The following is a 144,179-nucleotide window of genomic DNA, read 5'->3' on the forward strand; positions in this document are numbered from 1 at the left end:
AGATATAATTGTTAGATTAATCATAAGAACCTCATTGCATATTAATCAACTGCACGTGTTAAAGCATAAGCAAAAGTATGGGTCAGTTAACCAGTAGAAACAAATCAGTGGAAACATCAAAGTTATTTTTCAAACATAAAGTTGTTTAAGTATATTATTAGAAAAAGCTAGATAATGAGGTTTTGTTGCCCTTCAGGTTTATTCTTCTCAGATACTGTACTCAGATGTCATCTTTTAATGTAGGCATTATTTCTTTTCATTTTGTTTAAAATGTAATAGAAGCCTTCTGCTCCATGATTCTGTTAGTTTAATTAACACTTTCCTTAAGAAATACTCCAAATTCTCTTATATGAGTAAAGAACAGGCATTTAGAGATTAGGAGACTAAAGCATGAAAAAAAAAAATGGCATTACAATGGAGGTATCAAGAAATGTGTTCAATCCCCATGCCCATGATACTCCATGGCTCTTCTAATCTAGGGCATTCTGCCTTTTCTGCCTAAAGAAAGGAAGGTTACAGCAGAAATACTAAGAAAAACAATCTGGGATTTACCATCTCAGAAATAACCAATAGCTTAAGTAAGGGGAAGTTTCAAATTTAAAAATTCAAAATCCTGTAGAACTCAGGGCTTGAAATTTATGGCCCAAAATTAAGTATATTTGTTAAGTAGAGGCCACCCAAAGACATCAACCCTCTAGTCTTGAGAAATTGAATACATTACTTCACATGTCAAATATGTGACATGCAAATATGACTCAGCTAAGGACCTTGAAAAGGGAAGTTATCCTATATCATCCTGATGGGCACAATGTGATTAAGAGGAAGTAATAGGGCTTCTGAGGTGGCTCAGTGGTAAAGAATCTGCCTGCCAATGCAGGAAACACAGGAGACGTGGGTTTGATCCCTGTGTTGGGAAGATCCCGTGGAGAAGGAAATGGCAACCCACTCCAGTATTCTTGCCTGGGAAATCCCATGGACAAAGGAGCCTGGTGGGATACAGTCCATATGGTTTCAAAGAGTAGGACATGACTGAGTGCCTGAGTACAAATAAGCAGGAGAATTAGAGTCAGAAAGCGTGTTATGATGGAACAGAGCATTAAAGCTAGAAAAATAGTATGTTTCTGGCCTTCAAGATGGAGAATGGCACCACAAGCCAAGGAATTCAGGCCAGCTACTAGAAGCTAAGAAAGACAAGGAGATTCCTCCCCAGAGTCTACAAAAGGACTGTCGCCCTGCCAATCTGTTTTGAATTTCTGACCTTCAGATAATTGTGTTGTTTTAAGCCAATAAGTATATGGCAATTTGTTACAAGGGGAATAGCTAATGCAGATTTTGGTACTGAGAGTACGGTACCACTGTTGCAAGCGCTTAAATATATAGAAGTAACTTTGAAATTGGATTTTGGGTAGAAATCTGGATAATTTTGAAGCACTTAATAGAGAAACTCTATAGACTGTATTGAACACACTGTTGATTAAAATATGATTAAAGGTACTGCTGTTGAGGACTCAGAATGAAGTAAGGAAGGTGTAGAGAAATTCTGTATCATCTTAGTGAACATTCAAATCATCATTAACAGTCTGTAGTTAGAAATGTGAACTTTAAAAGTGTGCTAGTAAAGGATCAGATGAAAATGAGGAACATGCTATCTAGAACTATCTGGAAGGGGGTCTTTTTCACATAGAGGCAGAAAGTATAGTTGAATTATGCCCTGCTATTATAACAAAAGCAAAACTTAAAATGGATGAACATATATATTTAGCTGAGAAGAGTTACAGGCAAAGTATTGAAGGTCAAGCCCACTTTCTCCTTGATGCTAATAATATACTGTGAGGGGAAAAGAAATAGGTTGAGGGACTAAATGTTAAGCAAAAAGGAACATTAATTTAATAATTTGGGGAATCTTCAACCTATCCAGCCTATCCTAATTTTAACTTGCAAAAATACTAAAATTTGAAATGTATTACTATGAAAGTGTACTCTGAAGAGAAACCTAAGACTGTGAAACCTTTTACCAGGATATCAGAAGGGTCAAAGATCAAAATACACATTCTTACAGAAGACTCCAAGAAGAGATTAGACATGAGACCCATGGACCCTCAGCCTTCTAAGAAGAATCAGGGTGTAAAGATAAGATTACTCAAGAAACATCTGAGGATCTTTGTCTAATAAATAAATTCGTGCAATATACATGGGAGATAGACAAGATTCTCAAGAAGATAAGTCAGCAGAAACCGTGCCAAATTAGACTGAAAAAGATTGATAAGAGACAAAAGTGAAGAAGGTTTTTAAACTTCCAAATACTGCAGGCAGGAAACACCCTGATAAAACTACTCAACTGCTAACAAATATTGCCCTTGTGAAAAAGAAAGATAATCTGAAGGTAGAGCTGAGAACCATTGGACAGAGCCACGGACTCAACAGTTAGAGAAGTGGGCTATTCCCAAGCCTAATGGAGTTTTCCAGGGTGGGCTTTGAATATTCTTAGGAACATGATTCCTTTATTTCATTCTATTTTCTTCCTTTTTTAAATGTGACTGTCTTTAGCTGTTATATTATGTCTGTCCTGCTATTGTACTTTGGGAGAAGATAATTTGTTTTCTTGTTTCTGCTTCAAGGGAGATAAAAATCCAATAAAGAAAAACTCTACCACTAACTTATATGAGGTAGTCTATGGCTAACAGACACTCATAACAGAGACCAATTAAAGCCTGGGTGAAATACATGTGTTTAAAGCTACCTGAGCTACAGAAGAATTGAAGACTAAGGAACTAAACATTCAGAGAAGTACATGCCAATCTGGAGCAAAGATGTTGTCTGAGAATGAAATTTAAGCCGTGGTAGAGCAGGAATGCGGAGAAGGTAATGGCACCCCACTCCAGTACTCTTGCCTGGAAAATCCCATGGATGGAGGAGCCTGGTAGGCTGCAGTCCAGGGGGTCACTGAGGGTTGGGCACAACTGAGCGACTTCACTTTCACTTTTCACTTTCATGCATTAGAGAAGGAAATGGCAACCCACTCCAGTGTTCTTGCCTGGAGAATCCCAGGGATGGGGGAGCCTGGTGGGCTGCCATCCACGGGATTGCACAGAGTCAGACATGATTGAAGTGACTTAGCAGCAGCAGCAGCAGAGCAGGAATGAAGGACTTCCTTCATTTCTGGTGGTACGGAATGAAGTAGGGCAAAGGCTAATAGAGTTTTGCCATGAGAACACACTGGTCATAGCAAACACCCTCTTCCAACAAAACAAGAGAAGACTCTACACATGGACATCACCAGATGGTCAACACCAAAATCAGACTGATTTTATTCTTTGCAGCCAAAGATGGAGAAGCTCTATACAGTCAGCAAAAATAAGACCAGGAGCTGACTGTGGCTCAGATCATGAACTCCTTATTGCCAAATTCAGACTTAAATTGAAGAAAGTAGGGAAAACCACTAGACCATTGAGGTATGACCTAAATCAAATCCCTTATTATTATACAGTGGAAGTGAGAAATAGATTTAAGGGACTAGATCTGATAGAGTGCCTGATGAACTATGGACAGATATTGTACAGGAGACAGGGATCAAGACCATCCCCATGGAAAAGAAATGCAAAAAAAAAAAAAAATGGCTGTCTGAGGAGGCCTTACAAATAGCTGTGAAGAGACGAGAAGTGAAAAGCAAAGGAGAAAAGGAAAGATATAAGCATCTGAATGCAGAGATCCAAAGAATAGCAAGAAGAGATAAGAAAGCCTTCTTCAGCGGTCAATGCAAAGAAATAGAGGAAAACAACAGAATGGGAAAGACTAGAGATCTCTTCAAGAGAAGTAGAGACACCAAGGGAATATTTCATGCAAAGATGGGCTCAATAAAGGACAGAAATGGTATGGACTTAACAGAAACAGAAGACATTAAGAAAAGGTGGCGTATTCCTACACAGAAGAACTGTACAAAAAAGATCTTCACGACCCAGATAATCATGATGGTGTGATCACTCACCTAGAGCCAGACATCCTGGAATGTGAAGTCAAGTGGGCCTAGATAGCATCACTACAACAAAGCTAGTGGAGGTGATGGAATTCCAGCTGAGCTGTTTCAAATCCTGAAAGATGATGCTCTGAAAGTGCTGCACTCAATATGCCAGCAAATTTGGAAAACTCAGCAATGGCCACAGGACTGGAAAAGGTCAGTTTTCATTCCAATCCCAAAGAAAGGCAATGCCAAAGAATGCTCAAACTACTGCACAAGTGCACTCATCTTACGTGCTAGTAAAGTAATGCTCAAAATTCTCCAAGCGAGGCTTCAGCAGTATGTGAACCGTGAACTTCCAGATGTTCAATCTGGTTTTAGAAAAGGCAGAGGAACCAGAGATTAAATTGCCAACATCCGCTGGATCATGGAAAAAGCAAGAGAGTTCCAGAAAAACATCTACTTCTGCTTTATTGACTATGCCAAAGCCTTTGACTGTGTGGATCACAGTAAACTGTGGGAAATTCTGAAAGAGATGGGAATACAAGACCACCTGATCTGCCTCTTGAGAAACCTATATGCAGGTCAGGAAACAACAGTTAGAATTGGACATGGAACAACAGACTGGTTCCAAATAGGAAAAGGAGCACTTCAAGCCTGTATATTGTCAGCCTGCTTAAATAAGCAGAATACATCATGAGAGATGCTGGACTGGAAGAAGCACAAGCTGGAATCAAGACTGCTGGGGGAAATATCAATAACCTCAGATATGCAGATGACACCACCCTTATGGCAGAAAGTGAAGAGGAACTTAAAAGCCTCTTGATGAAAGTGAAAGAGGAGAGTGAAAATGTTGGCTAAAGCTCAACATTCAGAAAACGAAGATCATGGCATCTGGTCCCATCACTTCATGGGAAATATATGGGGAAACTCTGTCAGACTTTATTTTTTTGGGCTCCAAAATCACTGCAGATGGTGACTGCAGCCATGAAATTAAAAGACGCTTACTCCTTGGCAGGAAAGTTATGACCAACCTAGATAGCATATTCAAAAGCAGAGATATTACCTTGCCAACAAAGGTCCATCTAGTCAAGGTTATGGTTTTCCCAGTGGTCATGTATGGATGTGAGATTTGGACTGTGAAGAAAGCTGAGCGCTGAATAATTGATGCTTTTGAACTGTGGTATTGGAGAAGACTCTTGAGAGTCCCTTGGATTGCAAGGAGATCCAACCAGTCCATCCTAAAGGAGATCAGTCCTGGGTGTTCATTGGAAGGACTGATGCTAAAGCTGAAACTCCAATACTTTGGCCACCTCATGTGAAGAGTTGACTCATTGGAAAAGACCCTGATGCTGGGAGGGATTGGGGGCAGGAGGAGGAGGGGACGACAGAGGATGAGATAGCTGGATGGCATCACCGACTCAATGGACATGAGTTTGAGTGAACTCCTGGAGTTGGTGATGGACAGGTAGGCCTGGCGTGCTTCGATTCATGGGGTTGCAAAGAGTCGGAGACAACTGAGCGACTGAACTGACTGAGAGCACTTTAGGGGATTTCCCAGGTGGTGCTAATGGTTAAGAACTCACCTGCCAATGCAGGAGATGCTGGTTGGATCCGTGGGTTGAGAAGATCCTCTGGAGGAGGGCATGGCAACTCACTCCAGTATTCTTTCTAGGAGAATCCCATGGACAGAGGAATCGGTGGGCTATGGTCCATAGGATCACAAAGAGTTGGACATGACTAAAGTGACTTACATATATGCAGAGTACTAAAATGTGGAATAAAGGAACCAGTAGAATTTTTGTGTTCCCACAGTACCAGAATGATAAAATTAGAGGCTTGATGGGTCTTCAAGCAAAGGCAGCTTTCCCCTTCAAAACCTTTGTCAGAGTTGAAGCTGTTTAAGATGTAAGATAAAAAGCTAAGACAAAACTTCTGAAAATCAAAGGAGAAATTGCAATAGTCTTCATTCTGAGGCGACAAAGACCCTCCATAAAAGCAGCTCTTTGTTTGTTTTTTTGTTTGTTTTTTTTTTTGGGTGAGATTTTGTATACGCTCTTTTATTTTTTTTTTAATTTTATTTTATTTTTAGACTTTACATAACTGTATTAGTTTTGCCAAATATCAAAATGAATCCGCCACAGGTATAGACCAAGAAAAATACAAAAGCACAGGACAGGGTTAGGAAAGTAGAAGAGAATAAGCTGACAATTGCATCCAGTTTTTCTCTTGCTGCTGCTGATTCTGGAGGCAGCTAGATTCTGAGAATCAAGGCTTAGTTGTCCCCTGGGAGGAGGTTACTGTGAGGCATAGGGAAACCAACACATATTTGTGAGGCATAGAGATGGATGCAACAAAACTAGAGGTCTCAAGCACACAGCCAGTATGTACTGTTAGATAAGTAGTGAATTTTGAAGCTGCACAAAGTAGGAAGTCAAAAGTCAAATTGAAAATGTGTAAAACAGAAGGGGAGTTTTCTCAAACCTCTTGGTTTTAAGAAAACAAAGATCAAGTAAGATTTCCCCTGAAGATTTGTAGTAGTATACCTTAGAAGAAGAGATAAATAAGAGGTAGATCAAGGCTTTATAATATTGCATTCCAGGTAAAATTTGGTTTAGTTACAATTTCCCACTCAATGTGTCTAACAGAGGAAATTGTATCCTCTTTATTGGACATAATATTACCTGATTTTTATAAGGAATTCTCTACATGCAAATCTTGATTTTATTGAACTTTATTTTTCTGTGTTTCACAGATTTTTTTAATTTTTTTTTAACGAATTAGTTTGTAGGAACCCCATGTCAAGCAAGTCTATGGTCACCATTTTTCCAACAGCATTTGATTACTTCAACTCTCTATGTCACATTTTTTTCACAATATTTCAAATTTTTTCTTTATTATTGTATTTATTATGTAAAGCAGAAGGAGAGTTTTTTTTTGGGGGGGGTGGTCTGTGATCAGTGATCTTTGACATCACCATTGTAGTTGCTTTGGGACACCAAACATCCCCATATAAGACTGCAAATTTAATTGACCAGTTCAGTTCAGTTGCTCAGTTGTGTCTGACTCTGCAACCCTATGGCCTGCAGCATGCCAGGCTTCCCAGTCTATCATCAACACCCAGACCTCACTCAGACTCATGTCCATCAAGTCGGTGATGCCATCCAACCATCTCATCTTCTGTCATCCCTTTCTCCTACTGTCTTCAATCTTTCCCAGCATCAAGATCTTTTCTAATCAATCAGTTCTTCTCATCAGGTGGCCAAAGTATTGGAGTTTCAGCTTCAATATCAGTCCTTCCAATGAATATTCAGGACTGATTTCCTTTAGGATGGACTGGTTGGATCTCCTAACAGTCCAAGGGACTCTCAAGAGTCTTCTCCAACACCAAAGTTCAAAAGCATCAATTCTTCAGTGCTCAACTTTCTTTATGGTCCAACTCTCACATTTGTACATGACTACTGGAAAAACCATAGCTTTGGCTCAGCTGACTTTTGCTTACAAAGTAATGGCTCTGCTTTTTAATATGCTATCTAGGTTTGTCATACCTTTTCTTCCAAGAAGTAAGTGTCTTTTAATTTCATGGCTACAATAACCATTTGCAGTGATTTGAAGCCAAAAATAAATAAATAAATAAAGTCTGTCACTGTGTCCATTGTTTCCCCATCTATTTGCCATGAAGTGATGGGACCAGATGCCATGATCTTAGTTTTTTGAATGTTGAGTTTCAAGCCAGCTTTTTCACTCCCCTCTTTAACTTTCATCAAGAGGTTCTTTAGTTCTTCTTTACTTTCTGCATGAAATTAAAAGATGCGTACTCTTTGGAAGGAAAGTTACGACCAACCTAGATAGCATATCAAAAAGCAGAGATATTACCTTGCCAACAAAGGTCCATCTAGTCAAGGCTATGGTTTTTCCAGTGGTCATGTATGGATGTGAGAGTTGGACTGTGAAGAAAGCTGAGCGCCGAAAAATTGATGCTTTTGAACTGTGGTGTTGGAGAAGACTCTTGCGAGTCCCTTGGACTGCAAGGAGATCCAACCAATCCATCCTAAAGGAGGACTGATGCTAATGCTGAAACTCCAATACTTTGGCCACCTCATGTAAAGAGTTGACTCATTGGAAAAGACCCTGATGCTGGGAGGGATTGGGGGCAGGAGGAGAAGGGGACAACAGAGGATGAGATAGTTGGATGGCACCACCGACTCGATGGACATAAGTTTGAGTGAACTCTGGGAGTTGGTGATGGACAGGGAGGCCTGGCGTGCTGTGATTCATGGGGTCACAAAGAGTCGGACACAACTGAGCAACTGAACTGAACTGAACTGATAAGGGTGGTGTCTTCTGCACTTTTGAGGTTATTTATATTTCTCCCAGCAATCTTGATTCCAGTTTGTGCTTCATCCAGCCCAGCATTTCACATGAGGTACTCTGCATATATCTAAGCAGGGTGACAATATACAGCCTTGACAAACTCCTTTCCCAATTTGGAACCAGTCTGTTGTTTCATGTATGGTTCTAACTGTTGATCCTTGACCTGCACACAGATGAGTCAGGAGGCAGGGGAAGTGGTCTGGTATTCCCATCTGTTGAAGAATTTTACACAGCTTATTGTGATCCAAACAAAGGCTTTGGCATAGTCAATAAAGCAGAAGTAAAACTCTGTTGCTTTTTATATCATCCAACATATGATGGCAATTTGATCTCTGGTTTTCAGCTTTTTTAAATCCAGTTTGAACATCTGAAAGTTCTCAGTTCACATACTGTTGAAGCCTTGCTTGGAGGATTTTGAGCATTACTTTGCTAGCATGTGAAATGAGTGCAATTGTGTGGTATTTGAACAATCTTTGTCATTACAATTCTTTGGGATAGGAATGGAAACTGACTTTTCCAGTCCTGTGGCCACTGCTGAGTTTTCTAAATTTGCCGGTGTATTGAGTACAGCACTCTCACAGCATCAGCTTTTAGGATTTGAAAAAGCTCAGCTGGAATTCCATCACCTCCATAAGCTTTGTTCTTAGTGATGCTTCCTAAGGCCCACTTGACTTTGCATTCCAGGATGTCTGGCTCTTGGTGAGTGATCACTCCATTGTGGTTATCTGGGTCATGAAGATCTTTTTTGTATAGTTCTTCTGTGTATTCTTGCCATCTCTTCTTAATATCTTCTGCTTCTGTTAGGTCCATACTGTTTCTCTCCTTTATTGAGCCCATCTTTGCATGAAACATTCCCTTGGTATCACTAATTTTTTGAAGTGATCTTTAGTCTTTCCCATTCTGTTGTTTTCCTTTATTTCTTTGCACTGATCACTGAGGAAGGCTCTCTTATCTCTCCTTGCTATTCTTTGGAACTCTGCATTCAGATGGGTATATCTTTCCATTTCTTGTTTGCCTTTAGCTTCTCTTCTCTTCTCAGCTATCTGTAAGGTCTCTTCAGTTTAATTGATAAATGTTATCTATGTTCTGACTGTTCCACTGACCAAAAGTTCCTCTCTCTCTTCCTCTTCTTTGGCTATTCCCTGAGACACAATCATATTGAAATTATGCTAATTAATAACCCTACAATGGCCTCTAAATGTTCAAGTGAAAGGATCAATTTTATGTCTCTTTTAATTAAAATTTAAAAATGATCAAGCTTAGTGAGGAAGGCATATTGATAGCCTAAATAGGGTGCCTCTCACATCAAACAATTAGCCAAATTGTGAATGCAAAAATAAAAAAAGAATGTTTTTGAAGAAAATTAAAGCTACTACTCCAGTGAACACATGAATGATAAAGTAAAATAGCCTTGTCGCTCATATGGAGAAAGTTTCAATAATCTGGAGAGAAGATCAAATCAGTTACAACATTCACTTAAACAAAGCAGAATCCAGAGCAATGTCCTAACTCTCTTCAATTCTGTGAAAGCTGAGAGAGATGAGGAAGCTACAAGGGAAAAGTTTGAAGCTAGCAGGCGTTAGTCCATAAAATTTAAGGGAAAAAGCCATCCCTATAATGTAAAGTATAAGAGCAAGCAGTAAGTGCTGGTGTCAAACTGGAAAATGTTATCCAGAATATTTAGCTAAGATAATAAATGAAAGTGTATACACTAACAACAGGGTTTTTTTTTATTAAGTTTACTTATTTTTAGTGAAACAAAGATGAATATTTTTAATGATAAAATTAAAATGATATTTTTAATGATAAATGTACAATTCACAAAGACAGACATCATAAACCATTTGACATCTAACAGCAAAGAAACAAAGATATATAAAGCAAAAATCAGAAGAAATATAAGGGAAAGTAAAAAACATATAATCATAGACATATTAACATTTCTCTGGGAATACTTTATCAAGTGCAGGAAATATAAGAATAGGAGCATCTTGAATGATGTCAGTAATTATTTAAATAGAATAGATTTCTATTTACATTAATTTATATTAAACTTATGTTCTACACAAATATACTTAAAATTTTGTATCTCATACATTGTTATTAGATGTCCATAAGACATTTAGCAAAACTGGCAGAAAGATATACATTGCTAAAGTTCAAAAAGTAGGATTGGTTTGTGGGTGTTTGTGTTATATATATACACATATATATATGTTATACATATACACATATATTATTTTTGAAATTATTTTCTATTATATATTATTACAAAATATTGAATATAGTTCCCTGTGCTATACAGTAAATCTTTGTTGCTTGTTGCATATCTACTGTTTTAAATTAGAAATCTAGCATTCTATTTCTACTAAGTCAATGAAGTGGAATGAAATTTTTTAGTTAGGCAGAAATTCAAAAGTTTCCTAAAATATATATATTATACATATTATTTATATATATATATGCACATAAGAGCTTTTCTACTATAATTGATAAAGGCTTAAGGAAGAATTATCAAAACAAAAAAAGAAGAAGAGATGGAAAAATTGTAAAACATAAACTAAATGAAATGAGACACTAAATATGAAATAGAAAAAGTGAAGCAAACTAGAAAAAAGTAAAAGATCTTTATATAGTCCAGTTGTTTTCAAGCATGGCTGCTGATTAGAAACATATCTGGCACTCTGGCCAATAAAATACTATGCCTGGAGATTTGTATTTTTCAAAAAATTCAAAGATAATAATTCTGATATGAATCTTGATTTTTAATAGTGATTACAGTTTCTTCTATTAAATGGTAGTTTTGGTGATATAGAATTCTATTATTTTTCTGTTGACCAATCATGTTACAATGGTATTAAGTGAGTGATAGTTATATAATCACAGTAGTGAAAGATGTTTATCATTTTTCACAATCAAGAGCCAGACAAAAAATAAAAGATAATTATATGTGCAAGCCATAATGGGAACATGGTTAACTAATATTATAAAATAATTACATACATTTTGAGGGTCAAGCAGAGCAATATGGTAAGTAAAAGTGCAAACATGCAGAGGTTTTCATCTGTTCAGCCCGTCTATGTCTTTTGGTTGGTGCATTTAATCTGTTTACATTTAAAATAATTATGAATATGTATGATTCTATTATCAATTTCTTAATTGTTTGGGGTCTATTTTATGTAAGTAGTTCTTTTCTTTCTCTTGTTTCTTACCTAAAGTTCATTTAGCCTTTGTTGTAAAGCTGGTTTGGTGGTGCTGAATTGTTTTAACTTTTGCTTGTCTGGAAATCTGATTTCTCCATCAAACCTGAAGGAGAGTCTTGCTGGTATTTTTGGTTGTAACTTCTTCCTTTTCATCACTTTAAATATATCATGTCACTCCCTTGTGACTTGTAAAATTTCTGATGAGAAATCAGCCTAATGGGAGTTACCTTGTATGTGAGTTGCCTTTTTTCCCTTGTTCCCTTTAATATTTTGCCTCTGGCTTTACTTTTTGCTAGTTTGATTACTATGTGTCTTGGTGTGTTTCTCCTTTGGTTTGTCCTACCTGGGACTCTCTGTGCTTCCTGAAGTTGGTTGACTATTTCCTTTCTCATGTTAGGGTAGTTTTCAGGTATTATCTCTTCAAATATTTTCTCAGGTCCTTTCTCTCTACCTGCTCCTTTTGGGACCCCTATAATACGAATGTTGGTGTGTTTAATGTTGTTCCAGAGGTCTCTTAGGCTGTCTTCATTTCTTTTCATTCTTTTTTCTATGTTCTGTTCTCTGGCAGTGATTTCCACCATTCTGTCCTCTGGGTCATTTTTCTGTTCTTCTGCCTCAGTTATTCTGCTATTGATTCCTTCTAGTGTATTGTTCATCTTCGCTTGTTTGTTCTTTAGGTCTTCTAGGTCTTTGGTAAACATTTTTTGCATCTTTTCAAACTTTGTCTACGTTCTTTTTCCAAGATCCTGAATCATCTTCACTATTGTTATTCTGAATTCTTTTTCTGAAAGGTTGCCTGTCTCTACTTCATTTAGTTGTTTTTCTGGAGTTTTATATTGTCCCTTCATCTGGGGCATAACTTTCTGATTTTTCACCCTGGTGAACTTTCTGCAATGTGGCTTTTGTTTTAGTTGCTGTGGGACTGCGGTTCTTGCTTTTTTCTGTCTGCCCTCTGATGGATGAGGCTAAGAGGCTTGTGTAAGCCTCCTGATGGGAGGGACTGTTGGTGTGAATAACTTGGTCTTGCACTGGTGAGCCTGGCCTTGTTCAGTAAAACTTTAATCCAATTATCTGCTGATGGGTAGAGTTGCACTCTCCCTGGTAGTTTTTTGGCCTGAGGCAACCCAGCCCTCTGGTCTATGGGCTCTATGGTTGGGGTTAATGGTGAACTTCAAAAGTGTTTATGCCAAGGGAGACCTTCCAGACTGGTGCCTCCATCCCTGTGGTGAGTCGCTGCTGACCCATCCTCCACAGAAGACCCTCCAACACTAGCAGTTTTGGTTCAGTTTCCTGTGGAGTCACTGCTCCTTTCCTCTGAGTCTTTGTGCATGCAAGGTTTTGTTTATGCCCTCCAAGACTGGGGTCTCTGTTTACCCCAGTCCTATGGAAGTCTTTTAATCAAATCCCACTGGCCTTCAAGGTCAAATTCCCTGGGGATTCCTAGTCTCTTTGTTGGATCCCAAGACTGGGAAGCCTGACATGGGGTTCAAAACCTTCACAAAAGTGGGAGAACTTCGTTGGTATTATTGTTCATCAGTTTGTGGGTCACTCACCCAAGATTTGATTTTAGCATCATTGTGCCCCTCCTACCATCCTGCTGTGGCTTCTTCTTTGTCTTAGGACATGAGGCATCCTTTTTTGGTAGGTTCCAATATCCTCCTGTCGATGGTTGTTCAACAGCTAATTGAGATTTTGGTGCTCTCACAGAAGGAGGTGAGTGCACATTCTTCTACTCTGCCATCTTGAACTGGCAGCCTAAACAACAGGTCTTTAATGTAAATGCAACAGGCTTACATTGAAAGATAATGCCATCTAGGACTTTCATAACTAGAGAGAAGTCAACTCCTAATTTCAAAGCTTCAAGAGACAGACTAACTCTCTTCTTAGGGACTAATGCAGCTAGTGAGTTTAGTTTGAAGCCAGTGCTCACTTAGCATTCTGAAAATCCTAGGATCCTTAGGAAATATGCTAAATCTACATTTTTTTATGCTCTATAAATGGAAAAACACAATCTGGTCAATACCACATCCATGTGGTATTGTATAGCATGGCTATACAATAGTCATGTATAGCATGGGTATTGAATGTTTTCAACCCAGTGTTGGATATACTTCTTAGAAAAAAAATTATTTCAAAATATCACTGCTTATTGACAAGGCACTCATCATTCAAGAGATCTGATGGAGATGAACAATGAGATTATTGTTTTTACACCTGCTAACATAACATCTATTCTGCAGCCCATTGACTAAAAAGTTATTTTTACTTTCAACTCTTGTCATTTAAAACATATATTTCAAAGGGCTACACCTGGCACAGATAGTGATTCCTCTGATGAATCTAGGCAAAGTCAATCAAAAACCTTCTATAAATGATTCACCATTCTAGATGCCATAAAGAACATTTGTGATTCATAGAAAAAGGTTAAGTATGAACATTTGAAGGAGTTTGGGGGAAGCTGATTTCAACTCTCATGGATGAGAAGTTCATGAATTCAGTGAAGAAAATACCTGCAGATATAAAGGAATTATCCAGATGAGTTATCCAGAATAAAAAATGGAGCCTGAAGATGTTACTGAGTTGCTGCTGTCTCATGACAGAACTTCAAGAGATGAGTCCTTATTTATTACAGATGAGGAAAAAACAAAGTGGTTTCTTAAGATGAAATCACAGTCAAGATATTGTGAAGATTTTTGAAATGACAACAAAGAATTTAGAATATTGCATAAACTTACTTGATAAAACAGCAGCTGGGTTTGAGAGGTTTGATTCCAATTTTGAAAGAAATTATACTGTGGGTAAAATGCGATCAGAGCATTGTATGCTACAGATAAACCATTCATGAAAGGAAGAGTTTATCAATGCATGACTTAATTTTTGTCTTATTTTAAAAAATGTTGCCACAGCCACCCCACCCTTCAGCAACCACCACCCTGGTCAGTCATCATTCATCTATACTCAGGCCAGATTCCCTACCAATAAAAATATTATGACTCCTTCAGGCTCAAAGGATGGCTAGCATTTTTTGACAATAAGGTATTTTTTAAATTAAAATATGTACATCGTGTTTTAGACATAATGCTTATGACACTTAATAGTACAAAATAGTATAAACATAACATTTATATGCAGTGGGGTACAAAAAAAAATCACGTAACTCACTTTATTGCAATATTCAATCTATTGTGGTGGTCTGGAACCAAATTCCCAGTATCTCAAGGTACACTTGTATCCAATTGATAATTAATAAATATTCCAAACACAGGACTATAGGATTGAAAATCAAAGAAAAAACAAATGTTAAAACTGATTCCTACTCAACCAACACATTGGAGTTAGTAGGCAAGAACTTGAAAAAAGCTATAATTAATTTGGTTCTAAAAATTGGAGAAAATGATGGGAAAGATATATGGAAGACGAATAGGTATAGAGACTATTTAAATCTGTATGAAGAATTAGTTAAAAGTTCTAGAACTGGAGGCTAAGATATCTGAAATTAAGAGCACAAGATATGAGTTTAATAGCAGGTTAGATACAACAAAAGAAAAGATTAATGAATTAGAAAGTAGATCAAGGACATACTAATATATCTAAATTGCAGCACAGAATTCTGATAGGGGAAATGCAGAAGAGACAAATGGTAACAGTGAAAAGATACAGTGTATCTATAATTATAATCTCAGAAAGAAGGACAAAAAAGGCAATGTTTTAGTTGAAGTAATATTTTATAGAAACAATGGCAGATTTTTTTTTTTCAAAACTGTTATTAGACATCAAGCCATAAAGTCAAGAGGCTCTGCAAACCCCAGGCAAATGAAGTAAAAATAAAATCACAAGACATGTCATAGTAAGGCTATAGAGAGTCAGAGGAAAAAAATTAAAACTATATAATGTGTGTGTGTGTGTGTGTGTATATATATATATATATAATTATGCAAAATCTAAAAATTACTTCTTAACAGAAACAATAAAATCCAGAGGACAGTGAATTTCAGAGGATAATTAAATTGTTTTTAGTTACTGAAAGAAAATAACTGACACATTGAAGTCTATTCCCAGTAAAATTATCCTTAATTAATACAAGTTAGAAATGTTTTTTTAAAAAAAAAAAATGTTTTCAGATTAACAAAAACTGACAGAATTTGTCTTTACCAGACATGCATTAAAGGAAGTTCTTCAGGTAGAAATAAAATTATTCTAGATGGAAACTAAGAAATGTAAAAAAGGATGAGCAGAAATAAAAGACATAAATGTGTGCTAAACCTGTGTGTGTGTGTATGTGTTAGTCACTCAGCCACGTCCAACTCTTCGCGACCCCATGAATTGTAGCCCACCAGACTCCTCTGTCCATGGAATTCTCCAGGCAAGAATACTGGAGTGGGTAGCCCTTCCCTTCTCCAGGAGATCTTCCCAATCCAGGGATTGAACACATGTCTCCCACGTTGCAAGCAAATCATTTACTGAGTCACCAAGAAATAGATTTAATTTAAAAAATAATGTCTAATGTATTTTAAAATATATGGAAAAATAAAACATAGGCTAACAATGAAAAAACTAATAGGAGTAAGTGGAGTTAAAGTGTTCTAAAATTTTAGCACTGTTTTAGAAATAGAAATATGATCATTTGTTATAGCGCAAAGATGAATGTTGTATAAACTAGTAACAACATAGGAAAGTAACCAAAATTTATATTTCTAATTCTGATTCAACAAAGTTTTGACACATTTAAAGATTGAGATCATATATAATACATTCTTGAACACAGTGGAATTCAGATAAAAATAAAAAAGACAAAAAATAACAAGAAAATTGCCAAATGTTGGAAAATTAAGAAATACTATTATAAACGGCCTATAAATATGTATATAAGAAATTAAAATTTAGCATTTAATTGGAGTTTAATTATAATTAAGTTAGAACATATTGGAAAATGGTAAATGTATTGAAAGTAGCTCTTAGAACAAAATGTAATGCTTTAGAGTTGAACTTCAGTCCTCTAGACATGCATCTCAGGTACCTATAAAAAGAATGAAAAACCAAACCTAAAGAGAATATAAAAAAATAAGTAATAAACATAAGAGCCAAAATCAATATATATAGAGAGAGGAAAATCAGCAATCAGAGTTGGTTCTTTCAAAAGATTAATAATATTGAAAAATCCTTAGCAAGATTGGTCAGGAAAAAGAAAGATAAATCATAAAGACTGTAAAAGGACACATCTCTATACATATTAGTAATGCACAGTCATTTTAAAAGGTCAGCAGAATATATGATAAATACCTTGTTGCCAACAGAAATATTTAGATAAACCAGATCCATGAAAAATACAAATTATCAAAAAACAAATCATCAAAGCAAATAATAAATTACTTGAATATTTCAGCATCAATTGAAGAAACAGAATGTGTATTTAAACACCTTCCCACAAAAGAAAGTCTTAGATCCAAGTGCTATCATTGGTGAATACTTCCATGCAGTTCTTCTTTTAAAAATAAGATCAATCTTGCACAATCTCTATCAGATGACAGAAAAGGATACAAACAATTTCTAACTTTTTAAAGATGCTATCATAAGATTAATACCCAAACTTGAAAAGGACATTGTTAGAAAGGACATTCTCAGGTCCATTTCTTCTGTGAATATAAGCACTAAAATGCAAAATAAAATATTAGCAAATTGAAAGCAGTGATATATAAAAAGAAAATACTATGACCATGAGCCTAGGAATACAAGGATGGATTAACACTCAAAAGTCACCCAACATAATTCATTACATAAACATTTCTAAAAAGGTACATTATCATCTCAGTATTTACAGAATGAAAATATTTAATAAAATTGAATACCTATTCACTCTAAAAAGAGAAGAGAATTTTCTTAATCCAATGAAGAATTTCTTCAAAACAATCTATAGCAAACATATTTAATGGTAAAATATTGAAAAATTTCCCCCTGAGTTCAGGAAAAAGAGATAAGAGATGCTCACACCATTTCTAATCAATATTCCACAAGTGTATACAGAAGCAAAATAGTTTTCACTGATGTGAAATAAAGCAAAGTTGTAGTTGGTATTTTATAATTTTCTTCTACCATTATCCATTCAGTACTCTTGCTCTCAAGCAGCAAATCAATTAGACTGAATTATTACCCAGTAGAACAATACAGTAGATGAAAGAGAAGAGTGAAAAAGCTGGCTTAAAACTCAATATTAAAAAAAACTAAGATCATGGCATCCAGTTCCATCATTTCATGCCAAATAGATGGAGAAATAATGGAAACAGTGACAGATTTTATTTTCTTGGGCTCCAAAATCACTGCAGACATGAAATTAAAAGACACTTGCTCCTTGGAAGAAAAGCTATGACCAACCTAGACAGCATATTAAAAAGCAGAGACATTGCTTTGCCAACAAAAGTCCACCTAGTCAAAGCTATGGTTTTTCCAGTAGTCACGTAGAGATGTGAGAGCTGGACCATAAAGAAAGCTGAGCACCAAAGAATTGATGCTTTTGAACTGTGGTGTTGGAGAAGACTCTTGAGAGTCTCTTGGACTGTGAGGATATCCAACCAGTACATCCTAAAGGAAATCAGTTCTGAATATTCTTTGTAAGGACTGATGCTGAAGCTGAAACTCTAATACTTTGGCGACCTGATGTGAAGAACTGATTCATTGGAAAAGACCCTAATGCTGGGGAAGATTGAAGGTGGAAGGAGAAGGGGACAGCAGAGGATGAGATGGTTGGATGGCATCAATGACTTGATGGACATGACTTTGAGCAATCTCCGGGAGTTGGTGATGGGCAGGGAAGCCTGGCATACTGCAGTGCATGGAGTTGCAGAGAGTCAGACATGGCTTAGTGACTGAATTGAACTGAGAAAAATACAAATCTTTATTTATGATGGATTTAAAGTGGTCACTGTCCTCTGTTGTTTTTGATCACTAGAGTTTTATGTTGTTGGACACTGAAGAACTAAAAAGTATTGTAAAGAATACTTTGGGCTTCAGACATAGAGAGCATGTAGTTTTGACAACCACCCAAGCTAAAGATATTTGTTGGGGGAAAGGAGTAGTAAGGAATAAGAATGAAGAATAAGAGATTCACTTAAATTCAGTCCAGGCCCAATGCATATAGCCCAAGGTCTTTGCATCTCTTAAATCAGGGAGTTAGCTAAATGTCAGATCTAAGACTGACCCTGAGACTGACCATATTCAAATATTTTGATTTCAAGGCTCTGATTCCCATGAAGCCTCTATTCAGAGCCCCCACCTCTGTCAACACCCTGAGTTTGCTTTGTTCAACCCTGTCATTGTTTCTCTGCTGTAATTGTAATGTATGCATCTGGAGTTAATGCTTGCTTACATTTTCATAATCATCAGAATGGGAATAATAAGATCCAATCAAAAATAAATATTTATAAGTAGAGAGAGTGAAGAAAGTCAAAGGAACAGCATGAAAGTGCTTTCCACATTTGTTCTCTAAAAAGAAATAAACCACCTTAACAAAGAGTACAGAGAAGAAGCCACCAGTTTAAAAAAATCTAAGAGGAAAGTGTTCTTGTCTTCAACAGAGCCTAGAAAAATAACAAATATGGTAAAACAAACAAACAAAAACCTTGCATTCAGTATTAAATCAATCAAGAAAAAATTGCCAAAGGTTATATCTAAGCAGACGTATCTGATATCTCAGACGGTATATTGCCAGTTGCCCCTCCAGATTCACTCTTCTCCCATCTCTATCACCCCCTCTTTCTACTGGCTTCCCGGGTGATTTGGCCAATGGGAGCTGAGTTTGGAAAAGGAAGAGGAACCAATATCAAATTTCCAGCTTTCAGTGGATTATAGAGAAAGCAAGGGAATTCCAGAAAAAGTATCTACCTCTGTTTTTGTCAACTATGCTAAAGCCTTTGAGTGTGTATATCACAACAAACTGTGAAAGGCTCTTAAAGAGATGGAAATACCAGACCATCTTACATGTTTCCTGAGAAACCTGTTTGTGGGTCAAGAAGCAACAGTTAGAACCCTGTGTGGAACAAATGATTGGTTGAAGATTGAGAAAGGAGTACAACAGAACTGTCTTCTATCACCCTGCTTGTTTAACATTATATGCTGAGCACATCATGAGAAATGCCAGGCTGGATGAGTTATAAGCTGGAATCAAGATAGGTGGGAGAAACATCAACAACCTCAGATATGCGAATGATAGCACTCTAATGGCAGAAAGCAAAGAGAAACTAAAGAATCTCTTGATGAGAATGAAGGAGAGAAGTGAAAGAACTGGCTTAAAACTCAATATAAAAAGAAAAAAACTAAGATCATAGCATCTGGCCCCATTATTGCATGGCAAACAGAATGGGAAAATGCAGAAGCAGTGACAGATTTCCTTTTCTTGGGCTCTAAAATCACTGCAGATGTTGACTGCAGCCATGAAATCAGGAGATGATTGCTTCCTGGCAGGAAAGCAATGATAAACCTAGACATTTTGTTGAAAAGCAGAGACATTCTACCAACAAAGGTCCATATAGTCAACTCTATGGTCTTCCCAGTGGTCATGTATGGTTGTGAGAGCTGGACCATAAAGAAGACAGAGCACCGAAGAATCGATGCCTTTCAACTATGGTGCTGGAGAAGACTCCTGAGAGTCTCTTGGACAGCAAGGAGATCAAACCAATCAATCTTAAGGAAATCGACCCTGAATACTCATTGAAACAACTGATGCTGAAGATGAAGCTCTGGTATGGTCATCTGATGCTAACAGCAGACACATTGGAAAAGTCCCTGCTGCTTGGAAAGATTGACGGCAGAAGGAGAAGAGGGCTTCAGAGGATGAGATGGCTGGATGGCATCACCGATGCAATGGACATGAACTTGGGCAAACTTTGGGAGATGGTGAGGGACAGGGAGGCTTGGTGTGCTGCTGTCCATGAGCTTGCAAAGTGTCAGACGTGACTGGGTGACTGAACCACAAGCTGTGGAAAAAAATAAAGGAAAAGAATGATACCAGGCTAAGTCAGCTGCATTCCCTGAATGATCACTGCTTCTTCCAAGTTAGCCTTCACTTCCTAACTGTCTCTCTTTCTACATTCTGGTGCCCACCCTCTTTTCACTTTTAGGGTTTGCTGCTAGCCCTGTGCTGTTCTTTGTGGTCTCCTTATATTCACTGCATCTTTTTAATTAATTTTTGTGTAAATAAACTCTCCCTGAAATACATTAATTTGAATGTGCCACTTGTTTTTTGTAGGGACTGTTATACTTTTCTGTGATTCTACTATGCTTTGTGGGGACACAAGAGTTCAGTTTCTCATATTATCTAGAGAAGTATGGATATCGCAGTGAGCCATTGGTATCATAAGGTATAACACAGTGACAGGGCAAAGATCATAAAGGAATGTTGTTGTCTTTGCAAATGCTAGAATAAATAGATGACAAAGAACCAGACCCCTCTACACCTAATACTCAATCCCCAAATCCTTGACATGGCAAAGCCCTCCAGAGCATAATGTCAGGAAATATGTTAAGTTTATAAAAGCAAAGTCATTTTTCTTGTGCACAGATTGAGTAAAAGAAGCATTCTTACACAATCAACTACAAAGTGTTGAAATATTGGTCATTTAGAACCACTTCTTTATCTCTTTTTCAATTAGCTGAGTATGGCAATCTTTCCTGAAAAATACATCTTAGATTTATTTCACCCTTTCTTTTTTTTAATTAATTATACTTTTGCTTGGTACTTATCTCTCACTCCTGATCCAGTATGCTGCTGCTGCTGCTTCAGTCATGTCTGACTCTGCGCGACCCCATAGACAGCAGCCCACCAGGCTCCGCCGTCCCTGGGATTCTCCAGGCAAGAACACTGGAGTGGGTTGCCATTTCCTTCTCCAAAGCATGAAAGTGAAAAGGGAAAGGGAAGTTGCTCAGTCGTGCCCGACTCTTAGTGACCCCATGGACTGCAGCCTACCAGGCTCCTCCGTCCATGGGATTTTCCAGGCAAGAATACTGGAGTGGGGTGCCATCACCTTCTCCATGATCCAGTATAGTGACCTTTTAATGTTGTTTTTGTATTAACTAAGCAAAAGCTAGAATTTCCCCTTAGTCTACTCACTTGTGAACATAAAGTAAATGTATTTGATATTGACACAGTGGGAATAAGTCTAAACCCCAATACCAAAGAAAGAAGGATGTCAGCTCTCAGAACTAGGGCTAATTCTCTGCATGTGGCATGATTCTTGCTCCCAGCCTTAAGCCTCCCTCAACACTAACACTTCAAAGTTTATAATAAGTAATATTTACCTTATTCTCTTACTATAATAAGTTGCAAATTAAATAAATACTTAACTAGTTTAATGATAATTTAATAGTTTATTGGATTACTTGGATATAGCAGGATGCAAAAGAAGAAATCAAACTTATTGTTTCCTACTGGCTTTGCAAATCTGCTCTAAAATTAGCTTTCAGCTTTAGATAAAATTTGGGGCAATATTTATAGCTTTACTGGTCACTATAAGTCTTTTTTTTTTTAAAGTAACAAAAAGTCCATTCTCACATAATACCAGAATTCTTGTTTATTTAAATCATCTTCCCATTTCCTTCTCTAGATGACTTACTTTTTATAATACTGTGTCAGGAAAGAGAGCCAGTTTCCCTCTCCACCAATCTCAAATCTTTAAGTGCCATTGGAAAACCCTCTTCCTCCTGAAAAAGAAGAGGTGAGTGTGGAAATGCTGTGCATGACTGATTTAGTGGTATCTAGGGCTGTACCCTGCAGAAATGATTTTTTTTTTTTCCTTTTGGTAATACCACTTTTGCTTTCCTGTAAGCCCACAAATACTTTAAGTTTTAAGGTTAGTTTTCCTCTTTCTTACCCTAGTTAACCCTGACTGACAACATATGACACAAATCAACTATCTCTCCCAGATCTTGAATAAATGAGAGATTTAGAGCTATTAAAAATACATTCAATCTTTACTTATATATCTAATAGTCTAGGAAAATCTATAGTATAGAGAAAAAATAATTAATGCATGTGATAGTCACTCATTGTGTCTGACTCTTTTCAATCCTATGGATTGTAGCCTGCCAGACTCCACTGTTCATGGAATTCTCCATGTAAGAATACTGGGGTGGGTTGCCATGTCCTTCTCCAGGGGATCTTCCTGACCTAGGGATTGAACCCAGGTCTCCTGCATTGCAGGCAGAGTCTTTACCATCTAAGGAACCAGGGAAACCAATTAATGTATACAATAACATTTATAAATATTTTATCTAATCTTCATAAAACCTCTTTATCACAATGTTGTAAATGAGAATATGATACCTAGAGAAGTTGAATTGCCCAAAAGGAATATCAGAGGGAGGATTCCAATATCATGAAAAATCAAATGAGCTAATATGTATAAGCACTTGGCGGGTACATAATAAAAATTAACCAACAGTTCATTCAGATTAGTCGCTCAGTTGTGTCCGACTCTTTGCGACCCCATGAATCGCAGCACGCCAGGCCCCCCTGTCCATCACCAACTCCCGGAGTTCACTCAGACTCACGTCCATCAAGTCAATGATGCCATCCAGCCATCTCATCCTCTGTCGTCCCCTTCTCCTCCTGCCCCCAATCCCTCCCAGCATCAGAGTCTTTTCCAATGAGTCAACTCTTTGCATGAGGTGCCCAAAGTACTGGAGTTTCAGCTTTAGCATCATTCCTTCCAAAGAAATCCCAGGGCTGATCTCCTTCAGAATGGACTGGTTGGATCTCCTTGCAGTCCAAGGGATTCTTAAGAGTCTTCTCCAACACCACAGTTCAAAAGCATCAATTCTTCGGCTCTCAGCCTTCTTCACAGTCCAACTCTCACATCCATACATGACCACAGGAAAAACCATAGCCTTGACTAGACGGACCTTTGTTGGCAAAGTAATGTCCCTGCTTTTGAATATGCTATCTAGGTTGGTCATAACTTTCCTTCCAAGGAGTAAGCGTCTTTTAATTTCATGGCTGCAGTCACCATCCTCAGTGATTTTGGATCCCAGAAAAATAAAGTCTGACACTGTTTCCACTGTTTCCCCATCTATTTCCCATGAAGTGATGGGACCGGATGCCATGATCTTAGTTTTCTGAATGTTGAGCTTTAAGCCAACTTTTTCACTCTCCACTTTCACTTTCATCAAGAGGCTTTTGAGTTCCTCTTCACTTTCTGCCATAAGGGTGGTGTCATCTGCATATCTGAGGTTATTGATATTAGGTAAATAAAAATAGGGTGGCTCAAAGAAGTCATTCTCATATCTCATTGTCTTTAAGTTTGTTTGTTTGAGTGTAGTTCATTTATTCTAAAAAACTGAGTAGCATAAATTACTCTAGAGCGTAACTTTCTGCCTTTTTAAAGTCTCATTTGGAACTGAGGAATAAACCCTGGAAACAATCAAATAGCACTGCGGGACAGTATTTCAAGAAATACTGATCACTGCTACATTTGAAAAAGGGAGAGATAGATAAGGATGCAGCATGTGAAAATGAAGAGTTAACATAGAACTTTAGTGATCTGGTTTCAAAAGGTAGAGATAAAAGAAATACATGCACAAAACTAAAAACTGGGCAAAACGTCCACAAATCACTTTTATATCCACTAGTAAACGCAGAATCTGAAAGCAAATTATGCAAATAGCAGTTGTGTTACCAAATATTCTAAAAAATAAGCTGCATGGTTTCTTATGTTTAATGATGGGTGGGGAGATGTGTATTTAGAAAAGAAAAATTTTATTTAAAAAAACGAAGGATATTAATCAAGTGCATGGAATGAACAATACAAAATAGTCAAAGTTAGTAATATAATCAAACTGATTATTCTAGGTGGTGTGAAAATAATAAATTTCTAGTCAAGCTCCAAAAGTAGAAATAGAAATTTAGAGGATCTACACTTTTACACATTTAATCATTAGTTGAATAAAGGTGTTTGGCATTGAATATAAAGTTAAAGCATACATATGCAAATTTTATATTCAAATTTAGAACCTAATAAAAGACTAAAATTAATTTAAAGTATATGTCTATTCTGTTATGCTTCATTTATTACTTGAACTTCATTTAAAGACATCTTTGATTCCCTGGTGGTTCAGATGGTAAAGAGTCTGCCTGCAATGCAGGAGACCCGAGTTTGATCCATGGGTCAGGAAGATCCCCTGGAGAGGGAAATGGCAACTCACTCCAGTACTCTTGCCTGGAAAATCCCATGGACCGAGGAGCCTGGCAGGCTACAGTCCATAGGGTCTCCAAGAGTCAAACACAACTGAACGACCTCACTTAAAAGATATTTTAATAAATTATTGTCTTAAATTGGATGCAAAAACAGTTTTTAAGTGAATTCTACATAACTGGATTAATTTGATGACTCCAAGTGTATTTAAAGTTTAGCTTTTGACAAAAATGTTTTTTGTCTTAAATTATTATTTAATGAACATACTTACTCTTAATTAAATTATAACTCATTATCTTTTTGCCTCATATTTCCCAACAGGAGGATGCAGAAAGAGGGAGATAAAGAAGCAAAAAGCTTACTTAAGAAATATTTTACAAAATCTGGGGAGAGATATTAACATCCAACTCCCTGAAGTTTAACGGTTCCCAAGGAGTTTCAATTCAACAAAAACTCTACTGAAACATGTTATTATCAAGTTGTCAGAATAAAAACAATGAGAGAATTGTGGGGATTTCTCTGGTGGCCTAGTGATTAAGACTCCATGCTCTCATTGCTGAGGGCCCAAGTTCAATCCCTGGTCAGGGAACTAAATCTCACAAGTCATGGAACATGGCCAAAAAGAGAGAGAGAGAGAATTTTGAAAATAGTAAGTGAGGAAACTTACCACATTCAAGGAAATTCCTATGTCTATCAGCAGGTTTCTTAGCAGAAAGCTTGCAGTCCAGAAGAGAATGGGATGGTATATTTAAAGTGCTAAAAAATAAAAACTGGTAGTTAAGAATATTTTAACAGGCAAAGCTATCTTTCAAAAATGAAGGAGAGAGTGTATTTCTCAAACAAACAAAAGATGGGTTAAGTAGTAACTGCTTGACTTACATTACAAGAAATGCTAAAGGCTATATGTATATGACAAAATATTACAGAGTTACAATCCTTTGTTAACTGGTACACAATATAGAAATACATGAATTATGACACCAAAACCAAAATTGTGGAGAGGGAAGTGAAGTTTCTGTATGATATGAAAGTTAACTTGACATCACTTAAAATTAACTATATATATATGTACGTATATATATAAACATATGGCTTCCCTGGTAGCTCAGCTGGTAAAGAATCCACCTGAAATGCAGGAGACCCTGGTTCAATTCCTGAGTCAGGAAGATCCACTCCAGTATTCTTAGGCTTCTCAGGTGGCTCAGCTGGTAAAGAATATGCCTGCAATGTGGGAGACCTAGGTTCAATCCCTGGGTTAGGAAGATTCCCTGGAGAAGAAAACAGCTACCCACTCCAGTATTCTGCCCTGGAGAATTCCATGGAGTATATAGTCCATGAGGTCGCAGAGTTGGACATGACTGACTGACTTTCATTTTCACCTTCATATATATAAAACACATGTTATTTTTTATGCCTCACAGTAGTCACAAAAGTTTATAGTAGATACACAAAAAACCTAAAGAGAAGGAATCAAAGTATGCCATTACAAATAATCAACAGCCATCAACAGCCATCAATAGCCAAAAGAAAGAAAGGAAATAAAAGACAGAAAACAGTTAACAAAATGGCAAGTGTAACTCCTTAGCTATCAAAAATTAACTTAAATATAAGCTGATTCACTTCATTCAAAACACAGAAGTGGTTAAATGAATTAAAAACAAATAATAAATAAACGTCAACTATACATTATCTATAGGATACTCACTTCAGCTCTAAGGACACATACTGGCTGAAAATGAAGACATGGAAAAAGCTATTCCATGCAACTGAAAGCCAAAAGAGAGCAATGTAGCTATATTTACATCAGACAAAGTAGACTTTAAGCCAAAATGATAACAAGAGATAGAAAGTCACTATCTAATGATAAAGGGATAAATCCATCAAGAAAATATAATAATTGTAAATATATATGCACCATACATTGGATCACCCAAATATATAAAGCAAATATTAACAGATCTGAAGGGATAAATAGACAATACAATAGTAGTAAAGGAATTCAACATCCATTTTTCAATAATGGATATGTTATCCAGACAGAAAAATCAATAAGGAATTTTGTATTTGAACTTTCACTTCAGACCAAAGGAAACTAATAAATATATATGGAACATTCAACCAACCAGCAGGAGAATCCATATTCTTCTCAAACACAAAAATAAAATTGACCAGGATAGATCATATATTAGGTTATCTAACAAGTTGTAACAAATTTTGAAGATTTAAATCATAGCAAGTAATTTTTCTGACCACAATGTTATGAAACTAGAAATGAACAAAAAGATAAAAATTAGAAAATTCACAAGTATGCTGAATTAAATACATATACTGGAATAAAAACAATGAGTTCAAGAATAAATCAAAAGGGAAATTAAAAAAAAAAACAAACTGAAATAGTAAAATGAAAACATATCCAAAAAAAATTTATGGGATACATCAAATGAAATTCTGAGAGAACTTATGCCAGTAAGTGCCTACATTAAGAATAAAGAGAGAGGAAATCAAAATGGTGAAGTAGGAGGATGCTGAGCTCACCTCCCCACATGAACACATCAAAAATACATCTACATGTAGAGTAATTCTCACTGAGAGCAAACGGGAGAAGTGCAGAAAGACTCTTCTACAACTAAGAGTATAAAGAAAAATGCACACAAAGTCATGTAAGAGAGGGGAAAAAAGCAATAAAGTCAAGATCTGCATCCCTAGAAGGGAACACAAAAGAGAAGGGAATCATCAGGGGCTTGGAGATGGAGATCCTGGGGAATAAGAAATTTGAACCACATATAAGGCATCTGAACCCTGGAATCTAATACTGGGAAGACTAGTCCCCTCATCTGGTCTGAAAAACAAGTGCAGTGTATAGGAAGACATTAATAAAAGAGACAGAGAGACTCTTCTAGTGAAGACCATGTTCATGATTGCTCCTTATTGGAAACAAAGCAGAGGAAGCATATTGAAATGGCCCACAGCTCTGGCTGATTTAATTTGACCATGTATCCTGGCCTGCAATGTGCACACAGCCTGGCCCCTCTAGCTCTGGGGCAGCTCCCCACCAGAGTAAAGCCTGCTATTGCTGAAGAGATGCACGCTTTGGAGGGACAGAGATAACTTATACCTGGCATTGCTTCTGAATGGGGTGAAGGCAGTCATTGCTGGCAATCTTGGAAGCAGTGGATTGGGAGCTGTATGGAGCTTTAACTGAAATGCTAGAACTGTCCTGGTACACAATCCATAGCAAGCACTTGCTCCAGACACTTTTGCTTCAGAGCTGCTTTTCTCGGGGGCAAAAGTGCCAAACCAGAAGTGAGGAGAGCACAAACTTGGAATGGAACCAACTCAGATCCTACCCTCAGAGCTTCTACTCCAGCACCTTGGGACCTGCTTCCAAACCCAATAGTGTGGTAACAGCCATTGAGCATAGAAGAACCCATGGCTCACATCTGGTCCAGGCTCTAGCTCGTCAATCTCCATCACCCTCAAAGATGATAGCTGCTAGCACACCCAGGGGAAGACAAAACCAGTGCTCACTGAGATTGCATTCTCCCACCAAAGTCACTGCCAAACTGGAAAGGAAGAAGTAAAACTGTCACTATTTGCAAATGACATGATAACATGTATGGAAAGTTCTAAAATTTCCATTATAAACTATTATATACTGAAATCTCTTGATTTTTTATACACTAATTATTATCAGAAATAGAAAGCAGGAAAAAAATCCTGTTCAAAACCACACAAAAAAGAACAAAATGTATAGAACTAAACTTAACCAGAAAGGTAAAAGAACTGTATTCTAAAGCATTTCTGAAGCAAATTTAAGATGATACAAAGAAATGAAAAGGTAACCCATGTTCATGGATTTAAAATTAATCCCCATACTACCCAATGAAATCTAAAGATTTAATGCAACCCCTAATACACATGATATTTCCACAGAACCATAACAAATACTTCTGAAATTTATAATTTATGTGGAACCACAAATAGCCAAAGCAATCCAGCTATAAAAGAAAAAGCTGGAAATATGCTGACTTTAGACTGTACTACAAAGCTACAGTCATCAAAACAGTAAAATGTACACATAGATCAATGGGACATGACTTAGTGATTGAACAACAACAACAAAGAAATAAACTCATGCACATATGCTCATTTAATCTATGATAAAGGAGGAAAGAATAGTCAATGGATAAAAGACAGTCTCCTTAATAAATGGTGTTGAAAAAATTGGATAATTACATGTAAAATAATAAAATTGCAACATTTTTTCATACTATATACAAAAATAAAGTCAAAATGGATTAAACACCTAACTGTAAAACAAGAAACAATGAAAATTCTAGAAAAAAATAGGCAGAAAACTTTTTTATATGAACCAAAGCAATATCTTTTGAATTTGTCCTCCAGGCAAAGAAAATAGCAACAAAAATTTAAAAATGAGACTTAACTAAGCTTGAAAACTTTTGAACAGCAAAGGAAACCACCAAGTAAATGAAAAGATTGGGAGAAAATATTTACAAATGATATGTCATATAAGGAGTTAATATATAAAATAATAAAGAACAATTTAAAAATGGGCCAAGATCTGAATAGTCATTTTTCCAAGGAAAAAATACAGGTGGCCAACAGGCACATGAGAAAAGCTCAACACTCCCAATCATCAAAGGAATGCAAATCAAAATCACAATAAGGTATTACCCCACAATAGTCTGAGTGGTTATAATCCAAAAGCCACAAATAACAAATGTTGGCAATGATGTGGAGAAAAGACACACTAGTACTCTGTTGGTGTGTATGCAATTGGTGTAGATACTATGGAAAAACAGCATGGAGGTTTCTCAAAAAACTAAAAATAGAACTATCATATATCCCAGCAATTCCACTCCTGGGTGTACATACAGAATAAAAGCTAATTTGAAAAGATTACATGCACCCCAATTTTCGTAGCAACATTAATTACATTTTTCAAGATACGGGAAAAACCTGTGTCCATCAATGAATGAACGGATGAAGAAAATGTGCTAGATATATACAATAGAATGCTACTCAGTCATGAAAAAGAACGAGATTGCTGCAACAACACATATCGTCTTGGAGAGTATTATAAAGTGAAATATGTCACATATTCTATGTCTATCACTTACATATGGAATATAAAAAATAAAACTAAGTAGTGAATGCAAAAAAGAAACACACTCACAGATACAGAGAATAAATGAGTGTTTACCAGTGGGGAGAAGAAAAGGGCAAGAAGGCAAGACAGGGGGAAGAGATTAAAAGAGGTGAAAACTAATACATATAAAATATATAAGCTACAAAGATTATGTAAGATTACACTGTACAACATAGAGAATATATTCAATATTTTATAATAACTCTAAATGAAATATACCTTTAAAATTATGAATCATAATATTTTACACTTGAAACTTAAATGACATTGTATTTCACCTATAAATAAATAAAAATTTAAAAAAGAAGAGGTGGCGTAGGTCTGTATACGCACAGAGTATTACCCATAAAAAGAATGAAATTCTGCCATTTGAAACTGGGTGGATGAACCCAGAGAGTATCGTTTTGCTTAGTGAAATAAATCAGACAGAGGACAAATGCTCTATCACTGATATATGATAGAGGAAAAGAAAGAAATAAAACGATGAAATACATAGAACAAAATAGAAACATACTTACAGATACAGAGGACAAACTAGTTTTTTTCAGTGGGGAGAGAAAAGGGCTGAGGGGCAAGATGCATTAGGAGATCAAGAGACACATGCTTTAGTGTATAAAACAAATATGCTGCAAGGATATATTATACAGCATCAGGAACAGAGCCAATATTTTATAACTTTAAATGGAATATGACTTATTAAAATACTGAATCATTATGCTGTACACCTGAAACTAACATAATGTTGTTGGCTCCAAAGTCAATTAAAAAAAAAATAAATAAACTAAAAGAAGGAAAAAAAAAAAAAAAAAAGACTTCAGGGATCAACAGCCTAAATTTACACCTAAAGGAAGTAGGAAAAAAAGTACAAATTTAGCAGACGGTAGACAATGACAAAGATTAGAACAGAAAGAAATGAAATAGATGTTAGAAGGAGAATAGAAACATCACTAAAACTGAGTTTTTTGACAACATAAGTAAAATGGAAAAACCTTTAGTTAAAAGACAATAGACACAAATTAATAGAATCAGAAGTGAAAGAGGAGACATTACAACTAATAGCACAGAAATACAATGGATTATAACAGATGATTATGAACAATTATATATAAATAGTACTAACTGGAAGAAAGGGATAGATTCCTAGAAACATAATTCTTTCTAAGACTGGGTTATGAAGGAATAGAAAATCTGAACAGACTGATTACTAGAAAGAAAATTGAATCACTAATCAAAAGCTTTTTAACAAAGAAAAGCCCAAGAGCACATGGTTTCATTAGTGAAATTGTAACAAAGTTTAGAGAATAATTAATTGCAAATCTTCTCATACTCTTCCTTGAAAAACTGAAAAGGGAAAAGGGAGGAGCAACTAGAACTCACTTTACAAAGTCAGCATTACTCTGATATCAAAGTCAGTCAAAGACACTGTAAGAAAAGAAAATTACAAGCCAATATCTCTGATGAACATAGATGTAGAAATTCTCCACAAATTTTGCAAATGGAAATCAACAGAACATTATAAGGATTATATATCATGATCAAGTGGGATTTATCCCTGCAAAGCAAGGATGATTCAATCTCTACAAATCAATGTGTGTACACACTAACAGGAATGAAAGATAAAAATTATTTAATCATCTCAATAGATGCAGGAAAATTTGAATTTGACAAAATTCAACTTCCTTTCATGTCAAGAAATTGGATGTAAAAGAAATATACTTCAACATAATAAAGGCCATATATAACAAGTCCATAGCTAAGAACATACTCAATTGTGAAAAGGTGAAAACTTTCCCTCTAAGATCAGAAACAAAACAAACATGCCCAATTTCACTTCTTCCATTCAACACAATCCTGGAACTCTTAGCCATGGCATTTAGGCAAGAAATAGAAGTAAAAGACATCTAAATTGGAAAGGTAAGAGTAAAATTCTGTTTGCACATAATATAATCTTACATATAAAAAGCACAAAAGGTTTCATCAAAAAACTGTTATGATTTAGTAAATGAACTCAGTAAAATTGTAGGATACAAAATCAATGTACAAAATTCAGCAGCGTTTCTATACTCTAACAGCTAATTACCAAAAGAAAATTTAAGAAACAACCCCACTTACGCTAGCATCAAAAACAACAAAATACTTACAAATAATTTAACTATGGAGGTGAAATATCTATACAATAAAAGATATAAAATATTGACGAAAAATCAAAGACACAAATATATGGAAAGATATTCTGTGTTCATGGTTTGGAAGAATTAATTTATTAGAAGAATCAGATCAGATCAGTCGCTCAGTCGTGTCCGACTCTTTGCGACCCCATGAATCACAGCACGCCAGGCCTCCCTGTCCATCACCAACTCCCGGAGTTCACTCAGACTCATGTCCATCGAGTCAGTGATGCCATCCAGCCATCTCATCCTCTGTCGTCCCCTTCTCCTCCTGCCCCCAATCCCTCCCAGCATCAGGGTCTTTTCCAATGAGTCAACTCTTTGCATGAGGTGGCCAAAGTACTGGAGTTTCAGCTTTAGCATCATTCCTTCCAAAGAAATCCCAGGGCTGATCTCCTTCAGAAGAATAAGATGTCCATAATACTTAAAGCCATATACATATTTAACAAAATCTCTATAAAAATCCTAGTGGAATTTTTCACAGAAATAGAAAACATTCCTAGGACTTTGCTGGAGGTACAGTGGATAAGAATCTGCCTGCGAATGCAAGGGACATACATGGTCCTTCCTGGTTTGGGAAGATTCCTCATGCTGTGCAGCAACTAAGCCCATGCACCACACCTACTGAGCCTACTCTAGAGCCTGAGAACCAGAACTACTGAGCCCACGTGTCACAACGGCTGAAACCTGCCCACTCTAGGGCCTGCGAGCCACAACTAATGAGCCCCTATGCCACAATTACTAAAGCCCAAGCACCCTAGAGCCAGCAGGTCACAACTACTGAGCCCGCATGCTGAAATTACTGAAGCCCATGCTTTGCAACGGGGAAAGCCACCGTAATGGGTTACCATGCTCTCCTCCAGGGGATCTTCTCAACCCAGGGATTGAACCCAGGTCTCTCACATTGCTGGTGAATTCGTTACCATCTGAGCCACCAGGGAAGCCAAAGAATACTGGAGTGGGTGCCTATCCCTTCTCCAGGGGATCTTCCCAACCCAGGAATGGAACCAGGGTCTCCTGCATTGCAGGTGGATTCTTTACCAGCTGAGCCACCAGGGAAGCCCAATGAGAAACCAGTGCACCTGGCAACTAGACAGCAGCCCACACTCAACTACAGAAATCTCACATGCAGCAATGACGACCCAGTGCAGCCCAAGTCAATTAAATAAATAAATATAGCAGTGAGTACATATCAAAAATAAATTAAATACATTTTTTAAATCATAAAAGTTTTATAGAATCACAAAATACTCCTATAGCCAAATTAATCTTGAGCAAGAAGAACAAAGCTGGAGACATCGTAGTTCTTAACTTCAGATTATATTACAATGCTAGATTAAGCAAAAAAAGTGTGACACATAGAAACAAATATAAGAATAGAGAGCCCAGAAATAATTCCACACACATGTCATACACTAGTCTTTGAAAAGGCACCACAAAGAATACACAGTAGGGCAAGCATAGCCTTTTCAATTGTTATTGTGGTTCAGTCGCTAAATTGTGTCCGACTCTTTGTGCAAAGAGTCTTTTCAATAAATTGTGTTACAAAAACCCTGTATCCTAGCATCTGTAAGAATGAAATTAGACTCTTATTTCACAAAAAGTTCAACTCAAATGGATTCTTAAACATAAGATCTGAAACTCTAAAACTCTCAGAGGAAATTGCATGGGGGAAGTCTTGTCATCGGTCTTTATGATAATTTTTTGATTTCATACTGAAAGCAAAGGCAACAAAAGCAAATATAAGCAAATTGGAATACATCAAGCTAAAAAATTTCTGCATAGCAAAGGTAACCATCAACACAATTTTTCATTTTAAGCAACCTGCAGAAGTGGAGAAAATATTTGTAAATCATCATTTCATAAGGGATTAATACTCAAAATATATAAAGAACTCATGAAACTCAATAACAAAACAAAATCCAATTTTTAAAATGGCAGAAAATCTGAAAAGACATTTTTCTAAAGAAAACATACAGATGGCCAACAGGTACATGAAAATGTGTTCAACATCCCTAATTATCAGGGAAATGCAAATCAAACCCACAAGGATATATTTCCTCACTCAAACTAGAATGTCTGTCATACAAAAGGCAGGAAAACCAAGTATTGTCAAGGAAATGGGAACTCTATGCTTTATTGGTAGGACTGTAAATTAATTCAAGCCCTTGAAAACAATATGGAGAATTGCAAAAAATTAAAAATAGAACGACCATATTACCCAGCAATTCCACTTCTGGATATTTACCCAAAGGAAAGAAAAACCACTATTTTAAAGAGATGCCTGCACTTCCTTTTTTATGGTAATATTATTAAGTACTAGAGTTATGTATAACCTGATTGACAGTAAAAGAATTGATGAAGAGTTGTGGTCTGATTACATAATGAAACACTATTCTATCTTTAAAAAGAAGGAAGTTCTGCTCTTTGTAACAACACGGATGCTTCTGGAGGATATCATGCTAGAGTTAAATAAGCCAGACTCACAAAGACAAATACATCATATTCTCACTTACATATGGAATCTAAAAAATGTTGAACTCATAGGAAGAGAATAGAATATTGGTTACCAGGGGCCATGGGGTGAGGAAGATGAGGAGATGCTAGTTACTGGGTACAAACTTTTAGTTGCAAGATGAGTACATTCTGGAGACCTAATGTGAATATGATGACTATTCAGTTCAGCTCAGTTGCTCAGTTGTGTTTGACTCTTTGCGACCCCATGGACTGCAGCAACAATTTCCCTGCCAGGTTTCCCTGTCCATCACCAACTCCCAGAGCTTACTCAAACTCATGTCCATCAAGTCGGTGATGCTATCAAACCATCTCATCCTCTGCTATCCCCTTCTCCTCCTGCCTTCAATCTTTCCCAGCATCAGGGTCTTTTCCAATGAGTCAGTTCTTTGCATCAGCTGGCCAAAGTATTGAAGCATCAACATCAGTCCTTCCAGTGAATATTCAGGACTGATCTCCTTTAGGATGGACTGGTTGGATCTCCTTGCAGTCCAAGGGACTCTCAAGAGTCTTCTCCAACACCACAGTTCAAAAGCAATTCTTCGGCACTCAACTTTCTTTATGGTCCAACTCTCACATCCACATCTGACTATTGGAAAAACTGTAGCTTTTACTAGATGGACCTTTGTCATCAAAGTAATGTCTCTGCTTTTTGTAGTTAATATATATATATACTTGATATTTGTTGAGGGAGTAGATCTCAAGTGTTCTCACTTACTTCTCTCTCTTACACACAAGGTAACTATGTGAGCATGTGAGCTGGTAGATATGTTAATTCGTTGATTGTGGTAACTATTTCACAATGTATGTGCATATCAAAACATTGCATGGGACACTTAAATATATACAATTTTATTTGTCAGTCATATATAAAGGCATATTAAGTTTTATTAAGGAAACTGGGGAAAAAAGAAACCATCAAAAGTACATTACCCCATTTATTTTATCATTTTGGCATTCTATGAGATAAGTAGTATTACTATCCCCATTTTGTAGACAAGAAAACTGAAGCATAAAGATTTAATTATTTTCCCAATGTAGAGCTGGGTTTCAAACTGAAGCAATCTACCCCGAGTCTAGGCTTTCATTTACTCTATGTGATGACTGACTTACTGCATACACTTTACATCCCCAATCTAGCTCACCTTCTTTACCTTTACTAAGTAAATTTGGACCTTAAAATAAAAGTGGTTTCTCATAGGCCACAATAAAGTATTTATTATGAAAAAAGTCTCTTTGATTTGATTTCTGATTCCAACATAAATCAAATACATAAAGAATCGAAGATCTCCTTTGGTTCATCTGAAACTTCTTAATACATACCACTGATCCAATTCTGAGAACTGAGTCATACACAGCTCTTTTGAAAGCCAACATGAAGTAATGGCTTTCAGCCCATTTGAAGAACAATCCTTTGGAGAAGAACAATCATATTATAGACATTAAGCAATCAACAACATTGCTCTGTAAATTCAAGATGTGACTTTCTTCTAAGTTAATTGTGTTCAAAGTTTAGTAAGCATTAGAAGCACTTGGAAGGGTTGTTAAAACACAGAGTTCTGGGCTCCAACCCAACAGTTTCTGATTCAGAATGTCTAAGGTAGTACACAAGAATTTGCATTTCTAACAATTTTCCAGTCGATGCTGACGCTGCTGATCACAAAACCAGTTTTTGAAAAACAATGACTGAGACCACGTTTTCCCAACTAGAGATCAATAGAAACTGGTTTCTTAGAATAACCATGCTTTCTTTGAAAGTGGACTTTTTGTTCAAAACAGCTTGATAAATTATACACACTTGAGGAATCACAAAATACTAATATATTATGAGAAGTCTTGGAAAGAACATCCTATCTAATTTAGTTAAACCTAGCTTTTCCCAAGCTTACATGACCACAATATTGGCAGAATGCCTATTAAATCACATGGAACTGGTGTTTTGAGGGACATCGAGGAATGCCTGGCTACTATTCAACATTAGTAGATTCTGCTCATAAATTAATTGTCATGTTTTTATTTTCCTCATCAATTTACACAATACCTCATTAATGGCCCCAGGGAATACATTTATTCCTAGTAGAGGTTTATTTTCATGAGTGAGATATAGTAGAAACATTGCCAATCTGAGTATCAGATCTCTTAAAAGTTTGATGTCAGCTGATGGTGCATAGCAGATATGTAAAGTTCAAAAGACTTCAAATTGAGACCAGATACCTAAAAAACTTGCATGCACCCTGGAAGAAACAGCGTAATTGCCATAACACACCATCACTTCATGGGAAATAGATTGGGAAACAGTGGAAAGTGTCAGACTTTATTTTTTTGGGCTCCAAAATCACAGCAGATGATGACTGCAGCCATGAAATTAAAAGACGCTTACTCTTTGGAAGGAAAGTTATGACCAGCCTAGATAGCATATTCAAAAGCAGAGACATTACTTTGCCAACAAAGGTCCATCTAGTCAAGGCTATGGTTTTTCCTGTGGTCATGTATGGATGTGAGAGTTGGACTGTGAAGAAGGCTGAGTGCTGAAGAATTGATGCTTTTGAACTGTGGTGTTGGAGAAGACTCTTGAGAGTCCCTTGGACTGCAAGGAGATCCAACCAGTCCATTTTGAAGGAGATCAGCCCTGGGTGTTCTTTGGAAGAAATGATGCTAAAGCTGAAACTCCAGTACTTTGGCCACCTCATGCAAAGAGTTGACTCATTGGCAAAGACTCTGATGCTGGGAGGGATTGGGGGCAGGAGGAGAAGGGGACGACAGAGGATGAGATGGCTGGATGGCATCACTGACTCAATGGACGTGAGTCTGAGTGAACTCCGGGAGATGGTGATGGACAGGGAGGCCTGGCATGCTGCAGTCCAAGGGGTCGCAAAGAGTCAGACACAACTGAGTGACTGAACTGAACTGAACTGATCCCCCTAAAGGCCATATTTTTAAATTCAGCCATACTGGGAGTTAAAACTTCAACATAGCTATCAGGGAGAGGTACAAATCAAGTCTATAATATTCATTATTATTTAGAACAGAAATCATGAGATATTTTTAAAAAGAGCACGTTAATTCATGCTTATTTTTACAAGGACTGAAACTAGGAGTCTAGGAAAGCTCTGTAAATAGTAGTAGTAGGAATGGGAGACTGAATATGAAACCATTGTTTTTTGGGGCATGATGTCCCTTTCAGATGCCCATCATACATCTATTTAATACATGCTATGTTTGTTTTTCAAGAACAACAACAAAAGGTAAAATATAAATTTTAAACAAAATTAGAAAATTAATTAACAGAACATGCTAAAAATTTAATGTATCAGTTCAGTTCAGTTCAGTTCAGTCGCTCAGTCATGTCCGACTCTTTACAACCCCATGAACTGCAGCACGCCAGGCCTCCCTGTCCATCACCAACTCCTGGAGTTCACTCAAGCTCACATCCATTGAGTCGGTGATGCCATCCAGCTATCTCATCCTCTGTCGTCCCCTCCTCCTCCTGCCCCCAATCCCTCCCAGCATCAGGATCTTTTCCAATGAGTCAACTCTTCGCATGAGGTGGCCAAAGTACTGGAGTTTCAGCTTTAGCATTATTCCTTCCAAAGAACACCCAGGACTGATCTCCTTTAGAATGGACTGGTTGGATCTCCTTGCAGTCCAAGGGACTCTCAAGAGTCTTCTCCAACACCACAGTTCAAAAGCATCAATTCTTCGGCACTCAGCTTTCTTCACAGCCCAACTCTCAACAAAAATAAATATAAAATATATAAATTTTGAGATAATTATTATAATAGATTATCATTATAATGAAGAAAATAAGCTATAGGGACACATTGAAAACAGATAATAGAGATTAAAATGAACACCTGGAGAAGAACCAAAGCCAAGAAAAAAGATGAAAGAAGGATCCTGTGGGTGGATGCAATCTTTGTGATTTTTCTTTGGCAGTATACCTGTTAAATCACATGGAACTGGTGTTCTGTGGGAATATGTTCATACAGAAGTCTTTCTTCTCCAAATTGCCCCAGAAAATTTCACTCTTAGGCATCTCATCATTAGGATAATGGTGTTTCAAGCTAAATTCATTTTTTATTTCTCTCTGAACTGAATTTTTCTAATTTCAGTGCTTGTTTCAACTGTGGTATATTGTGCCATTTTCTTGTTCATTTTCTCAGAATTAAAAAAAAAAGTTCATTACCTTGGACTCTTCCTTTTTGCATCTTCTCTTCAAACTCATCAGCCAACAAGTCCTACCCACCCATACCTTTGAAAAACAATGAATTACTTAGATGATATCCCAGGTTAAGTGGTATTCTAGGTGATCCCAGAGATATGTGATGTATCCCAGGGTATGGTAATGAGCAAAAATTCAAGGACCCTACATTTCATATTAGAAGATAGATCATGAAATAAATAAATAGGAAATAGAGTGATAGATGCCCTGATAGGAACAGGGGAAAAAAAGATTAAATAACAGGGTCATTAATCTTTTCCTTTCATCTCTGTCACTGAGCTACTGTATTCCTATTGCACTTGCAATAAGATTCAAATATCTTAAGTCCATACCCTGACAGTGTTGCATCACCTGCCCCAACAAAGTCTTGAAGGTATTTCCTCCATGCTCTTCGTTACTCACTTCACTCCTGCTTTTCTCTTTCCTTAAGTGAACCTAGCTATTCTGTTGATCAAGGTCTTTACATCTGTTATTCCTCTCAATTTAGAATCTTTACTCCACACTTTGGTCAGACTTCATCCAAACAGTGTTCTACAGGTCCCTCACCCTCCATTCTTTTTCTTTGCATCATTTTAACTCTCTGAAATTTTATTATTTATTTGCTTACCTATTACTTGACTACTTTCAAGTAAGGGAAATAAATATTATATTTAAATATAGAACTCTATACTAGTTAAAATACAAAGTAAGAATGAAATGGTTAAGAGTTATGGCTCAACCAGTTTTTCCTGGTCTGAGAACCAACTCTTTGATTCCAGGAATAGAAACAACCAGTGATACTGATTTTATATATGTATGTATGCTGTGCTTAGTCTCTCAGTAGTGTTTGACTCTTTGCAACCCCATGGACTATAGATGGCCAGGCTCCTCTGTCCATGGAATTCTCCAGGCAAGAATATCAAGGGGGTTGCCATGCCCTCCTCCAGGAGATCTTCCCAACCCAGGGATTGAACCCAGGTCTCCTCCATTACAGGCAGATTCTTTATCAGCTTAGCCACCAGGGAAGCCCATACATATGTGTGTGTATGTGTGTATATATGTATAATACAAAACAATAATTTGAGGTATTTCTTAAATAAAAAAAAAGGATTTAATGAGAATAAATAAATGCTTACATTACAATGTAAACAATGTTTTTACCATGTGTTCCTACTCACAACTGACTGGAAAGTATATACAGAAGATTCTAATTAAAATATAATCTTAGTTCTTCCTCATTAAAGAAACAGTGATAACCATATGTCTCACTCAGTCTTTCCTGAGCTGTCCATTGCTTGTTTCTTATTAGTACTAATAACAAAACTTTGAATTTTCATTTAAATCTTTATACAAAGTAATGTATTAAGAACCATGTTTTTTTTTTCTTCTTTTAAGTGATTTCCATAGTAGCCTTTGCTCTTTCCCAGAATGTCCTACAAACCTGCTGTACAAAGTGTGCTTCTGAAACCAATAGAATCAACATAACTTGGCACCTAACGACAAACCTAGAATATTTCAGATCCCAAGATCTGAACTGGAATCTACATTTTAATAGGGTTTCCCAGGTGATATTTTTCCATATTAAGGTTTTAGAATCTCTGTTGTAAAAAATGCTTCCTACCTGCTTTTTCTTGCAAGTAAATAGCTGTATGATGTTACAGCTATTTCTCTCTAACGGTACTGTGTTGTTGGCAGTTGAAATCTCTGTGTGAAATCCACAAGCTCCACACAGTTCAGTTTAGTTGCTCAGTCATGTCCGACTCTTTGCAACCCCATGAACCACAGCACGCCAGACCTCCCCGTCCATCACCAATTCCCAGAGCTTGCTCAAATTCATGTCCGTTGAGTCAGTGATGTCATCCAACAATCTCATCCTCTGTCATCCCCTTCTCCTCCTGCCTTCAATCTTTCCCGGCATCAGGGTCTTTTCCAATGAGTCAGTTCTTCACATCAGGTGGCCAAAATATTGGAGTTTCAGCTTCAACATCAGTCCTTCCAATGAACACCCAGGACTGGTCTCCTTTAGGATGGACTGGTTGGATCTCCTTGCAGTCCAAGGGACTCTCAAGAGTCTTGTCCAACACCACAGTTCAAAAGCATCAATTCTTCAGTGCTCAGCTTTCTTTATAGTTCAACTCTCACATCCATACATGACTACTGGAAAAACCATAGCCTTGACTACATGGACCTTTGTTGGCAAAGTAATGTCTCTGCTTTTTATATGCTGTCTAGGTTGGTCACAACTTTCCCTCTAAGGAATAAGCATCTTTTAACTTCATGGCTGCAGTCACCGCCTGCAGTGATTTTGGAGCCCCCAAAAATAAAGTCAGCCACTGTTTCCACTGTTTCCCCATCTACTTGCCATGAAGTGATGGGACCGGATGCCATGATCTTCGTTTTCTGAATGTTGAGCTTGAAGCCAACTTTTTCATTCTCCTCTTTCACTTTCATCAAGAGGCTCTTTAGTTCCTCTTCACTTTCTGCCAGAAGGGTGGTGTCATCTGCATATCCGAAGTTATTGATGTTTCTTCCTGCAATCTTGATTCCAGCTTGTGTTTCATCCATCCCAACGTTTCTCATGATGTACTCTGCATATAAGTTAAATGAACAGGGTGACAATATACATCCTTGATGTACTCCTTTCCCGATTTGGAACCAGTCTGTTGTTCCATGTCCAGTTCCAACTGTTGCTTCCTGACCTGCATACCCATTTTTCAAGAGGCAGGGCAGGTGGTCTGGTATTCCCATCTCTTTCAGAATTTTCCACAGATTGTGGTGATACACATAATCAAAGGCTTTTGCATAGTTAATAAAGCAGAAATAGATGTTTTTCTGGAACTCTCTTGCTTTTTCGATGATCCAGTGGATGTTGGCAATTTGGTCTCTGGTTCCTCTGCCTTTTCTAAAACCAGCTTGAACATCTGGAAGTTCACGGTTCATGTAGTGTTGAAGTGTGGCATGGAGAATTTTGAGTATTACTTTACTAGCCTGTGAGATGAGTGCAATTGTGCGGTAGTTTGAGCATTCTTTGGCATTGCCTTTCTTTGGGATTGGAATGAAAACTGACCTTTTTTCAGTCTTGTGACCACTGCTGAGTTTTCCAAATTTGCTGGCATATTGAGTGCAGCACTTTCATAGCATCATCTTTCAGGGTTTGAAATAGCTCAACTGGGATTCCATCACCTCCACTGGCTTTGTTTGTAGTGGTGCTTCCCAAGGTCCACTTGACTTCACATTCCAGAATGTCTGGCTCTAGGTGAGTGATCATACCATCATGATTATCTGGGTCATGAAGATCTTCTTTGTATAGTGTTTCTGTGTATTCTTGCCACCTCTTCTTAATGTTTTCTGCTTCTGTTAGGTCCATACTGTTTCTGTCCTATATTGAGCCCATCTTTGCCAATAGATGGAGTGCTTTATGCCCTTTTTGGTGTTAAAGATCTTTCTTCTGGAGTGCAAGCTAAAGATGTGGTCCATCATTAAAGATAAAAAATAATTTCTAATTAAGGTCATTTATTTATCCTGCTCATCTACTCTAAAAATATTTGTAAATATTCTTTAGGTTTATTTTAGGTAAACAAAAACCTAACGTGCACTTTAGGTTTAAAAACTGTTTTCAAATTGTATAAAATCTTTTATGTATTATCAGTTCACTTTCTTGCTGTAACTTATACCTGCATTTAAAGAAATATGTGTTTATAGCTATTTAGTGTTTGATTTATAATTATTCTATGAAATATAAGCTTGAATCCTACATGTCAAATAAGGGGTGTTAATATACTAAATTCAGAGTCTTCATAGAGTATACAAACTGCCTCCTAAAATCCTTTGTAGAATGAAGCAAAGTATCACCCTAACGTGATAAGCAAAATAATATCCCCTACCTCTCCTTCTCATGGATGATGTTACATTACATGGAAAAGGGACTGCACAGATCTGAGTGGGACCAATGTAATTACAAAAGTCCTTATAAGAGTAAAAACAAGGCAGGAGAATCAGAGAATAAGATGTGACTTCAGAGGCAGAGGTCATAGTGAAGCAATGTTTGCTGGTTTTTAATATGGAGAGGGCCACAAGCCAAGGAATGCAAACCATCTCTAGAAGTTAGAAAAACAAGGAAATAGATTCTTCCCTAGTGCCTCAGAAGGAACACAGCCCTCATGACACCTTGATTTTAGCCACTAGGGTTTTTTATTGAGTATAGTTGGTTTACTACATTGTATTAGTTTCAGGTGTATTGCAAAGTGAATCATTTAAACATATACATAAATCCACTCTATTTTTTTTTAGATTCTTTCCCCATATAGGTCATTACAGAGTATTGAGTAGAGTTCCCTGTGCTATATAGCAGACTCTTATTACTTATTTATTTTATAGACTCCAGTACTCTTGCCTGGAAAATCCCATGGACGGAAGGACTTGGTGGGCTGCAGTCCATTGGGTCGCTAAGAGTCGGACATGACTGAGTGACTTCCCTTTCACTTTTCACTTTCATGCATTGGAGAAGGAAATGGCAACCCACTCCAATGTTCTTGCCTGGAGGATCCCAGGGATGGAGGAGCCTGGTGGGCTGCTGTCTATGGGGTCGCACAGAGTCGGACACGACTGAAGTGCCTTAGCAGTATGTGTTGATCCCAGCCTCCCAATTTATCCCTTCCTGCCTTCTACCCTGGTAACCATAAGTTTGTTTTCTACATCTGTGTTTCCATTTCTGTTTTGTAAATCAGTTCATCTGTACCATTTCTATTTTTCAATTAGTCCACTACAATTTTGGTCTCCAAAATTGCTGGTACAGCAGCAATAGGGGACTCATAAACATAATTAAATCAATTTATATGGACTTTCCTGGTAGCCCAGTAGTTAGGACTTCATCTTTCAATGCAAGGACTGCGGGTTTAGTTTGGGAACTAAAAATCCCATATACCTTGAGATTGAACATATATATATATATATATATATATATATATATATATATACATATATACACACACACAGAAGCAACATTGTAACAAATTCTCTAAAGACTTTAGAAACGTTCCACCTCAAAACAATCTTTAAAAAAATAAATCAAAATATAACAAGAGCAAGTATTTGAAATAAATGTATAGAAACGCTTGAACAGGGGGCTCACAAAAATGGGCAGAACCGTTACTGCCACTTCAGTTAATGTATAAAAAAATAGCAATAGCTGGTTTGTTACCAAGATTGATTCCTGCTCTATGATCCAACCAAGTCCCTATAATGCATTTAAATTTTGTTTGGAAGAATAGAGAACCTCTAAGACTTTATGTATTTATGAGTATTCATTTTTATTTTAATTCCCCAAGTGTTCTCTTTGTTACCTAAAGGAAATCTTAAAAAAAAAGGAAAACACTCGACTTATGATTATGTATTTACAATATTTACAAAAGGGTATATATATTTAATAATGTATACAAATTAATGAATTTGATAACAAATGAAAAGGTGAGACAATCTATGCCGTGAATAAGTCTTTCATTTTGGAAAGTCTCATCCTTCTTTTTTTACTATTTATTTTGTGATACACATTTTTAACATAAAATCTTTTTTCAGCAAATTTTTAAGTACTATATGATATTGATAATGATATGCATTGAACTATACAGTATATCTCTAGGACTTATTCATCATAAATAATTGACTTTTTGTACCCTCTGACCAATATATTCCCATTTCCTCCACCCCCAGCTCCTCGTCTCTGCTTTCTAATCAGTATTCTGCTCTTTGCTTCTATGAATTTGACTATTTTAGACTCCTCATTCATATAAGCAGTATTTGTCCATCTATATTGGCTTATTTCCTTTAACATAATGCCCTCCAAAATCACCCATGTTGCCAAAAAATGAAAAGATTTCCCACTTTCTTAAGACAACATATTCCATTGTGTGTGTCCCAATGAAAGGTAATGCCAAAGAATGTTCAAACTACCTCAGAATTGCACTCATCTCACAGGCTAGTAAAGTAATGCTCAAAATTCTCCAAGCCAGGCTTCAGCAATATGTGAACCGTGAACTTCCAGATATTCAAGCTGGTTCTAAGAAAGGCAGAGGAACCAGAGATCAAATTGCCAACATCCACAGGATCATCAAAAAAGCAAGAGAGTTCCAGAAAACCATCTATTTCTGCCTTACTGACTATGCCAAAGCCTTTGACTGTGTGGATCACAATAAACTGGAAAATTCTGGAAGACATGGGAATACCAGACCACCTGACTTGCCTCTTGAAAATGGGTATGCAAGTCAGGAAGCAACAGTTGGAACTGGACATGGAACAACAAACTGGTTCCAAATCGGGAAAGGAGTACATCAAGGATGTATATTGTCACCCTGTTTATTTAACTATATGCAGAGTACATCATGAGAAATTCTGGACTGGTTGAAGCACAAACTGGAATCAAGATTGCTGGGAGAAATATCAATAACCTCAGATATGCAGATGACACCACCCTTATGGCAGAAAGTGAAGAAGAATGGAAGAGCCTCTTGATGAAAGTGAAAGAGGATAATGAAAAAGTTGGCTTAAAGCTCAACATTTATAAATCTAAGATCTTGGCATCTGGTCCCATCACTTCTTGGGAAATAGATGGGGAAAGAGTGGATACAGCGGCTGACTTTATTTTGAGGGCTCCAAAATCACTGCATATGGTGACTGCAGCCATGAAATTAAAAGATGCTTACTCCTTGGAAGGAAAGTTACGTCCAACCTAGATAGCATATTCAAAAGCAGAGACATTACTTTGCCAACAAAGGTCTGTCTAGTCAAGGCTATGGTTTTTCCTGTGGTCATGTATGGATGTGAGAGTTGGACTGTGAAAAAGGCTGAGCGCCAAAGAATTGATGCTTTTGAAGTGTGGTGTTGAAGAAGACTCTTGAGAGTCCCTTGGACTGCAAGGAGATCCAACCAGTCCATCCTAAAGGAGATCAATCCTGAGTGTTCATTGGATGGACTGATGTTGAAGCTGAAACCCCAATACTTTGGCCACCTGATGAGAAGAACTGACTCATTGAAAAGACCCTGATGTTGGGAAAGATTGAAGGCAGGAGTAGAAGGGGACGACAGTGATTGAGATGGTTGGATGGCATCACCAACCCAATGGACATGAGTTTGGGTAGATTCCGGGAGTTGGTGATGGACAGGAAGGCCTGGCATGCTACGGTCCATGGAGTTGCAAAGAGTCATACATGCCTGAGGGACTGAGCTGAACCGATATATATATATCACATACATATATATATACACATACATATACATATACACATATATATGTGTGTATATATATATATATCACATACATATATATATATCATATACATATATATATATACACATATATATATACACCACCTTTCTATATCCATTCATTGAGAAAATTTTCATTCCTATTAATGAAGGAAATAACTTGAGTGCCCTGCTTCAAGCATCAAACTTGAACTGTTTTACATATAGTCATCTATTTTGCATATAATATTCATATTTCAATGCTTTGTCTCAAATCATCCCACCATCACCTTCTCCCACAGAATCCAAAAGTCTGTTATTTACATCTGTGTCTCTTTTGCTCCCTTGCATGTAGATCATCATTACAATCTTTCTAAATTCCATATATATGTGTTAATATACAGTATTTGTGTTTCTCTTTCTGACTTACTTCACTCTGTATAACAGGCTCAAGTTTCATCCACCTCATTAGAAATGACACAAATGTCTTCATTTTAATAGCTGAGTAATATTCCATTGTGTGTATATATATATATATATATATATATATATACACACACACACACACACATACACCACAATTTCCTTATCCATCTTCTATCAATGGACATGTAGCTTGCTTCCATATCCTGACTATTGTAAACAGTGCTGCGATGAACATTGGGGTATAACAATTCTGGTTTCCTTGGTGTATATGCCCAGCAGTGGGATTGGTGGGTTGTATGGCAGTTCTATTTCCAAATTTTTAAGGAATGTCCACACTGTTCTCCATAGTGGCTGTACTAGTTTGCATTCCCACCATCAGTGTAAGAGGGTTCCCTTTTCTCTGTATCCTCCCCAGCATTTATGGTTTGTAGATTTTTTGATAGCAGCTGTTCTAATCGCCGTGAGATGGTACTTCATTGTGGTTTTAATTTTACATTTCTCTGATGAGTGATGTTGAGCATCTTTTCATGTGTTTGTTAGCCATCTGTATGTCTTCTTTGGAGAAATGTCTGTTTAGTTCTTTGGCCCATTTTTTGATTGGGTCATTTATTTTTCTGGAATTGAGCTGCAGGAGCTGCTTGTATATTTTTGAGATTAATTCTTTGTCAGTTGCTTCATTTACTACTATTTTCTACCATTCTGAAGGCTGTCTTTTCACCTTGCTTATAGTTTCCTTCATTGTGCAAAAGCTGTTAAGTTTAATTATGTACCATTTGTTTATTTTTTATTTTATTCCCATTATTCTGGGATGTGCGTCATAGAGGATCTTGCTGTGATTTATGTCAGAGAGTGTTCTGCCTATGTTTTCCTCTAAGAGTTTTATAGTTTCTGGTCTTACATTTAGATCTTTGATCAATTTTATTTTTGTGTATAGTGTTAGAAAGTGTCCTAGTTTCATTCTTTTGCACATGTTAGACCAGTTTTCCCAGCACCAGATGGGGTGGAGAGGGGAATGGGGGTGGGATTTCGGATGGGGGGACACATATACACCCATGGCTAACTCATGTCGATATAAGGCAAAAACCATCACAATATTGTGGAGTAATTATCCTCCAATTAAAATAATTAAAAATAAATAAATATATTTTTTAAAAAAGAAAAATAATAAAATCTACACTGATTCCAGAAAAAACAAATCAATGAAAACAAAAGAAAAAAAACCTAAATACAGAATTTGACCCATATATATCTATAATAACAAATATTGTCAAATATGTATGTATGTGTGTATATATATATATATATATATATATATACACTGATTTAGTATATAATAGCAGAGGTATATCAAATTAGCAGGGATGAACTACTCAATAATTAGCATTCATATAACTGGTTAATCAGATATAAATGTAAAGCTGGATCCTTCCTTCACATTGAAAAAGTTGCAGGTAGATTCAAGACTTAAATGTTTAAAGATGCCCACATTTTATAGTAATAAGAGATTCACTGAGTTGAACTATGAATTCTTTAGAGAAATCATCTCCAAATGGAAGCCATAGTCACCATCTGTATGATCCACTTTGTGGAAAAATTTCTCAAAGGTTTGTTTGTGGTTATCTAATTTCGGGGGTTAAAAGGTGGAAAAGATGAATCACATTTCATTTGATGCATAGAAAACTGCCCTCTGTAGGTATTTTCCCTCCTCTTGAAAGTGTTCATAAGGCAGCATAAATAACTAAGAAATTAAATTCATTGTTTGAAACAACAGCAACAACAAAAGAATCACATGCCACCTCATCATCTGAGCTAACCTTACTTCAACAATTTTTGGCTCAACTAATAAAGTAATGCTGTGTCTAGGCTTAAAAAGGTTAAAAAAAAAAAGGAAATAAACTCTGACAATATTTGTTTCAATATTCCATAACTTTTTAGACTAGTTAACTATGAGCCATCTCTGTGGCCATATAACCCACAAAGGACTTGAGTTACTTGTTTCCGTGTATGTACTTTACTATAAATTAAATCAATGGGTGTCAGTTGGGGACATTTTAGGGGGTTGTTTCAATTCAGCAAACACTTATTAAGTAAGCACTATCCAAGAGCTCACATTCATTCACAGAGTCATTCTGCCACCGCTTAGTTGTCCAAAATAAAAGATTTCTTTTTGTATTTCAAATTCGCTAACCCGAGGGCACAAGTATGTCACAACTATTTTGCAATTTTCCTTCTTTCAGGTGTTGCCAATAAAATCAAATGTGTTAATCATCTGGACGTAACATAACTCTTACTTTGGCCCACGTTTTCAGCCGAAAACACCCCCCAAAATTACTAACCAAGTAAATACAAACCTATTGTACCCCAGATAAAGAATCAATCAGCCTAACAAGATTCTAACAATTTTCCAAATAACAAAAGTATTATTCTTTTTATAGACACATCAAATATTTTCTAAATGGGCATTTCCCTGTGTAAACTGGCAATATAAAAGAATGCAATTGTGGTATGGTTATTTGCTAGAATTTTTGTTGAAAACAGTGGGCTGCTTGTTTTTGATTTGAAATTTTCACGCAACAATATTTTCTTAGGTAAATCAGACATTATCGATTTTCTAATATTTACAAAGTACATATTTTCACATATTTTCTAATTTTATGTGTTAGCAAATGGAGAAAACACCTGAATGTTAAAAAACAAAACAAAAATCTCTATGAGCTCTATATATTAAATTTTGCCTAAATTACCCTCTCTCTTGCCATAGAATCATTGTCTGTTAGAATTAGACTAGACTAGAATTTTCTTTCAGATAAGAAAACTGAAGCTAAAACAAAAACTTCAATAACAAAACCAAGCTGCTACTCCATTTCTTAAAGTCTCTCAGTTCATGGAGTCATTAGGTTACTAGAGAGATATTCTTAGTAGAAAATAATATGTTTCAGTGCCATTTATTAAGCATTCCTTAAGTCATGTCCTGGAGAAGGCAATGGCACCCCACTCCAGTACTCTTGCCTGGAAAATCCCATGGACGGAGGAGCCTGGTAGGCTGCAGACCATGGGGTCGCGAAGAGTCGGACACGACAGAGCGACTTTACTTTCACTTTTCCCTTTCATGCATTGGAGAAGGAAATGGCAACCCACTCCAGTGTTCTTGCCTGGAGAATCCCAGGGACGGGGGAGCCTGGTGGGCCGCCATCTATGGGGTCTCACAGAGTTGGACACGACTGAAGTGACTTAGCAGCAGCAGCAGCAAGTCATGTCCAGCTCTTTATGACCTCATGGACTGTAGCATTCCAGTCTCTTCTGTCCTCCACTATTTTCCAGTTTGCTCCAATTCATGTCAGTTGAGTCAGTGATGCTATCTAACCATCTTATCACTTCCACCCTTTTCTCCTTTTACCATAAATCTTTCCCAGCATCAGAGTCTTTTCCAATGAGTTGGCTCTTCACATCACATGACCAGATTATTAGAGCTTCAGCTTCAACATCAGTCCTTCTGATGAATATTCATGGTTGATTTCCTTTAGGATTGGCTGCTCAGATCTCCTTGAAGTTCAAAGGACTCTCAAGAGTCTTATCCCACACCACAGTTGGAAGGCATCAATTCTTTGGTGCTCAGTCTTCTTTATGGTCCAACTCTCACATCCATACATGACTACTGGGAAAACCATAGCTTTAATTATACAAACCTTTGAAGACTAAGTGATGTCTGTGTTTTTTAATATGCTGTCTAGGTTTTCACAGATTTCCTTCCAAGGAGCAAGTGTCTTAATTTCCCGGCTGCAGTCACTGTTCACAGTGACTTTTTTTGGAGCCCAAGAAAATAATATTTGTCACTGCTCCCACTTTTCCCCTTTTATTTGCCATGAAGTGATGAGACAGGAAGCCATGGTCTTAGTTTTTTAATGGTAAGCAATTACATGCAAATAACTTAATAATTTATTTATTCTCTAACAACTCAACAGCCATTTAAACAAATTCATGCAGGCTAACTGAAAGAAAAAATACCACCTTTACTTCATTTTTAACCAGTTACTTATTAATGAGATATATGCTCCTTCTAGGCACTGCGTGATTTCTCTGACTTTGGCATCAGGCTGCATATTGCCACCACATTTCTTGTTCCATATTGATGCTCTGTGCTATTTGCTGTTATCACAGGGATTGTTTAAACCTAAGTTTCACAAAAATATGATATAATTATAGGGGCTGTAGCATGAAATAATGTCAAAACTGTGAACTATCGATTCTCCGTATCAGGTGGTCAAAGTATTGGAGCTTCAGCTTTGGTATCAATCCTTCTAATAAACTTTCAGGATTGATTTCTTTTAGGATTGACTGGTTTGATCTCCCTGCAGTCCAAGGGACTCTCAAGAGTCTTTTCCAACTGCTGCTGCTGCTAAGTCACTTCAGTCATGTCCAACTCTGTGTGACCCCATAGACGGCAGCCCACGAGGCTCCCCCGTCCCTGGGATTCTCCAGGCAAGAACACTGGAGTGGGTTGCCATGTCCTTCTCCAATGCAGGAAAGTGAAAAGTGAGAGTGAAGTCGCTCAGTCGTGTCCGACTCTTAGTGACTCCATGGACTGCAGCCCACCAGGCTCCTTCGTCCATGGGATTTTCCAGGCAAGAGTACTGGAGTGGATTGCCATTGCCTTCTCCAATCTTCTCCAATACCACAGTTTAAAAGCATCAATTTTTCAGCATTCAGCCTTCTTTATGAAATCATAACATTATGATAACATTATGTTATGGAATCATAACATTAAGAGTTCAGTTCAGTTCAGTCGCTCAGTCATGTCCAACTCTTTGTGACCCCATGAATCGAAGCACGCCAGGCCTCCCTGTCCATCACCAACTCCCGGAGTTCACTCAGACTCATTTCCATCGAGTCAGTGATGCCATCCAGCCATCTCATCCTCTGTCATCCCCTTCTCCTCCTGCCCCCAATCCCTCCCAGCATCAGAGTCTTTGCCAATGAGTCAACTCTTCGCAGGAGGTGGCCAAAGTACTGGAGTTTCAGCTTTAGCATCATTCCTTCCAAAGAAATCCCAGAGCTGATGTCCTTCAGAATAGACTGGTTGGATCTCCTTGCAGTCCAAGGGCATCTCAAGAGTCTTCTCCAACATCACAGTTCAAAAGCATCAATTCTTCGGCACTCAGCTTTCTTCACAGTCCAACTCTCACATCCATACATATGCAAATTCATCTCTCAGTGCAGTGTGGTGATAAAGATGAGAAATCTTGGAGTTCATTACCTAGATTCAAATAACAGTTCTGCCACTTACTCAAATATGAGTTAAATTACTTACATGCTCCACTTCAACTTCTTCATTTGTAATATATAATAAAATCCAGTTTAGCGTGGTGATAAATAGTAAATTAGCTGTTCCTAATAAATTACCTACACTGGGTCAGAATATGCTTCTATTATTTTTCAGTTCTCATCACTATATACATCAGCTAGTATTTCAAGTTTATTTAAACAATAATGCCTATCATTGTCACTTTACAAAATACCTTAGGTTCTATCAACTTCAACTCATGCTGATTTTAAAATGTAAATGCCATACTAAATCTCATTTTTAAAAACATGACATTGAAGTATTTCATCTGATATGCATAAGGTTTTCATATAGTAAGATGAAAAGTCACATAGTATGAACAAAGGAGAAATGATTTACACATATGATATAGCTTACAAATAGTATACTTTGGAATAGCATTTTATACTCTACTAGTTTTAAATAAATCCCCAAATATTTGTCCTTGTGTATCATATATGCTCAAATTTTCTCTCACTGAAGTACTGGAGAAGTAGAATATTCAGAAAAAATTATAAAATATTTTACAATGCAATCATACAGTGAATATCTTTTGCTTTGCCCTCTGAGATCATCACGTCCTTTGTCCATGAGAAAACACATATTTTTAGTCCTAACTACACTGACCTTGAATATTGAGCTAATGGAATACCTAATAATAAAATCCAAATCCTGCAAGATCTAATTAAATGGACAGCTATGGGATTTGACTCTTCAGAACATCATGTCTCAGAAAAAAAAAAAAAATTTATTTGTATTTTGAAGTGATACATTCACTATGACCTGTGAGGACACACAAATAATTCAAGCCTTATTCAATAAAAATATTTACTAAATGGTCTAAGAAAAACAAATCATCAGCAACTGCTCTCACCACATTATATCCACCCACACAAGGCTCTATGACTAATGTGAGTGAGTCTCAGAAGCAGACTCTGGAAATGCAGGACTACTCAGTGATGACTAATTCTTCAATATACAATAGGGATCAATTAGACATTTTTCTTTCCTGAGGTTGTCTGTAACTCTTCAGCAATTTGAACAATTCTGTTCAATTAAGATGGTGAAATAAAATTCATTTTAGAGTTATGCATGTATATTCTTGATGTTAAATTCATGTACATTTAGAATCTGTGTTTGATTACAATACAAACTAGTTTAGTGAGATGGTATTTTGTTATGGAAGCATCTGTAGTGACATGAACATACAAATAGACATACTGAATTTTCTTATTCCCAAAATATTTATATGTTTTTTTCCTTCCTTGATTTGACTTCTTGGGATCCCAGGGTATGTACTATAAAACTAACCTCCTGAGACAAAGAAAGCTGAATTGTAAAGAGAACTTACCTAAGCATTTAGATTGCAGAGAAATATTCGATTCAGCAATTATACACTTAATCCATCTTAGATTTTGGCATTGTGTAGGCCAGTGGTTCAGTTCAAAATGAACTAAAAACTGCCACAGGAACTAGAAATACCAGGGTTCAACCACCAGGCATCCTGAATTGAAATCTTCAGGATCAAAACCTCTCAAGTGGGGCTAGACCTTCAGTACTTTTTTAAAATACCAGAGGTAATTGTGATTCTCAGAAAGGTTGACAAGCAGCAATGCAATAACTTTTATAGGCCTTGAAATTGGTAAAATTTTTGGCAGTTTAGAAATAAATGGGGAAAAATTGTGAAATATATATATAATGTGTGCAAAAAATAGTATTATGCCAACTTTTATGTATCTTTGAAACCTTAGCTTAAATTCACCTTCGTGATTATTATTCTGGGTCCACATGCTTTGTGTTCTATCCATGTATGGCCATTATCTATTCATGTAGAAAGAATTCATGTCACAAGTTCACCTTTCTGCTTTTGTCCTGCCCTCTTCTTTACCTAAGTAAAAATGAATCAAGAGGAGAAGCCAAATAAAAGGTACCTAAATCTAAACAAAATATCTTTTCTACCACGCTTTCTGTAGACATATCCACATATTTCATCTGAATCAATCACTCCCACTTCTATTTTTCTGATAACATTTTACTCATGCCATTTTTATAGATTAATTGTGTTTCAGTAGAGAATCATTTGTGTTTTGCATAATTTTATTATGATTTCCTTCGGTAGAAAACTAAGCCTTAATATTTTTGCAACCCTAAAATGTTGGCATAGTATCTGGCAAGTAGATGTCTTTGAATATTTGCTTCATCATGCTGAGGCCCCTCTGATATATTGTACTTCTTCAATAGTGTTTATTAAAAATCTGTCTTTTATTACCATTTGTTGGGGGGTGTGGATTTGTGCATGTTTGGGAATGTGGTTGTCTGCTACATATCTGGAAGTTCCTTGAAAAAGGGGACTGAGTTGTATTCTAATCTGATCCCACCCTAATTCCTCCCTTAGAATACAGTAGATACTTTTTTTCTGCTCTCTGATCCAGGTCTGGCCTAACTGTATCCAAGACTAACTATTGGGACTCACAGAAGAGATTTTGGAAATCAGTGGATTTAAAAAGAAAATGTTTGGGAAATCACTGAATATTACAATAAGAATATTGACTTGCTTCAGTAAAATCAAATTCTCATTATGATTTCTTAAAGGGAAAGGAAATGGAGATATAGTGGGAAAAAGAGCTTTCTGTGCTCCTTGTTAGTTACATGTTTTTTGGTGAATTGACATTTAGTTTTCTACATCTCAATTTTGTCATTTGTAAAATGATAGAACTGGACTGTGTTAGTGGATCCCAAACTTCACTGATGACCAGAATCAACTGGGGAGATATATTGAAAAGCCAGATTCCATGTTGTCACCCAAGTTTGACCAAAGTTAAATCTCTAGGAATGGATCCCAGGAGTCCATATATTTTTAAAACATCCCCAGATGATTCTGCTAATCTGGGAACTTAAAAATGCAAACTGCTGATATCCACCCCAGAGCTATTGAATCAAAAACCTTTAGCGGGATCCAGCAATTTATATTTTAACAGTCCCTCCAGGTAATCTTGATGTACAACAAATATGAGAATGATTAGAATAAATGATGAATAAAAGGCGTGTCAATTTTGAAATTAGGTAATTATATGATCAAAAGTAAGCAGGAAGACTTATCAAGAGGAGAGTATTTCTAGAGGAAAATTACTCAAAGCTAAACAAAACACTCATGTAAATGCCTCTTCCAGCATGGAAAATATTAACTTGAGTTTGGCCTTTGCATGAACATGCGTGCTAAGTCTCTTCAGTCGTGTCAGACTCTGTGACCCTATGGACCATAGCCAGTCAGGCTCCTCTATCCATGGGAATCTCCAGGCAAGAATACTAAAGTGGGTTGCCATGCTCTCCTCTAGAGGATCTTCCTGACCCAGGGATTGAATCCGCGTCTCCTGTGGCTTCTGCATTGGCGGATTCTTTACCACTGAGCCAACAGGGAAGCCTGAGTTTGGCCTTTAGCCATAATCAATTGCTATACTCAGAACTCAACTATCAAATTAGGTCACCTTTTCTTAGATGTGTGTCTGTCCTTACCTCTATATCCAAATAGCACCGAATACCCTTGTTCTGACTCCCACTGTATTCCAATGATGTCCTCTGTAAATGTTTATTATAGCATTCATAATTCAATATTGTTGTATTCATAATGCAATATTATTGTAATAATTAACAATACAATATGTTACATCATAGGGAAAACAAGGGAATTCCAGAAAAACTTCTGCTTGTTAACTACCATAAAGCCTTTGACTCTGTGGATCACAGCGAACTGTGGAAAATTCTTAAAAGAGATAGGAGTAACAGATTACTTTACTTTTCTTCTAAGAATCTTGTATGTGAGTCAAGAAGTAACAGAACTTTACATGGAACAACTGACTGGTTCAAAATTGGGAAAGGAGTACAACAAGGCTGCATATTGTCACCTTGTTCATTTAACTTTTATACAGAGTACATCATGCAAAATGCCAGGCTAGATGAATAACAAGCTGGAATCAAGATTGCCAGGAGAAATACCAACAACCTCAGATATGCAGATACCACTCTAATGGCCGAAAGTGAAGAGGAACTAAAGAGCCTCTTGATGAGGGTGAAAAGGAAAGTGTAAAAGCTGGATTAAAACTCAACATTCAAAAAACTAAGATCATGACATCCAGTTCCATCATTTCATGGCAAATAGAAGGGGAAAAATTAGAAGCAGTGACAGATTTTATTTTGGGGGGCTCCAAAATCACTGCAAATGGTAACTGCAGCTATGAAATTAAAAGACTCTTGCTCCTTGGAAGAAAAGCTATGATATACCTAGACACCAATACAGTATAGTAACGCATATATGTGGAATTTAGAAAGATGGTAACAATAACCCTGTATGCGAGATAGCAAAAGAGACACAGATGTATAGAACAGTCTTTTGGACTCTGTGGGAGAGGGAGAGGGTGGGATGATTTGGGGAAATGTCGTGGAAACATGCATAATATCATATAAGAAACGAATCACCAGTCCAGGTTCGATACAGGATCCTTGGGGCTGGTGCACTGGGATGACCCGTAGGGATGGTATGGGGAGGGAGGTGGGAGAGGGGTTCAGGATAGGGAACACATGTACACCCGTGGCGGATTCATGTTGATGTGTGGCAGAACCAACACAATATTGTAAAGAAATTAGCCTCCAATTGAAATAAAAAAAAAAAAAAAAAAAAGCGGAGACATCACTTTACCTACAAAGGTGCATATAGTCAAAGCTATGCTTTTTCCAGTAGTCATGTATGGATGTGAGGGTTGACCCATAAAGAAGGCTGAGCACTGAAGAAATGATGCTTTTGAATTGTGGTGCTGGAGAAGACTGTTGAGAGTCGCTTGAACAGCAAGGAGATCAAACCAGTCAATCCTAAAGGAAATTAACCAGGAACATTCATTGGAAAGACTGATGCTGAAGTTGAAGCTCCAATACTTTTGCTACCTGATGTGAAGAGCCAACTCATTGGAAAAGATCCTAATGCTGGGAAAGTTGAGGGTAAGAGGAAAAGGGGGAAGCAGAGGATTAGATGTTAGATAGCATCACTGACTCAATGGACATGAATCTGAGCAAATTCTGGGAGACAGTGAAAGACAGGGAAGCCTGATGTCCTGTAGTCCATGTGCCCATTCTGCAGAGTTCAAACACAACTTAGTAACTGAACAACAACAAATACAATATTACTATAATTTATTCTAAACTGCTTAGAGACAATGTCTATTTCATGTTTTCTTTGTAAACTTACCTCCTAACATACTGTCTGGCCTCTTGCAGATACTCTAAAATGTTTAATAAATAAGCGAAGTGATAAACCCTAAACACCAAGTGATATAAAATGTAATTTGGATGACTTATCTCTCTTGAATCTCATGAAATCAAGATTATTAAAAATTCCTATTTCAAATTAAAATGACATTTTTTCAACTGATGATATAATATTTCATAATTATTTGGTAATAAATAAAGCTATAATACAAACATGCCCTAAAAGATGAACAGTCAAATATCTAGTGGTCAGCTTTTTTTTTTTCTTTTTAGTGGTCAGCTTTGACCAAGTAATTGGTAGCCGCTAAGCTACCTCAGATTTTGGCTGGACACAACCAATATTACTGAAAGCTGGAAGCTTAAACAACCTCTTAAGAGACACCTGAAATGTTACAATAATATAAAAATAATGCAGAGATTAGATGTCTTTGTTAAGCAGTGCTGGGAAAACATTTTTCCTAAATTGCAGATATATAAATATTTGCACATGATTTAAAGATTAAAGTTCAAAGTCCATTTTTTTAATGGCTAACAGCTGTCCAGTAGGAAAAATGATGGTTTCTTATTATTAAGTTTGAGCAGAATTTTGCTAAGTGTATTTTTTTAAAAAGGAGTTTTCAATTTCTCAAGGCTATGACAAAGAGTATGGAAATTCTTATGTCATACATAGGAGAAAAGATAAGCTTTGTTCCTGTCCCTTTTCCTTTTAAAAAAATTACTGATATCAAAATAAAAATCTAATTTGTAATACTATGGCTTCTAGAATATTCCATTATCAAAAATCTTGCTTTGTGAAAAGATATGTTTGATTTTTCTAAAGTAATAGAAAGTGGAAATTGATATACCTAATCAATTAGGTATATCAATTACCTAATTGATATACCTAGGTATATCAACTAGGCTGTATATACTTTAACAAGGTATTTTTCTCTCCACACTTCCTTTTTTTGATTACATTTCTTTTGTACAAAAACAATATAAAATGGGCCAAATTATTTCATTTTTCTGAACCTCATTTTTTCTAATCAGTTCCCAACACTGACAATTTTATTGCCCTTTGGTAATTGTTATATCCAATTATAATTCACATAACTAATTACAGCAGCTGAGGCTGATAATTGTTCATATGAAGCTACCTATTTGCTGGGCTCAGATGGTAAAGAATCTACCTGCAATGCAGGTGACCCAGGTTCAATCCCTGGGTTGAGAAGATGCCCCAGAGAAGGAAATGGCAACCCACTGCAGTATTCTTGCCTGGAGAACCCCATGGACAGAGGAGCCCTGTGGGCTACAGTCCATGGGGTCACAAAGAGGTGGACATGACTGAGCAACTAACATATCCATTTGCTGCCCTGCACAGCATATTATGAGCCTGGGTAGAAAGTTGTTTTTCATTCACTAAGTTGTGTCTGGTTCTTTATGACCCCATGGACTGCAGCATGCCAGGCTTCCCTGTTCTTCACCATCTCCAAGAGTTTGCTCAAACTCATGTCCATTGAGTCAGTGATGCCTTCCAACCCTCTCCCTCTGTGTCCCCTTTGCCTCCTGCCCTCAGTCTAGGTTTGTCCCCTGTCTAGGCTTATCATAGCTTTTCTTCCAAGAAGCAAACATCTTTTAATTTCATGATGGCAGTCACCATCCACAGTGATTTTGAAGTCCAAGAAAATAGAGTCTGTCACTGTTTCCATTGTTCTCCGCATCTATTTGCCATGAAGTGATGAGACCAGATGGGTAGAAAGACACCTTTTCAAACTCAAGATTACCTCTCCTTTAACAGCTATTTCTTCAGAGACATGAAGAGGGCAGGCTCTGGATTGGTTCCCCAACCTCCACAATAAACCATTTCCAATAAATTTTATTACTCCCAGACCCAAATTTTTCACCTTTTTCATGTGGAACTTCTTTTTGGCCCTCTCCAAAATCACTGTCTTCTTTCAGCTAATTCCACCCTAAAAACTCCTATTTCTAGATGACAGCTAGCAGCTGTGTTCCAGTATGGAAGGCTCAAGCTGTTGCTGACGGCTGGACTTCTCAAGGTGTCCAGTAAACTCCCAGAATTTCTGTTACTTGGCCGTGGTAAATCCTAGCTATAAAAGAGGACATAGGTATAATTCCTGTTTAAATGGAAACATCTGCATCTTCTTTTATTGTAGTTTCACCATAATGTTCAATTATTTAAGGTGCATCCTCTCAAGATAAAGATGATACTACTGCCCCTCCTCAGGAAAATTGTTTTGCTAGTCATTTTAAAGAATGTTGAATGACTCATGTACCCGCACTTTATTTCCATTTGTAACCCAAAACAACTACTTTGAGAGAGTTGGCTGCAATGAGAAGTTCAGTCTCTGGTCACTGAAAGAAACTGATGATAACTGTACCAAAACACTGGACTCAGTCTCACTTTGCCCCTTCCCTTACCTCCCCCTCTAACCTTTCCCAAGAAATTGTCTTCCTCTTTAAAAAAGACAAATGCCATAGTATTTTGACTTGTTAACGCTTAATTTATTATAAAGCTTTGAATGAGGTTCAAAATCCTATGTCTAAAGAAATAGGATGCTTTAGAGAAAGTTAGGCACACTTCCTTTTAAGAAGTTGATCTTTAAGACAAATAAATCAAACATCACTCACAAAGTATATTAAAACAAAGAAAATGGTACCCAAAAAAGAAAGCATTTGTTTTACTTTTAAAAAATAAATACACAAATTACCGTAAGATTATTTTCCTTCTAAGGATTTAAAAGAGTTCAGTATAGAAACTATTAAAGAATTTCATGGGGAAAAAAAGTCCAAAATGAACCAGAATTTTTTTCTAAAAGAAAAATATTTTTAAGAAACTGCTAAAGAGTTCCATGGAAAAATATGTTTTAAAAGATCTAACATGTTAATTTTTTTTTATCTCTGTGAGGTTTTTATTTATCAGTTTCTTCTTTTTCTTATCTCATACTTTCTTAATAAATATAGTGAATGCATATTATTTTGAAAACCAGAGCATGTAAATTCTGTTATATAGTCTCAGAAATGTTAATATTTTCTGTTTTGCAAAATATTCAGTAGTTTTCAGTTTTTTGGATGACAGAAGTGATTCACCCTTTGTTCCTCCTTACTCATATTCCCAAAGAGCCAGAATCAAGACACTTGAATTTGAGTTCCTCACACATGACTTTACAAGATTCTTGGCATGATTTCCTTTTATTTTCAAAAAACAGTTTCTAGAAAAAAATCACAATGGATTCTGAGGTGGTAAAGAATAATAGCTGAAAAAAAGTAAAAGAAATGTTAGCTCAAATGAAACCTACTTCAAAAATTATTCACCTAAAGACCTATCAGTCAAAAAGGCAAGCCAAAAAAAATTACATTTTTACTAAGCCCACGCTCTGAAAACAAACTCACGGGTGAAGTTGGGAGCAGGAATTCTAAGTAAAGATTACACTTGGGACAAACAAAAGAGAGACAGAAAGAAAGAACATTTTGTTGCTTCTGTTCCAGAACCCATTAACACAAGCCCTTACTACCGTAGACCATTTTCCGCAGATTCCTAGCAGAGGATTTATTACACCCAAGAATCAGATAATTCTGGAAAATGTCCTTGTTAAAACATTTTATTGCTAGCAAATAAAATGCTTGGAAATTTCCACTCTACCCATTCTCCATTATTCTTACCCCCAAAGGTTTATTGCAGGGGTTCCACTGCAAAGGAGAGTGGGCACCTTCCCCAGAGTTCAATGTGGGAGACCCCATCCTATGTATAGTTTCCTCACTAAAAGCTTGTCCCACAAATCTCAGCAGGTACTAAGTTCTAGGAATGTGGATAAGAAATAATTTCCAATTTCAAGGGTATGAATGTCAAGGATCATGTTTGAAAGCTCATAACCCAACAGTAGGAAATGAAAAAAAGCAGAAAGAATGGCCTAACACGTCTTCAGGAAATGTTAATGCTATTCAGAGAAAATATTTCTTACTAGATAATAGTTTTTTTTCTTAAAAATACAGAAAAGATCTCACTGTATTTGATTTTATAATTTTCTGAGCAAATATGTATTGCAAAATTTGAGGAAATATATAAAAACATGTAAAATCTAAAATCGGAAATTAAAAGCTACTAATCTTAACATTTTTGTTAGCAACCCATTTAGATCTGATCATTTACAGTGAAGAATGCATACTTTCATGGTTTAGGGATAGGTTTACCACTTGAGAAGTGTTTTAGATGTGATGATGGATTTTAATACTTTAGTTTCCATATATTAAAAAATGGTTATTCCATTTTAAGAAAATTTGTTTATGTCACAATTTTATTTTGCTTAAGACTTTATATAAATATGTGTGAATATTTAATTAATCCAAAATTATTGAACATAAAGTGAAAAAAGGCAACTTACTGTCAGGTTACTTCTAAATACTAGGATGATTAGAATGAATTTTTTTATCATTACCTAGAAGCCTAGCATTATGAAGAAGCTGTCTATATCTACATTTCAGATGTTGACAAATCATTTGAGTCAAGAAAAAATTTCCCTAACTATCATTTGGCAGGATAAGAGGCTGTATCTACACAACTACTCAGTTGGAATAAGAGCCATCATCAATCAAATCATATAGTCAAAACAACACCCAACAACAGGATGAATATCACATCCTGTTGTCAAGGTCACAGTTTTGGTGTATCTTTTTTTTCCCACTGAATTTACTATTTTATTTGGCGGATTAGACACACAGCCTGAAAGACAGAAGAATTGACTGAAAAATTCTGGGAATATAGACAAAAATATTAAGTCATTTGGAAATTATTTAGACGTGAAAAATGGATTAGTAGTTTTTCCTCATATCAGGGTATATTAGTGTAGAGATAAAAGCCCTGCACTGATCATGTTATTAATAATCTGATAACTTCAGCGTTAAAGAATGAATACAAGTATCCTTCTTTTCGAAAGTTCACTTTACGCCACTTCACTTTTATGAAAGAATTATACTGGCACAGGTTTCTACTAATCAAAAGAAATTGAAAGAGGATTTTCACTTTTTATTTAAAAAGGTGAAAAGGGAAAGTAGCATTCAATGTTTACTCTGCATTGAGCTGTTACAGAGGTTGAGCACACCCCAGTAGCCAGCGTGGCACCACCAAGCTCCCTCCCTGGGAACTCCACTCAGCATCTCTGCATCGAGCCGTCATAGCTTTGAACCGTATCTGTGAGTGTCCGCGCTTTATCTTGATTTCTTTTGTGCAACCATTAGCAAGATGGTTGTTAAAGTAACTGCTTCTTCCCTTTATGCCTGTTCAGCTTACAAAAGGCTTTATAGGAATGCTCTGCTCTCAGACAGTGCGGAAAACCTACACATCTTTCTTGTTCTTCCCTCCAAGAATACCAAACTACGTTTAATGAACAACAACGATGTGCAGAAAATACTGGCCTTTCGTATTTTCTCTTATTTCACTAAATAACCAGTTCTATTTTTCACATATTTTTATCCATCCCATTCACATCACTACAGAAAGGTGATACATGCCAAGTTATTTTTCATTGAGCAAGAGATACTCTTTGACATATTACTTTGACTCTTTGACATATTACTCTTTGACTTTTCACTGTTTGACTGTCACCAGAGACAACTGGTTGAGGTCTGAAACCTCTAGAGGAGTGTAAAAATTTTGATCTGAAGCTTCACTGCTATTGAAAGGCAGGAATCCTGCCCTATCTAATGACTCCCAGGAGGCTCTTGCCTCCCACACGAATGAGCACAGGGTTGAGAGACCCCTAGTGATGAGCTTTTAGAAGAATGAATCCCTTTAATCATCACAGCAAATAAAATCAAATATGTGCTTTACCTGCTCATTGGCTCTTGTCTTTGGATAGAAGTTTCTCTAAAGTTCAAAAAAAAAAAAAAAAAGGTCATTTACCACACTTCCATTTCAGGGCTGAATGAAAGTGAACATATGTGAAGATCTGTGTGAGTACGACCACACACACAGGCCATGTTGGCTTATGAGCACCTACCAAAAATAGCCAAAGTGTAATAGAAACTTTAAACTAAAAATATTTGTCACTATTACTCAATATTACAAAATTTTCAGCAAAGTGCTTAACTCTACTGATTAACATTCATGCATACCCACATATACAGACACAAACACAGACCTATGTGCACACAAGGACTTCCTTTAAATGAATAGCTTACTTTCAATAAATTGTATTTTGGAATAATTTCAGATTTATGGAAGAATTGAAAAGATAGTACAGAGTTCCCATGTGCCCTGGGTTTAGTTTCCCCTAATGTATCACCTTATTTTACCATGGCACCTTATACAAAACTAAGAAACTGACATTGTTACATATTTTTATTATCTAAACTTCAGAATTCATACAGGTTTCATGAGTTCTTCCCTTAACATCTGAGTTCTGTTTCAGTTCCAATCAATCTAAGATCTCATAATACATTTACTTGTCATGTCTTGATAGGCTCCTGTGGTCTATGACAGATTCTCAATCTTTGTTTTTCACAGCCTTGATATTTCTGAGGAGTTAAGTCAGATATTTTATAAAATGCAGTTCAGTTTGGATCTGTCTAGCAGCCATGAAATTAAAAGACGCTTACTCCTTGGAAGAAAAGTAATGACCAACCTAGATAGCATATTGAAAAGCAGAGACATTACTTTGCCAACAAAGGTCCATCTAGTCAATGCTATGGTTTTTCCAGTGGTCATGTATGGATGTGAGAGTTGGACTGTGAAGAAAGCTGAGTGCTGAAGAATTGATGCTTTTGAACTGTGGTGTTGGAGAAGACTCTTGAGAGTCCCTTGGACTGCAAGGAGATCCAACCAGTCCATTCTGAAGGAGATCAGCCCTGGGATTTCTTTGGAGGGAATGATGCTAAAGCTGAAACTCCAGTACTTTGGCCACTTCATGCGAAGAGCTGACTCATTGGAAAAGACTCTGATGCTGGGAGGGATTGGGGGCAGGAGGAGAAGGGGACGACAGAGGATAAGATGGCTGGATGGCATCACTGACTCGATGGACGTGAGTCTGAGTGAACTCCGGGAGTTGGTGATGGACAGGGAGGCCTGGCGTGCTGCAATTCATGGGGTCGCAAAGAGTCGGACACGACTGAGCAGTTGAACTGAATTGAACTGAATGTTTTTCTGATGATTAGACTGAGGTTATACATTTTTTGAAAGATTAAAGTGCTTTTTCATCAAAAGCTATCAGAGGTACATGATATGAACATGACTTAATTCCAGTGAGGCTAACCCTGATCACTTGGTTACAGTGGTGTTTGCCAGGTTTTTTCACTATAAAGTTATTATCTTTCTCTTTTCATACACTATTCTTTGGAAGTAAATCACTAACTCCAGCCCACACACAAATGAAAGAAGGGTGGTAAATTCCTTCCTCTGAAGGCAGGATTATACATATAAATTATTTGGAAATTTTCTGAAAGGAAGACTTGTTTTTTGTTCTAATTCATATATTCATAATGGATTATTTAATATAGAACAGTGAATATTACCTTATATTATAATTTAATTCTATTTCTGTTGCTTGAATGGTTCCAACTTTGGCCAATGGAAGCTCTTTCAGACTGGTTCCTGGTGTCCCCATCCTGTTGTTTCTGTTTCTTGTTTTTTTCTTGTTTTCTGGTTTTTTTTTTCCTACACTGTAAAATGACACTATAAAATGACCCAAACTGATCTTGTATTTTTTTCTATCTCAGTTCTAGAATCAATAGTTTAAATCATGCCTTTTAAGGACTTCATTAGGAAAGCTGTCATTTTTCAGAATCAGTGTTGCCAAATTACACCATACATTGCAGGGCTCAGGAGACTTGCTGGTCTTGGTTTTTAATGACACATACGATCCCTTTGTCTGTCTCCTTTCCCTTCTTGGCTGCAGTTATGGCCACCTAATTGTCTGCTGCTGAGACACTTAAGCGTGATCTTGACGCAACACAGAGCCAGAGCCATGGACCCTCAGGATAACAGATAGAAATACATTTTTCAGAGTTGAGATAAATTGTCTTGAGAGGCTAACAAATATGTGCTCTTCCATTTATTTTCATAAGCACAAACACAACAATATTAGAACGTACCTTATTTACCTTAAGTACCCCATGACTATGCAGACGTGGAAGTGCTTCATATCACAGGGTACTAAATAAATACACACAAGGTCCTAGGATAATGCAAATTATAATTTTTATTAACAAATACCTTTATGGAGGGTAAAACATGTGACTGCTGAAACATACCACTGTATTCCTTTTCAAATCAATTATTTCCCATTATAGAAACAATAGGCTTCCCTGGTAGCTCAGTCAGTAAAGAATCTGCCTGCAGTGCAGGAGATCCCAGCTCAATCTCTGGGTAGGGGAGATCCCCTGGAGAAATGTCAGGAGAATGTGTAATTTCCTCAGTTCTGTCTCACCACAGCAAAGATTTGAAATGGTGAACGAGTGTTACAGCTTGGTTATAGCTCAGTTTTATTCAGCAAGCAAAGGATAGTATACCTGCGAGGCATGAGGGCAAGACAACCCCAAAGGAGAGGCTTCAGTCCTTCTTGGCTTCCTCCTTTTATACATTTGTCTCCTTCCTCCCCCCACCCCCCACCTCTGCTGCCCCTGAGCCTGCCCTGTGCAAACTGGACTAGCCAGGAGGGCTGTTTGTTTCACCTGAGGTTCTCACTCCAGTCCTCGGATTTTCTTTTGTTCCATTTTCATGGGCTTTTTCCTTTCTTTGTCTTTTAGCCACTGCCATTTTGGACTCCTTTTTCCTATTCTAACTACCTAACAGGAGGAAATGGCAACCCACTCCAGTATTCTTGCCTGGAAAATCCTAGGGACAGAGGAGATGGGGGCTACAGTCCATGGGGTGCAAGAGTTGGGCATGACTTAGCAACAAGCCACCACCATAGAGACAAATAAGTATACACATAACTTCATATAGTACAGACAGCCTAAGCCTTCTTGAAATTCATCTCACCACACTTAGCGAATTACTCCCAAGACTAATGTTCATCTGGAAGTCATGTCTGTTTGTGTGTTAGTTGCTCTGTCGTGTCTGACTCTATGTGAGCCCATCGACTGTAGCCCACCAGGTTTCTCTGTCCATGGGATTCTCCAGGCAAGAATACTGGAGTGGTTTGCTATGGCTTCCTCCAGGGGATCTTCCCAACCCAGGGATTGAACCTGAGTCTGCTGCATTGTAGGCATACTCTTTTACCATCTGAGCCACAAGGCACCTGTAGGCACTACTGAATATTTGTGAATGGTGTCAGGGGAGTTTGTAATTTCCTCATTTCTGTCTTGTCACAACAAAAATTTGAAGTGATGGACAGACCAGCATTACAGCCCTTGGACAGAGCAGTGTTACAGCTTAGTTTTATTTAGAAAGTAAAAGAAAATACATCCTTGAGGAATGAGGGCATGCCGACCCAAAAGACATGAAGAGAAGATAGGCCACCCACCACAATTTTGGCTCCTCTTCTATATGTTGTTTCTCCTCTCCCCGGGCATGTAAATTGGGCTAGCCAGGAGTGCTGTTTGTTTTACCTGAGGTCCTCACTCTGATCCTTAGACCTTCCTTTTTTCTATTTTCGTGGGCTTTCCCCTTCCTTGTCTTTTAGCCACCGCCATTCTGGACTCCTTTTTCCTATTCTAACTACCTAACAATGGTATCCTTTTGGTGATTCGTGATTGATTTCTGTTCTAATTTGTGATGCATCTGTTCTAATTGTAGGTAACTAGGCTACGGCCGTGTCTGGGTATTTTATACATCACCTCTGACCACACATGTTTACCTCAGATGGAAGAAGAAATACACATCATTAGTGTCTCTTTCCTGACATTCTACATCGGTCTTACTGCATTTTCCATTTCCTTTGGGCCTGAGGGCCCATGGCTCTGGCTCTCTGTGCACAGCCCATGTTGCATCAAGTTTGTGCTTAAGTGTCTCAGCAGAAGACAATTAGGTGGCCTTAACTCCAGCCAAGAAGGGAAAGGAGACAAAGGGATTGTATGTGTCATTACAAAGTAAGAACAGCAAGTCTCTCGAGCCCAGCAATGTATGGCGTAATTTGGCAACACTGATTCTAAAAGATGCCAGCTTTCTTAATGGAGTCCTTTAAAGGCATGTGGCATAAATTAAATGCATTAATGTATCTGTGTTTAAGGAAAGTTTTCATCTATTATTTATTCTTAATAGCAAATGCGACAAAACACTAAAAGTTTTCTCAAAAAGAAATCAAATTACTGTTAAAATCCAGAAATGTAATGCAATAGGAATAAATTGTAGCCAAGGTAAAAACACTTAGAATTTGTGACAGAAAGGCTGTGAAGACTAGATGAAATAACCTTGGTATAACCTGTTAACATAGAGTTGGCACAAAGCAGTCTCAGAATAAATGCTTATTTCTTCACTACTGAATTTACAATACAAATGCTGTTTTATGTTGAAACTGTGAGTCACATTAAATTGGCTCTAATATAGCAATAAAGTTTCTGAATAGCATGTGGCTACATCTCAGGAATTAGCATTTTCCACTAACAAAAAGAGGTAGCAATGCAATAGGAAATCACAGCACAAGCAGTGACCTAGGAAGTACGGAGGAAATGGTCATGCCAAACACGGATGTTCTCTCTGATTCCAATCTGTGGATTCTATCAACAGAACCCCTTAAGACAAACTCATTTTCATCTACAAAAAATGTTATACTGATTTCAGAGAGACAGCAGTGAATGGTGGCTTGAAGGGACGTCTTAGTTCCCTGCCCCAGAATTGACCATGGGTAGCCTGGATGAAAAGCAGGAATCCTAGGTGCTAGTCCACCAAGTGTTAGAGGCTAAAAACAAAATTCTCTTGACCCTTGCCCCCATTGAAGAATGCATTTCTCAAGGAGGTAGAAGCTATGAAACCAGGTACAGTTTCACACCCTGCTCACACCCTAATCTTGTCAAAGATCCCACTTTGGGCCCACTATTATAAAAGCTCTTACCAATTTCTCTGGAGTTGAGGCACATAGTTTTTTGAGGCAGAAGCCTGATGTGTCTCCCTTTGCCTAGCAAAGCAATCTAAAGCTATCCTTTTCTACTTCACCCAAAACTCTTGTGTCTGGGATTTGATTCAGTACTGGTGTACAGAGTCCAAACTTTTGATAACAACATCACCTATTCTGGGGTGGTGACCTCTACTTTTTCACCTCAAAGGAGACTTTCTGCCCATGTGAAATGTCTCCCTTGCCCCAAGGATGGGGAATATATGACCTCTTGATCATTTACTCTAACAGGGTTTGGCCCTTTTCTGTTCCTGCCCAGACTGTTACTTTAAAGGGTCCTCGGGAGACAGAGCCTGAGTATTGACCCTGTTTCTGTTGTTATTTCTATTTTGAAATGGAAACAGGAGGCTGATTATAAATGTCTAACCTGGAGTCCACCTATCTCCTGTCTCAGGAAATGCAAACAAGAGGCCAGTTGTTAAGTGTCCGGCCTGCAGCCCACCCTTTTCCTGCCCCAAGAAATGTAACAGGAAGCCAGTTGTAAATGTCCAGTCTGGATCTCATCTATCTCCTGTCTCAATACCAAAGCCCCATGATACTTTAAAATAGACTTTTGTAAATATATGTTTCATTTATTTTCTGAGTCATCCCTGAGTCTTTATAATACACAAGCAAAATCTTGATAACACACAGTTTCTACTCTCAAGCACCTTGCCGTCTGAGACAACCAGATACAAACTGAAGGAGGAAACAGACAGAACAGGCTCCATCTTGAAAGCAGGACTCCATCTTGGGCCAGACTGTGGACTTTGAGCTATACACCCAGTATCTACGGATGACATACCAACTGGAAAACCAGGGCCCCAGAAGAAAGAGCCTCAGGGCTCGTACCTAGACTCTCCATTGCCTTAAAGAACACCCTAATTATCTGTGTAACTGAGTCATTCTATTATGTTTATTGGGGTATGACTACAGGCCTATTGATAATTGTCCACTGTTAACTAGCTAGGCTTAAGGCATATGAATCATGGGTTAACTTTGATTGTATCTTTTTTTTTTTTTTCCTTTGTTCAGACTAGTTTCAAGGAATCTGGGGAGGCGGGTTTGTGCATGTGCACTTGGGGTATATCAGGTCTTCACAAAAACTGGTTGGGGTCCTTGGCTAAAAGGAGACTGCCTTGGGCCCACTGGTGTAATAAACTGCATTCCGCTATCTGCAATGTCCTTCTGAGTGAGTTTGTTTCCTGGAATGCGTGGCTACAACAAAACCAACATCCTATCTCCTCTGGATCCCTCTGACTCTGGCAGTGAAGCCAGATTGCTGAAGTTTGATGACTAACTCAGTCAAGGTTAATACATTTGGATTAGCCAAGGTTACTACATTTGAATTTTGTTAGCTATTACATGTATAGTGCGTAAATGAAACTGGCAATGTTAAGTACTTACTTTTTTAGATAATCTTCCTTACTACAATAAATGACCAAAGTTACTTATACTTTTTTTCTTTTTTCTTTTTTTAGTATGGTGGCCAGAGCAATTTCTTTTCTTTGTTCTTACAATAAAATTCTGATTATGTCAATACCTTGCTTCAGTGGCTTGCTGTGATTAACCAAAGTTCCTGCGTGGTTGGGCTTTTTTGTACATCTCTGGGTTTTTCTTCTTTAATATCATTCAGATTTCATTGAATTAATGATCCCTAACAAACAAATCCCTGAGGTCTCAGTAGCTTATAACTCCAAAGGAAAATCTGTCACTCACATCACATGTCAACTGTGACCAGCTAAATTTCTGTTCCAGGCTGTGGAAGAAATGTGCTTCTCATCACTGTCTTCACATTTAGGGATGAAGGCCAAAGAAGTCAACTTCTATCCAGTGTGTGCTGTTCTATTCAGGTACAAGAAAAGGGTGGAAATAGACCAGTTAAGCTGTGACATTGTATTCAAAGCTTTAACTTATACATGAGAATACTCATTGTCCAAAGGATGTCATATAGCCAAGTTTCAAAGTCAATGGAGAAGGAGGCATCCAAGGGCAGACAGGGAATTAATAGTTGTGAAAAAGTGTATCATTCACCACACTCTCCAAGCTCCAAAACACTCAGCTGTCCTTCTTTCTCTTCTTGTGCCATCTTTCTCTTGCTTTTTAGGTCCTCTCGGAAGCAGTTTCCTCTGTAGGGATGTTCTCTTTCTGTTCCTCATCTTCTTTCCCTTAACAACCTTTCAATTTCAGCTTGAATATCACTTTCTCAGAGAACTTCCAAACGTATATATATATGTATATATGTGTATACATATATATGTATATAGATTGTATATGTATACATATATACACATGTATATGTATATATATATATAAGGCCTGGAGGGCTACAGTCCAAGGGGTCACAAGTGGTTGGACACAACTGAGCAACTGAGCACAATAGCATGTTACTCTTTTCCTTCATAGCACTTATCAGAATAGTAAGTACATTAAAAATGGGCTGAAAGCATTAGTTGCTCAGTCGTGTCCAACTCTGTGTGACCCTGTGAACTGTAGCTTGCCAGGCTCCTCTGCTCATGGGATTTTTCAGGCAAGAATCCTGGAGTGGGTTGCTATTCCCTTCTCCAGGGAGTCTTCCCAACCCAGGGATCAAACCCAGGTCTCCTGCACTGCAGGCAGATTCTTTACCATCTGAGCCACAAGGGAAGCCCCCAAATGGGCTAATTGAATCTTTAATGTCTTTCTCACTACTTCTAAATATAAACTTAAATAAAGTTAAATGCTTTGGGGGGATAGAATGGGTGTTGAATTTCTCCCAAAAGGTCACCATTTGGGTCATATTTGAATTAGCTACTTACTAAGGCCAAGGGGCGGAGAAGGCAATGGCACCCCACTCCAGTACTCTTGCCTGGAAAATCCCATGGACAGAGGAGCCTGGTGGGCTGCAGTCTATGGGGTGACTAAGAGTTGGACACGACTGAGAGACTTCATTTTCACTTTTCACTTTCATGCATTGGAGAAGGAAATGGCAACCCACTCCAGTGTTCTTGCCTGGAGAATCCCAGGGACGGTGGAACCTGATGGGCTGCCGTCTATGGGGTCGCACGGAGTCGGACACGACTGAAGCAACTTAGCAGCAGCAGCAGCAGTAAGGCCAAGGGGACAGCGATGGTTAATTTTTTGTATAGACTTGACTGGGCTCAGCGATGCCCAGACATCTGGTAAAACATTATCTCTGAGTGTGTTCATGAGAGTGTTTCTAGAAGAGATTATCATTTAACTCGGTAGGCTGAGTAAAGATGATAGTCCTCACCAATGCAGGTGGGTGTCATCCAATCCCTTGAGAGCCTAAACAGAACAAAAAGGCAGAAAAAGAGCAAATTCCACTCTCTGTGTCTGAGCTGAAGTATCTATTTTGTGCTTTCAGATGTCAAAGCTCCTGGCTCTCAGCCTGTGAACTCAGACTGGGACTTATATCATTGATTTTTTTGGTACCAATGAATCTTATTGGTTCTGTTTTTTCAAAGAACCTTGATTAATTCAGAGGTTGACTTTTTGATTAAGCAAAGTCCATCAGAGACTTGGGGCAAGTATGTGAATTAATCCAGTTTCATCCTTTATTTTGATTTCATGTGGAGACACAGCCCGAAGGACTTTAGAATTAAGACAACAATAAAAATCAAGATTAACTTGCAAGCAGTAATAAAAACAGGTTATAGGTACTAAAGTAACAGGAAATTCATTTTGGAATGTCAAAGCCTTTTAAAAATAACGTTATTCCTGTTCTCTCTCAGGAGTCTATAACTATATTTTACAACACAGGAAAAACTAGTTAGAATCAAGTTTTTAATCTGTGTTTTTTTTACAGGACACTTTCTTTTTATGTTGAGCATCTCATCATGTTAGATTTACTTGCTTGTCTCTTAAAAAATGCACATTAAAAAAAAAAGAACTTATTTTCCATTTGCAAGCAACAAATGGGTTTTGCATTTCTAAGGTCTTTAGGAATTGTTCTTGAATTGACTGTAGCTAGGATTGGCAACCCACTGCAGTATTCTTGCCTGGAGAATCCCTAGAACAGAGGAGCCTGGTGGGTGATAGTCCATAGCGTTGCAAAGAGTCAGACATGACAAAAGCAACTTAGCAAGCATGCACAGGATTTCCTTTGGGCTTCCCCAGTGGCGGAGAAGGAAATGGCAACCCACTCCAGTACTCTTGCCTGGAAAATTCCATGGATGGAGGAGCCTGGTAGGCTGCAGTCCATGGTGTCACCAAGAGTCAGACATGACTGAGAGACTTCATTTCCCCAGTGGCTCAGCAGTAAAGAATCTGCCTGCAAAGCAGGACACACGATTGGATCCCTGGGCTGGAAAGATCCGCTAGAGGAGGGCATGGTAACTCACTGCAGTATTCTTGCCTAGAGAATTCCACGGACAGAGGAGCCTGGTGGGCTACAGTCCATAGGATGGCAAAGAGTTGGACTGAGCATGAACAGGATTTCCTTTAACACTAAACCTTGTCACTTAAAAAACTAGCTTTCATTGTGTGACAAAAGGAGACCACTCTTTCTGGTTTTATTTATAATCATGAAATCTTGCAGAATCTTCACAAAAAAAATCAAAGCCTATTCCCGTACTAGAAGGACTATAGTTCCCCGCTCCTCCCCATTAGCAATATGGTGATTATGGAATAGCAAGAGACAGAATGAACACAATGTACAGTTCAACCTTCATGCAGGCACATCAAATAACAAAGGTAATGAAAGAAATTCACTCTGCTCTCAACGTACTTCTCCTGGGGATGGCATACCATAGTGAAGAGTGATTCTTTAGGAAGCAGAAAGCAGAGGGTATACTTTACATGAATGTTATATGCATCTTTGTGTACATTTGTGTATTTTTAACTTTACTGATTTATAAACATTAAGAAATCTTTTTTTTTTCACGTTCTGACTAATGTTGAGTAAATGTGCACAAACACCTCAAACCTATGCTGTATAAAATCCATATTTTTCCCCTCTTTTCAGCTTAGGCTGTTGCCAAAGCAGTTTCATTATGTCATTCCATGATTCAAAAATCTCCAATAGCTCCCCATCGCCTCTGTGGCCAAGTATAAACTCCATACCCTGTTATGAGATTGCATCATTCTCCTTGTGCAAATGTATCTCCACATTTGTCTTTACAGGAATCCTCTCCTCCATCTAGACCTGGTCCTCACTGACCCTCAGGTCCTACTCCCTCTCAATCTTCCTTAATGCTGTTTTTTAACCCCCTTCCTTAATCCACGAAGTACCATCCCTCAAGGTCCATACAGCCCTACTTGGTTTTCCCACTTCAGTGAACTGCTATGCTTTTGTTCTTTCTCTGGTTACCTCTGGCACTTGTTAATATACTACCTTGCATCATTTCTTAACTGATTCTATGCCTATATCAGCCTCCCCTGTTAGATTACAACCTCTGTGAGGTGAGAACGCTCACTGATATTTTTGTATATCTGTTATACCTACTAAAATAATGCTATACATTTTGCTATCAGATTTTTTAAAAGTACATAGCAAAGCAAAGTATTTATAAGTGTGTTACATGAAAGATTTTTAATGCTGTGAGTTTTCTTTTCCCTCTTTCCTAAGAAAGGTTTATATTTCAATATTTCTTAAAGGCTTCTAGCTGACCATGAGTGAGATAAACAAATGTGAGAACCAGGATATCCCTTTGAGCACATGCCTAAGGCCCATGCTATTTCCTCCTTGAATGAGGAAAAGACACAATGTGGGGTTGGTTTCATAACCCCTCCCAGACGAACTCTCTGTAACTTGCATGATAAATTGATATATTCTGCGGCTGTTCACTACGCAAGGCTATACTTTATGCAAGGCATGGGGTATGGAAGGCAAAGGTAAGATATGATGACCATAGATCACTTCCTCCCATGTCTGTGTCCCGCTAGGTAAGATCAGATCAAAGTTAGTCTGGATGCTCACAACCCAGGGGTTCGCAGGGAGTTTAATGTAACACTGTAGAGGGAAGTTCGGAGAACTACTACAGGCAAAGCTCTTCTTCAGGAGACTCCCTTTGGAAAATCCAGGGACATCTCTGAAAATTTTATATCATACTGGCTCTGCAATTTCATATCAAGTTGGCATGAAATTTTCCCAAGAATAGCAAACTGCAGTGATTCGTTTCTTAGAACTAGGTGCCCACACTTGGAAAGTAAGATACTGACAAAAAGTTTAGAGGTCTTGAGGGGTGGGTCTGTGTAGAAGGTTTTCCATGATCTTTGCTGTGAAAACTGTGCAGTAGGGTGCACAAAGGAGTGAGTCACTTACTAGACAGAGATGACATAAATACAGGAAATTTTAAATTTCCCAGTTAAATTTCAGATAAACTACAGTTTTAAAAAATAGAAGTATGTCCCAGACATCATATGAGGTATATTTATACTAAAAAATTGTGTGCTATTTATCTGAAATTGTATGTTAACTGGGCATCTTGTACTTTTATTTGTTAAATCTGGCAACCATGAAGACAGATTAAGATACTCAATTATGTCAGAAGCAAATAACAGTTCCTATAGAATTACTTTAGGTACGTTATTAAACATGCATCTTCTCTGAGCCTATCAAATATTACAAGTGATACTTTCATTATAGAAATCAAATAAGGTAACATTTGTCCAAAATAACAATAGTTAATGAAAGAATATGACTATAAAAACCTAAAATTTCTCTCTTTTTTTAAAAAATTTTATCTTCTAAGGTGAGATATTAATTTTACCTTGATCTTGAGCAAATTTAGTAATAAGAAAAAATTATTATAAAGCTGGGCATCCATATGTATGGGAGTGTGAGAAGATATGAACGTCTCATTTTTAAGCAAGTAAAAGGCCAGTGTCATAGAAAACAATTCAGAGAAACTTTCCTGGTTCCAGCTAAGTCAGTGTTGTGCTGGGCCCCCTCCTAGCTCCCTGACAGTCTTCCTTAATGTGACTGAATTTACTAGCCTTAGGCTATGTATTACATGTGAGAAGCAAGGGAATCAAGTAGGCTCGCCTTGCAGCTCAAATGTGTATTTTTAGACAGACCTCTCTCACTGGCCCTTGTTCCCTCTAAATCACAAAGATCTGTTCTTGAATTCTCAGTGTGCTTGTTTATCATCAATGAATAAAATTCCAAAGAAAACAAAGGACATCATCCAATTTGGATTCTATTCGGTGAAATTTGGTGTCTTTAGTGAATACGAGACTGTGAAATAGGATGCTTTTCCTCTGACTGTGTTGGGGTGACATCTGGGAAGACATGTCCTGATTCACTTGAAAAGGTCATTGCAGAGGAGCAACAAAGATAGTGTTAGAGTTTAGTCAGAGATCATACAGAGCCACAAGCAAGGACAAGAAGTGTGCAGCCAGTAGACGTGGCCTCGAGTTGTTTAACTTGGAAGATCCACACTGCCAACCTCATGGTTTTGGACAAAATGTCAAAGTGTTTACCTAGGACTTTTGACTGGCAAGTTGATGGTTGATTTAGAAATTAAACCAAGTCTTCATTTGGGACACCCTTGGTTGCTGTGCTTTGTTAAAAGTTAAAGGAGGCACTCAAAATGAGCGCCAATTAGAAAAATCATATGAAAATTAAAACTTAATGGAACTCCTGGGGAGCTCAGGTTAAACTGGGACCGGCTTTATTTACATAGACTTAATTTTACCAAATTAAACATATTATTTAATCACACAGTTTATTTGGAAGCACCTTAGTAAAGCCTCAGTTTTATTTTTTATTAATTCAATTTCACTGACTAAAAACCTTTTCCAGAACCAAACCCATTTCTAAAATAAGAGAGGCTTTCCCCAGCCTTCACAATTTCTTTCCTAAGCTCAAAAAAGGGGTGCCATCTGGTGGAAAAGTGCTAGAATTATTTTGATTATAGTTGGGCCATTTAGTAGCTGTACATCTTTTCTCTTTAAAAATGTACTTGCTTCCTGTTAGTGAACAGGAATTATTTCTATCACTTCAGAGGGAAAAAAATGTTTTAGGAAATTATATAGTTCAACTTCAATGAGATCTATTTTATGATAGAAAGATTAGGAAGTTTAGAAGATTGTGTTGAGAGAGCATTATGTCATAGAAAAGGGCTCCCCCAAGTCAGCACAGATGCCATGGTAACCTGGTTGGAGGAGTTTACAAAATTCCATTTGATTAACATAGATGATTGCCCATGATACTAAGTTTTCCTCCTGCCAGGATTTACTCAACAGTACAGAATTATGTCCTATCTTCTTCCTAAGAAATAGGAAGTTTAAAGGAAAAAAAAAAATGAACTTTAATGAATTACTGCTTACATTTCCATTTTTTTCAAAACAAAATATTTAATCAGAATCGAAAGACTGGACCAATTTCATATGAGTGCCTTCTGTATACTTCTGTAATGCTTAAATCATCCTCCAAGAGAATATTAGGTCACACAAGGTCAAGGGCTAGGCTGCTAAGCAAAACATTTCAGAAAATAAATGTTTATTATTTTTAATTCAGAGAATTAAAAAAGTAAATAAAGAGAATGCCAGAGAAATACAAAGGGAGAGAAAGATAGCCTGAGGGAAAGAGAGGCAGAAAGTAAGTAAGTAAATGAGAGAAAAAGAAGTGAGAGGAGGTGAGAAAAAGGAAGGGAGGGAAGTAGGAGGCTGACCATAACTCGTCACCCCTGTGGTTGTTTAAGAATCAATATTCAAATCTCTGCAGAAAGGAAAGTCAGATAGCTCCTTTCTAATGGTCAACACTTGTTTACTTTTTAATAATCTTTAGCTGCTAGAGTTTTGAAATTATACAAAAAGAGCATCTGAATTTTGGGGTAAGGGGCTATTACTGATGTCTAAATTTAATTTTGTGAAATAAACTCATCTAGAGAGTTTTCAGAGACCTTGAAGTCTCTGCAAACACCATTTTTGACCCAACCTTGAACTATGGCTTGTAAAATTGTGCCATTTCTGAATATTTTTATGTGAAGACTAAAGCCAAGAATTTAACATTATGTCACTGGATGAATGAATTTTTTTTAATAATTCTTATTTTTAGTAAGATTGATAATATCTTCTTTATTGCTTCCCTAGCACCTTTCCAGAATGAGTCTGAATTCAGAGTCCTTGGAACACAGCAAGCAGCTCAGAAATTTTTCTGAAATAATGCTGACCCCACCAGCTCTGCTGCAACAGACCTGCATCATAGGAAACCACTGAAAGTCAGGGCAAAGGAGTTAGTTCATGGCAGCCTTGTTACTGAAATCAATGCTTTTCCAACTAAGGCACCCTCACAGATATACAAAGTCTCCATCTAGAGCAAAGTACATCAACTCTGCCCACACTGATGAATTGCAAAGGTGGCCATTTTAATTTCAGCCGTAGCCGAGCATACAAACCTGTTAGGGCATAGGCTACATGATTTGAGAGTGTTTAAGAAAACTAAAATCCCTGTGTATGGTAGACTATCACCAAATAGAATATTTTCAGAGGCTATAAAGGATTTAAAAAGAATCATAGCACAGGTGAAATATTATGTGTCCGGTCGATTGATAATCAACAAGAGATAGCAATCACAAGAGGGAAAAACCTACTGTTAAATCAGGAGAAATATAGGAGTTTGATAAATTAAAGCCTAATCAGGTAAAACATCACTGATAAAAATTTTTATCGTAAATATAATTGGTATCTGGTATCAAGGGGTTGGCGTCCCTAATAGCTCAGCTGGTAAAGAATCTGCCTGCAATGCAGGAGACCATGGTTCAATTCCTGGGTTGGGAAGATTCCCCTGGAGAAGGATAAGCTACCCACTCCAGTATTCTTGGGCTTCCCTTGTGGCTCAGCTAGTAAAGGATTTGACTGTAATGCGGGAGACCTGGGCTTGATCTCTGGGTTGGGAAGATATCCTGGAGAAAGAAAAGGCTGCCCACTCCAGTATTCTGGCCTGGAGAATTCCAGTTTCTGTGTAGTCCATGGGGTCGCAAAGAGTTGGACGTGACTGGGCAACTTAAAAAAAAAAAAATTAAAAAAATCAAGGGTTCAAGTAGTGTATATAGATTATTCTTAGCAGCAAAATGTAAAATAATGACCAGTTTTGTAAAAAGATCCCTAACAAGAAAGAGATCATAGGGATGGAATATGGATGGAATTGTAAAACTTTGAGAAACTCATTAACTAACTTATTTCACAAAAATATATTCTGGACTTGAATCTTAGTTTCTTAAGTCCATTTGAGCTTTAGAAAATGGACTTAAACAGGTTTATGAAAGCTAATGACTATAAACTAAGGAGCAGCTGTACATACATACCATATTTTCATTAAGAAATTCAGAAGAAATTTTCAATCACTAACTTAGGAGAAACTTAGCCATTCTTTCTTTCATTTTCCTGCATTTGGCCTTCTCTTTCTCCATCTTTTCATATTTTGAATTTCATTAGCATTCCTCTTTCATGCTCAGACTCAGTTTCTAATCTAATACAGATATTTGTAAAGGAATTTGAGCAGTCAACATGAGAAGAGGAGGGTTTTTGTGGCAGGAAACTCAGAGACAGCAAGAGACAGTTACTCCTGCTGGCAAGTTACAAATAGACATATCCACGTGCATTTTTTTTTTCATAGTATCATAAACTCTAGGACAAGCAGGAAAAAAAAATTATAAACATAATTTAACTTTGTTCTGAAGTAAAACTACCCACTGTATCATTTCCATGAAGATTTCATTTCATCTCCAGTTGAATATAACCAAGATGTTAACCATTTCCAAAGCACTCCATTCTACTTTGCATATACCTAATAATTAAAAAGTTCTTTTTTTTATTTAATTTTTAATTGGAGGACAATTACCTCACAATACTGTGATGGATTCGCTATATATCAACATGAATCAGCCACAGGTATACATATGCCCCCTCCACCTTGAACCTCCTTCCCACCTTCCTCCCCATTCCACCCAACTAGGTTATCACAGCACACTGGCTTTGGGTTCCCTGTGTCATCCAGAAAATTTCCACTATTTATCTATTTTTTATACGGTAATATATGTTTCAATGCTGCACTCTCACATCATCCCACCCTCTGCTTCCCTCACTGTGTCCACATGTCTGCTCTTTAGATCTATGTCTCCTTTGTTTCCCTGCAAATAGGATCATCAGGGCCATCTTAGAAAGTTCTTTTTATTCAGCGTGCATCTGCCGTGCTGTATCTTCCATTGGTCAATGTTTCTTGTCTTGTCCATAGTATATAAACCAAACAAGTCGTGAGCTGGAGTGTTTTCATCAGTGCCCCAGGATCAGAAAAGCAGGTGCAAATCCTGGCCCCACCTTTCAGTATATCTGTGTCTCCGGAAATTTACTGGACTCGTGTGTGCTGGATCTCTCCATCTGAAAAACAGAAATAATATGATAAGATAATCAACAGTGTCTGCATCGTAATGTTAATTTAAATGTAAACGGGGCAATTTGTGTAGAGGCCTGAGCACAACACCTGCCACATATAACCACATAATTAGCGCTAGCTGGATTATCACTTGAGTTGAGTGCAGTCACTCAGTCATGTCCGACTCTGTGCGACCCCATGGGCTTCAGCATGCCAGGCTTCCCTGTCCACCATCAACTCCCAGAGCTTACTCAAACTCATGTCCATCACGTCAGTGATGCCATCCAACCATCTCATCCCCTGTCATCCCTTTCTGTTCCCATCTTCAATCTTTCCCAGCATCAGGGTCTTTTCAGATGAGTCAGTTCTTCACATGAGGTGGCCAAAGTATTGGGGTTTCAGCTTCAGCATCAGTCCTTCCAATGAACACCCAGGACTGCTTTCCTTTAGAATGGACTGGTTGCATCTCCTTGCTGTCCAAGGGACTCTCAAGAGTCTTCTCCAGCACCACAGTTCAAAAGCATCACTTCTTTGTCACTCAGCTTTCTTTATAGTCCAACTATCACATCCACACATGACTACTGGAAAAACCATAGCTTTGACTGGACGGACCTTTGTTGGCAAAGTAATGTCTCTGCTTTTTAATATGCTGTCTAGGTTGGTCATAGCTTTTCTTCCAGGGAGCAAGTGTCTTTTAATTTCATGGCTGCAGTCACCACTTGCAGTGATTTTAAAGCCCAAACAAATAAAGTCTGTCACTGTTTCCATTGCTTCCCCATCTATTTGCTATGAGGTGATGGGACTGGATGCCATGATCTTAGTTTTTTGAATGTTGAGTTTTAAGCCAACTTTTTCACTCTCTTCTTTCACTTTCATCAAGAGGCTCTTTAGTTCTTCTTCATTTTCTGCCATAAGGGTGATGTCATTTCTCAAATTATGACCATTCAAATATATAAGGGTTGTTCCTGATGAAAGTGAAAGAGGAGAGTGAAAAAGCTGGCTTACAACTCAACATTCAAAAAACTAAGATCATGGCATCCAGTGCCATCACTTCATGGCAAGTAGATGGGGAAACAATGGAAAGAGTGACAGATATAATTTTATTTTCTTAGGCTCCAAAATCACTGTGGACAGTGACTGCAGCCAGGAAATTTAAAGATGAATGCTCCTTGGAAGAAAAGCTATGACAAACCTAGACAGCATATTAAGAAACTGAGACATCACTTTGCCAACAAAGGTCCATATAATCAAAGCTACAGTTTTTCCAGTAGTCATGTGTGGATGAGAGAGTTGGAATATGAAGAAGGCTGAGTGCCAAAGGATTGATGCTTTTAAACTGTGATGCTGGAGAAGACTCTTGAGAGTCCCTTGGACTGCAAGGAGATGCAACCAGTCCATCCTAAAGGAAATCAGTCCTGAATATTCATTGGAAGGACTGATGCTGAAGCTGAAACTCCAATACTTTGCCCACCTGATGTGAAGAACTGACTCATTGAAAAAGACCCTAATGCTGGGAAAGTTGAGGGCAGGAGAAGAAGGAGAAAACAAAGGATAAGATGACTGCATGGCATCACTGATTCAATGGACATGAGTTTTAATAAACTCCGGAGATAGTGAAAGGGAAGAATGGCATGGTGCAGTCCATGGGGTTGCAAAGAGTCAGATATGACTTAGCGACTGAACAACAACAACCATCTAATATGTCTCTTCTGAAAGTTATGTCCGTCTCCTTTATCTAATTATATCTATTCTTTGAAACTGTAATTTTGTGTATAAACAACGGCTTTTATTATGGAGCAAGAAAGAGATCTAGAAAGATCTGAGAGTATTTGCATAAATCACTAAGTAAGGCAATAAATAAAAACCTGGCCCTCTGAAGGAAAAAATAAAGACCAAGAAAATAATCATACTTCATAAATCACAGAACACAAATGCTGTGCTTGGTCTACAGGTCATAATCCTTTGTAGTCATCTGCAGTTTACTTTCCTAGGATGGCATCAGCCTATGAAAACACACTGCTTTCTTTTTTTTTTTTTTTTTCAGATCTTATTTTGTTTTATTTACTTGGATTGGCTATATAGATATATTTTTCAATTAATTTTTTTAATTTTATTTTTTAACTTTACAATATTGTATTGGTTTTACCATATATCAAAATGAATCTGCCACAGGTATACATGTGTTTCCCATCCTGAACCCTCCCTCCTCCCTCCCCATACCATCCCTCTGGGTCGTCCCAGTGCACCAGCCCCAAGCATCCAGTATCGTGCATCGAACCTGGACTGGTGACTCGTTTCATATATGATATTATACATGTTTCAATGCCATTCTCCCAAATCTTCCCACCCTCTCCCTCTCCCACAGAGTCCAAAAGACTGTTCTATACATCAGTGTCTCTTTTGCTGTCTCGTATACAGGGTTATTGTTACCATCTTTCTAAATTCCATATATATGCGTTAGTATACTGTGTTGGTGTTTTTATTTCTGGCTTACTTCACTCTGTATAATAGGCTCCAGTTTCATCCACCTCATTAGAACTGCCTAAGCATTTTATTCTTTTCCTTGCAATGGTGAATGGAATTGTTTCCTTAATTTCTCTTTCTATTTTCTCATTATTAGTGTATAGGAATGCAAGGGTTCTAAATGTTTTCCCTTCAAAACATTTTCCTCTTTCAAAAACAGAAAGCACTATATCAAGGAAGATTTCATAGACCTCAAATAAAACTCCAATTTTTGTTTCATTGAAGTACTTAGTCATCAGCTCAAACATGAAGCAGCATCAACTTCTTCTGCACCCCCAACCCCACCCTGTCCTAGTTCCATCTCTCATCACATTGTCTTTGGTATCCTTGAATTAATTTAATATAAACAAAGTTCATCAACTATCTGATAGAGGAAAAAAGTGTTTTAATGAATGACCCCTGAACCATAAGAAAAATTAATACAAACTAAATAATGAATGGGCTTCCCAGGTGATTCAGGGGTAGAGTGTCTGCCTGCCAATGCAGGAGCTGTGGGTTCAATCCCTGAGTCAGGAAGAGCCCCTAGAGAAGGAAATAGCAATACACTCCAGTATTCTTGCCTAGGAAATCCCACGGACAGAGTAGCCTGATGGGCTACAGTCCATGAGATCACAAAAGAGTCAGACATGACTTGGCAACTAAACAACAACAATAATAAATAATGAATGTATTTATAAAGCATAAATAATAGAAAGAAAAAAATGAAGAAAATAAGGTATAATGGAATCCAAAGGAAGAATGTAGTTTTTCTTTGAGGAAGCTACACTGTTAATTAAAGTGGAATTCTACTAAGACAGCAAATGGTATTTCCTATCTAACCTCAGTGGTTGGTATGGAAAAAAGAGTTATGCTGTCTCCCTCTGCAAAATTTATGACCAGAGTCTTGGGTGCTGAATCCTCATCTCATCTGTCATGAGCGATGTCTAATGGATGATCATATGTGGAGTCCAACTCTCTAACTGATGAACTCAATGACAAGGTATTATCCTGATGGTGTCTACAGGAATTGGATTCTCTTCTTCATCCTGCTCATCAAATGAGACCCAGGTGGTCATTGAGCTCCTGGGAAAATGATGGGTTGTATAGGTGAGGCCCTGCTGTGAGAGGAGGAACCTGGTTAAAGAGAAACCTTCAGAGCATCCAAGGACATACTACATATTTCTTCTGTCATCCTGGAGAAACTGTCGTTTCTTTTCTCCAGTTCCCATCTATTCCTTTCTTTGTGTTTCTATCCACCTGCTTATTGAAAAAAACTATAGAAGTGATATGCTAATCTTTCATTTCAATCAGTGATTGATTTATTCACTTTGAATTGATTTATTAGAAAGATGGTGATTTAATGCCAAGGAAAGTATTTGCTATTGTTCTATTTACAAAATAGTTTGGAAACTTTGTCATTAAAACTTATTATTCTCTGAAATTAATATCTTTCTTGAGTTTCTGAATCACCTTACAATCCTTTCTAAATAGTAATCTTAAATATATGAAATTAGAGTATTTCTCTATAAAATATATATTGTCCCATTACTTCTATTCTGACAAGATATTTGTATCTTTGGAAAATTTTGAATTATTCAAAGAGGAAATGATTTAAATAGGACAACAGGCTTTTTTATAAGACTTGAGAAGCATCATATGAGCATTCTGTTGGTGAAAGTACTAATTTAATATATGCTAGAAGAAATCAAACTTCAATATAAAAATATCATCTTTGTTTTATGACTACTTTAAAAAAGAGAAGACATTAAATAAGGAAAGGGAAAGAGTAATAAAGAAGAATCACAGGAGGGAAAAGAAGACACCAGGAAAAAGGGAAGAAGAAAAAGAACGTGAAGACAAGAGACAATGGAAAGCATAGTTCAGTTCAGTTCAGTCACTCAGTCGTGTCTGACTCTTTGCGACCCCATGAATCGCAGCACGCCAGGCCTCCCTGTTCATCACCAACTTCTGGAGTTCACCCAGACTCACGTCCATCGAGTCAGTGATGCCATCCAGCCATCTCATCCTCTGTCGTCCCCTTCTCCTCCTGCCCCCAAAACCCCCCCAGCATCAAAGTCTTTTCCAATGAGTCAACTCTTCGCATGAGGTGGCCAAAGTATTGGAGTTTCAGCTTTAGCATCATTCCTTCCAAAGAAATCCCAGGGCTGATCTCCTTTAGAATGGACTGGTTGGATCTCCTTGCAGTCCAAGGGACTCTCAAGAGTCTTCTCCAACACCACACTTCAAAAGCATCAATTCTTCAGCGCTCAGCCTTCTTCACAGTCCAACTCTCACATCCATACATGACCACAGGAAAAACCATAGCCTTGACTAGACGAACCTTTGTTGGCAAAGTAATGTCTCTGCTTTTGAATATGCTATCTAGATTGGTCATAACTTTTCTTCCAAGGAGTAAGCGTCTTTTAATTTCATGGCTGCAGTCACCATCTGCATTTTGGAGCCCAGAAAAATAAAGTCTGACACTGTTTCCACTGTTTCCCCATCTATTTCCCATGAAGTGATGGGACCAGATGCCATGATCTTCGTTTTCTGAATGTTGAGCTTTAAGTCAACTTTTTCACTCTCCCCTTTCACTTTCATCAAGAGGCTTTTTAGTTCCTCTTCACTTTCTGCAATAAGGGTGGTGTCATCTGCATATCTGAGGTTATTGATATTTCTCCTGGCAATCTTGATTCCAGCTTGTGCTTCTTCCAGTCCAGCATTTCTCATGATGTACTCTGCATATAAGTTAAATAAGCAGGGTGACAATATATAGCCTTGACGTACTCCTTTTCCTATTTGGAACCAGTCTGTTGCTCCACACAGAAGGCAATGGCACCCCACTCCAGTACTCTTGCCTGGAAAATCCCATGGATGGAGGAGCCTGGTGGGCTGCAGTCCATGGGGTCGCTGAGGGTCGGACACGACTGAGCGACTTCCCTTTCACTTTTCACTTTCATGCATTGGAGAAGGAAATGGCAAGCCACTCCAGTGTTCTTGCCTGGAGAATCTCAGGGATGGGGGAGCCTGGTGGGCTGCCGTCTATGGGGTCGCACAGAGTTGGACACGACTGAAGTGACTTAGCAGCAGCTGTTGCTCCATGTCCAGTTCTAACTGTTGCTTCCTGACCTGCATACGAATTTCTCAAGAGGCAGATCAGGTGGTCTGGTATTCCCATCTCTTTCAGAATTTTCCACAGTTTATTGTGATCCATACAGTCAAAGGCTTTGGCATAGTCAATAAAGCAGAAATAGATGTTTTTCTGGAACTCTCTTGCTTTTTCCATGATCCAGCGGATGTTGGCAATTTGATCTCTGGTTCCTCTGCCTTTTCTAAAACCAGCTTGAACATCAGGAAGTTCATGGTTCACATATTGCTGAAGCCTGGCTTGGAGAATTTTGAGCATTACTAGTGTGTGAGATGAGTGCAATTGTGCGGTAGTTTGAGCATTCTTTGGCATAAATGGTATGCAAACAGATAGGGTAGGGTGCCCCCAGAGAAAGAGAAGCAAGCCTGGCTTTCTTGACATGAGAGAAGCCATTTTTGATCTAAGTCATGTCTAAGCCTTGCCACAATACTTGCCTTTGAACATGTCTCAGTAATTAATTATCTTTAGGGAATAAAAAATGCAGAAATAAATGACTGTCATCAGACGAGAGAAGTCACAGCAAAGGCAATAAATCAGTTGTAAAGACTCCCAGTTCTGTTTCAGTGGTAAAGATTAACCTGAAGACTTAACCTCCAGATCAACTAAGACCTCAGGGATAATGATGTTGACATTTTCTGGACCCTGTGACTTCCATCGATTAAAACTCGGACTCTGTCCACCACTCAAACCCCTTCACAAATATGTTTTTTAAGCCCATTTTAGCTTAAAACATCCCCAATTTTGCTGTTTGGAGAGACACTGTGTTGGGAAAGATCGCCAGTGTTCTGCATACTTGCTGCAAGTAATCAACCTTTCCTTCTCCCAATCTTTGGTTGTGTTTCTTAAATTGACACCCACCAAGTGGGGGAAAATGAGTTTTTCAGGTAACAGCAGGAGGGAGGGGGAAAGAGCTAAAACAGAGAGGAAGTAGTCTTTCTTTAAAATAGAGTTAACGTGACAAATTTGCCTTGTTTACTATAAATAAACCAAACAACCTAATCATTTACCTGAGCAGTGGTCATCAGAATAAGTTCATATCCAGACTCAGTTCTTTTCAAAGACTTTTCTATTAAAGTACTAAGAGACTTCTCTCTGAATATAATTAATTTATTCAGTATCACTTTTTAAAGTACTTACTAAAGTATGTGCCAGATATATGGGTATGGGTAAAGCAACTTACAGGTTGGGGGAAATTTTATTATATGTGCTGAACTAGCTGAGTTATAACATTTTTCATCACAGACACTTTCTCAGAAAACCTCTATTTTTGGCTTTGATAAATATAACTAAAATTCAGGCACAAACCCAATGTCCTAGAAAGCCTAAGACAAGAATGAAAAGTAAGACCCACAGTTTGGCTTACTCAGAATAGCAACTGTTAAAGTCAATCCTAACAGAAATCAGTCTTGAATATTCATTGGGAGAACTGATGCTGAAGCTGAAACTCCAATATTTGGCCACCTGATGAGAAGAACTGACTCATTGGAAAAGACCCTGATGCTGGGAAAGATTGAAGGTGGGAGGAGAAGGGGATGACAGAGGATGAGATGGTTGGATGGCATCACCAACTCAATGGACATGAGTCTGAGTAAACTCTGGGAGTTGGTGATGGACAGGGAAGCCTGGCGTGCTACAGTCCATGGAGTTGCAAAGAGTCAGACACGATTGAGTGACTGAACTGAACTGAAAGGCAATCAAAAAAGTAAACACATGTAGGAAAAGGACAAAATATAGTTTTATTAAATTTGAGAGCCTCTCTTTTTATTTTTTGTGTATTTTGTTACTCCCACTTCCAGGGGTTTCTGTAGCAAACTTTGTGGTGATCTTAGTTCTTGCCAATTAAATCTCAGACAGAATTATTGGCTTTCAAAATCAAAAGTTATTACCTCCTTCCACACATATTCAAAGACAGATTAAGTTATTATTGACAATTCTTTACATGCTCTTAAATCTGGAGAAAAACCTTTTATGATCACAGAACACCTCTTTTCATAGGGTCATTTAATAATTGAAAGAATGATGACCTACAAAGATGTGGCTTTTGTCCAAGAAAAATCATATATTTGATTAAAGGAAACAAACCTGAAAGGTAAACTATGATATCTTTTGTCATTTAGAAAATAAGCCCCATCATAAAGAGAGGTGTTAGGTTTAATTATCCAATTCAAGTTTCCTCCAAGACTGCCTAAGTATTTGTAAATTACCATCTTTCTCTTAAAATGTGTGATGAAAGAGTCTTCATGAATTTGGCCCTGGCAGTTTATTTTACCAACATCATCAATTATTTGTGCTACTTGACATGAACCATCAATTAAGTCAATAATAAACAATTAAGTAAAACAAGCCATTGTAGAGGCTCTATCTGCTAATCTGTTTAATGGTGTGCTTGCCAAAGGATTCAGTTCAGTTCAGTTTACTCACTCAGTCGTGTCCAACTCTTTGCGACCCCAAGGATTGCAGCACGCCAGGCTTCCCTGTACGTCACCAACTCCAGTAGCTCACTCAAACTCATGTCCATAGAGTAGATGATGCCATCCAACCATCTCATCCTCTGTCGTCCCCTTCTCCTCCTGCCTTCTATCTTTCCCAACATCAGGGTCTTTTCCAATGTGTCAGTTCTTCACATCAGTGGCCAAAGTATTGGAGTTTCAGCTTCAGCATCAGTCCTTCCAATGAATATTCAGGACTGATTTCCTTTAGGATGGACTGGTTGGATCTCCTTGCAGGCCAAGGGACTCTCAAGAGTCTTCTCCAGCACCACAGTTCAAAAGCATCAGTTCTTTGGTGCTCAGCTTTCTTTGTATTCCAACTCTCACGTCATATATGACTACTAGAGAAACCATAGCTTTGATTAGACGGACCTCTGTTGGCAAAGTATTGTCTCTGCTTTTTAATATGCTGTGTAAATTGGTCATAGCTTTTCTTCCAAGGAGCAAGTGTCTTTTAATTTCATGGCTGCAGTCACCATCTACAGTGATTTGGAGCCAAAAGATTGCATGTTCTAATAATCATTGCTAAATTCATATTAGTAATTTCAGCCAGAGACACTGTATATTATTATTTCTATGCAAGCTACAAGTGCTACTATAAAAACTAAAGGTAAAATGCTATGTTCTTTATTTTATATAGAACATAAGCACATCTTTACAAAATATATACATATATAGATATATGTATATATTTCTGGGTTATGAGCTAAAGTACTAAGGTATCATCAGGCCAAGGGAAATTTATCTAAACCTCTAAACTTTAACAATCTTTTCTTTGGTCTTATACTCATTCTCCCAGATCTGAAGTTTTCTACTCATTTCCCAAATATATGCTCTTTGCATCCATTGGAACCTTAAAAATCTTCAAATAAAGTATAAGAAAGAGTAGAGTGGTGACGGGAATGTTATCAATGAACCTAATTCAGGACAGAAGCAGAAGCTCTGGCCCTAAATCAACAAGACAGATCCACAATAGCTCCCTACTGCCTTCTCTGCCAACTTCCACGAAGCCAGAAGAGATTAAGATGCCTCCAAAAACAATTTGGGGACCGACTAAAGATATGGCCAAGCAGTAATTTTACATGAGTGAGTTATTATAGCTACTCCAGAAGCAGAAATTCTACTTGAAAGGCCAAATGATCAACTTGAAATATAGAGGGTTTATGAATTTATAAGAATTTTGCCACTCATCATTTTCTGGCCCACAGTTAAAATTCAAATAATTTTTATATTTTATTTGGCTTTAAAAATCAATATCAAAAACTATTGAGCATTCCATTCAAAATAGACTTCTCTGAAACACATTGAATCTCATACATTTTCAGTCAGTAAACAAATAAACCTTTTCCATCTGGGAATCATATTACATAGCTGATTGGATGGTGGTATTATTATTTCCCTTCTGGGTATATTTTTAAATCAAAATGTGTTTTACTTTTACAGGTATGACATTGAAAGATTTCCTGGTTTGACATGGATAGCATATATTTCTTTTGTGTGGAAATCTGCAGTAGAGAGCTTCTGGGTTGCTTAACACACAGCCAACTCCTCTCTCTGAGTTCTTCCCCATGTGTTAGTGTGGTCTTTCTTCCATCCCACCATGTGCTGGCCCATCAGGGAGAACCAAGTGCAGTGGGAACCTATCTATAGAGCAGAGTGAGTGAGTGAAGTCGCTCAGTCGTGTCTGACTCTTTGCGACCCCGTGAACTGTAGCCCACCAAGCTCCTCCGTCCATGGGATTCTCCAGGCAAGAATACTGGAGTGGGTTGCCATTTCCTTCTCCAGGGGATCTTCCCAACCCAGGGATCGAACCCATGTCTCCTGAATTGCAGGCAGACGGTTTAACCTCTGAGCCATCAGGGAAGCCCATAGAGCAGACAGAGGATACAGTTGGTAATAAAGCAGATCTGTATCATCAAAGACAGATTTTTCTTGAAACTGCAAACCTTAGGAAAGATTGGTTGATAAACAGCATTGAGGACAGCCTTCCATTTTGTAGTTACTATCATTTAAAACATAATTTTTGGTTTGTGCGCTCTATATGTAAAGTTTTGTTGAAGGTATACCAAGTTTAGGGCTTCCCTTCTGGCTCAGTATCACCTGCAGTGTGGGAGACTTGGGTTCGATCCCCAGGTGGGAAAGACCCTCTGGAGGAGGGCATAGTGACCCACTCCAGTATTCTTGCCTGGAGACTCCCTATGGACAGAAGACCCTGGCAGGCTACAGTCCATGGGCTCACAAAGAGTCGTACAACACTGAGCGACTAAGCACAGCATAGCACACACCAAGTTTAAGACATGAACTTGAAAGGATGATGATATTCTAATGCTTAAAAAAGGTTTACTCAATGTAGAATAAATGTTGCTGCTAGATCTCAAAAAAAAAAAAAGAAAAGAAAAGAAAGAGAGAGAAAAGTAGAAATAAAGGACTAAGAGTACTAGCTACTCCTGGGATAAGTCCTCCCATGGCCTAGCTGATCTGGGATCCTGCAAAGTACCTACTGCTGGTCCACAAAACTCCCTTTGTAGCTTACACAGTTTGATGTGAGTTCCTGCTCATTTCAACTAAGAGGACATTGACTGAGACATAATAATTTTTCCCAGCAGAATGATCTTCAATATTATTAAGAGTTGAAAAGGATAGTCTTAATCACTTATTTTTTTTTAACAAAATCTCAGTCTTTATATAAAATATTAATTTACTGGAGTGAAAGATCCCCCTTGCCCCCATGTTTTTGTCTTTATGCTTCTTCAGTTTGTATCAAAATATGATGTGATATTTCTTTCCTGCTGTGCTTAGTTGCTCAGTCATGTCCGATTCTTTGAGACCCCATGGACTGTAGCCTGCCAGGCTCCTCTGTCCATGGGGATTCTCCAGGCAGGAATACTGGAGTGGGTTGCCATGCCATCCTCCAGGGGATCTTCCCAACCCAGGGATGGAACCCAGATCTCCTGCCTTGCAGGCGGATTCTTTGCAGTCTGAGCCACCAGGGAAGCCTCAAATAACCACAAATACTTTTTTAAAAAGTATAAATAATGATTTGTCCTTGAAAAGATAAGAATCATTCAACATTAACCTTGTTCTTAAATTCATTAGTCCATCAGTTTTTTAATGTGATAAAGATTTTTATTACCTTAATAAAAATTTACATAATTCTTTAAAATATTGCACAAAGAGTTCCACAAGCCTAAACTTATTTAATCCTCCAAAAAACCTGTCAGAAAGTTCCAAGAATTATTATAATCCTCTTGTGCAAAGGAGGAGAGTACAGTTCATGAAAACTAAATGACTAGCTTAAGTATTAATAATATTTAGAACTAATATTTATTGGGGACTTACTGTGTTCTTGGAACTCGGCAAGTCATTTTTTAGATAAGTTATCTCATTTAGTTAAGATAACAACTACATAATGTCTACGTCTCCAATTTTATAGCAGAAAAAACTAAAGTTCCCTGTGGCTCAATTACTGAGGGCCAGTGCTGGACCTCAAGTATAAGTGACTCTGTTTTAGCAGTTATTAATTGACCACCTTTTACTATGTGCCAAGCACTGTGCTCAGAGAAGGCAATGGCACCCCACTCCAGTACTCTTGCCTGGAAGATCCCATGGATGGAGGAACCTGGTGGGCTGCAATCCGTGGGGTCGCTAAGAGTCGGACACGACTGAGCGTCTTCACTTTCACTTTTCACTTTCATGCATTGGAGAAGGAAATGGCAACCCACTCCAGTGTTCTTGTCTGGAGAATCCCAGGGACGGGGGAGCCTCGTGGGCTGCCGTCTATGGGGTCACAGAGTCGGACACGACTGAAGCCACTTAGCAGCAGCAGCAGCAGCAAGCACTGTGCTAGCTGCTCCATTCATCAGAGAGGAAAGGATACAAAGTAATAAAACAGACCTATTCTCGAGATAATGTTTCATTCTAAAGTCTAATTCAAAAAACAATTTACTGAAAGCATCTCAGCCTTCAGAATGCTAGGGAGGACAGGAAGAGAAAGTAGAGGGAGTTGAAAATCAGCGCAGGCCCTAAACCTAAAAGAGAAGAGGGTTAGTATCAAAAAAAAAAAAAAAAAAAAAAAAAAAGGAAAGAAGAAAAAATTAGATGCTGGGATTCACATTGCAAGACGAACTCTCTTTTGGAAAGGAAGAGATTCAAACTATGTCTACAGCATTGCTCCAGTCCTCTCTTCTCTTTCTTGTCACAGGGGTAAAAGAATGATGGGTTAAGAGCTGAAAGGCAGAAGGACCAGATGGAGCATTCTGACCCTTCACATATTGGTGGATGGTTACATAACGGCATTCTTCACCAAAACGTCAGTGCTTCTTTTTTGCTGAAGCAGACAATGGATACATAGCCAGGGACTAGTGGTCTGAAGCAAATACCACAGACGTTCCTTTTTTCCATTACGAATATCTCATGGTACTCTAGGTCTACAAAGTACCTTCTTTATATCTATTTAAACATACGTTTTTTAAAAATGACCTAGAAAAGCCAGTCCCAGAATAAAGCTGAAAAAGTGTATGGAAGAAATCTGCTGTTGTATTGCTTAAAATATTTTTATGTGTCTATTTGCTCATCTAATCCTTTAGAGTTTATCTCTGGAAAATATTACATTCTAAAGATTCCAAAAGTTAACATTATTCTGACAAAACTGTGAATGTCTTTTAAATAGACCCCCAAATGATTTATAGTTAGTTTTCTATCTGGAAAAGTAACAAGTGAGCTATTTACACGGTAGCTGCTTTCTTCATTCATCTGGTTTGGATCAAATGAATCCCATTTTTGGATGAAAGTTGTCCTGAACTTAATGTTTATGAGACACCATGGTATATTTACTAGATATTACACAACTCCTTCATCTGTGTTTTGGCTATTTCTGCTCTTTTGACATTAGAAAAAAAATTGCAGCTCATTAGGAAGAGAACTGTGATGATTTTATCCTAGATACTAAGTCAGCAAAGAGAGAGCAAATTTTTAAATGATGGCAGTTATTCTAAGGAGGGCTGATTTGAAAAGATACCAATGTTCCTCTCTGTGAGCTGCTTTCCAGGGCAAACGGACCATGAACAACTTTCAGCGTCCTCTCTAGGTCCACTCATCGTCCTGCCCCCACTCCATAGACAATGCTTCCTACCTACTGGATTTGAGAAATCAGAAAGCTTAACTTTCTAAAAACCTCCACAGTTGACATTCTTCAGGGAATCTTTCTCAAATCTAGCCATGAAATAAATATTTTAAAGAATAAAAGGTAAGCTGTCATTACAAAGTAATTATCATTGATTTGTGTAACAACATATTTAGGTACATAGACGTACATTGTGTGTGTGTGTGTGTGTGTGTGTGTGTGCGCTGTGACACGGTGTCCTCAATTTGGGATCTGTAGATATAAATATATCTATCATAATAGTGTGTTTCAATTATGAATCAATAATGGCTAGTAACCAAAGTAAATGTTTTAGAAAGATACGATAATGGAACAATTCTTTCCTAAAATATTGAGCTCATTATTTATTAATCCTGTGTAAGGCAAGAAGCCAGGAAAAAGGATTTGTCACAACCGCACTTGATAAATATGACCAGAGCTGAGATGCAGCCCAGGCTGAAGATGAGCTCAGCCTTTCTTGTTTTTCTTTTTATTATTTCCTCCACATCCGGCCTTTCATTCTATATTTACTCCACTTATCAATGAGATTACATCCAAAAGATGAAATGAGGACAGGACTAGATAATTTGGAAAATCCTTCCTTGGTGTTTTTTCAGCTTCTAAAGTATGCTATTTAGTCCCATTAATGTGGCTGTAAAGCTATGAATAAACTACCTGATAGAGAAAAGAACTGCCTCCCTGAAAATGCTGCTGCTACTGCTTCAGTGGTGTCCAACTCTGTGCGACCCCATAGACGGCAGCCCACCAGGCTCCTCTGTCCCTGGGATTCTCCAGGCAAGAACACTGGAGTGGGGTGCCATTTCCTTCTCCACTGAAAATGCTAAGTGGTTCTAAAAATATCTTTTCTTAAAACAAATAAATGAAAAATAAACAGATCACAGACTCTTCCCTTGACAGTAAATAAACAATCCAAAATAGATTCATCAAAAATAACAAGAAAGATGATGCATGATATAGAAATGTTATATTCTTATTTGTGTTGAGATTAACACTTCAATTTGTTATATTGCTGGAATCCCTTACTTTCATCTCAGTTTTAACATTTGCACAAATATTTCTAAAAGTTACTTTGGAAATTTTTTTCCCCTTCCAGATAGACAAAGAGAACACCAAATAGTAAAGAGAAAAACAGAGACAAGTTCATGATGGCAAAGTTCGCTCTCACCTCAAGCTGCTAGACTGTGAAAATATCACTTTTTCTGATCCCTGGCACTCATGCATGCCCTGTCTTCATGCTTCTTCTAGGATGCCAGCACTGTCCTGCTTGGATGTCCTTGGACATTCATCCTGGCAGCCAGTACCCCTGAATTTGTCCTTGGCTCTTCTAATTGGGGTCCCACACCCTTTTCACACAACTTTGATTAGTAACCACTCTCTCAATTCTGGAAAGAGCTAGGTAACCTATGGTAAGAGCCATCTATTCTCACGGGCTGCAGATTACCAACTTTGAAACTCAGTGTCTATACAACCAAGTCCTTGTCAACACCTCACCAAAACTTTGTGGTGCTCCGACCTTATGCCTACTCTTGAGACAGACAGTGATGCTCCTGAGAACTTGGGTTACCTCATCATACCACAGATAAACTTGCAGCTTACTGTCCAAGGACACACTGAGTGTTCAGGGGCCCTGCATGCTATTATGGGGATTTGCTGCTAAGATAGGAGCCTCACCTGGCCTCCAGGCTGTGAGATGCATGAGTCTGGCCCAGTAATTAGTTGTTTTTTTTTAAAATGCAATTAAGTTTTTACCCTTAAATAATATAGGACATGGATGAATCCTATCAGGTAGCTCTTCCACGGTTAGAAGGCCTGAAGACAGGACCCTGGAGAACATGATTATTTAATGAATGAGCACAATAAAAGGAATAAATTACTATTTTAGGGGAAAATAGTCAATAAAAATACAATTTTTCTGATATTGCCTTAGAAACTAAGAGAGAAAAACATTTCAAGAGTGAGATAGGAGGAAACAGCCTTAAGCTGTCTAGTAGTAGTGAGATCAAGATGAATAAGACATCCCAAAGGGCACCCCAGAATGTGCAACAGTAAATTCTTCATTAAGTTAGACTTTTAAAACACAAAGACAACTCTTCCTCTTCCTGTTCCCTTTCTTTTCCAGGCAGTTTAGACCCCAAACCATCAGGGAGCATCAAGCAAGCAAGCGGAGCTGCAGTGCCCCAGAGGCGGGTGTGACAAGGGCTGCCCAGGATGGGTGTTGGGCCTCAGTGTTGGTTATGTGAGAGTCCACAGTCCGTGAGGAGGGCATCTATGTGGGGGCGGGGGGGAGCACTGGCAGCAGGAGGTTGGTTACAAGCAGAGGACTCATTAAACAATAAATATATTAAAGCTAATGGTAGTCAGATTTCTGACTGTGGGAGAAGGCAGTTAACAGTACGCTGCTGCTGCTGCTAAGTCGCTTCAGTCGTGTCCGACTCTGTGCGACCCCATAGACAGCAGCCCACCAGGCTCCCCCGTCCCTGGGATTCTCCAGGCAACAACACTGGAGTGGGTTGCCACTTCCTTCTCCAGTTAACAGTACAGAAAGCAAGAAACCTAGGATGGAGCCTGTAACATTGGATCAGAATTGAATATTGCGATGTGAACTCATGCATTGCGACACCATTACAGGTAGATGTGAAAGTTACTATAGCTTTGTCCACCAAAATGACCTGGGGGCAGCAACACCCAATAACAATAGGCAAATCTAACCGTCAGATTGCCACTTCTAATTGTCATTCTTCAACAGAAGGAGCACTGGAGAAACAGCCTACTTTACAGCCAGAGCAGAAAAAATATATAATGGAGAATGCTGTGCCAGAAAACTTAAGAATGAACTTTTTGAGGTGGTAGAAAAATAAGAAAATACCCAATGAATAAAGAGAAACGTTTTTTTATTTGTTATAGTTTTGTTGAGATATAATTAACTTATAACACTGTGTATACAACATGATGATTTGATACATGTATATATGGTGAGATTATGCCACAAAAAGATTACTCAACACAGTCATCACCTCACATAATTATAATTTTGTTTTTGTCTATGGTTCAGTTCAGTTCAGTTCAGTCACTCAGTCGTGTCCGACTCTTTGCAACCCCATGAATTGCAGTACGCAGGGCCTCCCTGTCCATCACCAACTCGCAGAGTTCACCCAGACTCACGTCCATCGAGTCAGTGATGCCATCCAGCCATCTCATCCTCTGTCATCTCCTTCTCCTCCTGCCCCCAATCCCTCCCAGCATCAGAGTCTTTTCCAATGAGTCAACTCTTCTCATGAGGTGGCCAAAGTACTGGACTTTCAGCTTTAGCATCATTCCTTCCAAAGAAATCCCAGGGCTGATCTCCTTCAGAATAAACTGGTTGGCTCTCCTTGCAGTCCAAGGGACTTTCAAGAGTCTTCTCCAACACCACACTTCAAAAGCATCAATTCTTCAGCACTCAGCCTTCTTCACAGTCCAACTCTCACATCCATACATGACCACAGGAAAAACCATAGCCTTGACTAGACAGACCTTTGTTGGCAAAGTAATGTCTCTGCTTTTGAATATGCTATCTAGGTTGGTCATAACTTTCCTTCCAAGGAGTAAGCGTCTTTTAATTTCATGGCTGCAGTCACCATCTGTAGTGATTTTGGAGCCCCCCAAAATAAAGTCTGACACTGTTTCCACTGTTTCCCCATCTATTTCCCATGAAGTGATGGGACCAGATGCCATGATCTTAGTTTTCTGAATGTTGAGCTTTAAGCCAACTTTTTCACTCTCCACTTTCACTTTCATCAAGAGGCTTTTTAGTTCCTCTTCACTTTCTGCAATAAGGATGGTGTCATCTGCATATCTGAGGTTATTGATATTTCTCCTGGCAATCTTGATTCCAGCTTGTGTTTCTTCCAGTCCAGCGTTTCTCATGATGTACTCTGCATATAAGTTAAATAAGCAGGGTGACAATATACAGCCTTGACGTACTCCTTTTCCTATTTGGAACCAGTCTGTTGCTCCATGTCCAGTTCTAACTGTTGCTTCCTGACCTGCATACAAATTTCTCAAGAGGCAGATCAGGTAGTCTGGTATTCCCATCTCTTTCAGAATTTTCCACAGTTTCTTGTGATCCACACAGTCAAAGGCTTTGGCATAGTCAATAAAGCAGAAATAGATGTTTTTGTGGAACTCTCTTGCTTTTTCCATGATCCAGCAGATGTTGGCAATTTGATCTCTGGTTCCTTGGCCTTTTGAAAACCAGCTGGAACATCAGGAAGTTCACGGTTCACATATTGCTGAAGCCTGGCTTGGAGAATTTTAAGCATTACTTTACTAGCATGTGAGATGAGTGCAATTGTGCAGTAGTTTGAGCATTCTTTGGCATTGCCTTTCTTTGGGATTGGAATGAAAACTGACCTTTTCCAGTCCTGTGGCCACTGTTGAGTTTTCCAAATTTGCTGGCATATTGAGTGCAGCACTTTCACAGCATCATCTTTCAGGATTTGGAATAGCTCAACTGGAATTCCATCACCTCCACTAGCTTTGTTCATAGTGATGCTTTCTAAGGCCCACTTGACTTCACATTCCAGGATGTCTGGCTCTAGGTCAGTGATCACACCGTCATGATTATCTGGGTCATGAAGATCTTTTTTGTACAGTTCTTCTGTGTATTCTTGCCATCTCTTCTTAATATCTTCTGCTTCTGTTAGTTCTATACCATTTGTGTCCTTTATCGAGCCCATCTTTGCATGAAATGTTCCCTTGGTATCTCTGATTTTCTTGAAGAGATTTCTAGTCTTTCCCATTCTGTTGTTTTCCTCTATTTCTTTGAATTGATCGCTGAGGAAGGCTTTCTTATCTCTTCTTGCTATTCTTTGGATCTCTGCATTCAGATGCTTATACCTTTCCTTTTCTCCTTTGCTTTTCACTTCTCTTCTTTTCACAGGTATTTGTAAGGTCTCCTCAGATAGTCATTTTGCATTTTTGCATTTCTTTTCCATGGGGATGGTCTTGATCCCTGTCTCCTGTACAGTGTCACAAACCTCATTCCATAGTTCATCAGGCACTCTATCTATCAGATCTAGGCCCTTAAATCTATTTCTCACTTCCACTGTATAATTATAAGAGATTTCATTTAGGTCATACCTGAATGGTCTAGTGGTTTTCCCTACTTTCTTCAATTTGAGTCTGAATTTGGCAATAAGGAGTTCATGATCTGAGCCACAGTCAGCTCCTGGTCTTGTTTTTGCTGACTGTATAGAGTTTCTCCATCTTTGGCTGCAAAAAATATAGTCAATCTGATTTCGGTGTTGACCATCTGATGATGTCCATGTACAGAGTCTTCTACTGTGTTGTTGGAAGAGGGTGTTTGTTATGACCAGTGCATTTTCTTGACAAAACTCAATTAGTCTTTGCCATGCTTCATTCCGTATTCCAAGGCCAAATTTGCCTGTTACTCCAGGTGTTTCTTGACTTCCTACTTTTTTGTATGGTGGGAACGTTTAAAATCTACTTTCTTAGCAACTTCCAAGTATATAATACAGTGTTCAATCACTTCAGGCGTGTCTGACTCTGTGCGACCCCATGGACTGTAGCCTGCAAGGCTCCTCTGTCCATGGAGTTTCCTTGGCAAGTAGAGTACTGGAATGGGTTGCCATACCATCCTCCAGGGGATCTTCCTGACTCAGGGATCAAACCCATGGCCTCTCTTTCATCTTCTGCATTTTGGGCAGATTCTTTACCACTGAGCCAACCAGAAAGCCCATATAATACAGTATTATTAACTAAAGTCATCATGCTGTATATTAGATCTTAGAACGTATTCATCTTATATCTGGAAGCTTGTGCCCTTAGACCAACATCTTCCTCTTCCCACAGCCCACCCCCACCAGACCCTGGCAATGACCATTCTACTTTTTTCCATGGTTCAGAATTTTTTAGAATTTCACATACAAGTGAGATCATACAGTATGTCTTCCTCTAACTGACTTATTTCACTTAACATAATGTCCTCTAGGACCTTCCATATGTGACACATAGCATAATTTTCTTAATTTTTATGATTGAATGGAATTCCATTGTTTGTCTCTTTTTCTCTTATATTTTCTTTATCCATTCATCTGTTGATGGACACCTGGGCTGCTTCCATGTCTTGGCTTCTACAAATAATGCTGCTATGGAATATGAAGGTTTGGATATCTCTTAGAGATTGTGATTTTATTTGCTGAAGTGCATGCATGCATGCTAAGTTCTTCAGTCATGTCTGACTCTTTGCAACTCTGTGGACTGTAGACCACCAGGCTCCTCTGTCCATGGAATTTACCAAGCAAGAATATTTGCTTGGTATTTACCAAGCAAGATATGAGTTGCCATGCCATCCTCCAGGGGATCTTCCCAACCCAGGGATCAAATGCATGTATCTTATGTTTCCTGCATTGGCAGGCAGGTTCTTTACCATTAGTGCCACCTAGGAAGTCCCATTTACTTCAGATATACCCTGAAAATGGAATTGCTTGATCGTATAGTGGTCCTTCCCTGGTGGCTCAGATGGTAAGGAATAACCCAGAGACCTGGGTTCAGTCCCTGGGTCAGGAAGATTCCCTGGAGAAAGGAATGGCAACCCATTCCAGTATTCTTGCCTGGAGAATCCCATGGACAGAGGAGTCTGGTGGGTTACATACACTCCATGGGGTTGCAAAGAGTTGGACACAACTAAGCAACTTTCACTTTCACAGTAGTCTTATCTTTAATTTTTTGGAGAATCTCCTCACTATTTTTCATAATGGCTCTACCAATCTCCATTCCAACCAACAGTACACTAAGTTTCCCTTTTCTCCATATTTTCCCTCACATTCTCTTGTCTTTTTGACAACAGCTATTCTAACAATGGCACCCCACTCCAGTACTCTTGCCTGGAAAATCCCATGGACGGAGGAGCCTGGTAGGCTGCAGTCCATGGGGTCGCAAAGAGTCAGACATGACTGAGCAACTTCACTTTCACTTTTCAGTTTCATGCATTGGAGAAGGCAATGGCAACCCACTCCAGTGTCCTTGCCTGGAGAATCCCCGGGACGGGGGAGCCTGGTGGGCTGCCGTCTATGGGGTCGCACAGAGTTGGACACGACTGAAGCGACTTAGCAGCAGCATTCTAACATGTGTGGGGTGATATCTCATGGTGGTTTTTATATGCATTTCCTTGATAATTAGTGATGTTGTGCACCTTTTCATGTATCTGTTGGTCATTTGTGTGTCTTCTTTAGAAAAATGTTTATTTGAGTTCTCTGTTCATTTCTTTAATCAAATGATTTGGGGATATTTTTGCTTTTTTGCTGTTGAATTGTAAAAGTATATTGGAGTTCCTTGGAGTGCAAGGGGATCAAACCAGTCATTTCTAAAGGAAATCAGTTCTGAATATTCCTTGGAAGGACTGATGCTGAAGCTGAAGCTCCAATACTTCAGGCACTTGATGCAAAGAACTGACTCATTTGAAAAGACCTTGATGCTGGGAAAGATTGAAGGCAGGAGGAGAAGGGGATGACAGAGGATGATGTGGTTGGATAAGGGGACAACAGAGGATGATGTGGTTTGGGGCATCACCTATTCAATGGACATGAGTTTGAGCAAGCTCTGGGAGTTGGTGATGGACAGATAAGCCTGGCATGCTGCGGTCCATGGGGTTGCAAAGAGTTGGACATGACTGAGTGACTCAACTGAACTGAAAAGTATATTATATATTTTAGATATTAATCCACTATCTGATGTGTGGTTTTCAAATGTCGTCTTCTCTTCTGTAGGATGCCCCTTCATTTTATGGACTGCTTTTTGTCCTGGACAGAAGCTTTTTAGTTTGATATAGTCCCACTTGTTTCATTCTGCTTTTGCTGCTTTGTGCTTTTGATGTCATATCCAAAAAAAAAAAAAAATCATTACTAAGACCAGTGACTAGAGGCTTTTCCTTGTGTTTTCTTCTAGGACTTTTATGGTTTCAAGACTTCCATTTAAGTCTTTAATCTATTTCAAGTTAATTACTGAAGTTAGTAAGACAGGAGCTCAATTTCATTCTTTTGCATGTGAATATCCAGCTTTCTCAAAACTATTTATTGAAAAGCTATTTTTCCTTACTATTCTTGGCTCAAAAACCACTTTTTTTAAGAGAAAAAAAAGGATCCAGAAGCAAGCCTAAAGTTCATAGGAGCCATTGACTAAACATGAAACATTTGAGAATGAAAATAAATATTTAGAATAATAGATTATAACTCATTGAGCAAAATAGGAACTAGGAATTCAACTAATATAATTAAATAAATGAAAGTTTTATGAAGAATAGGATAATTACATGGTTTCAAGCTACCTTTCTACAAAATATTTATACAAAGAGAAAAGGTATCATTTTATAGTGGAGAACCCTAGCAGATATCACATAATTCTAGGGATTAAGGTAAATATTATCAGTAACAGGAAAAAATTTAAATATTGTTCCACCTTTTAGGAGGCATTTAAAAGAACACAGAATAACTTCTGTCATATTCCTACCAAATGCACAGAACCTGAATATAATCAGCAAGAAACATTAACTAAATCCATGTTGATGGACATTCTACAAAGTAACAAAATTATTAAACACAACAAGCTCATAAAAGACAAGGGATCACTGGGAAATTCTTTAAAATTGAAGAATATTATGAGACACAACTAAATATAACATGTATTGGTAACATGTCCTTCTGCTATAAAGAACATTGGGGTAGCTGGGAAATTTGAGTGAAGTCTAAGGATTAGATGGTAGTAAACTATCAAATCCTTAGACTTCACTCAAATTGACTCATTGGAAAAGACTTTGATGCTGGGAGGGATTGGGGGCAGGAAGAGAAGGGGACGACAGAGGATGAGATGGCTGGATGGCATCACTGACTCGATGGATGTGAGTCTGAGTGAACTCCGGGAGTTGGTGAGGAACAGGGAGGCCTGGCGTGCTGCGACTCATGGGGTCGCAAAGAGTTGGACACAACTGAGCGACTGATCTGATCTGATCTGAAACTATCAAAGTAAGTGTCCAGACTTAGACGACTGCATTGTGGTTGTATTTGAGAATATAAATGGCAACCCACTTCAGTGTTCTTGCCTGGAGAATCCCAGGGACAGGGGAGCCTGGTGGGCTGCCGTCTATGGGGTCGCGCAGAGTCAGACACGAGTGAAGTGACTTAGCAGCAGCAGGAGCTACTCATAGAAAATATACACTAAAATATTTGAGATGTGATAGTAGGACATCCAGAGAAGGCAATGGCACCCCACTCCAGTACTCTTGCCTGGAAGATCCCATGGATGGAGGAGCCTGGTAGGCTGCAGTCCATGGGGTCGCTAAGAGTCGGACATGACTGAGTGACTTCACTTTCACTTTTCACTTTCATGCATTGGAGAAGGAAATGGCAACCCATTCCAGTGTTCTTGCCTAGAGAATCCCAAGGACGGGGGAGACTGGTGGGCTGCTGTCTATATGAAAACAATAGGTCTTTCTTTTCTATATGTATTCATACTAAGTTGCTTCAGTCATGTGTGACTCTGAGACTCTATGGACTGTAGCCCACCAGGCTCCTCTGCCCATTGGAATCTCCAGTCAAGAATACTGGAGTAGATTGCCCTCCACCAGGGGATCTTCCTGACCCAGGGACTGGACCCATGTTTCTGATGTCTCCTGCATTGGCAGGCAGGTTCTTTATCACTAGCATCACCTGGATGGTGTTTCTACAAATACTATTAAATATACACAGTGCAAAAGGTACTCAAGGGAAAATGAGAAAACGTATTTCCTAATTATGGAATCAAGAAATTTCATCTTCTGAGATGAAGAGTGGGTGGCTGCTGCTGCTGCTAAGTCGCTTCAGTCATGTCCAACTCTGTGCAACCCTATGGACAGCAGCCCACCAGGCTCCTCTGTTCACAGGATTCTCTAGGCAAGAATACTGGAGTGGGTTGCCATTTCCTTCTCCAGAAGAATGGGCTACATGTAAATATTAGGAATATACAAAGATGAACACTTTGCAACAATCTATGTTTATAGGAAGGGCAATCAATAGCATTTGTAGAAACAAAAAGTGAATTATTTGAAAAGAATTCTTGACCTAAAGCTAACATAAAGTTTGTTAATTGAAACTTTCAGCAGGCTAAATGTTGTTTAAGCTGGAACTCAGAAATATAAGAACTCCCTAATGACTAGACTGTCTGGAGATATAAATGTTAAACAACTGAATGCAAAAATATGAATTTCCTAAAGGCAAATGACATAAACAGCATGACAACATGAGATGAGGGTTGGCTCTGGCATAACATTGCAGACATTATTACGTTTAGTAGGACAGGGAACAGCTGAAGTACACAATTACCCAGAGTACATTAAAAAGATCTCTTACCCACTTGAATGGGGTTGTAATTTCTGGGCTTTCTTTTTAAAACACACTTGGAAGTTTTTCTTATAAGTTTTGGCCTCCTAGTCCTACTCATAAAGAAGAGAACAAGATTAAATGCAGACAACCTCCCTAGAACCTTAGAGCTCAGGCACACTAGTGGGTTGTTAGAAGGCTTAGGAAAGATGACTTGGAGAAGGACAGCCCCTCTATTGTTTTACCTGGGATGAGCTGAGTGAAGTCTACAGGTGGAACAGTTCATTCTACTCAGCTTCAAGGCAAAACCAGAACACTGATGTTGGTCTGACATCCAATGAGTGTCGGATGGTGTCCACAATAGAGCCTGAGCCAAAGACTGTGGATGAACCTATGTAAATCCATCACCACTACTGGAAAAACAACTCCAAGGACATGCTCTGGTGCCTGTGGATAAATAATGTCATATATGGGAAAGGAAATGAGGAGGAAAACAGAACAAATCCACTTCAGGGATTCCGCCCCCCTCCCCCACCCCGCCCCACTCAGGGTCAGTTAAGCAAAGGAAAAACTGAAAAAAAAGGAAACTGAAAATCTGAGGTGTGTTTTTAAAATTATTATTTCCTTTGGGGAATAGGCAAAATACATGATTAAGAAACCACATGGAGGATGAAAAATTTATTTATTTATATTTTATATTTTTCTTTGAAATATATTATACATCAATATATATATACATGTATTTTTTTTTTTCAGGATCACATTGCACTTAGCCGTGATGCCTTTTATTTTATTTTATTTTATTTTTAATTTTTTTTAATTTTATTTTATTTTTAAACTTTACATAACTGTATTAGTTTTGCCAAATATCAAAATGAATCCGCCACAGGTATACATGTGTTCCCCATCCTGAACCCTCCTCCCTCCTCCCTCCCCATTCCATCCCTCTGGGTCGTCCCAGTGCACCAGCCCCTAGCATCCAGTATCGTGCATCAAACCTGGACTGGCAACTTGTTTCATACATGATATTTTACATGTTTCAATGCCATTCTCCCAAATCTTCCCGCCCTCTCCCTCTCCCACAGAGTCCATAAGACTGTTCTATACATCAGTGTATTATCTATCTTTACCAACTGAGCTAAGAGGGAAGTATCTATTATCTCAACAGTAACTCAAAATCTTAATAAACAATAATCAAATACTACATTAGCAAAGAAAATGGAATCAACAGTGTATATTACAAGAGATAATTTATTGCCGAGGTAGTCTTTTATTCAAAATATCTAGATAAAAAAGAGAAGACCTTGGTATTAAATTAGTTTTTATTTTTGAAAACGCCCTTGTAATTGTCTCATGTTCAGACTCATTTTTATTGCTCTGTAGCTGTACGTTATAGAAATGCATATGCTATATTACTTCTAAGTCCATCCATTCTTTGATGTTTTCAAAACTATGAAAAATTACCTCTATTTCTGAATGAGACAATTCTAGACATTTTTTAGTGTTCTATTGCCAGTCATGTGTTTTCACTATTCCTGAAATAATATGCAGTTTTGTTATGAAGAATGTTTTTCAACTTTATGTACTTCAGGACAACTGTTTCTTCATAAATTTGGGTTGTAAATAGCACTGGGAATTTGTTTCTTATATGTCAGTCAAATTAACAAAATGAAATACCACATTACATTTATACTGTCAAAAAAGTGAAAATAACAGTTATAACAATAAATCATGTGGCAGACACTGCACTTTTTAAGTCTCATAATTTTAACAATATTCTTATGACGTTGCTTATTATAATTTTCACTCATTAGGTGAGAAATTTGGAGCTTAAAAAGATTAAACAACATATTAAAGAGTTAGTAGATGCCAGGGCTATGGTTTGTTAATTCTGGATAAACGTATTTTTGAATTAAATTCCCCTAAGACTATGAGATGCCATGATCAACAATCTTCTATTTTATACAATTGTTTATTATTAAGACACTTGGGACTCATAAACAATAATTTGAACAGCATAGACGATGCCAATGAAGTTAAATTTAAAGATACAGAGGCCTTAACTTGAAAAAATTATCAAATAATTTTATGAAATAACATAAATTTTTAAGAAATTTTATATTTTATCTAATATAAGTTTTCTAGAAAAACAAATTATGTAAATTTCTGTACTTCCTCTTTCTGTGATTAAAACAGAGCATTAGAAGATTTTTTACCATAATCTTGAGATGACCAGCTCAGTAAACCTACCAAAGGGTTGCAGAAGAAAATATGTGAACTAGTTGGGTATATTTTTATTAAAATGTGAATATTTAATTTAAAATTCTTCTCACTGTTGTAATACAGTATATTATTGGGTATCAGTATATAATTGGATATCAGGTCATGATATCCAATCTCACAGGAGATTATAACTCTATATATCCATATATATGGATATATACGCTCTCTATATATGCTCTAATATATCCATTGATTTTTCACTTGCTAAGTCACATTCAATTCTTTGTGACCCCATATCTGAGGTTATTGATATTTCTTCTGGCAATCTTGATTCCAGCTTGTGAGTCATCCAGCCCAGCATTTCACATGATATACTCTATAGAAGTTAAATAAGCAGGGTGACAATATACAGCCTTGACAAAGTCCTTTCCCAATTATGAACCAGTCAGTTTTTCAATGTAAGGTTCTAATTATTGCTTCTTGACCTGCATACTGGTTTCTCAGGAGGCAGGTAAGGTAACCATCTTAAAGGTATTTCCATCTCTTTAAGAATTTGGCACAGTTTGTTGTGATCACACAGTCAAAGGCTTTAGCATAGTCAGTGAAACAAAAGTAGTTTTTCTGGACTTTCCTTATTTTCTCTATGATTCAATGAATGTTTTCTCTATGAATGTATTATTTTAATACTTAATTTTTTTATTGTTCTAACTTTAGATGTTTAAACACTTTCAGGTGAGTATCTGGAGAAAGGAAGACTATTGGTCATAGTTCTAATAAGTAAAATCTACTGTTGTAAAAGGAACATTTTAATCACGCTTGGGAGAAGGGGGTCTAAATTTTCTTGTGCTTTCTTTAGATGCCTATTTTCTTAAACCTATTAAACTAAAGAGAATTCTATGGGACAAATAAAATACAGCAGGTAAAATTGTGTCCTCAGGACACCCATTAGACACGGTGATTGTATGTGTCACTGAAGACATAAGACATATGTCTTATGTCTAAAGTTATGTCTTGCTCTAAAAACATAACTGTCTTGCTGGTGGGTATAGTATTTCTCTTCTTCCACTGAACTCTGCCGTGCTAGTTTTGATCTTGTTGAAAGCTAAACACTAAGTTTTAAAATTAACATTGCAACAAAAAATGCTATTAGTAAAGTAAAAAAAAAAAAAAAAATGTTTGAAAATAAAGATGAATGATGAGGTCTTTTGCAACTGTTTCCGAAAGGCAGGGACTTTTTCCTCAACAATACGTTAATATTTGTACTGACTTGTTTATCTCCAAGAACATGCTAAAGACTCCCTCAATGTTCTATTTGCCATCACAAACCTCCAGAAATCTTCACCAGGGGAATCAAACATTGTCATCATAAATATCTACCAGGCAAAGTGGAGGGGTGATTGAAGCATTCCAATGGGAGGTGAGAGAGTCCCACATTCATTAATAAAAACCTGCTATTTCATTTGCTACCAGAGCAAAACCGCAGGTGATGCTACCCAAGAGGCTGTATATACTATAAACTATTTTCACTCTCTTTTTTCTCAACTGAAGTATAATTGACTTACAATACTACATTAGTTTCAGTTTCACAAGTGATTCAATATTTTTATAGTTTATATTCCAAGTGAAATTATTATAAAATATTGGTAATACTCCCTGTGCTGTACATTACATCCCTGTATCTTATTTATTTCATACATGGCAGTCTGCATCTCTTAATCTCCTTCACTAATTTTGCCCCTCTACCCACTCCTCTCCCCACTGGTTTGTTCTCTGTGTCTCTAAGTCTGCTTCAGTTAGAGAAATACTGTATTTTTCACTTATATTTTCACTCTTAGAAGACCAGTTATGTTTCAGCGAAGATATAGGAAATCAGGTCTATGGTTTTATGTGTAACAGTAATTGTTTCCAATTTTCTTGATACTCTTTGAGGGGAAAATAAGTGTACTATATGGCCCCAAAATAGTCATGCTTTGAGTGTGAATTTGTGGAACAGTCATTTAATCTTGGATTTATTTGTTCTTCTTCCTTTTGTTTTCATAAGAGAGCATGGGAATGAAAGAAAGATGAAAATTGATAGCACTTTGGTGAAAGCCTTCAGTGAAGGCAGCTAAAATTTATGAGGGGGAATTTGTACATTAATAACTAACTTCCTAAGTTCCCAACTATTGTAGAGTTTGAACATCTAATACCAGTAACAATTATTTTGTAATTATTTTGAAGAGAATTTCCAAGGGACTAATATTTCTGGGTTCAGGGTATAAATATTTTTAATCTTTGAGTGTTATTTACTGCAGAGGTGAAATATTTTTTGAATAATGTTTTTTTTTACATTCAAAGGTCAAAATTTAATGAAACTTACATATAAATTTGAATGTCTCAAAATATTCTTAGTGGTATTTATCAGCTCAAGTGAACTCTTTTCTCCTTGCTTCTTCTTTACCCACTTTTGAACACAAACCTGAGGAATTGTGTGAACTAAATGCATTTATTTTTGAGTGGAAGGGCACAATGGATTGTTTTGAATATGACTTCTTAAAGAGGGTATAGAAGATATTTTAAAATATGATATAGCACATTTTTAGTGAAATGCTTAAGCAATAAAGAAAAAGGAAGCTTTCATATTGAGTCTGGGCACAGAGATTTTACTCTGGGTCTGGCTCAGGCAGTTTCCTCATTCTAGTTACTAAGCTAGCCTCAGGAAAGCAATTTTTTTCTTGTATTTTAACACTAACTTCATGCTGTTAGCACAATTTTGCAAGCACTTAATTCTAAATCTAATCATTTCCCCAAACCAGGCACTTTTCTGCATAGTCGTTCATGTTTCTTTGTTCAGTTCTACAGAATATAAACTATAACTTTCACCAACTAGTAGATGTTCTGTTCACGTCATGTTTTAACAAATTTTTGGTTCTCTTAGAAAACTGGAAATTTGATTATGAAACTATACAATGAAATTAGTTCATAAGCTTCTTACAGCCAAAATTTACTGTATCTATTTACTATATGTTTGGAGTATTTTCATAAACATAACGTTACTCCCTTTTCTAAGAATTCTGTAACTTGAAAATTAATATCCTGGTCTCCATATGAACTTAAATTCAACTGATTGATACATCATTTCAATATCACTGAAGGCTCTTTTAAAGATGAAGAGAAATTTTATGTTTAAAAATATATTCAATGTTAATGATCATGAAATATCAAATATTATTTAACAAAATGAAAATAACCCAGCAATGAAATATCAAGATTTTGGGGAAAAAAAAAAAGAAACTAAACACTTAAGCAGAATGCTTCCATTTCTTTTTTTCAAAATTTTTTTATTTTTTAAGATCATTCCTACTCCACCTCTTATCCAGAATTTCAAATTGTACCATTTTTAAACATTTACTATTTTAATAATTCAACTATGTGTTTCACTATGTTATTAGCCTTTCAGACATGTTTTTCCTCTTTGGTGCAAACACATAATTCCCACTGGGGCTAGAGGAAATTAGTAATGGCCATTGTGTAAAAACTGGGCTCAAATGTCTGACGACTATTTGGAAGCAGACAGGAAATGCCAAAGAAAGATCTTGATCAATGTCATATTGTTAGTATTTTGTTTTCTCATCTAAAGTCTGAAGTTATGGAATCTCCCTTTCAACAGTCAATGTGAAATTTTATAATTCGCTTTTTAAAATTTCTTACAAACTGAAAATAAGAAACTCTGAGAGGGGTAAAAACTTAAGGTAATCTTTTTATCCCACAAGCAGGCCTACAGTTACCGTTGAAAGTAAGTGAAAATGAGGCCAACCAGTTGAGTGTTTTACAAGTAGAAAGAGTCACCTTTTCTCTTCATAAATCAATTTTGAAACCTTCAGTAACTTCTAATTACTCTCGAGGTAAAGATCAAAATCCTTACCAATGACCTTAAGGCAACAAGGCTCCTTTCCTTTAGCCTCAAGCTCCCTCAGCCCAAGAGCTTTTGCTGTATAAGTTGATGATGCATCTGCCTGGACAGACCTTGCTGGCTTTTGCCTCACTGTCAGTGTTAGCACCGACATTCCAGTTCTAGTTCAGTTCAATTGCTCAGTCGAGTCCGATTCTTTGTGACCCCATGAATTGCAGCACACCAGGCCTCCCTGTCCATCACCAACTCCCAGAGTTTACTCAAACTCATGTCCATCGAGTCGGTGATGCCATCCAGCCATCTCATCCTCTGTTGTCCACTTCTCCTCCTGCCCCCAATCCCTCCCAGCATCAGAGTCTTTTCCAATGAGTCAACTCTTTGCATGAGGTGGCCAAATTATTAGAGTTTCAGCTTTGGCATCAGTCCTTCCAATGAACACCCAGGACTGATCTCCTTTAGGATGGACTGGTTGGATCTCCTTGCATTCCAAGGGACTCTCAAGAGTCTTCTCCAACACCATAATTCAAAAGCATCAATTCTTTGGCACTCAGCCTTCTTCACAGTCCAACTTTCACATCCATACATGACCACTGGAAAAACCATAGCCTTGACTGCAATCACCATCTGCAGTGATTTTGGAGCCCAGAAAAATAAAGTCTGACACTGTTTCCACTTTTTCCCCATCTATTTCCCATGAAGTGATGGGACCAGATGCCATGATCTTCGTTTTCTGAATGTTGAGCTTTAAGTCAACTTTTTCACTCTCCTCTTTCACTTTCATCCAGAGGCTCTTTAGTTCCTCTTCACTTTCTACCATAAGGGTGGTGTCATCTGCATATCTGAGGTTGTTGATATTTCTCCTGGCAATGTTGATTCCAGATTGTGCTTACTCCAGCCCAGCATTTCTCATGATGTACTCTGCATAGAAGTTAAATAAGCAGAGTGAAAATATACAGCCTTGATGTACTCCTTTTCTTATTTGGAACCAGTCTGTTCTGCCATGTCCGGTTCTAACTGTTACTTCCTGACCTGCATACAGGTTTCTCAAGAGGCAGGTCAGGTGGTTTGGTATTCTCATCTCTTTCAGAATTTTCCACAGTTTATTGTGATCCACACAGTCAAAGGCTTTGGCATAGTCAATAAAGCAGAAATAGATATTTTTCTGGTGATCCAGTGGATGTTGGCAATTTGATCTCTGGTTCCTCTGCCTTTTCTAAAAAAGCTTGAATATCTGGAAGTTCACGGTTCGCATATTGCTGAAGCCTGGCTTGGAGAATTTTGAGCATTACTTTACTAGCGTGTGAGATGAGTGCAATTGTGCGGTAGTTTGAGCATTCTTGCCTTTCTTTGGGATTGGAATGAAAACTGACCTTTTCCAGTCCTGTGGCCACTGCTGAGTTTTCCAAATTTGCTGGCATATTGAGTGCAGCACTTTCACAGCATCATCTTTCAGGATTTGAAATAGCTCAACTGGAATTCCATCACCTCCACTAGCTTTGATCGTAGTGATGCTTCCTAAGGCCCACTTGACTTCACATTCCAGGATGTCTGGCTCTAGGTGAGTGATCACACCATCGTGATTATCTGGGTCATGAAGATCTTTTTTGTACAGTTCTGTGTATTCTTGCCACCTCTTTTTAATATCTTCTGTTTCTATTAGATCTATACCATTTCTGTCCTTTATCGAGCCCATCTTTGCATGAAATGTTCCTTTGGTATCTCTAATTTTCTTGAAGAGATCTCTAATCTTTCCCATTCTGTTGTTTTCCTCTATTTCTTTGCATTGATTGCTGAGGAAGCCTTTCTTATCTCTCCTTACTATTGTTTGGAACTCTGCATTCAGATGCTTATATCTTTCCTTTTCTCCTTTGCTTTTCACTTCTCTTCTTTTCACAGCTATTTGTAAGGCCTCCTCAGACAGCCATTTTGCTTTTTTGCATTTCTTTTTCTTGGGAATGGTCTTGATCCCTGTCTCCTTGTACAATGTCATGAACCTCCATTTATAGTTCATCAGGCACTCTGTCTATCAGATCTAGTCCTTTAAATCTATTTCTCACTTCCACTGTATAATCATAAGGGATTTGATTTAGGTCATACCTGAATGGTCTAGTGGTTTTCCCCACTTCCTTCAATTACTCACAAAAACCTTTTATATCTCCACTGATGAAATCAAATTCCCCTTTATAAGCTCTTGCAGCATCCTTTAACACTCCTTTGAGATTCAAATCCAGGTCTACATCACTGATAAATTCATCCAAAACATTTATTTTCTATGTGTCAGGAACTGTGTTAGAAGTTACAGACCCAAAAGTGAACAATATCAGGCATTGTCCCTTCCCCCACAGAAAGTACAGTCTGATTACAGATATTAGCCTCACTCAAAGAATGACACAAATTATGTATGTTACTATGATAATAACTGCTCCAAAGGAGTTATTAAAAGTTATTGAAAGTTTCATTAACATTCAAAAAACTAAGATCATAGCATCTGGTCCCATCACTTTATGGCAAACAGATGGAGGTGGAAATGGAAACAGTAACAGACTATTTTCTTGGGCTCCAAAACCACTGAGGACAGTGAGCACAGCCATGAAGTTAAAAGACACTTGCTCCTTGGAAGAAAAGCTCAATTATGTCCAACACTTTGTGACCTCATAGACTGCAGGAAACCAGACTTCCCTGTCCTTCACTATCTCTCAGAGTTTGCTCAAACTCATGTCCCCTGAGTTGGTGATGCCATCCAACTATTTTATCCTTTTCACCCCCATCTCCTCCTGCCCTCAATTTTTCCCAGCATCAGGGTCTTTTCCAGTGGGCCAGCTCTTCACATCAGGTGGCCAAAATATTGGAGCGTCAGTTTCAGCATCAGTTCTTCCATTCAATATTCAGATTTTATTTCCTTTAGGATTGAGTGGTTTGATCTCCTTGCAGTCCAAGTGATTCTCAAGAGTCTTCTCCAGCACCAGAGTTCAAAAGCATCAGTTTTTCAGTGCTCAGAATTCTTTATGGTCCAACTCTCACTTCCATACATAACTACTGGAAAAACCATAGCTTTGACAAGACAGACCTTTGTTAGCAAAGTGATGTCTCTGCTTTTGAATACACTGTCTACATTTGTCATAGCTTTTCTTCCAAGGAGCAAGTGTCTTTTAATTTCATGACTGCACTCACTATCCCCAGTGATTTTGGAGCCCAAAAAAATAAAGTCTGTCACTGGTTCCATTTTCTCCTCCATCTATTTGCCTTGAAGTGATGGGACCAGATGCCATGATCTCAGTTTTTTGAATGTTGAGTTTTAAGCCAGCTTTTTCACTCTCCTATTTCACCTTCATTAAGAGGCTCTTTAGTTCCTCTTTACTTTCTGCCACTAGGGTGCTGTCATCTTCACATATGAGTTTATTGATATTTCTCCCATCAATCTTCATTTCAGCTTGTGACTCATCCAGCCTGACATTCTACATGATGTACTCTGCATAGAAGTTAAATAAGCAGGGTGACAATATATCACCTTGACATACTCCTTTCCTAGTTTTGAACCAGTGCGTTCAAGCAACTTATAGATGCAATGCAATTCCTGTCAAGTTACCAATGTCATTTTTCACAGAACTAGAATAGTGAGACACAAAAGACCCTGAATAGCCAACGCAATCTTGAGAAAGGAAAATGGAGCTGGAGTAATCAGACTCCCTTACTTCAGACTATATGACAAAGTTGTAGTCAGCAAAATAGAATGATACTGGAACAAAAACAGAAATATAGAACACATGTACACCCGTGGTGGATTCATGTTGATGTATGGCAAAACCAACACAATATTGTAAAGCAATTAGCCTCCAATTAAAATAAATAAATTTAAATTTAAAAAATATATAGATCAATAGAACCAGACAGAAAACCCCAAAAATAAACCTTTGCACTTATGGTCAATTAATCTATGACAAAGGAGGCAAGAGTATACAATGGAAAAAAAACAGTCTTTTCAACAAGTAGACATGGAAAAACTGGATAGCTACATGTAAACAATGAAATTAAAACATTCTCCAACATGATATGCAAAATAAACTCAAAAGAGATTAAAGACCTAAATGCAACACCGGGTACTACAAAACTTCTAGAGGAAAACAGGCAGAACACTCTGACATAAATTGCAATACATTTTTTTGGATCTGTCTCCCAAAGCAATGGAAATAAAAACAAAAATAAACACATGGAACCAGCAAAGGAAACCATAAACAAAATGAAAAGATAACCCACAGAATGTAAGAAAATATTTGCAAAGGATTCTCACTTTAACTTGTCAGCTTTCTTAATATTGACCCATTTCTGTATTTGCCTGAGGCAATACAAAGTCTTGCTATTTCTCTAATTGTAAACACTCTTTCAATGGATTTGTGTGATCACTCCTTTAAATTGCTCCACATACTTATCTCTAAAACATAGTGAGCATTGTCTGCCCAAGACTATCTCCTTAGAACGGAGGGCTCTGCACTGGTTCCTATTTTTTCATCCCCTTTACAGTCAGACTAGGCTACTTTAATTCCAAGAAACATACCTTTTTTCACTCTTATTCACTGTATCAGTTAGGCTTAATACTAATAATAAGTAACAGAACCAGAAGAACATGCAAAGGTTAAAGTAAATAGATATATACATGAGAGTTTCTCATAGAATCGAAGGGCAGAAATACGACCAGGCTGGGCCTCAAGAACAAGCTGAAACCAGTGGTAGGTCATTTGTTCTTACTTTTCCTTTCTCTTCTTTACTTCTCTCTAGTCTCTAGAAGGCAATGGCACCCCACTCCAGTACTCTTGCCTGGAAAATTCTTGGACGGAGGAGCCTGGTAGGCTGCAGTCCATGGGGTCGCACAGAGTCAGACACGACTGAAGTGACTTAGCAGCAGCAGCAGTCTCCAGTCCATATGGCCAAAAGTAAAGTGGCTGTTTTCCTCCTTTCTCAAGAGACAGGTCTACTCTAATACTAGGATTTCATATCCTCAATTCAAGATTCCCAGAGAAGAGGCCTGGCTCATATTACATGCCTACACCTAAGTAGCTGTGAGCACTTGTTTAGGGTCAAACTGTGCCAGTGGTTGTCAGGGAAACTCATTATGGCTGAAGGCATGCATTTAAATGGAGACTGATATGAGTTAGGTAGTTCTTACTTACCCTCAAGCTAAATCCTACAAAATGCCCAAGCTCTATCTCCTTTTTTTTTTTTTTTTTTTCTTGCAAATAGTTTTTTTTTCTTTTTTTTAATTTTATTTTATTTTTAAACTTGACATAATTGTATTAGTTTTGCCAAATATCAAAATGAATCCGCCACAGGTATACATGTGTTCCCCATCCTGAACCGTCCTCCCTCCTCCCTCCCCATTCCATCCCTCTGGGTCGTCCCAGTGCACCAGCCCCAAGCATCCAGTATCGTGCATCGAACCTGGACTGGCAACTCGTTTCATACATGATATTTTACATGTTTCAATGCCATTCTCCCAAATCATCCCACCCTCTCCCTCTCTCACAGAGTCCATAAGACTGTTCTATACATCAGTGTCTCTTTCGCTGTCTCGTACACAGGGTTATTGTTACCATCTTTCTAAATTCCATATATATGCGTTAGTATACTGTATTGGTGTTTTTCTTTCTGGCTTACTTCACTCTGTATAATAGGCTCCAGTTTCATCCACCTCATTAGAACTGATTCAAATGTATTCTTTTTAATGGCTGAGTAATACTCCATTGTGTATATGTCTATCTCCTTTTAAACAATCCTCACCAGTTTGGTTCACAGTGTCAGACTCTTAGAAGCATTCTCAGAGGAACATAGATGCAAGGACATTCCTGAAGGCTGTGGATTCCTGGAAAATCCATACAGTGGGCTCCCTTTACTAGTATCAACAGCCCCTTCTCCAACACTCTGGTGAAAGAAATACAAGGGCAAGTTCAATAGAAGATAACTTTAACAGCTTACCCCAGATTCCTAAAATGATTATAAGTGACAAAAAATATTTTGAAATGATTATCATAATTAATTAAATATAAATAAAAGATTTTCATATAATTTTTAATCTATCAAACTTTAAAAAATATTTCACAAATGTGTAATGCCAGTGTTCATGTGGGTACAGGAAAGGGGCCAGTTTATTCATTGCTCACATATTACTTTTTGAGTTATCTTTTAAAAATATGTATCAAAATCGTTTTCATCAATGCCTAGTCTATGAATCAGCAAATCTCAGTTTGTAGTTACTGAGGGCTATCTGGAAATTACTTCTTTTTCTGAACTCCAACAGAAGTTATTACCAATGTTCTTTATTAAAATATCACATATCACTTTATGATATACTTTTTATTAATGTTTTGCCTAATTAACTTGTAATTCATACTTTTTCTTTGCTGTTCCTGAATATTTACACTCACATCCACTCAATATTTTAGCATGCCCATCATTTAACATATTATTTTTTCTTAATATATATATTTTATTGAGGTATAGTTGACTTAGAACACTTCAGGTGCACAGGAAGGTGATTCAGTTGTACATATACACATATATTATAAACATATTATTTTATAATTCCCATTTTTATTCCTCTTTAATCCATGATTTCTTCCTCGGTGGCTCAGTGGTAATGAATCCACCTGCCAAACAAGAGATGCAGGTTCCATCCCTGGGTTGGGAAGATCCCCTGGAGAAGGAAATCACAACCCACTCCAGTTTTCTTGCCTGGGAAATCCCATGGACAGAGGAGCCTGGTGGGTTATAGTCCATGGGGTTGCAAAGAATTGGACCCAACTTGGCAACTAAACAGCAGCAATAGCAATCCATGTTTTGATTAGAAATTTCTAGTGCTTGATGAATATAGAATGTGATATCAATATACTAGAGAATGATTCTGCATATGCGATTTTTTGGTAAATGTTCTATGGGAGTTAATTTGTTGAAAAGTCAAATTAAGAAGACACAAGATTATGTCTTTTTCTCTCATGCAATATGGGAACATGGATAAGTCAACATAATTGCTATCCACTGGTTCTGTCCTCTGTTAATAAAACTTTGCTCTTTAAAGGAAAGGATCTTGTAAGACATGCAGAATTCAGCCATTTTTGCCATGCCCTGGGAAAATAACTTTGGAAGAAAAGTCTGTCCTACTTTAATGCATTGCCAGGTCATTATGCAATGTCTTCCCTCAAAAGACTTATGTATCTGTTACCATTGTCTGTCAAGTCAGAAAAAGACCATTGGCACTTTCTTCTTCTCTCATATGTTCGAAAGACTAATAAAAGCCTGGGAGTCAGCCATATTCAAACAGATATTCAAATAAATAAATTTGAATCTTCTCTCATTAATTCTGTAACTATATTCGCCTCACAAGGAAGACTGAACCTGAGTTCATTTTTCGTTTGCATTCCATCACAGTGCTGATATCCCCAGGAATTTAATAAAAAATGAATATTAAAGGATTGTGAATTGTATCGATTTAGACATCCAATGCAGTATGCTTAATGACTTCTATCAATTCGACTATTCACCATAGTTTTTTGCGTTTCACTCTTTTCTTGTGGATGAAATTTTCCGTTTGCAGGTGTCACTACTAAAGAGAAAATTTGTAGAAAATCAGCTTCCCAGGTTTTTCTATATATTAAAAATACCTTATTTTATCCTCACTTTTGAATGCTGGCTTGATTGAGTAGAGAATTAGAGTTTAAACTTTTATTTCTTTGAGAGTTAGAATCCATTATCTTCTGTAGCTGTTGAGAAAGTCGGGTTTAACCTGTCTCTTGTACCTTGTAAGTACAACAAGTCTCTCTCTCTGTCGTAGCTTCTAGTATTTTCTCTATCTTTAATGTGTCATGCTCCACTCAGGATTTTTTCATTGTTGGCCTTTACTTATCTTTATAGAGATTTTCAATGTTCATACATCCAAATCCCCACCAACCACACCACACTCTTTTATGAAAATTAAGTTTTTGGCAATATAAAAGATATGTCTAATTCTATTCTTACAAAGTTCCTAGCTTTTACTAAAATTAACTTTTAGAAGTGATTCTTTAACAATACTTTTCCCCATAGAATTAGTATTGTAACTGGAATTCTTATTTCTGACTATAGGCATGTCATGAAATAATTTTTAAATGCATATTTGTAATAATCACATAGTGAAACAGAAAAGTGAATATATGCTTGTATATATTTAAAAGTTTCAAGCTATGTGCCACTTTGGATGAATGGCCATTAATGTATGTATATGTGTAAAAGGATATCAGCTAAAGAGCTGATTCTTTAGGATTACCTAAAGGATTCTGAAGTATGTGGAGAAAATCTCTGTTAACCACATTTTCCCTGAAACTAATTTCCAGTAACAATAACAATTAAACTTTTATATTGCCAGAGAGCTGTTGGAATAAACAGCCTGTCCCTAAAGGTAGCACACAAAACCTCACACACTGTAAGACCCAGGACAGAAGCAGTAACATGAAAGGAGTTATGGTCAGACACACTTGTTGATCTTAGTGAGCCTCAGAAAAGCAACAAGCAACTAGGACTCCCTTTGAGACAGAGGGGCTTCCATGGCGGCACAGACACTAAAGAATCTACCTGCAATGCAGGAGACCCAGCTTCAATCCCTGGGTTGGGAAGATCCCCTGGAGAAAGGAATGGCAACCTACTCCAGTACTCTTGCCTGGAAAATCCCATGGACAGAGGAGCCTTGGACACCACTAAGTGACTAACACTTGAGATGGATACCGAAAGCAGCCATCCTGGGCAACTCATTTTACTATGAGGACACTGGATCTTGGAAAATAATGTTTTGGACTCTTTCTTCTAGCTAACTAGTAGCCAGGATCTGGACAGCCATCTTATCCAGCCATTCTGCATAAGTCCTGGGACATCTCCCTGCCCCCATCCCCAGATCAAGCAGCCAGTTGTGCAAGGAAACAACTCCACCCACCAGCATGTAGTCAACAGCCATAGACCCCTCCTTGAGCCCTTAGTGGTGCAAAACCCTGGCCCAGGCCATGTCTACCAGTGAGATGGCACTACTTTTGGATCTCTAGACCCCTAGCCAGTTGCACTGGGGCCTGGTCTCACCCACCAATACCAGACACTAGTTCTGGGATCCTAGCTCTGGGATCCTAGCTCTGGGTTCCTGGGGTTCTCCAGCCAGCCATGGTCCCACTCTGCACACCAGTGGGCCAGCACTAGCCCCAGGACCAGCCTCACTCATTAGCAGGCAGGAAACAGTGCCAGGACCACCTTCCCTCCCCAGCTTCACCCACCGGTGAGCTAAAACTAGTCCACCAAGTCCACCTAGTCCATGAGCAGGTCAATACCATCTCCAGGGCAACCCAGTCCCTCAGTCAGCTTCCCCAGGGTCCAGTTATGCCCAACAACAGGACATCACTAGCCCTTTGACCCGGTCTCATGCACTAGTAGGCAGGCAACAGCCCTAGGAAAGTGGCCACGGCCATGCCTATCAGCAGGCTGACACCCCAGCCCCCTGCATCCAGCCTCTCTGAAACCCACCAGTGGGCTGGCACTAACCCCGGGAACCCCTGTGGCTGAAGCCAGCAGTATGGGGATCCATCCTCAAACACCAGTGGGGCCAGTAGCCTCCACAGCAGGCACAGTCTGGCAGCCACTAGGCCAGGGGCCAGCCTTGCCTATCAGCATGCCCACAGTGGGCAGCCAAGTCACAGCAGAGGAGTCCATACAGGCCACAAAGGGAACATTGCTAGGGCACATGGCTCTGGTGAAAGAGGGGAATGTGCTCCTGAGCCCCATAAGACATCTCTATAAGGGCACTTCTCCAAGGTAAGGATCAGGGAATGTAACTGACCTATCTGATACACAGAAATTTAAAAAAATCAGGAAAAATGAGGTGACAGAGGAATATTTTGAAACAAAGAAACAAGCTGAAACCCCAGAAAAAGAGCTAAGTGGAGATAAAAACATATGCAATAAGGAGTTCAAGGTGATGACCATAAAGATGTTCAAAGAATGTGAGAGAAAAGTGGATGAACAGGGTGAGAAGTTTAACAAAGACTTAGAAAACTCAAAGAAGAATGAAACTAAGTCAAGGCATAGAATAACTTAAGTGAAAAATAAGCTATAATAAATCCATAGTAGTTAAGATTATACAGAGAAATGGATCAGCAAATTAAGTGGAATAGAGAATAGTGGATATCACACAACCTGAAGAAAAAAGAAAATAAAAAAAAAAAGGAAGACAGTTTAAGAGACTTCTGGAACAATGTCAAGCATACTAATATCCATATTATAGTTGTGCCAGGAGGAAAAGAAACAAAGGGCAGAGAACATATTTGAAGACATAACAGATGAAAACTGCCCCAGCCTGTAAGAGAAAACAGACATCCAGGTCCAGAAAGCACAGAGTCTTATTCAGGATTGATCCAAAGAAATCCACACAAACACATTGTAATTAAAATGACAAAAGAGGTAAAGAGAATATTAAAGGCAACAAGGCAAAAGCAATAGTTTCCTTGTACAAAAATGTACAAGGAAACGCCCATGAGAATATATGTTGACTTCTCACCAGAAACTCTGCAGGGCAGGAGGAATGGCACAGTATATTTAAAGTGATAAAAGGAAAAAACCTACAACCAAGACTACTCCATTCAGTTGAAGGAGATACAGTTTTACAGAAAAGCAGAAGCTAAAAGAGTTCAGCACCAGTAAACCAGTTTCACAAAAAATGTTAAAGGGACTCTTCTAAGTGGAAAAGAAAGACCACAACTAGAAATATAAAAATTACTAAAGGAAGACTCTCTTAAGTATAGGTGATAACATAATAAAGGTAGTATATCCACCTAAAACAAAGTTAGTAGGAAGGTTAAAAGGCAAAGTGGTAAAATCATCTATATCCACAATAGGTGGTCAAGTGAAGTGAAGTGAAGTGAAGTCGCTCAGTCCTGTCCAACTCTTTGCAACCCCATGGATTGTAGCCTACCAGGCTTCTCTGTCCATGGGATTCTCCAGGTAAGAGTACTGGAGTGGGTTGCCATTTCCTTCTCCAGGGGATCTTCCCAATCCAGGGATTGAACCTGAGTCTCCCACATTGCAAGCAGACGCTTTACCCTCTGAGCCACCAGGGAAGCTCCAGGTAGTTAAGGGATACACACAAAAATGACAGAAAATATAATGTCAAATGCACACACATGCATAATGTCAAAAATATTAAACACAGAGAGAGTAAAATGCAGGGTTTTTAAAATACATTTGAACTTAAAAAATTATATATATATATATTATATATGGGTTGATATATGTAAATCATACCAAAAATCTGTAATAGATATACAAATACAAAAGAGGAAAGAGTCCAAACAAAACAATGAAGATAGTTATCAAATCACAACAGAAAAAAAGCAAAAGAAGAAAGAACAAAAATAATTGCAAATACAGCCCAAAAACAATTAACAAGATGATAACAAGACCAACCATAACTATCATTAATTACTTTAAATATAAATGGGCTAAATTTTCCATTCAAAAGACAAAATGGCTCAATGACTAATAAACAAGACCCAATATATCCTACCTATAAGAGACTCACTTCAGATCCAAAGATACACACAGACTAAAAGTGAGAGGATGGAAAAAGGCAATCCATGCAAACAGAAATGAAAAAAAAGTTGAAATAAAATTTTATACCTGGGATGACCCAGAGGGATGCTGTGGGGTGGGAGGTGGGAGGGGGGTTCAGGATGGGAAACGTGTACACCTGTGGCGGATTCATGTTGATGTATGGCAAAATCAATACAATATTGTAAAGTAATTAGCCTCTAATTAAAATAAATAAATTTAAATTAAAAAAAAAAATTTTATACCAGACAAAACAGACTTGAAAACAAGACCATACCAAGAGACAAAAAACGCTATTACATAATAATAAAGGGATCAATCCAACAAGAAGATATAACAATTATAACTGTATATGCACACAATGTAAAGAGCATCTGAATACAAAAAGTAAATATTCTGGTTACCAGAGGTATATGGGTGCTAAATCATTTCAGTCATGTCTGACTCTGTGCAATCCTATGGACTGTATAGCCCATCATGTTCTTCTGTCCATGGGATTTTCCAGGTAGGAATACTGGAGTGGGTTGCCATTTCCTTCTTTCCCGGGATCTTCCCAACCCAGTGACTGAACCCTGTCTCTTACCTTTCCTACACTGGCAGGCTGGTTCTTTACCACTAGTACCGCCTGGGAAGCCCAGGGGAGGAGGGCAAAGAATTGCATGTGAATGGAATGAAGAGGTATAAACTTCCTTTTATAAAATAAATAAGTCACAGGGATGTAATGCATAGGAAATATAGTCTACAATATTGTAATAACTTTTTATGGTGAGCGATGCTTGTAATGATCACATTGTGATGGATATAAATGTCAAATCATTATGCTGTACACTTGAAACTAATAGACTATTGTACAGCAACTACACTTAAGGAATGAAAAAGAAAAAAAAGAAGAAATTTTTTTTATAAGGAAAGTAAACTTAGTTGTAATTTTAAATATTATATCATTAAAAGAAAACTGATGTGTTTGAAAAGAAATTCTTCAGGACTATAACCTCTTGAGCTAAAACATTTTATTATTCATGCAAACCACCACCATAACCTCTTGAACTAAAACATTTTATTATTCATGTAACTAAAATAATTTTAGAGTTTAAATGCTAGTTACAGGAGGTCCACTAAATGTCTGCATGAGCTGATAAAACTCACAATCCCTCCAGATGACAGATCCTATACATTTTCTTTTTTAAACTTATTTATTCAACTACTTATACCTTCTGATATCTGGTGCAAGGAACAATGCTGGAAATAGCCGAAGGCGGTGTCATTGCCCTCACGCTGCGCACGGAGCGCGGTTGTACATCCCGCCTAGGAGGACTCAAGAGCAAATGAAGAAACTAACCTTTGGCTTTCACCCCGCTAAATCCACAGATTCACTTTCAAATTCATTCTGATTTAATGATCTTTGGAATATAATGTCATTCTCCTTTGGGACGTTGAATTAATTTTAGGTGCATTTATACATACATGTTTGAACTTTATTGAGGAGAATTTTTACCTGACACAAAACAGATCTCCTTTTCATTGTTAGACATTTCCCATAAGTCCTTTTCACTTTCCCATGGGAATAATTAAGTGTATAAATTATTGCATCGGTGTTTTTAGGTGACATCTGGCTTGGCCCCTGGATTAGAACAGTATTTGGCATTCTTCAGCTTCCTTTCAACATTTGTTTCAGAGTCACTTATTATCCCATGTGTGTGGTGCAAGTGTACATGTGTGAGTATGAAAGCACTCTTTTCTTTTTTTTTTTTTTAAATTTTATTTTATTTTTAAACTTTACATAATTGTATTAGTTTTGCCAAACATCAAAATGAATCCGGAACACATGAAAGCACTCTTTTATAAAAGTACTTAAATGTGCAAAAAATACAAGATGAAGATCCTGATATAGACATATAAATCTGTGATATGGAATATTGATTAAGCCAAAATAGAAGAGAATTTTTGTATTTTTGTGTGTTTAGAATATCTCTGAGACATGAATGAGCACTTTGAAAGTATTTTAATAAAATTTATTGGAAACAAGGTATGAAGATGTATTATACTTTGACTTTTAAAAACACAATTGTAGATATACTCTGCTCCCAAATCCTAATGAATATAAATTGTTAGGGGAAAAAATCATAAAGGTAGAAATAGCACGTTAAAGTCACTTTCTCTTGGCTTTATACCAATTAATTTTTTCTATAAATCTGTGTTAAGACTCTATTGCCCTGGGGAATTCCTTGGCAGTTCAGTGGTTAGGATTCCATGCTTTTACTGCTTAGGGCCTGGGTTTGATCCCTGGTTGGGGAACTAAGATCCCCCAAGTCACATGCTGTGGCCAAACAAACAAACAAAACTATTGCCCTAAATTCAATAGGTAATACAAAGACTGACATACAAGGCTTCTATCCCCCCAAAATTTACAATATAGTTGAGGAAATATAACATTTGAATGTAGAAATTTGCATATACCAATGAGGAAATCCTAGTTAAAAATGGTATCAATTGACTTTTGGGATCTCTTTCCAACTTTAAGATATAAAATATCAAGAGTTCACTCATTAATCCATATAAATAAAGGTACATGGAAATATTTATTGAGTATAGTAGATGACTATATAACCAGAATTGTTTATAGCTGTAAACAGAGCAGACAAATCCTTTTATTATCACAGCACTTAATTCAAAGGAAAGATACTGGCAATAAATAATAAAAACGAATATTTAGTCAATTGGTGTTTAGTGTTATGGAGAAAAATAAAAATAGAAAATGAGCAGGGATTGTACTGGTCTGGAGCAGGGAAAAATCACTTTCCATTTTAAGTTTAGTAGTCATGGAAAGCCATCACTGAGGAGATGACGTTTGGACACATATTTGAGAGATAAGAGAGTGAGCCCTGCAGAGAACTGGGGCATAGGAAACAGCAAGTGAAAATTCTTGAGGTGAGTGAATGCAGAAGAGCAAGGTGGCTACTGCTGCTGGAAAAAAATAGAGACAGAGAGAGAGAAAGAGAGATGAGTCATCGATACAATGTAGCCGGGTAAAAACTGCTTATTGAGGGTTTGTAGAATACGGAATGGTCTTGACTTTGATCCTGAATGACATTTATTTTCATAGATGCCAGATCTTTAAACATTATAATTCAATTGATTTTGGTGTGATAGTCAAACATAAGCAGACTAAAATGGCTTGGATTTCCAGTTAATAAACATTAAAATATTGTAGACTACAGGCAGATAGAGAAAGCTGTCAAATAAAGTTTTACATGAGAGTAAATCTACCAGCAGCCAATTTGGACTTACAGGATCAGAGATATACTTAAGAGCCTTGTAAGGCGTAGGTTTTCTCCCCAGCCTTATAAAGATCTGAAGGGATGACACACTTTAAATAATGCAGCTTGTAACTTCCAGCTTAACCATGCTCCTCCTGGCTCAGTCAGGTCAATTCCTTGGAAGAAGCTGCCCCCAAAGGTGAATGAAGCTCCAATTGGAGCTTCAAATGTGGCAATACACAAGATGTTCTCAGAACAAGGCAATCATCAAATAGGGAGCCTGACTAAATTGGTTGAGGATGTTTTCTGCTCTGGTCATGCTTTGGCAGATAGAACAAAGAGAGACTGAGAAAGAATCCCAATGGCTAGAACACAAGAGGATGAGTGTGGAGTTCTGGGATCTGCCCTCCATTTGTGTGGGCCCCTGGACAATTCTTTTAATCTCACTGCATTTGATTTTACCATAAATATAACTAAGACTCTGCATATTTTCCAGAAAATATTACAGGCAAAATTGTAAAGGTTAAGTGTAGAGGGGAAACATGCCTCTGTATTGGAGAATTCTCTTCTGTTAACAACTTAGATTTATTTCTTCCTATTTTCTTCTCAGTCAGCATGCAGATTCACATGGGGTATTTTCATATGGATGAAAGTTTTTGAAAAATAAAGAAACATTAAGAATCAAAGCTCAGAGACCAAGGCATTTTCATGACAAAGGGCACTCTAAGGTCAAATCCATCTGTTCAGTGCCTTATTTCTTACTATTGACCCTAAACTTAGGGATTTAGTGAGTGGCTGCAAGCAGAAAAGCTGCCAGATCAGGAACCAGCCTTACTTTAAATGAGTGAGTGTTGGAAAGTTTAGAAATAACTAACATGAAAGCTGGACAGAAGGAAAAAAAACCGTCCCAAAATTTTAGACAATTTAGAATTAGAGCATGAGGGATTAATACTATAATTAATTAGTGAAGTTCTGCCTTGCCCGCTAGTCTGTGGGCTGCTTGAGGGTGGATGCCACATCAACCGAGTTGCTCCAGGTTTCCTCAGTTCTAGCAGAGCAGCTCCAAATGGGAAGAAGGTCAAGAGGGCAGAATTCAAGAGGCCCAATTTGGGTCAGAGACAAACCAAGGTCATATGAGAGAATCATAACAAAAGATACAACCCAGAAACTAGGAGGTGTCATAGACCCAAGGGGAGCAGAAGGTACTCATTTTGCGTCCAGGACTGAGGAACAGTGAATGGCCATAACAGAAATCAGAAGCACATAGAGGGCCGCAGAGTCACCAGAGGAGATGCTAAGACTGGAGGTGGATGCAAATCAGATTAGAGCACTTCAGCTCAGAAATCCAAGGGAACATGCTTTGATCAGGACCTTAGAGAGGAGTTGTTTTACACCACTAGCCTAGACTTCCCATGCTAGTCTTCCCACTTCTGAAGAGACCTCGCTTATATTTTCTATTCAGTGTTGTGCTCAGTCATGTCCGATTCTTTGCCACATAATGGATGGTAACCTACCAGGGTCCTCTGTCCATGGATTTTCCAGGCAAGAATACTGGAGTGAGTTGCCATTTCCTGCTCCAGGGGATCTTCCAGACCCAGGAATTGAAAATGAGTCTCTTGTATCTCCTGCATTGGCAGGCTGATTCTTTACCACTGGCACCACCTGGGGTAATGTAAACAATTTCTGTTAAACTAAAGGAAGAACAAGAAAAAGAAGGAGAAGGGGAAAACGCAGCTAAATGATCTTTCACAGATGGTCAGGGTGTGGTCAGCCAGGAAAAAGCAAAACTAAGCAATAATCCAATGAGACACACAAAAATCAAGAGAACCCTTGATCAAAGTATAGCTTGAAGGCTCCAGGCTGTTGAAAGATTGAGACACTACCAATCTTGAATGCATTTGTTTTGTTTAAAGCCACTCAGTCATGTCTGATTCTTTGTGACCCCATGGAATAGTCCATAGAGTTCTCCAGGCCAGAATACTGGAGTGGGTAGCCGTTCCCTTCTCCAGGGGATCGAACCCAGGTCTCCCGCATTGCAGGCAGATTCTTTATCAATTGAGCCACAACCTTTCCTGAACTTTTCCTCATACGAGACATTGCAAATCACTTTTTAGAAGTAGCAATAATGTTGTGGCAAAGTTATTCATTTTTTTAAAACTTGCAAAAATAGTGTTTTGAGTTTTGAAAATGCTCACTTTAACTATATACATATATATTTAACTGTAGCTAGTCTTTTGTTTCTTAAATTTATGAAAATCAACTAGTTTCTTTTGGTGGTTCTTCTAGTCAAAAAGTAAATCTATACATCGTGTATTATATTGCATAAGTACAAATGTGTTTGCTGGGTTCCAATCTAAACCTCGGGCTTCCCTGGTGGCTCAGAGGTTAAAGCATCTGCCTGCAATGCAGGAGACCTGGGTTTGATTCCTGGGTTGGGAAGATCCCCTGGAGAAGGAAATGGCAACCCACTCCAGTATTCTTGCCTGGAGAATCCCATGGACGGAGGAGCCTGGTGGGCTACAGTCCATGGGTCGCAAAGAGTCAGACACGACTGAATGACTTTTGGTTCGGTAATCTAAACCTCTTGACTTTTTCTCCTCTACATAAATGGCTGCTATTAATAACTGAGTCCCCCAAATCAGAGAAAAACAGCAAATTAAGCCCCTCTTCAATAACTCTAGATGACATAACCAGGCCATGATTTGGCTATGATTCATTCCATGACTAAAATCACTTGAGAAATGCTTGTCTTTCTCTGTCATTTGGTCTTATGTGGGATCGTGGGTATCTCATACTACAGACAGTAGATCAGTGGCCAAAAGCCAATGGAGACAAACAGATGTTGTGGTTACCAAGTTGGAGAGGAAATATATGAATTTTATTCCAAAAGCCTGTTGTCAGAATTGCTATAAAGAGAAAATTCATGCTTGATCCTCTACCTTCCACTTAATGGAAATATTTAGATGCATTTGTCTGAACTCATCAGAGAACCTTGGCAAGGTGATCTTTCCAATAAATATATATTTAGAAATATATTTATAGTATAAATATAAATCTCTTTTGTACAGTAATCCCCCCAACCTCAATATGCACATTCTTAGAAAGGTGTGAGAAAAATCAAAGCAAATCCTACATGCAAACAAAAATTTACTTTCCACTAAAAGATGGGGGTGTTAAGAACAAATAAGCATGTATTTTTGCTGAGCAGGTTCATGTCAGGAAATGTCAATATGTGCTCTCCTTGAAAACCTAAAAGATCAAGGGACAAATGTTACTTCATTATAAGAAAAAGGAAAGTGGACCAATTTAGTGCATTTCTATACAAATATTCTAAACCCAAAACTTCCTTATAAATAAAAAATGAAAGGACTTCATTTTAAGTACTGTGGGACTAGAACCTGTCCACTCACCATGGACTTTGAAAACATCTTGACATCAGAGCTCCTGACCACGTCCCAGAATGCAGATTTTCCCATATAAATAGTTCTGCAGCTTTCAAAGTCTTAGTCACTGGTGTTATATATAGATGTGTGGTAGGAAAAATTCTAAGTTAAACCCCTCCAAATGTCCCATGCCCTCATAAAGCCTCTTCTTTTTGAGCATGAGCAGAACCTGTGAATAGGATAAGATATCAGCCCTGTGATCATGTTAACATCATGCAGCCAAAGAGACTATCTAGGTGAGCATGACCTAATCACATGATCCTTTTAAAAGCAGAGTTCTCTCCAGCTTATGGCAAAAGGGAAAGTCAGAGATTTGGAGCATCATTATTGACTTGAAGATAGAAGATGCCACATAGCATGACCTCAGGGTAGCCTCTAGAGCCTCAGAGTCATGCCTCAGTGACAGCAGACAGTGGAACTCAGTCCTACACCCACAAGGAAATAAATTCTGCCTGCAATCAATGAACTTGGTGGAGATCTCAAGCTTCATAAGAGAACAGCAGCCCTGAAAAATATCTTGATTTAAGCCCAGTGAGACCCTGAGCAGAAATCCTAGTTCCAGACTTCTGACCTACAAAATAAATGGATGCTATTTTAAGTCACTAAATTTGTCATGGGCTTCCCAGGTGGATCATTCGTAAAGAATCTTCCTGCCAGTGCAGGAGACACGAGATACTCAGGTTTGATCCCTGGGTAAGGAAGATCTCTTAGAGTAGGAAATGGTGACCCATTCCAGTATTCTTGCCTGGAAAATTCCATGGACAGAGGAGCCTGGTGGATTACAGTCCATGGAGTCACAAAGAGTTGGACACAAATGAGCACACAACACACACACATTTGTCATACTGTTCTACAGCAATAGAAAATTCTTATCAATTGATAGCTGTGCTTCCTGGATCAATTATGATCAATCGAGAAATGTCTCCTTACATAGTGAGTGTAAATTATCTATTCTGTAGATATTGTATCTATTCTGAGATTCTGTATTTTTAATAATGACCTTCTCTGATAATGTGGCATGTAGTCACTTGCTTAAAAATAACTCCTTGAATTGAACAAACAACATACTTCTTTAGTATCTGTGAGGCGTTTCTCCATAGAAACTGTTTAGAATAAATCCAGAAAAGATATTTCAGGTTTTTTTTTCAAGTAAACAGAGTTTATTTTTTATTATTACACCATAGGGGGTTTGCATTCAATGTTAGCAAATTTACAGCTTTTTATGGGAAATATTTTTACCTTGGTGATCCAAACCTGTGTGAAAATTGTAAGTAGTTCAAATCAAATGTTCATTAAATGTCACCTTGGAGTGTTTTCCAACATGAGAGTTTGATCCAATGTTCATGATTTTGCAGGATATGAATCTGGTAACCATGAAATGTAAGCCAGAAACCGCGAGCAGTGGAACAGGTGTGCGTCCACTTGGTCTCTGTATTCTTTATTCTGGAGAAACCCTAGTCCTCGCCCAAACAAGTCTTGTTTTACTTATATCCGTTCCTTTTTATAAAATTTCCATCTGTTTTAACTAGCCACTGTGTACAGTAAACTACCACATGTGGTAACGAAAATCCTATCACTTAAGAGCAAATTTAATACTGATATTACAGTTTGTTTAATCGAAAAAGATGAATCACAAAACCACAAATTAAACACCTCTTGTGAGTGAAAAGTCTCATATGCTTAAAGGAAGCTCATCATACAAAACTGTACTAAGTAGGGAAAAATAAGTATTCTATCATTTCCTGTGGAATGAGCCTGCTGCTGCTGCTAAGTCGCTTCAGTCGTGTCCGACTCTGTGTGACCCCAAAGACGGCAGCCGACCAGACTCCCCCATGCCTGGGGTTCTCCAGGCAAGAACACTGGAGTGGGTTGCCATTTCCTTCTCCAATGCATGAAAGTAAAAAAATAAAGTGAAGTCGCTCAGTCGTGTCTGACTCCTAGCGACCCCATGGACTGCAGCCCACCAGGCCCCTCCGTCCATGGGATTTTCCAGGCAAGAGTACTGGAGTGGGGTGTCTTCGCCTTCTCCTATATGGCACCTTTTTAAAACAAAGCTTGAAACAGTAACAGTTTTTAGTTGCAGTTTGCTTTGCAATTTGTGTCACAAATAGGAATTCTGAAGGCTGAAAACAAATCTGGCTTTTCAAAAAGTTAGAAACATCACGCATCACTTCTGAAAAGTAATGAAAACAGGATTTAAACATTATGCTTGTGGCATAGAGGGCTTCCCAGGTGGCTCAGTGATAAAGAATCTGCCTGCCAATGCAGGAGATGAAAGAGACACAAGTATGATTCCTGGGTCAAGTAGGAAATGGCAACCTGATCCAGAATTCTTGCCCGGACAATTCCATGGACAGAGGAAGCTTGTGGGCTACAGCCCATGGGATCACAGAGTTGGACATGACTGAGTGACAGCACACACATGGCACAGAACAAGTATTAAATAAAATTAAATATATTAAAATTTTGAGAAAAATCCTTGCCAATATTATGACAAGGCAAGTGTAGCCAAGTAAATGAGTTAATATACTTAAGAAACCTCTAGCAGTTCAGCATTTATTATCATCATCATCAACATTTATAACTGCACTTACCTTTTGGACATCACTTGACTTTGGACATTATTTGACCTTTTTTATCTACTGCTGTGGTTCCAGGTACACTTTCAAATACTAGGCGTTTATGGTAATAGAACTGAAGGGATTGAAAGATTCTAAATAATTCTAAGACAACCCAGAAGTAACCACAGTGCGATTATTAGAGCTATAGTGTCTAGAAGAGTATTCATGGTGTGGCCTATTTCTTTGTCACCATTTATTGCCATGTCTGCTCAGATCTATTCACTTTTGACTGGTGAGACAAATACACTCCAATACCTGTGCAACCTCTCAACATCATTCTAGTCCTCTTGCCTCTCGTCCCATAGCTGGCTTGCCCCGCAGTATCACTTTGCATGAGTCTCTTGATTTACCATTTCATCCCACATACTTCACAGGATGATTACTCAGTGGGAATAGAGATACATTGTTCCCACTTATCATCATTTGATGAACATCTGGGAAGGCATCCAACATGCCACAAGACACTGATTTTAAAATATTGTGCTCAACAAGTTCTTGTGCAGCTAATTTATTGAATGGACTGAAGAGTATAAGTAGGAAACATTTTTATTCTTTCACACAGCTATCTTCAAACCTACTCGGTCATATTTTCCTTCCCTACCCCTTGGCCATATCTCAGGCAGCTTCCATAGCTTTCTGATTACTTTCAAGCATTAGAACAGTTTCCCTTTCCATCCAATTTCACCCAATTTTTAACCTTCTCCTCTCCACCCACACTGAAACCTGATTTGTGATTTCATGGCAGCTGGAAGCAGGGTTATGGCTTGATCTTTCACCTGTATCAGAAAAAAGAACAGCTCCCCCCTGGCAGAACCAACAACCCTTATCAAAGCACTGTCTTACTCCCTAAGACCCCTCTGCTCTACTTTTATCATCTCATGTAACATGGGCTAAGGTCATATGATCATTTTTAGTTACCCTGTTAGCAAATTCTATGGAAATATCAGTCCTGGCTTCAGAAGGGGAGACCAGTTAAAATCCATTATTCTCAGTTTTGAATACTCTGCTGGAACTCTGGCCCAATAGAAGGGCCATATAATGCCCTAGGAGGAGAGAAGAATAAACATATAGTTTCTGTGGGTTCACTTAACCTAAAAATTAGTTTAGACTTTATTAAAAATAGATCTATAGCAATCAGAAACAGATCAATCACTCCAGAAGTCAAGAGAAGCTATTTCCCAGGCAATAGGAGAAATAGAGAAAGAAACCTCTCAAAGTTAATCCTTAGTGGCTCACTTATGCTGGGTCATTTCTCCAGAACCTTCTTCTTGCCTTTTCCATTTGTGTGGTGGTTTTAAAATGTGTCCACAAATTCTTTTGTAGTCCTCTCTGCAAGAGCTGGAACTTCATTCCCCTCTTTTGCATATGGGCTAAATTTACTGATTTATGTCTAAGAAATAGAATATGGCAGAATTGATGCACTGTAACTATGCCATAAAAGGCACTGAGGATCCTCTTTGTTCTTTCTCTTGGACCACTTGCTCTGAGGAAAGCCAGCTGTCATACTTTAAGGACTTTTAAGAATCCCATGAGGAAAGGGGACTTCTCAGGTGGCCCAGTGGTAAAGAATCTACCTGGTAATGCAGGAGATGCAAGAGATATGGGTTTAATCCCTGGATCAGGAATATCCCTTGGAGTAGAAAATGGCAGTCCACTCCAGTATTCTTGCCTGGAAAATTCCATGGGCAGAGGTATCGTGGTCTACAGTCCATGGGGTTACAGTTGGACATGACTGAGTAGCTAAGCGCACATGCACACACACACACACACACACACACACAAAGCAAGGAACAAAGACTTCCTACAAAAAGCTATGTGATGAGAGGTCTTAGAAGTGGACCCTCCAATAAAAGTCAAGTGATACTGACTGATTGCTAGAGGTCTGTTCTTCAGATGACGTGGTGAGCTGCAGACTCATGAGACATGCTGCATTGGAACCTCAGCTAAGCTGCCCTCATATCTCTGACTCACAAAAACTGTTTTAATAAGTGTTTGTTGTTTTAAGCCACTAAGTTTTTGGGTAATATGTTATGTAGGAATTGATAACTAATACCATATGATATTTACACTATTCAAGTAAATTAAAAAACTCATATATTCTTTCCTGAGATATGCATGCCTTGTATGTCCAAAAGGTACCAATATTCAAAAGCACATCTTAATCATTTCACCACATATAGGTGTATCAAGTCGTCATATTGTTCACCTTAAACTTAAACAACGTTATATACAAATCATAACTCCATAAAGCTGGAGAAAGTAGTGCTTGACCCCAAGTCAGATGCTATAACTTCTTTCGATATTAGTCTACTTAGTTACACAAGTGTGATTTGTAATGCATAGATGGTTCAGCTGATAACCTCCTCTGCTCTCAGCAAAAGGAATTGTTCTAACAGGAGTTACTTAAAAGATATTAACAAGTTAACATAATGTGAATCTTTTTATTAGGAAATCATCTCAAGGTCAATAGCCACATGGGCCACTAGCAAATAATAAAGATCAGACTCCACTGTATAAAATTATTCCTCTGGTATTAATATTTTAAATTCAAATATTACAATTTATTCCTATTTGCTTGAGATAAGATCACTGTTAAAATTCAATCCATTTCAGTGAATTACCTTGTTTGGGAAGCATTATTCTTCTTAGTATGAATGAACGGTGTAAGATTAGGGTATGGGCCTCCAAGGAGGAAAAAAGAAGGAAAATGATTCAAAAACTGAGTGCTAAGGAGAATGTCATTGTCTTTCCAGACATTCTAAGAGTGGTCCTGCATGCTTTTAAGATCTGTGAAGTAGATGGCATTAGTTCCTCCAAAGGCAGAGACCAATTGTGTGTTTGTTATGGATAGCACAATACCATCCAGTCAGTGGAATACTAAACCACAACAAAATCATCAGGCACCAGAAAAAGTCAGACATCTATCCTAATTAATAGCTATTAGACTTGGAACTGTCAACAATATCATGCAAAACTTCCTGGACATTTTCACTGGCGTCACCTAGAAACCACATCAACAATAAATAGCAAGACAAAAAATTTACCCAAGGAACAAAACCAGACTGGAGTGTTGCTGGTGCTGAAACGAAGCTTGCAGCCACTCAGCAGAACATTGTTGTCTGTAATCAAGTGATGTAGCCGAAGCCTGCAGCTATTTGAGATGGTCAACCAATGTTGACTACAATCAGGAGAAATAGGGCCACAGTGAAGAACTGAATCAAAAGACATCCATTTTCTATTGAAATCAAAAGCAAAGAACAGGCCATGCTAGGGATCAGAAATCACAGAGGTCTCAGAGTGCAGCTTTAGCAGTAAGCAGAAAGAGATTGTGGATACAATCTCCCTCAGATGTAGAGAATTTTAACCAAAAAATATAGTAAGTATCATGTTAGATACACACATATACACATATAATCAACTGTACAGTTTGTACCCTACTCCTATCAACAACCTGCCCAGAATATACACATGGTAGCTACCACTACCTCTGAGCCCACTTATGGAGCAATCTTTTCCATTTTCTATTAAGTTAGATCATATGGAATAGAGAAACCTTTTCCTGCATGTGTAAAACTAGAATGTTGTCCTAAAGCCCTCAGGAGTCTCAATCTTTGACGTAAAGAACACTTGAAATCACAGGAAAACAAAGTATCATCATAAACCAATTTTTTTAAATGCTTAACTTAGATTCCAGTGAAACTGTTTAATGTGAAAACACTAAAAGGTCAGAAATATGAGGCATATATTACTTTAACACTCTAGATTTGTTTTAACCACAGATTGAAATTATACATTATTTTAGAGTGGGAAAAGCCATTAAAGTTGATTTTTGTCAAATTTATATTCAGGCCACAGATGTTAGCATGACACTTGATTCTTTTGGTTAATGGGGAAAGTTAGAACAGAATGTTCACAGTTCAACTGATCTATAGCCTGTCTGCAATATTATTTCATTTTTTTTAAAAATGTGAGATATGATTTTGATCATTGAAAGGATTCTATAATAGAGAGACTGGCTTAGTGGTTGACAGGAAGATCTACAAAATGGAGGTAAAGTTTTTTTTTTTTTTAATTATTACATTATTTACTTATCACCAAGGAACTTAAATTATATTCCCAACTTTCCATTACTTAACTAATAATATTTCATATATTTTTAAGATTTTAGAGATAAATAGGGAGGATATGTGTTGTCTTATACATTGTATTTCATAAACACACAGTTAACTTTTAAAAATTGTGTATTTAATGTGGCAGCATGTTAAGCAAAATAATTTCTTTGTTTCCTGAATTCACAGGATCAAATATTTTCCTAATTCTAAATAATAGCATCCCCAAATAATTTTTCGTCTAGATTCCAATATTGTTTTATGAAAAGGAAAAAAAATAGCATGTTAAACCACTTTATAAAGTAGACTTTGTCTTCAGATATCATGCATAAACAAAGCGTTGTGACTTGATGGTGCCAGGAATTAATTTGCTAGTAAGGCAAAAAACCCTTCAATGTGTTGGCAACACTCTGTCTCTGGCCTTTTAACTTTTTAATTCCTTTTATTAATTATATTAATTCCTTCCACAATACCTCTAATGGCAGAAGTAAATCACCCAAAAGACTCTTTGCTGCTAAGTCGCTTCAGTTGTGTCTGACTCTGTGTGACCCCAGAGATGGCAGCCCACCAGGCTCCCCCGTCCCTGGGATTCTCCAGGCAAGAACACTGGAGTGGGTTGCCATTTCCTTCTTCAAGGTATGAAAGTGAAAAGTGAAAGTGAAGTCACTCAGTCGTGTCCGACTCTTTGCGATCCCATGGACTGCAGCCCACCAGGCTTCTCCACCCATGGGATTTTCCAGGCAAGAGTACTGGAGTGGGGTGCCATTGCCACTTTCATATGTCCAGCATCCTCAGTCTACCTCCATGAGACACCAGTATAAATTCATGTCAGAATAAGCATAGATACTTAACATTCCTCTTGGGCCACAGGGAGATCAGAAAATATCAAGTCATGGTAAATGACTTATGGTCTGATATGGAAATACTGAGTATGTTATGAATAAATGAGACAGGTCCAAAGATGATGAACTGCTGGGAGGCCATCAAATTCACTGGATTCATCTATGATCATCAGAATAAAATGTATTTTTCCCAAAAGGAATCTTATTCTTCTATCTTTCAAAAACATCACAGCCAAGTTAAAAAGGCTAGATATCTCACAACAACCAAGAATTTGAGTTAAGATTCTTTCAAGATTGTCTATTATAAATTCTATCTATATAGATGAGGAAATTCAAGATCAAACATTTGCCCTGGGTTCCTAGGGATTTTTACCAGCACTCTTTCTTTTAAAAAAAAAAAAATCACTTTTTATTATTAAATGGGCTTCCCTGGTGGCTCAGATGGTAGAGAATCTGCCTCCAGTGCAGGAGACCTGGGTTTGATCCCTGAGTTGAGAAGATCCGGTAGAGAAGGGAATGGTTACCCACTCCAGTATTCTTGTCTGGAGAATTCCATGGACAGAGGAGCCTGGTGGATGAGAGTCCACGGAGTCACAGAGTCTGGCATGAATGAGTGACGAACACACTAACACCATTCCATGCATAATCATACATGTATTTATATTCATTTAAACAATAATATTAGAAAAAATAAGCACCCATGTACCTCCCTCACTATGCGTGAAATAGAATACCACCAGTATAGACATGTGGAGAAGGAAAAGGCAACCCACTCCTGTATTTTTGCCTGGAGAATCCCAGGGACGGGGGAGCGTGGTGGGCTGCCGTCTATGGGGTCGCACAGAGCCAGACACGACTGAAGCGACTTAGCAGCAGCAGCAGCAGTATAGACGTGAAGTCGCCAATTCCTTCTATGATGGGATCCCTTTCTCTCCATCACTGGTAAGCTACTAGCCCAAATTTTTCTTTCTTTTCCTTTTAAAAAATTTTACCATTCATGATACACACATACCTATTGTTGTTTTGGGTTTGGGGTTTTTCTTTTTTTTTTAATATATATAAGCAATATCATATGATATTTGTCTTTATTATTATTATTATTAACAATATAGTATTACATATTTCAAATTTAATTTTATTTTATTTTTTAACTTTACAATATTGTATTGGTTTTGCCATATATTAAAATGAATCCACCACAGGTATACATGTGTTCCCCATCCTGAACCCTCCTCCCTCCTCCCTCCCCATACCATCCCTCTGGGTCGTCCCAGTGCACCAGCCCCAAGCATCCAGTATTGTGCATGGAACCTGGACTAGCGACTTGTTTCATATATGATATTATACATGTTTCAATGCCATTCTCCCAAATCATCCCACCCTCTCCCTCTCCCACAGAGTCCAAAAGACTGTTCTTTTTTACTTTTTATTTAGTTTTTTTTTTTTTTAATCTTTTTTTCATTTTTAGGAGTGACTGTATAGTCCCTGGAGTTCTCCAGGCCAGAATACTGGAGTGAGTAGACTTTCCTTTCTCCGGGGGATCTTCCTAATTGAACCCAGGTCTTCCCCATAGCCTATCCCTTCTCCAGCAGATCTTCCCAACTGGGAACCTGCATTACAGGTTGAACCTGGGGTCTTGAACCGGGGTCTCCTGCATTACAGGTGGATTCTTTACCAACAGAGCTATGAGGGAAGCCCTTATGAATGACAGGGAGTTTCTTTACTTGGAAGGCAAAAATGATTATACTTAATGCAAGGCAGAGGCTGATGATAATTACAAAGCTGTTCTGACAAGGAAGCTGGGGAACTTCTCAGGCTATCCACCGGGTCCCAAATCTGAGTTGGTAGGTAGTGTAAATCTGAAGAAAATCCATGTGTCCAACAAACTGCAACCTCAAGAGCTCTCATCCAGGGGAAATCAAAAAGTGAACATTCTTATGGTCTCCTACTCCTCCATTAAGTAAATGGGAATGATTTAGGCAATGAAATTCATGACGAGGTGCAGAGTGATGCTGGCAACGAGAAAATCAGCAAAGCCTTCCTCCAGCGAGATATCCAGGATATTCATTTTGCTCTGTGGGTTGGTCTGTATTCTCAAATTAACCTCTAAAATGAAGCTCCCCACACAAGAGATGAAGTCCAAGAGGAAAGAACTGAAGGGGAAGGTCCCCATGAGAACACAATAACCAAACTGCAGTGTCGTGGTCAGCAGTATATAGGGAGCTGCTGCTGCTGCTGAATCACTTCAGTTGTGTCCGACTCTGTGTCCGACCCCATAGACGGCAGCCCACCAAGATGCCCCGTCCCTGGGATTCTCCAGGCAAGAACACTGCAGTGGGTTGCCATTTCCTTCTCCAATGCATGAAAGTGAAAAGTGAAAGTGAAGTCACTCAGTCTTGTCCGACCCTCAGCGACCCCATGGACTGCAGCCTTGCATCCAACCACTTGAGACACAGAGGAAGAGAACCCAAGGACTCCTCTAAGAACTGCGAGGTGACCGACATGACTACACTCTCAGTATTCCAGCCCATGTACCCTGAGCTTCCAGCGGACCCAAGCAGACGTAACTACGTTCACTATTATTTAATTTTACTTATTTTGTCATTTACATAAATGGTGTCATTTCATATGCATTCACCCGTCACATTTTTTGCTTGGTGTTGCATTATTTTGACAAATATGTTGATGTGTGTAGTTACAGTTAATTCATTTTCATTGTTGCAAGCCATTCTGTTGTGTGTGTGTGATAAGTAACTTCAGTCATGTCCCACTCTGTGCAACCCTATGGATGGTAGCCTGACAGGCTCCTCTGTCCATGGGATTCTCCATGTAAGGATACTGGAGTTGTTATCATGCCCTTCACCAGGGGATCTTCGACCCAGGGACTGAACCCATGTCTCTTATGTCTCCTGCATTGGCAAGCATGTTCTTTATCTTTAGTGCCACCTGGGAGGCCCATTCTGTTGAATGTATATACAGCAATTTGTTTTTTCACCTCTTCAATTGATGGACATAAATTGTGTCCTAGTTTTCACTCTTAGGAGCGATGCTAACCTGAATGGTCTCATACATGACCTCTGGCAGAAACATCCAATGGCATCTCTAGGGAACATACTCTGGGAAAGGAATTTATGGGCCATCAGGTGTATACATTTTCAACTTTATAAGGTATTGCTGAACTGGCTCCCAAAGGAGCTAATTTGTCTAACCATTCTTCCTTCTTGATAGCATTATCAGTTATCCAGGGGTCCTTATTAGAGAAAAGAAGAAGGGTGGAGGAGAGTCGGAGAATATGTGATGATGCAGTTCCTTGGCAGATCAAGGAATTAGGCAGCTGCTAGAAACTGGGAAAGATGAGGAAACAGTTCTCCCCTAGAGCCTGCAAAAGGAGCAGAGCCTGCTGTTCCATTTCAGACTTCTAACCTCCAGAACTATATAATACGTTTTTGTTTTTTAATCCACTAAGTATAGGGTGATTTGTTATAACAACAATAGGAAACTCATGCAAATGTGAGGAACAAAAAGTTGTTCTTTTCATTTTCTAAGATCCCAGCCCAACCACTAAAGGGCTGAGTTACGAGTGGTTATTTGGGCTTTTCAACATTTAAGAGACCACACCTTCAATCTTTTGACTAACTCCTGATATATTGTAGGGTTATTTCCTCATATTGCAACTGCTAATATTCTGGAAAATAAAACTACCATCTTCTCCTTATTTGATTAAGCATAGAGATAAGAAATATTTTGTGGGATATATTAGAGCCCATTCTGGCTTGCCCTGCCCTTTGCATGAAGGAAATGCTTTGGCAGATGCATTAACTAAAGTAATTGCTTTAAACTTACATGAAAAGATTGACAAGGCCAAAAATTCTCACAAAATTCACCATCAAAATGCAGCTGGTTTAAGGTATGAGTTTCCTATCCCTAGGGAAGCAGCTAGACAAATAGTTAAGTTATGTCCAAATTGCCCAATATTTAATCCATCTCCACCATTAGGAGTAAATCCCCGAGCCCTTAGGCCTAATGCTCTCTGGCAAATGGACGTAACTCATATCCTGGCCTTTGGAAAACTCTCCTTTGTGCATGTTACCTAGGATACCTTTTCTCATGTTATTATAGCCTCTGCTAGATCAGGTGAAGCCACAAGAGATGTAATTCAGCACTTGTTTCAATGCTTTTCCCAAATAGGACTTCCCGAACAGATAAAAACAGATAATGCCCCAGCTTATACTTCTGCTGCTTTTAAGAGATTTTGTCAACAATTTTCCATAGTACATTCAACAGGAATACCTTATAATCCCCAAGGCCAAGCCATAGTGGAAAGGGCACATCAGACTTTAAAAAGTCAGATAGCTAAATTAAGACAGGGAGAATTTAAATATTCCTCTCCACATCATGTTTTACACCATGCTATGTTTGTAATTAATCATTTAAACGTGGACACAGAGTGGCAGACTGCAATGACGAGACACTGGACTCCTGAAGGGGGTAGACTCGGCCTCGGGTTAAGTGGAAAGACCTCTTTACAGGAGAGTGGAAAGGGCCAGGCATACCGCTAACCTGTGAGACAGGGTATGCTTGTGTGTTTCCACAGGATTCCACTTCTCCTGTTTGGACCCCTGAGGTTACTAAAATCCCTGAAATCCCGGAGTCCGGGACTGAAAAAAAGATGGGGAGACCAGAAGCTCATCAGGTCCAGACCTGAGGCAGCCAAGGAAACGCCAAAGGGCCAGTGATCCTTCACCTGAGGCTTCACCGCTAGTACATCACTTCAGGCACCTGGCGCTTCAGGAGAGACATGCTGATCGACTTCAACCGTATTCTGCCCCACCTCGTCGCCATCATCATACTTAAACAACCACCTCCAGCATGGTACCAACTTGGGGCCAACTAAAACATCTCACTCAGAGGGCTGAAGAATTAATAGAAAGGGGGAGATATGAGGCCACTCCTACAGTAATGTTTGTGGCTATGTTTGCTGTGTTGGCTTGTCAGCCGAGGCCCTCCAGCACAGAAAAATTTCACTGGGCTTATTTGCCTAATCCACCTTCTTTCCAGCCTGTTGACTGGATGAATGAGCCCATTCGTGTTTTTGTTAATGATACTCTTCTTTTGGGCGGGGCTTTTATCTCTCCTAATAATGTTAAAACAGTGGTCAGCACTCCCTTCAATTTTTCAGGCGTGTCCATTTATCCACCTATTTGCTTTGCCATACCTTCCTTTTTACAAGGAGCAGCTCCAGTTTTGAATGGATGTGTTAGCACTTCCTTGAAAGGTATGCTTACTGATTCTCCAAAAAGCGATGGCAAGAGAGACTTTTGGTCTTTACAGCTGTTGATGCCGGGGGCGCAAGAAAGACTATTTGATGCCTTTAAAAAGGCAGCCCCTCATTTAAAGGACTATCCAAGCTGTGCACTCCCCACTTCGGACTCTGATGAACAAGGACTACAGGCCTGGGAAAGCATAAGCAGAGTTTCTGGCTTTCCTCGTTGGAAAGAATGCATGTATGCCATAAAGTTACCTATTCCCATTGCTGCCACCAGACATTTTCTGACCAAATGGGGGTGCCCCTATCTTTCGAATCAATGATGGGGCTTGATTTATGTAGAACCTTATAGGTCCACATGGAATAATTCATTTCTCCCTATGCCTTTAGTAATTACTAGGTGGCATGCTAATGGATGGGTTCCTCCTTTAGTGAGCTTCGCTGGAACGGGTCCCATGCAGCCTGAGTTATGGAAAGCATTGGCTGCTATGGCACCTGTGATTTTACATAGACCTTTAAATGAACAAAGATATATTGTACGGGCCTGCATGCATTCTCCCTATGCCTTTTTGTTGGCCAGAAATCAGAGTGATTTGTAAGTTTCTGAAGGAAAAACTGTTTACAATGTTATATGTATGAATTGTTTTATATAAAATTGTGTTGATGGGAATGATTATAATAATTATAAGGCTGTGATGATTGTAAAGCAACCACCATATTTTTGATGGTTCCTGTAAAATTAGAAGGACAATGGTTTGATGATTATGCATTGAAAGTTTTATATGAACTTAATGGCTTAATTTCTCAACCTAAGAGATTCATTGCAGCTCTGGTTATGGGAGTAACTGCTTTGACTGCCATAATTGCATCAGTTACGGTTTCTGTTGTTGTCCTGACAAAAGAAGTGCATACGGCCTCGTTTGTCAATCAGCTGTCCAAAAATGTCTCTTTAGCTCTTACTATGCAGGAAATTATAGATAAGAAAATAGAAAATAAGGTCAATGCTTTAGAAGAAGCAGTTTTGCTTATGGGGCAAGAAATTACAAATTTAAAAATTAAATTGTCTTTAAGGTGCCATGAATTTAAATGGATGTGCGTTACCCCTCTACAAGTGAATGAGTCCATGCACTCTTGGGAACACATTAAAAATCATATTTTAGGCATCTGGAATCATTCAGATTTTAGTATTGATATTTCTAAGTTACATCAGGATATTCAGAATATGAAGCAGATGGAGTCTGACTTTTCCTCTCAATGGCTTTCTAATGCCCTCTTTGAAAATCTGGAGGGGTATCTTTCCCATGGATCCTTTTCTACAATAATGATTAATGCGGCCATGTGCTTACACCTGTTAGTTCTGATTTGTGTAATAGCCCCATGCCTTTTCAGGATTCTCAGCCGAAGTGTCTCTGCTCTATCTACTGAGTTTCATACCTATGCTCTAAAAAATAAAAAAGGGGGAGATGTCGGGAGCCGCATTAGGCATTACTGACAAAATGGAAGCACGGTCCCCAGCCCCCTCCCCTCATTCCGCAGGCACAGACCCGGGATGAAGGAGTAAGGCCTTGTAATTCTGACTTGTCTTTTCCTCTCCTCGGCTGAGTTGACTGAAAAGGAATATTAAGGTGCTTATTGTTCTTGAGAGGAGCATGAGAAGGCACAAAGCCTTCTGCAGTTGTGCTCAGAAAATAATTCATAAAGTTAATCATTGACATTTGTTCAAGGACTTTTACAAAAGAGTGTTCCAGGATGAGCACATAGGCTGTAGCTTGAGGCCATGGGAGAGATTGATATCTGAAGCCTATTTGTGAGGAGAACGTTTATGGCAAAGGAGTTTACTGAATTTAGGGCTTAGAAATAATTAAAATAGTTAGAAGTTAAAGATTTAAGGAATGTTGTAAAGTTAGCATATTTTACTTATAGAAGTTAGGAATTTTTAAAGACACTATAGCTAGAAGCCTTTTTAAGAGATAGTGAGCTCAGGACGTTAGGGGCAAACAGGATTTAGGAAGATAAGTAGTAAACTGAGGAATGTAGCATGCTGCTGCTGCTGCTGCTAAGTCACTTCAGTCGTGTCCAACTCTGTGCGATCCCATAGACGGCAGCCCACTAGGCTCCTCTGTCCCTGGGATTCTCCAGGCAAGAATACTGGAGTGGGTTGTCATTTCCTTCTCCAAATGTAGCATGAGCTACAATGTAATCACAAGTTAACTATAGGACACATTAGAGGAGGTAGATAATAGATGATAAGGCTGATTCCGAGAGAATCACTGAAGCAGGAACTCTGTTTGAAGAGCAACAATGACTTATGGAGATAATAAATCTGGGAGAGTGGGAACTGAATATGTCAAACCTCTGGCCTAATGTTTTTGTAAAAGTATAAAACAGAATCTTAAACTTGGAATAAACAGGCAGTCCAAAAGAAAAATGAGAGGCTGTCCATCTCTTCAGGTTGAATCCCTGGTTGCTGGAGTTGGACTCTGGCAATACATCATTACAAGTAAAATTCACTTTTTTGCCTTTAATAAACAATAAATCAAATATGTCCATTTAGTTAGATAAAACAAGTATTTACTGAATGCTTAGATTCTAGCAATTAGGTTTGGAGAAATGAGTTTGGTTAAGGACCTTGTGATTATTCAAACCAGAGTGTTTGTTCCCTGTAATTCAGTTTATGTCAGGTTAATAAATAGTTATTGACTGTATATTATTTGTGCCAGGAGCTGGGGGGTTCAAAGACAAAATTTCCCATGGCTCCAAAAATTTAAAACAGTCCTAATTGGAAGGACCAACATCTAAACAAAAGATAGCAGTATAATGAAGTAAGTGCTCTGAGAGAAGTGGGCGGGAAGGTCTGTAGGTGCACAGTTTAGAGACACCTTTGCTGAAGACAAAGAAACGCTGTCCTGGACAGGGGCTGCCTGAGCTGGGAGGTATAGAGTGGACAAGGCTTCAGTAGAAGTGGTCTCACACGCAAATGCACAGACAGAGAACTCATGTATTTGGGGGAACCACACGAAGCTTAGCACCCATGTTGGGTTGTTGTTATTTAATCGTTGAATCACATCCAACTCTTTTGTGACCCCATGGACCGTAGCCCACCAGGTTCCTCTGTCCATGAAATTTCCCAGACAAGAATACTAGAGTTGGTTGACATTTCCTTCTTCAAAGGATCTTCCCGACCCAGGAATTGAACCCATGTCTCCTGCATCTCCTGCATTAGCAGGTGGATTTTTTACCACTGAGCCACCTGGGAAGCCCATCCATGTTGGGTACCAGGTGAAAAAAAAGAAAAACAAAACAAGAGACTGAAAGACAGAGTTATAGAGGTTAGATTCTATTTTATCTTATAGGTTATGAAAAGCTTTTAATTGATCTTGACAGGATTTGATTTGCATTTTATATAGATCCTCTGAGTTCCTAGTGGAGACGTACCAAAGACAGCATGATCAGAGCAGAGAGACTGACTATAGGCGGGGACTAGAGGTATCAGATCAGAGATGGGTAGTGGCAGATACAGACAAGAAGGAGGAGGACTTGAGAAATGACTACAGAGACAGATCAGCAGGAAAGAAACTGGATGATGGTTGAGAAGGAGGAGGGGTCTAGAATTATCCTTACCTCCCTGGCTTGGGCATTTGGATATTCAGTTGGGTCATAATTAAGACAGGAAATACAGGAGGGAGTTTCAATTTTTCAGAAGGGGAATAAATAAGTTCCCTATGGGACATACTGAGTACCAGGGAGAATGTCAATTCAATCTGTTAAAGGATAGAAAGAAAAAAAAAAAAAAAAAAACAGGTCTGACTGAGTCATTGGGACTGAAGCAAGCTCACAAAGAGAGGAATTTGTTCTTATCTATAGAATTGTTTTCCTAAAAGAGTTTTTTTCTTTTCCATTCATTGCCTGCCATGTGTGTTTGTTT

Source organism: Bubalus bubalis, chromosome 10 (assembly GCF_019923935.1).
Source record: "Bubalus bubalis isolate 160015118507 breed Murrah chromosome 10, NDDB_SH_1, whole genome shotgun sequence".
NCBI classification, from domain to species: domain Eukaryota; kingdom Metazoa; phylum Chordata; class Mammalia; order Artiodactyla; family Bovidae; genus Bubalus; species Bubalus bubalis.